We start from the raw sequence: 144,179 nt of genomic DNA, 5'->3' as shown, positions 1-144,179 counted from the left end.
TTTGAAGAAATGTCTATTTAGGTCTTCTGCCCATTTTTTGATTAGGTTGTTTTTTTGATTTTTGTATTGAGCTGTATGAGCTGTTGAGTGTTTTATTTTGTTTTTACTTATCAATATGTCTTAGATATCTTCCCATGACATTTATTTTTGTCAAAGAATGATTCGTACATATAGCTATCGATTCTGCACGTACTTTGTTGTTTCCTATGCAAAGGGTTTACTCCTGGGTGAGGGCGTCAGTTAGCAAAATGAGTGAAGGAACAAGGGCAAAAACAGAATTTATAAGAGATGGGAAGACCACAAAACTTACAATGGATCTTATTTGCACATTTTGGTGGGAAAATTTTTTAGCTGGCAAAGGCGCATCCTGCCCAGAGTGATTCTGTAGTTGAACAGACCAACCGGACACATGAATGCAATTTTAGTGGTTTCACAGATTATCTAGAAAACCCTGGAGCGAGATGGTGGAGCTTCACGGTAGCTGACTCCGGGGAACATCACCCAGGATGTCCTATATCACCTCCACCTGCTCCGCCAGGTCTGTGACATTCACCAGGGCAGAATTCGTCCAACGTTAAGCAACTCAGAAGTGCTTGGTCAAAATGCCCTCATCCCACCCTCCCTCTGTGGGGACCCCCATCCCCCATGGAGCTGGCAGAGACCCCAAGAGAAGGGTGAGCTCAAGAAGACTGGCCACACCCCTGCTCAGGAAGCCTACGCTGTTGTTGTTGAATCCCTGGCTCCCTCCCTACACATGGCTTCACAGGCAGAAGCAGCAAAGCATCCTTGTAAAATCCTGGCTTGCAGAGGCTTATAAAAACAGCACTGTCTGGGAAACCTCCCAGGTAGATGGGGGGAGACCTTCGGGTTCTCCCCTCCTCAGCTTCCTTAGAATTTCAACCTCTCAGCCTCCACCGGAATATGGAGCCCCCAAGCATGGCTTTTCCTGCACGCTTGTGGAACACAGGGAATTTCCCACTGTGTACACGGATCTCTCTCTCTCTCTCTCTCTCTCTCTCTCACACACACACACACACACACACACACACACACCCTGGCATCATACGTTCTGAGGAGTGACGTGGAGGGACCAGGATAAAGGACAAGCCTGACCTCATCCCCATCCTCCTAGGATGTAAGTATAATTTCCTGTCACAGGGCAGGGCTTCTAGAACTCTAACCTGTACATGAATCCCAGGGAGATCTTGTTAAGGGCTGGTTGTGATTTAGCGGGCCTGGGTGGGACCAGCAAGGCTACATGTCTAACAAGCCCCCAGGTGTTGCTAATGCTGGTCCGGGGACCACATCTTTTTTTTTTTTTTTTTTGAGTTTAACTATGTCCATACTGATTTTCTGCCTGCTGGATCCGTCTATTTGTGAGAGAGGGGTGTTGAAGCCGCCAACTATGATAGTGGATTCATCTATTTCTCCTCACAGTTCTATCAGTTTTTGCCTCATAGCTTTTGAGCTCTGTTGTGAGGTACGCAGATGTTAAGAATTGTTATGTGTTCTTGCAGAATTGACTCCTATCTTGTTATGTGATGCAGGGACTGCATCTTGAGCAGTAAGGTCACAGACCATGTGCAGGGCATCTCTGGAACTGGAGTGCACGGCCTAGGAGGTTGTGGCCAGCAGCCCCAGAAGGTACATAGGTCTGGCCTCCAACCTTGTCGGCACCAGCTTTGAGTGCCCTGTCACCCTTCCCCTCCTCTTTCTATGGTCCCATGCCCAGCAGTCAGAACCCTTCCACCCAAGCTCTCCAAAGCACTCAGCCCAGGGCTTTCCTTCTGTTTTATCACACCGGAGGCTGAGTCCTTGCCTCAGAAGAGCCATCACAAACCAACCATGTGACTTGGACAAGTCACTAAACCGATTGCAGGGATGTCCTCCCCTTTCAGATGGGTAGTGATACACTTGTATATTTATCCATCCATTCGACAGGAATTTACAGACATTCACATGGGCCAGGCCCTCCCCTGACAGATCTCCCAGACTTTGTGAAGCTCAGAGAAGATGTGTACGAAACTACATAAAAGCAAAAAGTACTTTTAGGGCTTCCCTGGTGGCGCAGTGGTTGAGAGTCCGCCTGCCGATGCAGGGGACACAGGTTTGTGCCCCGGTCCAGGAAGATCCCACATGCTGCGGAGCGGCTGGGCCCATGAGCCATGGCCCCTGAGCCTGTGCGTCCAGGGCCTGTGCTCCGCAACGGGAGAGGCCACAACAGTGAGAGGCCCGCGTACCGCAAAAAAAAAAAAAAAGTACTTTTACCCAAAGCTTGGTCACAAATGTTTATAGCAGCTTTATTCTTAAAAGCCAAACACTGGAAACAATCCTAATGTCCAAAACTAAGTGAATGGATAATCAAATAATGGTATATCCACACAATGGACTACTACTCAGCAAAAAAGATACAAATCATTAATGATATACACAAGGACATAGATGAATCTTAAACACATTATTCTGAGCAAAAAAAAGTCAGACACAAAAGAATACAAACTGTGATTCTGTATTTCTAAAACTCTAGGAAAGACAAAACTAACACATAATGACAGAAAGCAGGTCAGGGCTTGTCTGGAGTTGGAGGGGTGAGAGGTTGATTTGGGGTGGGGTATGTGGAACTTTTGGGAGTGATGGTGTTTACATGGGGTAAATAATTTTTCAAAATTGAAATGTGCACTTTAAACATGTGCATTTTATTATTTGTAAATTGTACTAAAAATAAAGCTGCTTTATAATCTGTAAAAAAAAAATAGGAAGGACTGCATAAATATTAATTATTTATTTATTATTATTATTACATTTTAAAGTTGCTAGCCAAGCAATGGTAATTTGTTATTTCACTCAACACATTTTTTATTTTTTTTTATTTATTTATTTTTTTTTTTTGCAGTATGCGGGCCTCTCACTGTTGTGCCCTCTCCCTTTGCGGAGCACAGGCTCCGGACGCGCAGGCTCAGCGGCCATGGCTCACGGGCCCATCCACTCTGCGGCATGTGGGATCTTCCTGGACCGGGGCATGAACCTGTGTCCCCTGCATCGGCAGGCGGACTCTCAACCACTGCGCCACCAGGGAAGCCCCACATTTTTTATTTTTTTAATTTTATTGAAGTATAGTTGATTTACAATATTGTGTTAATTTCTTCTGTACAGCAAAGTGATTCAGTTATACATATATATGTATATTATTTTTCATTTTCTTTTCCATTATGGTTTATCACAGGATATTGAAAATACTTCCCTGTGCTATACAGTAGGACCTTGTTGTTTATCCATTCTATATATAATAGTTTACATCTGCTAATCCCAAACTCCAAATCCATTCCTCCCCCCACCCCACCCCATCTTGGCAACCACAGTCTGTTCTCTATATCTGTGAGTCTGTTTCTGTTTCATAGATAAGTTCATTTGTGTCATATTTTAAATTCCACATATAAGTGATATCATATGGTATTTGTCTTTCTCTTTCTGACTTACTTCACTTAGTATGATAATGTCTAGGTCCATCCATGTTGCTGCAAATGGCAGTATTTCATGCTTTTTTATGGCTGAGTAATATTCTACTGTGTATATAACACATCTTTATCTGTTCATCTGTCGATGGGCATTTAGGTTGCTTCTATGTCTTGGCTATTGTAAATAGTGCAGCTATAAACACTGGGGTGCATGTATGTTTTCAAATCAGAATTTTGTCTGGATATATGCCCAGGAGCAACACATTTTTTAAATTCCATGGGCCAGGCACTGGGAGTTTTAGGAAATGGACAAAACAGTTTACCTAGTAGAACGAGAAAGACCCACGCCCAGGGCTTCCCTGGTGGCGCAGTGGTTGAGAGTCCACCTGCCGATGCAGGGGACATAGGTTCGTGCCCCGGTCTGGGAAGATCCCACATGCCGTGGAGCGGCTGGGCCCATGAGCCATGGCCGCTGAGCCTGCGCGTCCGGAGACTGTGCTCCGCAGCAGGAGAGGCCACAACAGTGAGAGGCCCGCGTACCACAAACAAACAAAAAAAAAAGAACAAAAAAAGAAAGACCCACACCACAGTTTGAACACCAACTAATAATTGCTAAGAAAGAGATTTGTCAGGAACTGGGAGGCCCAGATGAGCAACATCAAAATCAGCCCAGGGCTTCCCTGGTGGTGCAGTGGTTGAGAGTCCACCTGCCGATGCAGGGGACACGGGTTCGTGCCCCAGTCCGGGAAGATCCCACGTGCCGTGGAGCGGCTGGGCCCGTGAGCCATGGCCGCTGGGCCTGCGCATCCGGAGCCTGTGCTCCGCAACGAGAGAGGCCACAGCGGTGAGAGGCCCACGTACCGCAAAAAAAAAACCAAAATCAGCCCAGGGTAGTCTCACGTCATGTCCTAGAGGAAGGGATGCTTGAGTAAAGTCCCAAAAGTGGAATAAAAGCAAATAGGAGAGGAAGAGAGGATGACTCAGGCTCAGCTAGAGGCCAGAGCATTGAGCCCTGGGCATGGGGAGGACTGTGACTCCTTGGGTTTGGCTGTGGGGACATGGTGGCCATGAGACCTGAGAGCCATGCTTCCCACACTTGGGCTGAATCAGGATCACCCGGAGGAGGGGGCCTGCTCATACGCAGATTGCTGGGCCCACCCCCAGGGTTTCTGATTCTGTGGGTCTGGGTAGGGGCCTGGAATGTGCATTTCTGACAGATTCCCAGGTGATGCTGATTCTTCCGGCCCAGAGGCCACACTTAGCGAAGCACCTTTCTAGATTTGAAAGGAGGCATGGGAAACTCAAGTCTGTTCTCAGCCAAGACCCTTGACCGTGGCCCACGACCTTGAAATTCCAGCACTCAGGGACTCAGCACATTGTGATGATGGTGCCGAGACGGGGTGAGCTGATTTCCTTCCCTGCCGTCCTGCCTCTGCCGTGTGGGTCTGTGTCCTTGAAGTGTCTTTCCTTCCTAATCGCTTCTTCTAAGACCCTTCAGGGTACTTTGCTTTTGACCCTGCGATGCGTCTGACCAAGCTTCACCATCTCGCACATTTGTAAGGAGACTGAGCTTTGATGAGTCACCTGCGTGCAGGTGAGTAACCCCGAGGTGCTCCCATACCCCCTCCAGACCCCACCCCTGTTGCCTCAGGCCCCCACTTCTTACAGAAACTGTCAACCCCAGTGACCTCCTTCCCTTCCCATGTAATGGGAAAATGAAATAACTTGCCTACCCACAAACACCGCCTATGACGTCCCACGTGTGAAAAGCAAAAACAACTGTTTGTCCTTGGTTTCTTGGTAATATTGGCTCCCTTACTCTGATAAGGGACCAATTTTTCATGTCATTGACAGATTGGGGACATTAAAATTAGAAACTGATGGAATTCCCTGGCAGTCCAGGGGTTAGGACTCTGCACTTTCACTGACGTAGACCAGGGTTCAGTCCCTGGTTGGGGAGCTAAGATCCCACATGCCACACCTCGTGGACAAAAAAAAAAAAAAAATTTAGAGGGAGAAGGTTCCAGTGAACGAGAATACAGATAAGTTTTGTTTTCTAACAGATAAAATAACTTTGGTCCATTTGAAAAATGTTAGGTCCAACTATATAAAACTGCCACGTTGGAAGGCCAAAACACTCAGTTATTTGCAATTTCATATGGTTCAACAAAACTATGTATTCTAGTTATATTAAATATATAAAATTCTATATACATCTTAATTTTTTATAAATATTAAATATATATCCAAGGTTATGCCCTAATTTCACATCCTAACTATATATTTTAATAGACATTACATATTAATTATACATCTAATTTTAAAGGTATTTTAGCTGTGTATTCTATTATATAATCCTATATGTACAAATCATATATATTTTAATCACATATATGTTACTTAAATATATGTGTATATACATCTAATTAGGTATCTCTAATTTTAAATTCCAGTATTGTATATGCATGTGTGTGTATGTGTAGATAAAGACATATACAGCAAGATATATGTAAAATTATGATATATTTATATCATTGAGGTTACGTGCGCACTGTCACAGCAGATGGAATTCAGTCTGGCCAGTAAGGAAGATCAGGACTGATGTTCACTTTGTTTGCATGGCAGGCGCTTGTGGATTTCTGAGAGCACAGCACCACTGTGTGTCTCCTTGCAGAGCTACATGTGAGTATCAGCGTGTTGCCCTGGGGAGGACTTGGGGTCCCTTGTTTATTCATTTAATAAACATTTATTGACCACCTGCCATGAACCTCGCAGTGGGATAGACTCAAAGCAGGGGTTTTCCAGTCTGAAGCCTCCCAGGGACTCTCAGGGCACATTAGCTCCACCCACCCTCAGGCAAAGGATGTCAGTGAGAAGCATGATGCTTGGAGGACGGGAGTTAGAGAGTGCACGTCCTACAGAGCTGGGGCAGCGCGGCTCAGCCCTAGACAGTTGCTCCAAGAAGGGAATATGGGCCTAGACTGTTTTTTCCAAGAAAAACCAGAAATTCAAGTGTTGGTTTGAAAAATCCCTGGTTTTTAGATAACAACTAATTCTAATTATTTCTAAATACCATGAGCCGACATCAGGCATCTGTGCACTACATTAAGCTCACACCCTGCCAGGTTTGAACCCTTGGTTTGTGTTTTCTTTAACCCTTCCCATCATTCTAGGGTGTCTCACCAATGAGAGGAGGCAAATGCTGATTCCTGAGATGCAGTGGTAAGCAAGAACAGACACAGCCCTCCTCTCATGAGGCTACAAAAACGGCAGTTTTCCCAAACTCCTGATTTATCCCTTGGGATTGACATATACACATTACTTTGTATAAAATAGATAACCAACAAGGACCTACCGTATAGCACAAGGAGCTACACTCAATATCTTGTAATAATCTATAAGGGAAAAGAATCTGAAAAAGAATATATATAGGGGCTTCCCTGGTGGCGCAGTGGTTGAGAGTCCGCCTGTCGATGCAGGGGACACAGGTTCGTGCCCCGTTCCGGGAAGATCCCACGTGCCGCGGAGCAGCTGGGCCCGTGAGCCATGGCCGCTGAGCCTGCACTTCCGGAGCCTGTGCTCCGCAACGGGAGAGGCCACAACAGTGAGAGGCCCGCGTACCGCAAAAAAAAATAAAAATAAAATATAAATAAAAAAATAAATAAATTATGCCATTACACAAATGAATATCATATGGTAGTTTTAAAGGAATAAACCATTGATACTGTACATTCAAAAATATAGATAAATCTCAAAGATATAATGATGAGTTAAAAAAAACAGACTAAAAGAGCACATAACTACATGACTCCAACAGCATGAAATTAAAGAACAGGTAAGACTAATCTACAATGAACCAAGTTAGAATAGTTGTCGTTTCTGGGTGAAGGGAGATACTGCCTAAGAGGTGACACAACAGAGTCTTCTAGGATGTTGAAGATGTTTTCTATTTTAATTTGGGTGCAGTTAAATGGGTGCACACAAATATAAAACTTTATTGAGTTATACACAAAAGACTGGTGCACTTTTCTAAATGATTATTATAACTAAATTTTTTAAAGATTAAGCAAATTAGAATCCTTAGGGCATATGTAATTTGGAGGTGGATATACTGGCAAAAGAGTGGCTATTATTAAATTTTATATGAAATTGTTCAGACTATTGACCCTTATAGCAATCCCTGGAAATTGAGGGAGGGGATCTTGGAAAGTGATACATATATATTTATAGTATATCACTTTCCAAGGGGTTATGAATATTCATTGTATATCACTTTCCAAGGTGTATGTGTGTGTGCATGTTTCATGTTAAAAAAAAACAAAACAAAACAGAAAAAAACCCATAATTTGGCGAACACAGAGATGTTCTGCTCAGAAAGACAAGAAAGAACTCAGTGCCCAGCTGAGAAGTGTGGTTAGCCCCTAGCCTCCAGGTGTTAACCCCGTCACATCTGCTTCAGCTCTCAGTGGAGGGCATGCTCTTCTTGGAAAAGCCCCCAACCAATAACCAAGCAAGGCAGCAATACAAGGCCTGGCCACCTGTGCCCAAAGCGGCACACATCTCCAGAGCAGTATTTGCTCAGTGTCTCCATTAGATTGGAAGAGACTTTGCCAGGTCTACATGGCAGGCTGATGGCTCCCCTTCCCAATCTTTCTTCCTCCCGTTCTCTTTCACAAACGTTCCAAGTAAGACTCCTTTTTGTCCATTTCAACTGATTTCATCTGATTCCCTGAGAACCCAAAATGTGACATATGAACAGAATATCACCAAGACGTTGCCTGAAAAGCAAATGTTACAGTCTGAAATGCACTAAAGGAATGTCTTAGGATAATGCTGCTAACAGAAATATAATATTAACCATGTCGATGGAAATAATCAATAAGCAATCTATAATAGGAATAGAAAAGAGTTTTCTCTGAGCCCAACTGAGGACTACAGCCTGGAATACAACCTCTCAAATAACTCTGAGGAACTGCTCCAGAGAAGCACAGTTTTCAGCACAGTTTTATATCTTGTCAGAAAAAGAACGTCAAACAAGTCAGGAGTACATTCCTTCAATGTTGAAAAACAAAACGGACCAGCACATACATAGCAAGTCAGCATGTCCTTGGCACCTGGGAAGGGAGTCTTATCATCAAAGGAGGACCAGCATTGGAGTCCCAGAAAGGGAGGCATTTAATCTTTATTTTTAACATAGACATTCTTTACTTCTGGTCAATGCACACTTCTCTTTAAAAATTAAAGAAGATGTATAATGTATGTTTGATAGGCCACACACAGGCTGTTCTAGTTAGCATAAAATGCTAGTTAAATCATGTATAAGCCAGAATGACTTCCCCAGACCTCAATGTGTGAAAATTTCTTTCATCAGCCACCTGTGTAATTTTAAATTTTCTAGTAGAAATATCATTCCATAGAACAAATATTTAGAAAGGAAACCAAACAGATGAAACTGATTTTTTAAATGTATTTTATTGAATCCAATATATTTTAAATATCATTTCAACATGTAATCAACATAAAAGATAATGAGATGTTTTACACTCTCTTTTGTACTAAGTCTTTGAGGTCTGGTATAAGTTTTTTACTGCAGCACATCTCAGTTTGGACCAGGCATATTTCAACTGTTCCAAAGAGGAGAGGTCTGCCAAAAATAGAGAAATTGAGGAGCATTTGCGGCAAAGGAAAAGAGTGGAAATGGCATTTGTATTTATTGCATGAATTAATACGACTGTTTCCTTCCGAGGTTCTGACTAGGTAGCTTCACCCTACCAGCCCTTCTCTTTTTCACTTCTGTGAGGCAGAACACCCCTCCTTTTCATCATTATCAGATCTCAAATCTTAGTTTGTTTCCCTCAGACTCGAAGATTTGGGCACTCGACACATTGTCGTCACCAGGCAGAGTCACCGATGACATTACTACCTCCGTGGATACCCCAGCCAGTGTTCTCTGAGGGCAGCCTAATGTTGCCTGGTGGGAGGATGTAGTCATGGGCCTCTTTGGGGATCTTAAAAATTATGGACCATTTTTCAGGGAAAATGTTTATCAACAAAATTTGCATCTAATTTCATGGTATTCACAATACTCCTGAAGCGGTATATGGACCCCAGGTTAAGAGGGTCTGTTCTTTAGTTTATTATTTCTTCCACAGAACAAAGTCCAAGTTCCTTTACATAGCATGTGAGGCCTTCTGTGATTCAATACCTGCCACTGGCCTCATCTGCTGCTTCTCATTTGCACTGTTCACAAGGGCTCTGTTCATTCTGAAATTACCTTAGCTCGTTCTGCTGTTTAACTCGTCTGCACATTTGCACATCCTGTTCTCTCTATTTGGAACCCTTCCTTGCTCCCCAGGTGGACTCCTCTGCAGCTCAAATGTCAATTTGGAAAAACGTTCCCTGACTCACCCTCTTCCCATCATTAAGTCAATAATTTCTGCTGTGCATTTGCTCGCATGTGATACTTCTAGCCTCGCATTTGGTACTTTGTGATACAACTGTTTGCTTAAATGTCTGTCTTCTTCCACAAAACTGTGAAACTACACCTTCAGGGTAGAGGCTCTGTTTTCCACATTGTACCGCTATCACCTTGCATAGTATCTGGAATATAATTAATGCTCAACTGATGTTGATAAAATACTGTTTACAGAAATGGTTTTCTAACCTTTAGAAATAGCTTAAACAGTGAGATGGTGGCAGATACATATGAATTTTATATATTAATTCTTATACTAAGGATATTTGTTTGGGCCTTGAAGTAAACTTGATTTCCCAGAAAGTTTAAATGTGAGAAGAAAAAAACATTTTTCTCTGCCTATACTTTCCCCTTTATTTTACAGGAGAAACATTGAGTGAATTCTGGACAGTTCTTTAAAAAAAATCAAGTCAACAAATGTTAAAGGAACACCACCTCCAATGAGAGCACTTTTTCCTCTACTATCTAGTTCCTTCCTGAAAAGCCTTGTAAAATTCCACAGCCATGTGACATGCCAGGACACAGGGAGACAGGAGAAAAAAATGGAAATGCTCAGTAAGTCAGGAACTAGCTGATGACTCACTGACATGAAGAATTTTGTTAATATATCAAAGGCAGGTAATTTTGTCCTCATTAGGTTTGTCCTACTTTGACGTTAGTCATAGTGTACAGTGTTGCTATTATGTAATTATATTATCCTATAGTTAAAATCTGAAATAAACTGATAAAATTTGTTACTTTTTAAAAATTTATTTTATTGAAGTACAGTTGATTTACAATGTTGTGTTAATTTCTGCTATACAGCAAAGTGATTCAGTTTCATTCATATTATACATATATATATACACACACACACACACACACACACACACATACACACACATATTCTTTTTCATATTCTTTTCCATTATGGTTTATCACAGGATAATGAATACTGTTGCCTGTGCTATACAGTAGAACCTTGTTGTTTATCCATTCTATATATAATAGTTTGCATTTGCTAATCCCAAACTCCCAGTCCAACCCTCTGCCACACGCCCTACCCCTTGGCAACCACAAGTCTGTTCTCTTTGTCTGTGAGTCTGTTTCTGTTTCGTAGATAAGTTCATTTGTGTCGTATTTTAGATTCTACATATAAATGATATCATATGATATTTCTCTTTCTCTGACTTACTTCACTCAGTATGATAATCTCTAGGTCCATCCATGTTGCTGCAAATGGCATTATTTCATTCTTTTTAATGGCTGAGTAATATTCCACTGTATATATGTACCACATCTTCTTTATCCATTCATCTGTCGATGGACATTTAGGTTGCTTCCACATCTTGGCTATTGTAAGTAGTGTTGCTATTGAAACTGCTAGGTAGCGTTTCAGGGGGCCTCTGAGGAGTTCCAGTCCTTTGTCTCAGTGCAGAAAGAATTCAGCAAGAGGCAAAGTGATAGATAAGAAATGATTTATTAGAACAGGATGCTTGTGGGATGTACAAGCAGGTGGGCGAGAGGGTGCCACGCCCCGAGAACTTAGTGAGCTACAGTTTTATAATCAAAGGAAAAGAGGGGAGGGGGAAAAGACCACCTTCTTCCTCAGTCTTGAGTAGATGTCACGCTTCCATCATCAGCTTCTCCTCCACATCAGGTGCGGGAGTTTTCTTGTCTTTACATGGTCAAGCCCAGTCTGTCATGGCACAATGGAAATGAGCAAAAAGGTGGTAACATATGCTAAAAATGGTAAATCAACTCAGGGTTTAGTATAACATCACCCTTTACTTACACTTTTGTCGTTAGTGCACGCAGAGGAGTTGTGTCCTAGGAATCATTAACTTACTGATCTCACTGGGAAGGATGTGGGTCTCATGCCACTATTGTTTTATTGTTTGGGGACATGTCTCATGCTTCTGTTGCATGGTTTTGTTGCTAAGCAAGCCTGCTTGGTTTGTGGTTAAGCAAACCTGCTTTCTTGTGTGATCATTAACTTATAGGGGACTCCCATACTTTTTTCTTTACTTACAATCCCCTAGTGCGATTAACTATTAAATCACCTATTTTGTCCCTTTACTCTGTCCCTATCACTATGAACATAGGGGTGCATGTATCTTTTTTAATTATAGTTTTGTCCAGATATATGCCCAGAAGTGGGATTGCTGGATCATATGGCAACTCTATTTTTAGTTTTTGAGGAACCTCCATACTGTTCTCCATAGTGGCTGCACCAATTTACATTCCCACCAACAGTGTAGGAGGGTTCCCTTTTCTCCACACCCTCTCCAACATTTGTTATAAAATTTGTTACTTCTAATACTCTGTAGTATGCATTCCTTCTAGACATGATACATGTTTCTGGCAAACCTGGTATTCTGCAAAATTAAGCACTGAAGGTTTATGGGGAAACACAGGCCTGTGAGTAGGTCACTCAGAACATAAACAACTTTGTCACCAAAGCCCTAACAAAAGAGATCATTGTTACCTTGAAATAATCATCTTGGCAGGTTTCCCTGGATGTCTAGAGACTGCCTCAGAGGATATTTGTAAATGCACGAAAACACCATGTGGGAATCCTGGATGGCATTCTGAGACAAGCAGGTGGAATCTCCATTCTCTCTGAGCCAGTGGCTTCTCTTACTTAGGGCCAGCACAGGAAGAGGTACAACCCACCAAGTAGTGTGTAAATCCTGCAGGTGTTCATTGTCAGTTTGTTTAAAATGGAGCTGAAGAGGCTCCTGGCTGGGTGGTAGCCATCTGAGAGCTTTGCCTTTTGTTTCCTGCGGATGTTTTAAGTTCTGCTTGTATTACCTGGTCCCCCATGCCTAGGAAGAATTGTGTATAAACCAACATAACTGTGACCTATTGGATAATAGGAATATCTGCTATAGCAAAACATAATTTCTTTGGAAAAGGGGGGAAACAATCATATTTTCAGTTTCTACTTAATAAACCAGGTTGACATCATCAGAAAAGTATAAACTTCCTTAATTTGATATCATTACACATTTCACCTGTGGACGAGGAAGGTCGGCTGCCATATCAGTAAACAAAGGATGTTGCGGCCATCAAGCCGTCAAGCCCTCAGCCACTGCAGCCACCCCTGACTGTGCACCCTGAGAGGATTCAGGATGGAGAAAAGCAGGATACTGGTCCCAGGCAGCTGAAGCGCATATCAAAGGAATGATTTCAATGAGCCCAGACTCTTGCATCTTCCCATACATAGAAAAGCACTAAACTAATAACCTTGAGATGTCTGTTTTTTCTTTAATTAACAGTAATCTTTTGATGTTCCAACTACCTGTGTGTTGTTGCAAAAACGCCTATGCATCCTAGCCCCTCCCTTACCTCTGTGGAGCCGTTCCTCAGAGCTATCTGAGAGGCTGTTTCCCAGGCTTAAGTCCTCAAAAAGTCTGTCCAATAAAACATAATTCTCGACTTTTAGGTTGTGCTTTTTTTTTCAGTCTACACACCTCTGGGAATTTGTAGAGTGGAAGCACTTTTAAGTGGCTACCCAGAGAGGGATTGTGGATGCTATTTTAGACATCAGCCAGATGGATGCTGTAACTACAGAAACAATGAGAATCCTGTCTTCTAGTCCCAAGAAACTTTACCTACTTTACTGGAAACAATGTATTCTTTCTTGGTTCCAGATCCTACAATCAGTTGGCAGAGTTAATTACATTGTATAATAAAAAACATATTTTAATTATGAGATAGAAGTTATTAGGAGGTGGAAACCATACAAGTAATTTGAATACGGAAATTAAATGTGAAGAAACGCTAGCTCTTAAAAGGAGGTAAACTGCTAAAAGGGATTATTTTTAAGGGTTCTCAGTCCAATGGAAGTAGTGTTACGCAAAAACTGTGTTCGCCTCTTGGTGGGTGTTGAGCCAATAGACTCAACCAAGCCAAAGATCAGGAGAAGGAAGGATTTATCATTACTTACAGCAAGTAAGGAGAACACCAGAGACCTTTTCCCACGCAGTATCTCCATGAACAGCAAAACTGGGGAAGTTTTAAGCTCAGGGTACATGCATATTCATGAGGGGGCCTGAGCAGAGGAGAATTCAGCATAGAATTGGGGCAAAGGTCGACAGAGTCCAAGCTTTAGTGGACTTTTTTTAGTGGTTTTTTTTAGGAGGGTCAACGTCATCATACCATCCTCCTCCTGGGTGGGGGCCTGTGTTCCATCAGGACTCAAAGATATATTACTATGGATATCCCTTGAGAAGGAATTAGGACTCTGCTTTATCACTACACTATTGTTTGACTGCTTTTTTTCTTTGTTCCCTTAAGATCATTAATTACTGAGACCTGTTCAAGGGCAAGCACTGAGGCCAGGCTTAGGACCCAAAATAGCTTAGGCCGAAAGTGTGTTCTCTTATGTCAAGAAAGCCATGCTGGTTCTCTTTCTCTGGGGACCCTCTGATCTATCTAATTACAGTAGCAATTGCAGAAAGCGGCTACTGCTTGTAGGGCTGAGAGAACGTGAACGAGGAGGAACTGAGAAATTTAGGCAAGGGCCACGTGCCCTGGAAGGCTGAGCTGCAGGTCTCTTTGCAAAGTGTGTGGCTGCACGGGAATGTGCATCCTATCAGAGCAACTTGCTGGAGGGCCTGGGTGGAAACTGGTCCATATGAGTAACCTGTCTTCAACCATCATGGCATCAGCTTGATCTCACCATCTACATCAGGTTCAGGTGCAGATGAGACCCGTTGGGTGCAATTCACTGGGTGCTGCTCCTTTAATAAGAGTCCTTTGTATTGGAGAGCTGTTGATTAAAGAGACAAGTAATCGGCTTCCTTCTCCCTCCCCCATCACATCCAACAGACAACAACAGGACAACTGTAGGATGGTCACTACAGAAAATCCCATTCAAAAGCAGGTGGGGAAGGGGGGCACACAGCTATAGTCCACACTTATTCTGAAATCCAGCTGTGTCTGTGTAAGCAGCATTTTGCCGGAAACCAACCTCAGCAGGAAGCCCCTTTCCTTGTCACTTTAGCAAAGCTATATTGTCACTAACTTTTAAACGAGGCACCCCCATGCTCTACTCATCTATGGCCCAAGCACACCTTTCAAATCTTTTCATCACACAATACCTTGCTAACTTGTTGGTTTTTTCCACAGATCAAAGAAGTAGAAATGAAGAATAAGTAATTAACAGATGACCAGATCTCTTTCCTACCTTCCCCTTCAGTAGTCTCACAAACAAACCGTGTGACCAAACTGTGTGAACAAGATAACCCCTAGAGGAAGATCCCGAGGAGTTGACAAGCCTGCACGCAGTAGGGGATGGCAATGACTCTGACCCCTTATCTCAGTGGTTAACTGAGATTGACCTCGGGTGGCCTGCAGTGGCTTGAAGCAGGATCTCAGTTCCACAACCAGGGATTGAGCCCAGGCTGCGACCATGAAAGTGCCAAATCCTATCCACTAGACCACCAGGGACTAGTAGCTAGGAGTAGCGCCCTGGCTCTTTGTCTGCTTTGAAGAAGGAATTCAGCAAACAGATGGAAAGCAGCGAAACAAGTAACGTGTTTATTAGGAGAAAAAATGTATGTGTGGATAGACACACAGGTGGGCTCAGAAAAAGAGCCACGCGCTTTTGGGGTGGATTAAATCACTTATATCGGGGCAGTTCTTCTGGGTTTCCTCTGGTCAATCATCTTGCTTTGTCTGGCTTTGAGTCCATATTTGGTCGGCTCAGGGTCCTCCCCTGTGTGCACAGACGTCTTGTAGCCAAGATGGATTCCAGCGTGAGGGTCTCTCGGAAGTTAGAACGTATTATGGCCTGGCGCCCCCTCCCTTCTCTGACCCATGAGGAACCTTTCTGTGCATGTGTAGGGTGGGAGGTCTCCTTGACCTCAAGGATGAGAAATATGTGCTCTCTTTATCTTGTATCAAAGCGGGACTCAGATCCTCCTTGATCCTGTCATTATCTTTATCTTGAAGTATCTGTCCACAGGAGACAGATTCCAGCTGCTCAGCCTGGGCCCCATCTATCTCCTGCCTCAAGATTACTTCCCTTTTTCCCTTTAAAACTTTCATGTTCGAACAAACTCTTCAGAGGTGGTTTTTGGGGACACTGAGTCCACCATCTCCCCAGATTGCTGGCATTCTGATTAAAAGCATTTTTCCTTTCTACCAACATCTGTCACTCTCTTGAGTACTGATTTTTGAGTGGTGAACAGCCAGACCTGATTCAGTAACATCTGGGCTTCCAATTCCTTATCAGGACTCTCAGGGGGTTGTGTCCTGTGAATTCCAAATTCTGAAACACATCTGGCTCCAAGGATGTGATAAAGGACGGTAGACCTGCACTCATCGACTATAAGAAAAGGACCTGATAAACACTCACGTTGCCTGTTAACAATGGAGCTCTTCAGATGATGCTGTTGTTGCTTCTGTTTCCCCATAGGGATCAGTCTCCAGGAAATGGGACTCCAAGCAGCTCAGAGGCAAGACTGTTCCAGGACCAAACGATCTGTCCCTGAACTGACAGATCATTTCCTGAAATAGCCAGAAGAATAATGAGTACAGTCAAGTGGAGCAGGACAGAGCTTGGTCAAATATCTCATATTCGCCAGGCGCTGTGCTAAAGGCTTTATCTCATTCAATCTTCCAGAAACTTAGCGAGGTAGGTATTAACATCCCCCATCCATGTCAGCTCATTTGTCCCCACGTAGATGAGGAAATTGAGGCTTAGAGATGTTAAGCAGTGTGCTCAGGTTTGCAAACTAGAAAATCATAACAAAAATTGTGACACAACTTTCTCTGTCAATTTTCTCATCTTTGCTATTCTGGTGGAAATTTAAAATTCTGATTTCTCAACTTTGTTCCATGAAAACTGAAAGCGTTAAGACTGCTGTATTGTTACAATGCCAATTTCCTGTTCAGATATTGTACAATAGATTTGCAAGATGTTACCATTGGGAGAAAATGGGTAAAGGGTACATGGGATTTTTCTGTATTATTTCTTACAACAGCATATTAATTTAAAATTATCTCAAAGTAAAAGTCTGATTAAAAAAAAAAAAAACTAAAACTGCCCTACAAAGATGGTTTGTCCAGACTTCTTTTATACCTTTTTGAGAGATGATGCAGTACTTTGGCAATGCAATGAGAAAACTGAAGGGTGATGTAATAGTGAGGATTTATTTCATTATTACTTCATTGATTTATGCATTCCATCCTTCTTCTGTTTTCCTGTTATCTTAGTATTTCTTAAGCATAGATTGGAATTATTAATAATGAAGTAATTTATAGAATGATAAAATAGCAAAATATTATAACACACAGAAAAAGATCCCCAAGGCTTGCTTAGATACTAAAAGGTAGCTGTGATCTCTAAAAAGATCCAATAGACCCATACGATAACTGCTAAATAGAATGATAGATTTTAGATAGATGGATGAATAGATAGATAGATAGGTAGATAGATAGTAGATAGAAAATTTTTTCTTGGTTCCTTGGAACAACTTTAATGAAGAATAAAAGTCATTGAAATATCAATCCCTACAAATAATTAAAATTCCTCCAGAAAGCAACTCAGAAACTAAAATTGGGTCTAGTGGTCCTTATGGTGTACTGAGGGTTAAGACAGAATCCAAATGCTTAGCTTGGCCAACAAGGCCCTGCATGGTCAGCGCCTGCCCCCCGACTTCCCTGGCCTCTTTGTGCACCTTGACCCTCTCACGCTTTCTGCACCAGCCACACCAGCCTTCTCCCCAGTCTTGTTCAGTCTTGTCACAGGGCCACTGTACAAGCAGGTCCCTCCATCTGGAGGGACGTCTTTGCTGACCGCCTAGTTAAGGTCAGTTTCTTTTTCATAAGCTTTTACAGGATGGAGTTAATTACCTTTGGAGCACTCCCTCCATCTGTAACTGTTCGTTCACTACTGGATTTTTTTTATTGAGGTCTGTGTCCCCTGGGAGACCAAAAGCCTGTGAGAGGAGGGCTGTTCCCGTTTCCACACATCACTGCATCCACAGCTGTCAGCAGTAACCCACATCCTCCCTGAGATCCCTCTAAAATTATGAAGAGAAATAAAGTACAAGCCAGAGGATCAAAATGGCAAGATGTGGGTCCAAGGTAGCCTGCAGATCTGCACTGTTGGTTCATAGTGTTTAGAAAAACACTGGAATTTGTGTTCATTTAAAAATCAGAGATTTTCACACTAAAATTTGAATTTCTGGCTTCTCTTGATTAAAAAAAAAAAATTCTGGGCCCACATTCCCTTGAACTTTCTAGAGCTGAGCAGTGGCTGCCCCAGTTAGCAGGGCATCTCTCTTCAACTCAGCTGTCTACCACCAGCCTGCTTCCATTGTCCCTATTTCTTGCCTCAGGGATGGAGCTATAAACTCCATAGAGCCCCAGGGAAGCTTGGGACTGGGAATCACTGTGCTCTTTAGGGATCATGGTAGTGTTTTAAATAACCATTCATTGAAGGAATAAATCAGTGACCATAAACATCTGTGTGGTAACCTGCCACTATGCCATACAGCTGCAGTGTCACATGGAAACACATGGTGACAGTGTGCTCTCAGAAATTCACAGATTTATTGTGGCTGGTAATGCTTTGCAGTAAACGGGATGAACTGTCCTACAAACCCTTTTTGTTTGGTTTTCAGTTCTTGATATGCTTGTTTGTTTGTTTGGTGAGATGGCAATGTAATCCTGTGTCCAAACAAGCACTTTCTCAATTTTTATTGCTAGCCAGACTTCAAATTCAGGACCATATGAGTGTGTGTGTATGTAATTAGGATGCGTATAATATTAGGATTATATAAAATTAGGAGATATGTAAAATTAGCATTATGAAATTTGTATCTTAAATATATACTAATAAATTTACAGTGTGTATAAATAAAATGAAGATATGTATATATAGTTAGGATATATTTAAAAATTAGAATAGAGAGACAGAATTAGGGTATCTGTATACATGTGTATATATGATATATATATACACATTCTAATTTTGTATATCTTCTAATAGTGTGTGTGTATATATATTTATATATATATATTCTAATTTTAGGTATATATTTGATTAATTGAACATATGTAATTTACATATTATATATACTTAAGCTATATATAATATAACCTACTATATATAATATGTAAATTACATATATGTTCAATTAATATATTATTTATATATAGTTAAGACATGTATAAAATTAAGATACATGTATATAATTGAAATATATATATATAATTTAAGATATATAGTTGGAATATATAGAAGTAAATAGGATATATATACATTTTGGGATATAAAAATAATTAGGAGATATATATGTATATCAGGTTGAACCATAGGAAATTGAAGATTGCAGCAGATATTCAACTGTTTTTGACCTACAAAAATGGCAATTTCATATAGTCAAACCTAATATTTCAAATGGGCCAAAATAATCATATCTGTTGGAAAATAAAACTCATTTTGTACAGTCTTCCCTCAGAATACTCTGTTGTCTGTTTCTAGTTCCAGTGTCCCCAATCTGTCAATGATTTGAAAAACTGGTCCCTGATCATACTGGTGAGCAACTCTAACAAGAAACCAGGATCCAATGAGGTTTTGCTCTTCCCATGTGGGAGGTCACAGGGTGCTGTTTGTGGGAAAGAATATTATTTCATTTTTCCATTATAGGCGGACCTCATTACAGATAGTGTGTTTTTTACTAATTGAAAGTTTGTGGCAACCCTGAGTCGAGCAAGTCTATTTTTCTAGCAGCATTTGCTCACTTGGTGTCTCTGTGTCACATTTCGGTAATTCTCACAATATTGCAAATATTTCATTATTATATTTGTTACAGTGATCTGTGATCTTATTTATTTATTTATTTATTTATGGCTGTGTTGGGTCTTCGTTTCTGTGCGAGGGCTTTCTCTAGTTGCGGCGAGTGGGGGCCACTCTTCATCGCAGTGCGTGGGCCCCTCACTATCGCGGCCTCTCTTGTTGCGGAGCACAGACTCCAGACGCGCAGGCTCAGTAGTTGTGGCTCACGGGCCTAGTTGCTCCGCAGCATGTGGGATCTTCCCAGACCAGGGCTCGAACCCGTGTCCCCTGCGTTGGCAGGCAGACTCTCAATCACTGCACCACCAGGGAAGCCCTGTGATCAGTGATCTTTGATGTTACTATTGTTATTGTTTTGGGGCATCACACACCGTGCCATATCAGATGGCAAACTTAATCCATAAATGTTGTGTGTGCTCTGACTGCTCTCTCTCCCTCTCCCAGGGCCTCCTTATTCCCTGAGACACAATACTGAAATTCGGCCAATTAATAGCCCTGCCATGGCCTCTAAGTGTTCAAGTAAAAGGAAGAGTCACACATCTTCATTTTAAATCCAAAGCTAGACATGATTAAGCTTAGTGAGGAAGCCATGTCAAAAGCCCAAATAGGCTGAAAACTAAGCCTCCTGCACCAAACAGTTAGCCAAATTGGTGAAAGCAAAGGAGTTCTTGAAGGAACTTAAAAGTGCTACTCCAGTGACCACACCAATGATGAGAAGGTGAAAGAGCCTTATTGCTGATATGGAGAGAGTCTGAGTGGTCTGGATAGAAGATCAGACCAGCCGCGACATTCCCTTAAGACAAGGCCTAATCCAGAGCAAGGCCCCAACTCTCTTCGTTTCTATGAAGGCTGAGAGAGGTGAGGAAGCTGCAGAAGGAAAGGTTGAAGCTTAACAGAGGTTTGTTCATGAGGTTTAAGGCAACAAGCCATCTCCATAACATGAAAGTGCAAAGTGAAGCAGCAAGTGCTGATGTAGAAGCTGTAGCAAGTTATCTAGAGGATCCAGCTAAGACATTCATGAAGGTGGCTACACTAAACAAGACCCCAGATAAACTCTTCTTATTCACAGCTTGCTGCATTAAGTTTTCGGTTGACAAATTCAAGCATCCCTTCCTCTGGGACGCGGTGTGAGCGTCCACTGGGCTGATTTGGTTGCTGCTCCTCTGGCCCCCCCAGCCCCTGACTTACCCTCTCTCGGCAATTATTAAAGGCTGTTTGAACTGTTGGCTTATGCATGTCTTACTCACTACAGGGTGAGCTGTTTTGGTCATTTTGTTTTGATTCCCCACTGTCTGGTCAACAGAATTACTATTTGTTGACTGAAGTAATAAATTACCATTACTGGGTTAGCAGCTTTAAAAAAGAGTAATACTACTACTACTACGATTATCATTACACTATTGCTACTATTACTATTACTACTACTACAACTCTGTTTTCTACTTACAGTGGCTCAGATGGTGCTATTTCCATTAGCCTCTGCAAGGCTGGATTTCACAAGGATGCTTTGCTGCTTCCTCCTGTGAAGTTGTGTGTAAGAAGGGAGCCACAGATTCAACAACAACAGCATGGGCTTCCTGAACAGAGGTGTGGCCAGTCTTCTTGAACTCACCCCTCTCTCTAGGTCTCTCCCAGCTCTCTGGAGGGTGGGGGCCCCCATACTTCAGGATGAAGGCATTTTGACCAAGCACCTCTGAGTGCTTAACGTTGGGCAAATTCTGCCCTGGTAAGTATCACAGACCTGGCAGAGCAGGTGGCAGTGCTACTGGACATACTGGCATACATTCCCCAGAGGCAGCTGTCATGAGGCTCCACCACCTCACTCCAGGGTTTTCTGGATAATCCATGATTGCAGAATATAATGTCAATATATAAATATCAACTCTATTCCTATATACTAGCAAAAACAATTGGAAATTGAAACTAGATAAACAACGCCATTTAAAATAGCATCAGAAATATGAAATGCTTGGAGATAAATCTGTCAAAAGATGGATGTATAAGACCTGTGCCCTACAGAACATTGCCGAGAGCAATGAGAGAAGGCCTGAATACGTGGAGAGGTTTACCATGTTCATGGATTGGAAGTCTCAATGTTGTTAAAGACTGCAGATACTTTGAAGCTTCGACTTGCTTTTACCCAGCTTTATCTCACTCTCTCTCATTTGTCTTTGTATCTTCAACGTGTCACTCTGTGCCTGGCACCAAGCAGGCATCCAGTGTTCAATGAATAAGTGAACAAGGAATAAGGGAATAAATGAGCAGGTAACAGGAGGGGTCACAACTGCCTGGGAGAGTTAGAAAAGCCCCCTTCAAGGTGGGCTAGGAATTCTATAAGCTGAGATAAGAGGGGAACATTAGACACAGAAGTCCTCTTATGAGCGGGTAAAACTGCATTCATCTGCTGTAACTTGGGGATCAGTTCCTGCCAGACAGTGGCTGCAGACACCTTGGGAACACACCCTGAGCTCCTGTTCTGAAGGACCTTCCACTCTGTGTTAAGGAATTTCTATTTCTTTCTTCAGAATAAAGATGGGGGAGGGCACATTGAGTATATTTAGTTGGGGAGTTCACTCACTCAACATTCTGAAATATTTATCCAACACCTGCTCTGGGCCAAAGCTTGGGCTTAATTCTGGGATAAAACTGGTGAAGACAGAAACCATCCCTGCTTCAGTTATAAAACTGTTGTAGCTAATGATGGGAACCATCTTTGTGCCAGGCAGAGTCAAATTCTCCACCTATGCTCTTTACAACAGTCCAATGAGATAGTTATTACTATTAACTTCACAAAATGTGAAGAAACGGTTAAATTAATTAAGAAATGAGTCCCACTTAAATGCAGGCCAGCTGACTAAAACAATTTTATTGAGGTGTAATTAAGAAAAATTAGAAGCATGCATTTATCTTTTTTTGCTGTACAGCAAAGTGATTCAGTTATATATACATATATTCTTTTTCATATTCTTTTCCATATGGTTTGTATATACAGTAGGACCTTGTTGCTTACCCATCCTATATATAATAGTTTGCATCTACTAATCCCAAACTCCCAATCCTTCCCTCCCCCACCACCCTCACCCTTGGCAACCACAAGTTTGTTCTCTATGTCTGTGAGTCTGTTTCTGTTTCGTACATATCTTCATTTGTGTTGTGTTTTAGATTCCACATATAAGTGATATCATATGGTATATGTCTTTCTCTTTCTGACTTCACTTAATATGATAATCTCTAGATCCATCCATGTTGCTGCAAATGGCATTCATTCTTTTTTATGGCTGAGTATTATTCCGTTGTATATATGTACCACCTCTTCTTTATCCATTCATCTATCGATGGACATTTAGGTTGTTTCCACGTCTTGGCTATTGTAAATAGGGTAGCAGCACATAGTTAAAATGTACAGTGTGATAGGTTTTAACAAATGGATGTACATTTTGACATCACCCACTAACAAGATACAAAACATTTCCATCACCTCCAAAGGTTCCCTTATCCCTTCCCAACCAGTGATGTGATTTTGTCACTGGATGGGATCTCTTTGAGGGCGAGAGAGTGGGCTCTTGTCCAACACTCGGAAATGAATTGTCCGAGGAGACACAGCACTGACAAAGTGAAAGACTTTATTGGAAAGGGTCCCTCAGGCGGACAGCAGCAGGGTAAGGGAATCCAGGAGAACTGCTCTGCCTCATGGCTCGCAGTCTCAGGCTTTATGGTGGTGCAGTTAGCTTTCTGGGTTGCGGTTGTCTCTGGCCAATCACCTTGCTTTTGCCTTCATTTGGTCCAACTCAGGGCCCTCCCTGGTGCATCCTTCAGTCAAGATGGTTTCCAGCGCGAGGATTTCTGGGGAGATTGGCAAGACATCTTATGGACTGGTGTCTCCTCCATTTCTTGGCCCTTCCTGGATTTTCCCTGGGGTTGGTTGTGGGCCCTTCACTGGTTTTGTGTTCTTTTGAAGCATCCCAAGGTGGGAGACTGAAGCAAAGGTGTTACAGTGCCCCGCCAAGGCAGGCAGTTTTAGTCGATGGCTCCCTAACAACTTCTTACGTTATTAGATTCCTCTTTGCTAGTGTTCCTTGTAAACAAAGTCGCTCAGTCTGTATTCTTGTGTCTTGCTTCTTTGACTTAGCGTGAATTTTGAGTTTTATCCGTATTGTGGAGCCTCTCACTAGTTTATTTTTATTATTTCTGAATTCGGAGTTTTAGGGGAGAGAGACACTAATCAAATAATCACCTAATTGAGTATTTAATTACAACAGCTTTAAGTTAACCTAAGGAGAAGTACACGGGAAAATGCATTACCTTGTTTGTTGGCAATTCAACCAATACCATACACTGGGGCATGTATACAGGGTTAATTAAGACTCAGCTTGTGGATATAAATATTATTAAAAAGTATCTAAGAATCGTATATCCTTACTTCACTCCCCTAATTAAAAAAAAAAAAAGTCATCTCAGATGATGTTGGGAAGAAGCACTGCTCACCTTCTCTTTACACTCAGGGGAAAAATGTTCCGGGAGGCGCATGCGCCCCTCCTCCCAGCCTGGCCGGCAACAGGCTCCACAGTCACTGCCCGGACAGGCGGACTGCGAAGCCGGCAGCCGCTCAGACGTGGCACCTCTTTTGCTTGCCCAATCCCGGGCGCCCCGGCAGTCACGTGCACACGCCACCGCGCAGGCCGGGCCCTGCCCACCGCCCGCGCCCTCCCTCACCCTCCTGCGAGTTCGGCAGCCCAGGCTACCAAAACACCTGCGCCGGCCCGGCTGCGCCTGCGCAGTGTGGCCGGTGGGCGGGACGGCGAATGCGGTGGCCGCGGAGCGAGGCTGCCAGCGGGCAAGGAGTCGGAGTTTTGCCGAGGGGTCGGTCGTGGTCCTCTCTCAGCCGCCGGAAGTGAGCTCCGCCGCTCCTTCCGTGCGGCCGAGGTCCTCGCCCGGCACTCGGGCGCGCGGCGGTCGGCGGGGGTCCTCGGCGCGTGGCAGCCATGGACTCGGCGGCGCTGGAGCGGGACGCGGTGCAGTTCGCGCGGCTGGCGGTGCAGCGCGACCACGAGGGCCGCTACTCGGAGGCCGTGTTTTACTACAAGGTGGGCCGGGGGCGGGTCCAGGTGCCGAGGGGACGGGCGCGCTCGGCGTGGCGGTCCCCCGTCCCGCTGTCCCTCTCGCGGCGGGGGCCGGGCTGAGGGGTCAGGCCTGCCCCCGCCCCAGGGTCCGGCCAGCGGCGGGCTTGGTCGCCGCTTTGGGGTCGGTCCTGGCCGGCGAGTCCCCATCTGACCGCTCCTGAGGGCGGCGGCGGAGCTGGACTGTCAGCTCGCAGCTTCTCACCGTCACGGATGTACACGGAAACAGTGCTCACGGAAGAACGCAGAAAGTCAATCAAAAATAAAACATCGCGTATCCTGGTATTTGACATCTACGTATCTTTGGTTTTCTACGCATGTGTGTGTGCACACCTTTTTAAAAAAAACAAACTTGGATCAGACTGTTTATACTTCTTAAAATATGTTCTTTGCATTTGAACTTTTAAAAAATTTTGAATTTTTTTAAAGTTTCATAGTATAAACTTGTTAATGATAGATGTATAGTATTCCATTATGTGGGTGTGTCATAGTTTATTTACAGACTCTTCTGGCCATTTTATGTTCATTATGGATCTTCAGCATCATAATACCCTTATAGCTAATGCTTTACACGTTTCTTTGGTATTTCTTTTGGGTAAATTACTGGGGCCAGAAATACTAAATCAGAGTAGGAGCTCACAGTCCACCGCCTGCTCCCCAATCCTGAGCATTTGCAAACACACCCCTCCGGCTCCCCGTGCAGATAGCTGTATCCTCTTGACATTGTCATCTTTTCTTTTAGAAAGAATTTGATAATACAGTAATCGTAATTTTTTTCCATAAACCTGTATGCTGTCAATAATGTGTGGTTTGCTTTTCTCAGATTAATATTTGATTGCCTTCATTTTGTAATCTATATTTAGAGACTTTGGGTGTGTTTCAGAATCATTCTTTTTGGACATTTTTTTTTTGACAATTTCATGACGATGGTATTTCTTTAAAAGTAAAACTGTTTTATTAGTTTTGTGAAATAACTGACAAATGTTCATAGGTGAAAATAGTGCCATATAAAATAGCTTTTTTAAAGCGAAAGGAAGTACTGTACAGTGCCTCTTATTTTGCTGTAGGATTACATGCATGTTGTTATGAAGAATTTCTTTTCCTTGAGAGAATCAGAAAAGTGGTTGTGTTTCTAGGAGCTGTTTATGTAAACTGTATCAGATATTTAGTGTTTTCTGCCTTCATGCTGTTCTATTAGAGATTCCTTAATTGTTAATCACTTTCACGTGTAAGCAAAATGAGCAAAATAAAGTTGATACCAACAATTTAAAAAATTAGTTTTAATATTTACATGTACAGTTATATTTTCCTCCCCTGAAATATCTGAATTGCAGAATCTGAGGAAAACATATGTTTTCTACCCCCAATTTCCGTTTGGATCAAACCTGTACTCTTCTTACTGATTTTTTAGGTTCAGGGAAACAAGTCCTGCTCCAATAACTGGATTCAAAAAGTGATGCTCAGGGCTTCCCTGGTGGCGCAGTGGTTGAGAGTCCGCCTGCCAATGCAGGGGACACGGGTTCGTGCCCCAGTCCGGGAAGATCCCACATGCCGCAGAGCGGCTGGGCCCGCGAGCCATGGCCGCTGAGCCTGCGCGTCCGGAGCCTGTGCTCCGCGGCGGGAGAGGCCACAGCAGTGAGAGGCCCGCGTACCGCAAAAAAAAAAAAAAAAAAAAAAAAGTGATGCTCAGTAGATGGCTTCTTTGGATCCAGATAACAAGGCGTGAGGTTCCTTGAAGTGCACACGCTTAGATTACTGCAGTGAAGGTGGTGGTACTTGGGAAAGTCTCTCTGTGGTTCTTGTGTGTGGTAGCATTGGTCACCCTCCTGGAATGGTGATGGCGAGAATGGAGGCTTTTCCTCACCAGCACAGCCTAACTGGCTGAGGAAGTCATGGAATAACTGGAAGACAAATCCAGGTTTTCTTAATTAAAATAAGTTTATTTCATACAACTGAAATCTGCCTTAAAATGTGTCCCCCTTTGACAATATTTTCTGTGGAGAAAGATTTTCTTTCCACTGTGAGATATTTAACCTTTATAATTTCTTATAATCTTCTATTGATATTTAATTTAATTGTATCGGGTACTATCTGTTCTAATGCTTTTGAGACTCAATTCACCTTTTCACAGTACATAATTTCAAGTCTGACCTATTGCAAAAAGAAAAAGGAAAACAGAGAACATATAAATCACAGTTATTCTAAGAAAATACTTATAATCAACCCCTTCTATTTGACTTCATAAATTTTCAACAGTAGGAGAAAGAGAGCATTGAGAACTGAAAAAAAGTAGTAAAGGAATATATCTCATTTACTTTACGAAAAAAATTACTGGTATCAAAGACATTCTTGTTTTGTCATTCATAGAAACCAATAGTTAGAAAGTGGTAAAGAAAATTCAGATTGTAATTGATCTGTTAGATTCCTTTGAATTCTTTTTTTTATTTTTAGGAAGCTGCACAAGCTTTAATTTATGCTGAGATGGCAGGATCAAGCCTAGAACATATTCAAGAAAAAATAAATGAGTATCTGGAAAGAGTGCAGGCTTTACATTCAGCAGGTTGGTAAAGGACTACTAACCATGTCACTGTATTTTTTTTCTTCTGTCGCATCACATCTTACTTTTCCCCTGTGTTTCTCTTTCCTTTTCGTTTTCATCTTTGATTCTTGATCCTCACTTGGTTACTGCTCATTTCTTTTATGGTAATCACATCGTTGAAAATCATAATGTGGAAAATATGTGATAAATCTGTGAAGAGGAACCTTAGAGGTGATATAGTCTGATATCCTAATTTCCCAGAGGATAGAGATGAACTATCTACATTCAAACAGTGTATCATTGGCAGAGTCAGTGTTAGGACCCTGTTAAAATCTGCTTTTAAACATCTGTCACGTGCCCCTCTCCTGCTATTAAAATTAAATGACTCCTCCTCTTCAGTGTGTGAAGACTTCAACAGTGGGTTCACAGTCTTTACTGTATCGATATCCTCAACCTCAAGACCTTAGCTAAACTCTTGTTTTAAACCATATCTTGGAAAAGGGACATGTAAGCAGAGACCTGGAACAACCTGTAGTTATTTTTGCAAACGCTGTGAAACAAGTTCACAGGCTTAATGATCGCAGTTCTGTTAGAGGTAAGTGGTTCCTGGCGAAATCTGGTTGTTCACGTGGTAGGAAAGAAAATGATCATCTATTGACATTTTGTTTTAGGAATGCATTCATGTCACTGAGGACTCTTTTTAACCCCTTTTTTTCTGGGGCTGTGTAATAAAGCCACAAGCTTAGAGGAGTCTTATTCAGCATTCTCTGATGGACTTTGTGCTACTTTCTACCGCTCATTCTGAATAGATAAGAGCAGTTACAAGCTCATAGTTAGGATAGAGTAGATTTGATTGTTGGATTTCTTATTATGACAGTCCACTTACAGACATGGCACTTTCCTTTAAGACAGTGCCCAGAAATTGCATGCATTGAAAAGTGGACTGCCTGTGTGTCAGGGCCTCACTTAATACAAAGTTATACTGATTCATGTATTCAAAATACCATGGAATTCAGAGGCACTTCATTTTCCCAGCTAAGTAAATGAAGTTTTAAAATTTGTAAATGTGATGTTTATATGATACTCAGGCACGGAATGAGACAGCCCTAATCTCTTGAAGAATGAAAACTTGCCAGTGAAACAGAAGTAAAGTTCAAAAAGGATTTTTAAAGCATAATATACATTAAATGTTTTGCCGGTTTTTCGACCTGTTTTGTTCAATAAATGGCATGTAATCTGTAGAGAATTAAATGGTTTACTTAATGATTATTTCAAACAGGAGAGTCCTTTATCAAATAAAAATCTTGTTCAGAATCCCAATTTTTAAAACAGATAAAGTCTGCTGACAGTCAAGAGACTTTGAGAGATGGCTTGACTTTAGGGTTGGGGAAAGGTAACCCAGTTTGAAATTCACCAGTTTAGTATAAGAAACTCAAGACTTGGAATTCAAAGATCTAAGTTGAGTCCCTACCCTTCCACTGTAGCTCTGAAACCTTAGGCTCGATAGTTATTCTCAATTAGAATCGGTTTTGCCCCGCAGGAGACATTTGGCAATGTCTGGAGAGATGTTTGGTGTTTATGCCAGGGTAGGGACGCAGTATACTACTAGCATCTGGTTGGGTAGAGGGCAGGGATAGTGCTGCAGGGAAAATCCTGTAATGCATAGCACTGTCCACAGCAAAGAATTATCCAGTCGAAAATGTCAGTAGTGCCAAGGCTGAGAAGCCTTGAGCTAAATATTATAACATTCATTTAATAAATGGGATTAATACATACTTTAGAGAGGTGTTACCGAGGGTTACAGTTTTTAAAAGATCAGACACAATTTTGAGAGAAACAAAATTTAAAACTTAAAAAAAAAAAAACAGTTTTATTGAGATGTAATTCACATACCATAACATTCAACTTTTTACAGTGTACAGTTCAGTACACTGAACTGTATTCAGTGTATTCCCAGGGTTGTGCAACCATCACCGCTATCTAACTTCAGAACATTTTCTTAGAACATTTTGTTCAGAACATTTCTCTTAGCCATTAGTAGTCACGCCCCATTCCACACCCTAGGCCCTAGCAACCACTAATCTATTTTCTGTCTCCATGGATTTGCCTATTCTAGACATTTCATGTAAATGGAGTCATCAGTATGTGGTCTTTTGTGTCTGGCTTCTTTTATTTAGCATAATGTTTTTAGGGTTTATCCATTTTGTAGCATGTATCAGTGCTTCATTTCTTTTTATGGTTAATACACCATTGTATTAATATACCACATTTTATTAATCCATTCATCAGTTGGTGGATATTGGCTTGGTTCCACCTTTTGTCTATTATTAGTAATGCTGTCATGACCACTTGTGTCTAAGTTTTTGTGTGGACATATGTTTTCAGTTCTCTTGGATATATGCCCACAGGTAGAACTGCTAGGTCATATGGTAGCTTTATGTCTAACTTTTTGAGGAACTGCTAAACTGTTTTCCACAGTGGCTATACCACTTTACAGTTCCACCAGCGGTGTTCCATTTCCTTCACATCCTTATCAACACTTGTTATTTTCTGTCTTTTTTTTATTTTAGCCATCCTAGTGGGTATAAAATGGCATCTTATTGTGGTTTTGATGTGCACTTCCCTGATGGCAAATGATGTTGAGCATCTTTTCACATGCCATTTGGCCATTGAATATCTGCTTTGGAGAAATGGCTATACAGATCCTTTGCCCATGGTATATGTCAGGGTTCTCCAGAGAAATAGAACCAGTAGGATGTACATAAAGAGATTTATTATGAGGAATTGGCTCATGCAATTATGGAGACTAAGAAGTCCCACTATTTGCCCTCTGCAAGCTAGAGACTCACGAAAGCCAGTGGTGTGGTTCAGTCCAAGTCCAAAGGCCTGAGAAGCAGGGGACCTGATGGTGTGAGTTCCAGTCCAAGGTCAGGAGAAGACCAATGTGTCAGCTCAAGCAGTCCTGCAGTGAGGGCAGATTCTCCCCCTCTGCCTTTTGTTCTGTTCATGCCCACAGTGGATTAGATGATGCCCACCCACGCTGGGGAGGGCAGTCTGCTTTCAGTGTCAATGCAAATGCTGCTTTCATTCAGAAACATCCACACAGGCTACCCAGAAATCTTGTTTAGCCAAATAGCTGGGTAACCTGTGATCCAGTCAAGTTGACACAAGTTGATGACATCATCACACCCATTTTAAATTGTGTTTGTCCTTTTATTGTTGAGTTGTAAGAGATCTTTATATATTCTAGATGCAGGTCTCTTATGGATACGTATCTTTATATTAAAAACAAACAGAAGCACTTATTTCAAAAAGCAGTAAAAATACAGCTTATTCTGGACCCAGATGAATAGGAAACAGCATGCATTTTATCATCAAGGCCTAGTATATTACATAATTATCGTCTATACTGAATAAAAATTTAAATTACCTTAAAACATAATTGAGTTTCTTTTGATTTAGTCTTTTCAAAGTTTCAGTTTTGTTTTTTGTGTGGAGAACTCCTATGTTTTATATTTTAAATGAAGAAAGTGCTGGTAGGGACAGAGAAATTCAGGGGAAATTTTTTTAAGGATTTTTTTTTTGACCTTGCTAAGCTTTTTAAATGAAGGATTATAGAGTTTTGGTAAAGAATGAATTAAAATGGTATGTTGTTCCCTGGATACATATATAGGTATGTGGCTTTCTTCCTATGCTAGTTCTTCTGTGTGGCTTTTTTTCCTATCCTAGTTCAGTCAAAGAGTGCGGATCCTTTGAAATCAAAACATCAGTTGGACTTAGAGCGTGCCCATTTCCTCGTTACACAAGCTTTTGATGAAGATGAAAAAGGGAATGTTGAAGATGCTATAGAACTGTATACAGAAGCTGTAGATCTCTGTCTGAAAACCGTATGTATAATAGCTACAAGTTAAGTTTGGTGGAATTATGCTAAGAAATTTCTCCCCTTACTAGTGAGTTTTACTTAACAATTCCTTAAAGAAAAAAAAATTATCCTGTTATTATACATGTAACTAAGTTACTCCTCATTAAAACATAGTGAAGAATAGAAAATTGTTAATGGACTTTAACATCTTGTTAAAAATTTGACAGTATTGAGGTTGAGTCCCTTGGCAATTGTTTTTTAAATTATAGGTACCATTTTTGACCTTTTTATACCCCTATAACTTAAATTAACTTATTATAGGAAGAATTCACCATCACAATCTGTGAATTTAAAATAAACTTCCTGGGGGAGGGATAAATTAGGAGTTTGGGATTAATAGATACATACTACTGTATTTAAAATAGATAAACAACAAAGATGTACTGTATAGCACAGGGAACTATACCCAATGTCTTGTAATAACCTATAATGGGAAGGAATCTGAAAAAGAATAGATATATATGTATAACTGAATCACTTTTCTGTATACCTGAAACTAACACAACATTGTACATACTTCAATTTAAAAAAAAAAAGGGAAAAAACGACTTTGGTTCATCACAAAAAAAATAAAACTTCCCCCTTTTTTTCAATTTCATACACTAAGAAATAAGTTAGTGGTTTGGGAGAGCTTTATTAATTTGCAGTGTAGAGTCTATATGTCGAGCGGGTTTTACTGCTTCCCGAGGAGCCCGGTGGGCCTGTTAGCTCTCCGGGGCATCTAGTGCGTAAGAGTAGCGCATTCACAGGGGATGTGATGTGGTAGAGAGTGGTGTTCTCAGCATTGTTCAGAGGGCCGGCTCTTTGTCCAAGGTCTTTTTTCAGAGGAACTATCTAGCCTCATTTCTGTAGGTACCTGAGACTACGGGTAAGTGCTGTTTTTTTTTGTTTTTAATTATGTAAGTTTCAGTGCACAGTATAGCATTATAATTCGACATCTGTACGCACAGCAAAGTGATCACCACCGCAAGTCTGGTTACCTTCCATCCCCGTACAGTTGACCCCCTTCGCCCATTTCACCCGTCCCCCAACCCCCTTCCCCTCTGGAAACCACTAATCTGTTCTCTGTACCTATAAGTTTGTTTATTTTGTTTGTTTATTTGTTTTGTCTTTTAGACTCCACATATGAATGAAGGCATAAGGTGGTTGTCTTTCTCCTGCTGACTTATTTCACTTAGTACAGTAGCCCTGCTCTTCTGGGGTTCCTGCTGCCAGGCCTTCTGTGGCACTGTGATTATACGGTTGTGTTCCACTTACTACCTGTCCGAATTAAGTGGTGTTAGGTTAAGTGGTGATGAGTTTTCAACACAATTTAAATGATACCTTTAAGGACAAAAGTAAAGTGTCTTGGTTTATTCTCTCATAATTTTAAGAAGTGTAATGTGCATTGTAATTTTTTTTTTTGCTTAGAAATATCATGGATCAGGCAAATTAATAATTATGCTTTGGAACATCTGTCTCTCTTTCTCTTAAGTCTTATGAAACCGCTGATAAAACTCTGCAAAACAAACTGAAGCAGTTGGCACGACAGGCACTAGACAGGTGAGTTTTGGTCCCTAGAGTTCTTATCTGTGGATGGCAGCGTACTGTGTTACTTCAGTGGTTTATCTGAATGTGTGGTGGAGCTCGTGGTAGCAAACCTGAGATCCAGAGCAAAGTGGCCTTCTTCCTCTGAGTGAATTTACCCCTCTCTAGTTCCCTGCTGCTTTTTTCTACATGTCATTTTGACTCATTAGATGGTGAACTCCTTAGGGGAACAGAGAGCATCTTATTCATCTCTGTGTCTTCATCTGTGCTTTAAACTCAAAAAATAACAAATCAGTCAAGAAATATTTTACTTAGTTTTTGCTGTGTCTAAAACAAAAATGATTATGGTATTTGAAATGGTAGACTCCCTTCTGTTGTTTAATATCAGACTTCCAAAGAGAGAATTCCAGAGAGCCCTTCCAGAGCTACTACTAGAAATGGAGAAACTGAGAGTGAGCCAGCCATGCAGATACCTCAAATTATACATGTGTGTAGCTCCCTTAACTCTTTGCTCAAATGTCAACTTTTCAATAAGGTCTGCCATCACCACTCTGTTTAAAATTTAATCTCCTCCAGTACTTTCATCCTGCTTCATCTATTCTAATATTCTTTCCTGTAATTCTTACTGTTTTCTAAGGTATATGAGATTTCCCAGTTTATCATATTTGTTATCAATGTCTGTGTCCCTTCTAACCCCTGTCCCCCAAATATAAGCTCTTTGAGGACAGAGAATTTTGTCTTTGTTCAATGCTGAAACTAAGCACCTAGCAGAGGGCAGGCAGTAGATATTTGTTGAGAAATAATGAATGTATTTGCACAAGAGAATTGTACCTCTTGTATAGACAAAGCATTATAGGCAAAGGAAAAGGTTGGAATGGCATTTATAGTTATAGCATGAATTACTAAAATATCTCCTTTTGAGGCTCAGACTAGGTAGCTGTGCTACCCCAGCCCTTCTTTTTTATTGAGGTATAGCGGTTATCCCTCCTTTTCATTACCATCAGCTAGCATTTAGTTTGTTTCTCCAAATTCATGAAGTTATGGGCACTCGACACGTAGCTATCTTCTCCATTTTTACTTCTTTCCCCAGTCAGAATCATAGATGGCTTTTATTACCTATGTGGGTAACCCATCTAGTACTCTCTGAGTGCATCCTCAGCGCAGGGGCATGGGTCAGTCACGGGCTCCTTTTAGGATCTCTTCTAAAGAATGGACATGCTGTACAGAAAAGATAACGTAACATTTTATTTGCATATAATTTCAGAGTGTTAACAAGACTCCTAAATCTCATATAAGGACCTTAGGTTAAGAACTTCCGTTTTTTAGATTGTTAGTTCTTTGACAGAATAAAGTCAAAATTACCTTAAATACCATGTGAGACCTTCCGTGATCCAGTCCCTGCCACTGGTCTCATCTCCTGCTGCCTCTCATTTGTACTGTTCACAGGGGCCCCGTCCATTCTTTTGAAATTACCTTAGCTTGTTACATGTTTGCTCATGCTGGTCTCTCTGCTTAGAACCCTTCCTTGCTCCCCAGGTGGATTCTTCTGCAGCTCAAATGTCAATTTGGAAAAATGTTCCTTGACTCACCTGCTTCCCATCAAGTCAGTAATTTCTACTGTGCATTCACTTGCATAGAGTACTTCCAGCCTCGCATCTCACTTTTGATGCAATTGTCTCTCTCCCCACAACACTAGGAGCACCTTGAGAGTAGAGTTTGTGTTTCGTACATTATTGTATCCCCCTTACTTTGCATAGGATCTGACATGCAATAAGTGCTCAATTAATGTTGTCAATAAAATGTTGTTTGCAAAAATACTTACCTTTGGGAGTAACTTAAGTAGTGAACTGTTGACTAGTATGTAGGAATTTTATATACTAATTTTACATTAGGGATGCTTGACTGGTTCTTGAAGTAAATTTTATGTTCTGGAAAGCTTAAATGTGAGAAGAAAAACTAGAACGGTTTTTCTGTACCTCTCTCTATTGTAGAGCAGAAGCATTGAGTGAGCCTTTAACAAAGCCATCATGCAAAATCAAGGCAACGAATATTAAACCAAAGCCACCTCCAGTGAGAGCACATTTTCCACTAGGAACTAATCCCTTCCTTGAAAGACCTCAGCCATTTATAAGTCCACAGTCATGTGATGCACAAGGACAGAGATACACAGCAGAAGAAATAGAAGTTCTCAGGTAAATCAGTTTATGATTGGTTGTAATGAACAGTTTTGTTAACATAATCAGTGCAGGTAATGTTACTCTCCTTAGGTTTGCTGAGTCGTAGTCACATCTTTGGTATAATGTGTCATGCTGTTATTATGTAATTATAAATTATGTTGTCACATAGTCACAACTTGAAATGGTTAAAATTTCTTCTAATATATTTTAGTATTCTCATTTCCGCTAGATGTATTTTTTTCTGAAAATCTTAGCATTCTTCAGAATTGAATAATAAAGATTATGGGGCAAAGTAGAGCTATGGCAGACCATTCATCATCTCTTCCACCTTGATCAGAGCCCTAATTGTTACCTTGAAATAGCAGTCTAGGCCAGAGTCAGCAAAGGGCAGCCTTAAGCTGTGAATGGTTTTTTTACATTTCTTAAAGGGTTGCAAAAAAGAAAACAAAAAAACCCAGAATATGTGACAGAGACCTCATTGCAAAGCCAAAACTAGATACTGTCTGACCCTTTACAGAAAAAGTTTGCCTACACCTGGGCTGGGAAGCCCGCTCAGTGTCTGGAAGCAGCCTCAGGGGATATTAAAAATACAAAAGAACAGGCTGTGGAAATCCTTGATCGCTTTCTGAGCCAGTGCAGCTGTTCCTCACTTGGGCTTTGAAGGAGATCAGCCTGCTTAGAGCTGCGCACATCATGAGGTTGCTCTTTCTAGTTTGCTGAAGTTGCACTAGAAGGGCTCCTTCCTCTTTAGCAGCCACCTGGGGGCATTTTTCTCTCTTCCTGCTAAAGATTTTAATTCTACTCCTACGAATCTGGGTCTCTTTGCCTAGAAAAAATGCATATGAACCAGCACAACACAAAGGAGGACAAAAAGAGTGGTTTTGGACCTGAGAGAAAAGTAACAGTCCAACACTCTGGCTACTCAGCACCCACATGCTGCCTTCCGCACACGTTTGATATTCTGCACTACTACAGAACAGCTCTGTGTTTCTGCCTAACAAGATGCAGCTGTCCTTCATACGAGTGAAAAGCTCTCACCATCTCAAGATGAGGATACACAGATGTTATGTTCATCACCCGCTGCATTAATTAGTCCTCCAGTTCAGTCATTGTCTCATTGTATATTGTTACCTAGAGACTAAATGGTGAAGTTACCCTGCAATTCCTTCTAAATGAAAGGAGGGAAAGAAACAGAAGGAAATAGCTAATATATGCAAGTAAACATATAAACAAAACAGGAAGAGAACATGCAAAACTACTACAAGTCACATTTCTTAAATTTGTCAAGAGGCTGTAACTGTTATCTGTGCCACTACCTTCTTCACTACCCATTCCTTAGTCTCATAACCAGAAAATATAAAGAACATATTTCCCAGAATTGTAAATGCTATGTTTTTTAAATCCCCAAATAACTAAGCAATTACTTTCTCTCTTTGGGCTTAGGAAACAATTCGCATTGTGTCCTGGTGACACTTTCAGTACCTCTAGTGTAGCCCTATCTTGAGATAGTTGTTTTGTTGTAAAGGATGTTAGTCTTAAAAGAATAACTGATTGAATTGAATTGGATTAGTTATTTTCTGGTATTCAACTATTTCGTGAAAATTTTGTTCAAATAAAGTTATCAACATTATATGAGGTGGTGAGTTTAATTTTATTACAGTACCATACCTTGTCATTTGAATTTTAAGAAGTTTAAATAAAATTGGTAATCAAGGTAGACTTGAACATCTACTTTAGATTTTTTTCTTGTATTTTATAGGACAACGTCAAAAATAAATGGTATGGAATATGTTCCTTTCATGAGCATTGATCTGAGGGAACGTTTTGCTTACCCAATGCCTTTCTGGTAAGTAAACACTACTGCAATGTTTACTTTCAAAATTATTTTGATTTTTCAGTACTTTTCCCATCCTCTGGAATCCAATTAAATCCATAGCCTTGAAATTAAAATGCGTAATAAAAAAATTCGATTGGGAAAGAGGTGTGGCTGTGGGAAGGAGGTGTGGCAGCATCGCGAGAGTGCCTCCGACCCTTCCCTGGTGACGGGACGCGCGCGCCTCCTTTTGCCTAAGGTTATACTCATAGTGTCTGACGCGGTACCTGGCACAAGGTAAGTAGTGGGTAAATATTTGCCCAGTTGGTGTTGGATCACAGCAGAAAGGCAAGTCAGCAGAGATGTTGAATGGAAAGGTGGAATAGAATGACAGGGTTGTTGTTTACTAAGAAGATCCAATTCAATAAAAGGGTTCAGTATGAAAGTGTTAGCACAGCCTGCCAGGACAGTGGCAGCTTATGTCAAGAACCTTAAAACCATTGTTTGTTTCAGGACTCCCAGCTTCTAGCCTTCCCGAGGAAACTATAATTCGGTCAAAGATGTATATAATAAGAGCATTTACCAAAGTGTCTGTTACAGCAGAAAATTATTGAAACAAAGTTGGTATCCAGCGATATGGGAGTGATTAAATAATGGCATGTCCATATTATTATATTACGTATTATGCTCTCCACAAAAAATAAGTCTGTAGAATATAAGGAAAACGCTTGCAATATATGAATATTAAAAGATAGAAAATTATATATAACATCCAAATTTTATTTTTCTTTTCTTGTGTTTATAGATATATAGAAAAACATGATGTTAAGTTATACATCAAAATGTTTACAGTGGTTATCTCTAAGCAGCAAAATTAGGTGATTTACTTTTTAAAACATATTTATTTTTCAAAATTTCTGCAGTGAGCATGTTATATTGTATTTATTATCAGAAAGCATCAGAGAGTTGAATGCTTATTGTGTACAGAATATATAAAGACTATAAAGAACAAAAGAGCTGCTCTCTCATTTCAAGTGTTCTGCTCTTCTTGGATGGGCAGAAGTTAAATATCTCAAAGCCAGTAAGTTATCAGCATAACGTTTTCCTCAGGCACCCATGTGATGCTAGTGACTGATTTGGATCTAGGAATTGTTTATATCTAAGAAGCTTATAGCACTGACGTTAAGGGCACAGAATCCAGACCCACGCTCTCCAGTGTCATATCCTGTGTGACATTGCAAGTTTTTTAATCTGTCTCAGATTTTAAAGTAATAATAGAATCCACCTCATGGTGTTACTGTGATGGTTAAATGAGTTATTAAAATATAAAGCACTTAAAATGGTGCTTGTTCTGTAGCAAGCACTATATAATAAGGATTAACTATTAGAACATAATTATTTTGTTAAATACTAAGTTATATTACATAATTTGGCTATACATTTCAAATACTTTAAAAATGTTTATACCCCTGTGCCCAGTGATTTCAATTCAAGAGACCAATTCTAAAAAATATTTACAGATCTAGTCAGACTTATATAAAAGATATTCATCAATATTTTTATAATTATGAAAATGTGAATCAGTTATTCTAGAATGCTCTTAAATGGTTATATCGAAGCAGAGATATAAACTTCTGTTTATAAGTAGTTCCAGTCTTTGTGTAACAGATTGAGATAAATCATATTTTTAGTGCTCATACAACAAAATGTCCCTAAGAAGAATTTTGGACAATCATGAACAATCAAGTTTTCAAGAAATTAAGTAACGTGGGAAAATGCTTACCATGTAATGGAAACAGAAAAATATAACTGTACCAACTCCCTTAGTTTAGGCATGGCACTTGTCAGAGTTGGGATTTTACATTGTGTGTGACCCCTTGCTCTGTGCTTGTCCCCCACACGGGACCATAAGCTGCATGAGGACAGAGAACGTGTGCCTGCACAGTGTCTGGCATGTGGCAGGTGCTCAGTGAATACTTACTGAGTTAATTAAATTTTAAGAAAAATCAAGTAAAATTAAATGCTGTAACTGGCAAGATTTTTCCTTTCTTGTTTTCTGGATTATTTTACAGTAAGAATAATCAGAAGAAAAAGTAACAGTAAACATTTTAAAATTCAGAGATAGCAGACTGATGGCTAAAAGCTCCCCAGTGTATGAATCTTTGGTTAGAAAGATTGGGTGACTAAATTTTTTTCTTTTCTGGTCATGTATTTTAATAAACATTATATTTATAAAATATTTTTAAAGTTCTAAGAAATAAGCATTGAATTTGTTGATTTAGTGGTGACTTGAGAGAAACAGATATTAAGGAGTCTTGGATTTACTGAATTCTGGTTTATATGGCAGGTTAGATTTGACTCAGCCTTATTTTTTCTCCTAAAAGTTTTATGATAGCTGTCTTTAAATTCTCAATTCACCCAGCTCACTGTCTGTTTAGTCAGGCCCTGATAGTACACAGGTACCAAAATGTTGCCTAGAACACCAGTGGCTCTATGAGATGTATGAGATGATCATCAAAAAAGTTTGAGAAGTGTTATATACCATATTCTGCTCTAAGAGAGTTCCAGTAAACATTGGCTTATTAAAGATTTAGAGATGTCCTTCCAATGAGAAAAACCAATACTTTAACGAGGAGTTTTCAGATCCCATCTGACCACAAAACTCTCTTTCTCCTAATGTCTATCAACAGTCTTTTTTTAAAAAAAAATTTTATATTTTTTCAGTTTGCATATCATACAACTTATATTATCCTAGAAATCTTCTGAAACCCAAAGATTTGTTGCCCTTGCTCTAGAAGCAGTTTGAAGAAAGGTAGATTTTTTAAATTTTGTGCTATACGTCAATTTTGCAGAAATATTACACAGTATATTCCTTACACAGTGTGAGTAGAGGGTAGCGGGTAAGATGGTGGATTTGGCACCAGAGACCTGGATTCACATACCCTTTCTTCTACTTCTTAGCTCTTCGACATGCAAGTTATTTAATCACTTAAAGCTTTTTCCAGAAAATTTGCTTTAATAGAATTGTTTTGAAGATTAAATGAATGATGTATGTAAAATACTTTTGTGTGATGCCTGGACATGTTTATTGCTCAGTAATTAGATACTCTCGTTATTAGCCTTGCAGAGAAGAGTTTGTCAAGAGCCAGCATAAAGATCTGTAGCTTCCTCGGTCCTTTTGAATGAATCAGATTGTATTGTTGTTAATGGCTCCATTTTACTGAAACTGAATTTCTTGAATATAACCATGCTAAATTAAACTCTTAAAGTATATTCTTAAAATAAATATAAAAGAGTTTAGGTTGCTCTTCTGTTTTCAGTTATCTATATACATTTTTTTTAATTGAAGAGGATAATCAGATTGGATTCAAGGTTAAGTGTAAAGAGCCATATTTGACCAGAGGGTTTTTTCGGATTATATAGTTTAGCTGTGATCACTATACCAAAAAAAATTCTCTAGGAAATTTAATTTTGCTTTTGAGTCATCTTTTAAGATTAATTTTATCATTATTATTATTATTTAATTTTTGTTATCACCTCAGTGATAGATGTGGCAAGCTACCATTATCACCTAAACAAAAAGCTACATTTTCTAAATGGGTACGACCAGAAGACCTCACCAACAATCCTACAATGATTTATACTGTGTCTAGTTTCAGCATAAAGCAGGTAAACTTTTATTTTGTATAATTTTATATGAAAAGCCAACATTTTAAAGTAATTTGAATAGGCATTTGCCTTTTTTTCTTAGATTTTTATTATATATTTAGATGCATTAGTATAATTGGAAAAATTATTCACCCTGCATACTTTGACTTAGACATACTGAGATATGATAACTGTTGAACAATTACAGATTTTTATATACATCCTATTTATTGATATGTGCTTGTGGATGAGAATCTGAATTACACCTTTGATAAGAGAATAGATAGGAGAGATAGAAAGGTATTGGGCTAATTTAAAACACTTCAGTGGTAGAACAACTCTGTGACTTTATTGTAAAGTTTATTAATGACATTTGAGCATTGAAGTCACAGATGTTTTCCACATGAGTATAAAAATAACGGTCCTGAAATACTATGATTCAAATCTTTTGATGTGCATATTCATTTTAATTGGTCATATTATAGTAAACCAACTTTTTAAAAATGCCCGTAATTTTTTCTCATTAAAAAGAGTGTGATTCAGTTGAGTATGCTTTTTATCCATGTAGGAATGCTTCATCCATATTTAATTATTCTAAATTAACTTAATTGAAATACTTTGTCTTTCCTAGGATTTGTTGGAACAAAACACGTGTTAGTTGGCGCTATGGCATTTCTATTTCTTATTTACCTGTTCAAGCAACAGTCAAGATATTTAGTGTAAAAAGTTAGGCTCTAGAAGCAATGCTTAAATATTGTGGTAATGTTGAAATCGCATGAATAAATGTATTAATAAATTCTTATTAACAGACAATAGTATCAGATTGTTCGTTTGTGGCATCACTGGCTATCAGTGCAGCTTATGAAAGACGATTTAATAAGAAGTTGATTACCAGGTAAAATTTTATATTTGTCCCTTTAGCCCTTTTCATAGAATTGTCTCGTAACTAGAAATTAAAAGCTTGGGCTTTATCTGCACAGAAAGTGAGGAGGGCATATCACTTAGAATATTATGGCCCTTGTGTGTCAAGCAGATGGGTTGTGAGTGTGGAAAGATTTGCTAAGACAGTCTAAGAACATATGCATGTATAGTTAGAATAATATAAATGAAATAAATATGTTTTGAAATAAATGAAATTTGTCACATTAAAATCATGTCATATTTAAAACTGCACTGTACTGTATAGTAGCCATAAGCCATATGTGGATATTACATAATTGAAATGGGCTAGTCTGAATTCAGATAGGCTATAAGTGTAAAATGGATCAGATTTTGAAAACTTAGCGCCAAAAAATGTCTCTTGGAAAATATCTCAAATTTTTATATTTATTATTTATTGAAATCATAATGTTTTTGATATATTGTGTTAAATAAGACTTTAAAATATAATGTGTGAAATATAAAATAACATTTTTGTCGGCTAGAACTGCTTTAGAATGTACTGAAATGGTACTGGGAAATACTTTTTCTTTCAATTTTTAAAAGTTTTATTACCTTAAAAATATTCAGTGTAAAAATTAAGCATTATAATTTTTTTGTACAACTCTTCCCAAGTGGTTTTTATTAAGTCCTGAAAGTACAAAGATGAATTAGATACAGATACCTTAGTTTCAAGCCGTTTGCCACTGGATAAACAGACCATGTAAGTAAATAATGTGCAGTTTGTGAAAGAAAATTGATACTGATAGTTTCTACAGGTTTCTTACTAGATAATTTTGTGTACTTCATCAGAGTTCTGCTCACTTTATCTCTGTCAGAGTTATAATTCCCTTAGTTGTGGTTAATTGAAATGGTCTTCTCTTTATGTCTTGGGGACAAAAGTAGATTATTTTAACTGGCTTAAAATATATCCACTGAATAGAAAATTTATTATAGTATATAATTAAAAACTGAGCATTTTTCAGAATATTGTAAAATGTATGCTCTGCTCTATGATTGCATAAGATATTTTCTTCATTTGTTTATATTGAATAAGCACTTTGACTAGGGTAAAATTCTTTTTCTATTACAGGCCTATTTTAGACAAATATTCTTATGTTTATTTTTATAAAATCTCTAAGACAATAGCATATGTTTAAATAAAATGTAATATTCTGCCTAGTAGTTTATATTGAATATTAATGTTGGTATTTCACTATTTCTTTTCCTTATTAAAGCATAATTTACCCTCAGAATAAGGATGGTGAGCCAGAGTACAACCCATGTGGAAAGTATATGGTAAAACTTCACCTCAATGGTGTCCCTAGAAAGGTGAATGTTTCTCCCCATATCAGCCCCTTCTCTCTTCCCACCTTTGGCTCTTGAGTAGAATCATTAAGAAATGTTATTTGGGGCTTCCCTGGTGGCGCAGTGGTTGAGAGTCCACCTGCCAATGCAGGGGACGCAGGTTCGTGCCCCGATCCGAGAAGATCCCACATGCCGCGGAGCCTGCGCGTCCGGAGCCTGTGCTCCGCAACGGGAAAGGCCACAACAGTGAGAGGCCCACGTACCGCAAAAAAAAAAAAAAAAAAAAAAAAGAAATGTTATTTGTATAAACATTTTAAAAGTCAGTTTAGTTGATTTTGACTCTGTGATATTATACATATTTCTACAATAAGATCATCAGTAATAATTAAAAATAAAAATCATGACAAGCATAAAGTCTTTTAAAAAATGGGTTTGGGAAAATTTATAGAAAGTTCCCAGAAGTGACATTGAGCTAATGATTGCTAATGCTTAAAATGAATTTTAATCTGATGGTTGTTAACTATCTTTTTGATTAAAAGGATATCAGACATACTAAGTCTGTTAGGTCAGAACAATTTAAGTGTATAGTCATAAATTGAGATGTAAGATACCTTTAATATTGTTTTCCTTTGTGAAATATATACATAGTTTTTAATTGCACATCTTGGGACTTCCCTGATGGTGCAGTGGTTAAGAATTTGCCTGCCAGTGCAGGGGACACAGGTTCAATCCCTGGTCCGGGAAGATCCCACATGCTGTGGAGCAGCTGGGCCCCTGTGCCACAAATACTGAGCCTGTGCTTTAGAGCTTGTGAGCCACAACTACTGAGCCCGTGTGCCACAACCACTGAAGCCCACGCGCCTAGAGCCCATGCTCCACAACAAGAGGAGCCACAGCGATGAGAAGCCCGTGCACTGCAACAAGAGTAGCCCCCGCTTGCTGCAACTAGAGAAAGCCCACGTGCAACAATGGAGCCAAAAATAAATAAATAAATAAATAAATTTCACATCTTTAATTTCTTTAAGGATTCCGAACCATGTTGTAAGGGCCTTGTGTTGTTAGGATTCTCTAGCTCCTGTCGACTCACGGAAGTCCAGGGATCAACATTAGCATCACCTGGGAATTCGTTAGAATTGCAGAATTTAGGCCTCATCCTGGACCTGCTGAATCAGAATATGCATTTAAACAAGATCCCCTAGTGATTCCCGTGTGAGAAACTGAGAAGTTGCTCTGTAGTTGAATGATAATCAAACTTTATTGTGCACAGGATCACCTGGAGAGCTTGTTAGAAAAGATTGCTGGGCCCCGTCCCTAAAGTGTCTGATTCAGTAGGTCTGCGGAGGAGGCCAGAATTTGAATATCTGACGGGTTCCTAGGCGATGATGATGATACTGTTGTCTGAGAATACCCTTTCAGAACCACTGCTCTAGCTGATTTCTTAAAAACTAAACAAAATTATTGAGGATGTGGTTTTTCTGAACTATAATTTTTAGATAACCTCTTGTTTAAAGAATCTTTCAAAATACAGTTGCATAGTTCTTCTGTTAATATTAGATCAAAATTCTTCTTATCCTCTTGTTTCCCAAATCACTCTATAATGTGAATTAGAAGCCGTATCTTTGTGGTGATTGCTTCTATATTTCTCTACTATTTAAATGTATTTTTTAGCCATAATATTTTACAACTAAACACAGCATGAATCTTTCTGCAGGTTTAGGTTAGTATTGTTATTTAGCTTAATAGTGAGAAGCCCTTCTGTAATTATTTTAGATATAGTATACATTTCTAGAATTTCTAACAATTTTGCTGATCGATCCATAACATTTAACCAACCAATTGGCTCAAAGTTAATACCTGACAGATGTCAACCTGAAGAAAGACATCACAAAACATTTTATAATTGATCAGATTCTAGAAATTTGAAACTATCATTACCTTAACAATAAGCATAGCATGCCTTTTATTTTATCAGTATGAAAGGTGTGGAGGTTTTTTGATAGAAAGGATTTTAAGATATTTTATACCACCTAAGGAAATTAATGTTCTCTTTCTCCAGGTGATAATTGATGACCAGTTACCTGTGGATCATAAGGGAGAATTGCTGTGTTCTTACTCTAACAACAAAAGTGAATTATGGGTTTCTCTCATAGAAAAAGCATACATGAAAGTCATGGGAGGATATGATTTCCCAGGATCTAATTCAGTAAGTAACAAGAGGATCCAGGCACAGACTTTTGCTATCTGATATGACTATTTTAAGTTCAAAAGATTATAGATGATATATTTGGTTTAAATGAAAACATTATCAACCCCTGAAAAATGTTGATCAGTCACCTTATCATGGGAGTACATATTTTCTTTTGTAAGGTTATTTGCACATTGTATAGATTGGGTGTTCAGGAAAGCCTAAAGTGTATGTGTCTGATGGGATATATGGCCAGTTAAATACAGTGTACCTTTCCAGAGAAGCCTCTGCAAATCAAAGGGATATGTCATATTGTCATCCTTGTATATTTTTTTTGATTTGTAAATTCAGGTTCAAGGAGTTTGGAGTTAGTTTTTCCCAACCTTAACACAACTTAACCTGTAAAATCAAGGTATGTGCCAGTGTCCTTTAGTTGTAAACCACTGGCCTTATGCCAGAAATTATTCAGACTAGCATGACTTTGAATTATAACACTAATGAGCCTGTTGCCTTAGAAAGGTATTTACCCTTTCTTAGCCTTTTTGCTTGTCTGTGATGTGAGGATAATACTCACCTCTCAAGAACTGTAAAGATTAATTGAAGTAATATATGCAAATCACCCATTATTCATACCTAGTTAGTATCCTTGCCTAGTACCCACCCTCCTTCATCCTTCTGGTTCTTATAATGATAGTCCAAGAATGTATAGTTCATAGTTAAAGGTAATAGGATGTTAAAATTTCTTCCCGGCCTCCATGTTCAGTTGCTCTGTCCTTTAAATATTTTTAGTTTAGCTTTCTAATCCATTGCCTGTTGATTTACCCAGTCAGCTGAAAGAGAGAAGGAATGAGCATATATGTAAAATGTTAGGAAAGGTGACTGTCATATTGTAAAAACTCAGTAAATGGTGAGTGACTGTCATCATCATCATCAAAGCAGTTTTTTCTGTTAAACATTTTGAGTTTTCATCATATTTATCAGTAAAACAATTCTTTGAATTCAGGAAAAGCAGCAGAGATTGTAAGAAGAGAGGCTTGTGCTTAAATCCAGGTAGGAATTTGAGTTAAATAAGAGATTTATTACCGGTAGAGAACAACTTACTACCTTCTGATTTATTTCTATCAGAATCATCATATCAGATCAATGAGATTTAATAGCTACCCTGGGGATTTATTTATGAGCTTGAAAACCACGTTGGCAGTCCTGTGTTTATGTTGCAGAATATTGATCTTCATGCACTGACTGGATGGATACCAGAAAGGATCGCCATGCATTCAGACAGCCAGACTTTCAGTAAGGATAATTCTTTCCGAATGCTTTATCAAAGGTAAACATTTCTCTGTCTCTGTCTTTTGTACTAAAAGAGGCTATTTAGAAACTTCATGTTGGGACTTCCCTGGAGGCGCAGTGGTTAAGAATCTGCCTGCCAATGCAGGGGACACGGGTTCGATCCCTGGTCCGGGAATATCCCACATGCTGCAGAGCAACTAAGCCCGTGCGTCACGACTACTGAGCCTGCGCTCTAGAGCCCACGAGCCACAACTACTGAAGCCCGCATGCCTAGAGCCCGTGCTCCGCAAAAGAAAAGCCACCGCAATGAGAAGCCCACACACCACAACAAAGGGTAGCCCCCGCTCACCTCAACTAGAAAAACCCTGCACGCAGCAACGAAGACCCAACTCAGCCAAAAATAAATTTCAAAAAATAATAAATTTATTTAAAAATTAAAAAAATAAAAACTTCATGTCTTATTTAGAGTGGATATTGCAGAGGCTGTCATTTTCAGTTATTAGGGACGTTGTGTTTTTAAAATAGACTTCACTTTATGCACACGGTCCAGCCAGCCCTCAGTCATCCTCACTGATGCTTACAGTTAATCCAGATGGTAGATAATCCAAACATTTGAGTCTAGAATATATAATTTTGTACTTCCTGAGTACTTACCAATTTGAGGGAAGGTGGGAAGAGAGAAGGGTGAGAACATAAAGAGGAAGATAGCTTAAGCCTTAAATGGATAATCCACATGAAGAGCTGGAAAACTGTCTGTACAATAATACACATTCAGTATTGAAACCAGAAAGCTCACTGATTGGATAAATAAAAGGATGTGGCTTTGGGAAAAATACATTTGGTATTTCACATCTTCACCTTTATTTGTAAATCATTTGAAAATTTAGCATTTATTTGCCTTCATTGATCGGTTTCTACCTGAGAATTAAGTTGTCTAAAACTGGGAGGGAAAAGAAAGAAATGTGATAGTTTTTTTGATTTGCTGTAAAATAGAAATGTACTTGTTACAAGTTCTCTGGGGGCTGTTGGAAATAGCCCATTTTAGAAAAGATTTCCACTTTGTGGAGATTTTCATGTAAACCATGAGGCTAAAGGAAAGATGGTGTGATCTGAGAGTACAGATGTGTTTTCCTTTGATTATTGGTCTGTTGGGTCCATTCCAGGTTTCACAAAGGGGACGTCCTCATCACCGCATCCACTGGAGTGATGACTGAAGCTGAAGGCGAGAGGTGGGGCCTGGTTCCCACACATGCATATGCCGTGTTGGACATCAGAGAGTTCAAGGTTTTGCCTTACATTTGTTTCCCTTATTTTTCTTGTGTGCTCGTAAGACATTGCAAGGATTCCAAGTGATACGTGAGCCTTTTAAATACTGACAGATCAAGGTTTAGGCCAAGTTTTAAAATCATTCCACCTATTACATTAAACAACTTGACCTCTACCATTGGAAATTATGAATAAAAAGATGGGAAGTGTAATGACAGTAGCAGCACAGATATTGATGACAGAACAGGAACATTGTATGCCTCTTTTTTTTTCTCATAAAAGTAGCAGGGTCAAAGTGAAAACATGTCCCTCAAGGTTCTGAGCTGTCTGTTGGTGGTGGGGGTCAATCGCAGTGTCAGGCTATAGAGCGTAGTAGACATTCAGTGAATAGCTGTGCACGGACGAAAAATAAGAGGATACCTATGAATAGGAAACATGCCAGTGGGTTTGTAAGTGTTTTCCTAACAGCCCTTGCATGCTATGAGGCTTTTTTCAGACCCTTTTTCTGTGTGTGGGTGTTGGCACGGTTGACTTCATTACTTCTCATGTTATTGATTAGTTATTTTTCACTGAAAAATAGATCTGTTCTATGGATTAGAAGATACAAAAATTATTAAGGAAGGAAGGACTCTTTTTCCCTGATGGTATAGAAACTAAGCTGTCTAGTTACTGGAAAGTTTAACTAGCAGTGTATTCCAGTTTCTTCTGTTTAAACTTATAGAAAGAAATAGTGATTAATTGGCAAGAACAGAGTACTACTGTGTATTAATTAGTCTGATTTTCTTATGTGGCACATGGAACTGTATGAATTACAAAGGCAATTGGGACCTGCTGCATCATTTAAAAATTTATAGTCTCAAAGCTTTCTAAATCAGCCCCCATTGTGATACCTCCAAACATTCTGTGTAGAATTGTCTCTTCCTTTTAAAGTAGAATAAATATTGACTACATAAAGCAAAAAATATAAAAATTTATGTGAAATTGAATAAGCTGAGAGGTTTGTGTTTGTTTCAGGAATGTAGTTTGCCACAAACACCAATTAAAACATTGTGGGGGGAGACGCAAGAGGGAAGAGATATGGGAACATATGTATATGTATAACTGATTCACTTTGTTATAAAGCAGAAACTAACACACCATTGTAAAGCAATTACACCCCAATAAAGATGTTAAAAAAAAGAAAAAAACAACATTGGGGGGCTTCCCTGGTGGCGCAGTGGTTGAGAGTCCGCCTGCCAATGCAGGGGACACGGGTTCGTGCTCCAGTCCGGAAAGATCCCACATGCCGCGGAGTGGCTGGGCCTGTGAGCCATGGCCGCTGAGCCTGCGCGTCCAGAGCCTGTGCTCCGCAACGGGAGAGGCCACAACAGTGAGAGGCCCGCGTACCGCAAAAAAAAAACATTGGGAATAACAGTTGCTATTATTTAGTAACAATTTTATTGTTAGAACATCCTTTGAGATAGGTGTTAATGAATGTGTCTGGCAAGAGATTTAAATTTAGATAATGACACAGTCAATATGAAAGTAAGCTTGAATATGAGGAATATTTCTCTAAAGATGTATCATTTACTTCAAGTAATAAGACTATTATGATTGTTCACAGGAAACTAGAAAAACAACATATTAAGAGAAAAATAGGTACAGGTGGTTTGACTTGAAAACAAAACATTAAAAAGTTGTTAAATTTCAGTAAAGTAAACATTTCAAATAATAGCCTTGTTGCAAATCAGTTAAGGGCTTCCCTGGTGGCGCAGTGGTTGAGTCTGCCTGCCAGTGCAGGGGACACGGGTTCATGCCCCGGTCCGGGAAGATCCCACACGCTGTGGAGTGGCTGGGCCTGTGAGCCATGGCCGCTGAGCCTGCGCGTCCGGAGCCTGTGCTCCGCAACGGGAGAGGCCACAACAGTGAGAGGCCCGCGTACTGCTAAAGAAAAAAAAAAAAAAAAAGAAAAAGAAACAAAAAAATCAGTTAACATTGTTTACACAGTATCAATCCCATGTGTCAGTTATTCTGTAATGATTAAGGCTGCCTGTTTTTTATTTTTTTATACATTTTATTTTTTATTTTAAATTGAGGTATGATAGATGTACAATACTGCATTAGATCCAGGTGCACAGCATAGTGATGCGATATTTCTACATGTTATAAAATAATCACCTCAATAAGTCACCATCTGTCACCATACAAAGTTATTACAATATTATTGACTGTATTCCCAGTGCTGAACATTTCATCCCCATGACTCATTTATTTTGTAGCTGGAAGTTTCTGCCTCTTAATCTCCCTCGCTTATTTTACTCTTTCCCCCCCCAGCCTATTCCCTTCTGGCAACTGCCTGTTTTTTCTCTGTATCTATGAGTCTGTTTCTGTTTTGTTATGTTTGTTCATTTGTTTTGTTTTTTAGATTCCACACATAAGTGAAATCATATGGTATTTATCTTTCTCTAACATTGCACTTAGCATAATACCCTTTAGGTCCATCCATGTAGTTGCAAATGGCAAGAATTCATTCTTTTTTATGGCTAACATTTCATTGTATATATGGATACCAAATTTCTTTATCCATTTATCCATCAACCATAGGTTGTTTCCATATCTTGGCTCTTGTATATGATGATGCAGTGAACATTGGTGTGGGTCTTTTTTGGATTAGTGTTTTTGTTTTCTGTGGACAGATACCCAGAAGTGGAATTACTTGATCATATGACAGTTCTGTTTTTAATTTTTTGAGGAATCTCCATATTGTTTTCATAATGGCTGGACCCAATTTACATTCCCACCAAAAGTGCCCTTGAATGTCAGTGATACCTGGGACCTGCTTCTGAAAAGCTTAGCGGCAATTTCCTCTCCTTTATATGTATACTCCTTCCGTTAAGAAGTGATAGAGTCCTGAAATAAGGAGATTTCCTGCTCATGTAGAAATAGGTTTTATGAAAAGAAAGGAGTTAGAGTTCAATGTTTGTTGGCTGATGCGTGGCAGGGGCAGGGTGAGGCACAAGTGGTGTAGAAGAGATTGAGAACAGAAATTGTATTAATGAGATTCTAGGGAATATGGCCTGAGAGTAATTAGTCTGGCTTACATCCAGAAATCACATCTTCCCCAGGCCCTGTTTTGCCACATTTGAAATAGCAAAGGAATGTGTTTTTTTTCAAATGTCTTCCAAATAGTTTGATTTGTGACATCATTAGAAAAAGACCACAATTCTCTAAGTTGACTCCTTGAAATAAGACAAATCTTTTGGATTTACAGTTTCTTTTGTTTTTCTGAATTAATGTAATGAACTCTGTAGACATGCCCAGTATTTACTGAGTGCATACTGTGTTCCATAAACTCAGTGGAGACGTCTGAAAAGGATAATAGTGTTACCATTTCAAGGAGTTTATAGTCGCATTGGGGAGACAAGACTCCTGCATTTGCACAAGTAGGAAACGATACAAGATAGGATATTATTTGTCGTAAACTAACGTAATACAGATTGTTAGCACTATGAACTTTAAAGGAGAGGTAGTAATTAAAATGAGAAGGAAGTTGCTGAGTGCTAGAAACTTTGCATATGTTACTCCATTTCATCTTCACAACAGCTCAGAGAGAGTAACGACCAACCAAGGCCCATAAAGCCGATAAATAGTAGAGCTGGAATTTGGTCCCATTTCATTATGACTCCAGAGTTCGTGTTTTTTTCATTGCTTCAGTCTTCACTGAGAGACAGTGGAACGAAGCTAAAGAGGATCTGAAAAGAAGAGTAGTTAAAAGGGATCAGAGAGCGCCTTCCAGAAACAGGAGCAGTGTGAGCAAAGGCATTTAGAGGTGAAATTGAATAAGGATCGTTTGTGGGATTGTGAGAGGAAGGACTCGATTCTCTGAGGCAGGGCAGCCCAGTAGAACTTCCTGTGATGATGACAGTGTTCTGTGTCTGTGCTGTGCGATGCATCAGCTACTAGTACATTTGGTCCTTGAACTCTTGAAATGTGGCTACTGTGACTAAGGAACTGATTTGTAAACTGAATTAAATGATACCAATTTTTTTTTTCTTTTTTTGACTGCGCCATGAGGCATGAGGGATCTTAGTTCCCCAGCCAGGGATCAGATTTGTGCCCCCTGCATTGAGAACTCGGAGTTTTAACCACTGGACTGCCGGGGAAGTCCCGATTTAATCATAATATAACTAATCACGTGTGATTAGCGGCTACATATGGACAGCATAGCTCTAGGGATAGGTAGCCATTTATAGTTTTTGATCAGATATGGGATTCGGGGAAGTATTGATTAAAGAATAGTAATTTCAAATTTATTTGTAGGGAAAAGAATGGATAAGTATTCAAATTGCATCCTCGCTTGGAGAATGATGTAACTAATAAAAATATGGTAAAACTGTTTTGCAACTTCATTACCTCCTGGTTTTTTAAATAGGGGCTGCGATTTATCCAACTGAAAAATCCTTGGAGTCATTTACGTTGGAAAGGAAGATATAGTGAAAACGATGTAAAAAACTGGACCCCAGAGTTGCAAAAGTGTTTAAACTTTGATCCTCGAACAGCTCAGAAAATAGACAATGGTACCTATATTTTTAATTTAATAATATTTGATCTTTAAATAAATAACATGCTTTAACAGTGTGAAATGTACTTAACTGACAAGTCATTAAGATTTTTTTTTTAGACTAACAAAGACATCTGATTTTCAGGAATATTTTGGATCTCATGGGATGATCTCTGCCAGTATTATGATGTGATTTATTTGAGTTGGAATCCAGGTCTTTTTAAAGAATCAACATGTATTCACAGGTAACTTTTTTTGCACATTTCAGAATATGCTTTATAGTAGTCTCCCTTTTTTCATTTAAAATGAAATTATTTGGGAAGACTAGTAGTCTCTCTTTTTGTCATACCCACAGATGACTATCGTGTAATAGTTATTATCCTTGTATGCTTCTTGGTTATGCCAAAAATTTAAAAAACAAGAAAACCCAATAACCTAATTGTATTTGAAACACAAAACAAAAATAGTATTTCAGTTTAGCTCTATGAGAAATTTAATTACTACTTTCTTTGTTGATTTTGTCCTTTAGCACTTGGGATGCTAAGCAAGGACCTGTGAAAGATGCCTATAGCCTGGCCAACAATCCCCAGTACAAGTTGGAGGTGCAGTGTCCACAAGGGGGCGCTGCGGTTTGGGTTTTGCTTAGTAGACACATAACAGACAAGGTACTGATACCCTTCTTATATCCCATACAGAAATTCTTTTAAATATAATTAGACCATTGTGAGCAAGATATGTAACTTGATCACCAGCCTGTTTCATTTATATAGGTGGCTTGAAAATAGTGTTTACTTAGATAAATGAATATTTTCCTTAAAGGAAATTGGTCATTTATAATTACACACTTAAAATCTCGTTCAAAAATCATCTATGAAGAAAAATATGAGGGAGTTTATTCTTTCTAGAGAGGGTTTTAGTGTTGATTCTATATGCTTAGATCTTAACAATATTAACATAAAAATATGCTAAAGAGGGTTTGGAAATGTTGATTCATTGGGCCTGATTTTATAAAGGGTAACCATGATTTTAATGGCTTTAAAGTGGTTTTTTTAGTATCTTGCTTCGTACAATATGGTCATCTATTGAAATGACAATTTAATTCAGAAAAATGACATTTTTTAATAACACTAAATAGAAATGCTCTTAAACTTAGAAATAATCTCCTTCCCCTCCCCTCCCCACCTCCATACACGAACACACACACACAGGAGCATTTTGAGCCCATTTTCCTAACCATATCGGATTCTCTGTGCTTTTAGGATGATTTCGCAAATAATCGAGAATTTATCACAATGGTTGTATACAAGACTGATGGGAAAAAAGTTTATTACCCAGGTATGTTTAGTAAACAGACATTCAAACAAACATTAAAATTCTATTTGTGTGATTAATTTGAAAATGAAAAATTTTATGTAGATGATATGCAGAAATTAATAATTATGCTGATAGACTAATAGAAACTACTCAAACAGATGGGTAGGTATTTATGCTACTTGTGTGTTTTGTTTTGATTTATTTTTAATTTAGAGACCTCAGGAATTTGGGATTTCTACACTCTTGCACATTGCTGTCAGAGCTTTATTTCTGAAATTTAAATCCTATCTTTTTTCCCTGATCAAAAATTCTGTGGTTTTCCGTGGACTCTTGGATAAAATCCAAGCTCTTCAGCTTGATGTCTAAGGCTTTTTATATTCCGCCTTCACCTCGCTGTCCCCCTTTATCTCATGCCCCAGCATTTCACAGTGGGTCTGGCTTCTCCTGAACACACCATGCCCTTGTTGCCCCTGTTTTCACACAGTTTCTTCTGCCGAGAGTCTCTTCTACCTGCCCTCTGCCCACATATTTCTTTTACCCTATTCTGTGTAATGAATGTGGTTAAGATCCAGTTTATGTGATTTTCTCTGTGATAACCCTCCTACCAGGCAAAGTAAATCTTTCCCTAAGGCATTAACATACTGGGTTGAGACCATTTTGCTTTCACATTAAAAAAAATTTTTTTAGCACTTCATGATAGGAGCTGTTTATGTTCTAGTTTGGGAGACAAACAATAAGGAAAAAAAAGACCTGATAGTGACACATACTTGTAAAGAAATGCATAGGGTCCCATTGGTTACTTTGGTTGGGTGGCCATGGAAAGCCTCTTTAAGAAGGGATAAGAGGAACTCCAAATCACGAACAGGAGTCATGCAAAGAAGTAGAGGAAAAAGCATTAGAAGTAGAGGTAAAAGCATTATAAGCAGAGGGAAGAGCAAGTGCAAGGACCCTAAAATGAGGGAAAGATAGGTGTTTTCTGGTAACAGAAGAAAGGCCAGGAGGCCTGGGCAGTGTGGTATCACAGAAACGGTCAGAGGTATGCAGGCTTAGATCACAGGAGGTCTTTCAGCCCAGGAAAGGGTTTGGATTTTTCTCTAAGTGCAATGGGAAATCTTTGGAGGGTCTTAATCAGGAAAATGGCATTATCTGATTTTTTTTTTTAAGAAAATTCTCTGTAGAATATATTGGAGGGGACAAAAACTGGAAGCAGAGAACCCAATTAGGTGATTTTATTTATGTGAGAAGTGACGGTGGTTTGAACTGAGGGTGCTAAAGGGGAGATGGAGAGTGGACAGATTTGGGCTTGGTTAGGGTTGTCAGGACTTGGGTTAATGTGTGGTCAAAGAGGAGTCAAGGATGATTCCTGTGTTTTGGGCTTGAGCCATAGAAAGGTGTAACATTGACTGAGATGTAAATGTTGGTGGGAGCAGGGGAGGGAGCAGAATTGTTGTGGAGTAAAATCAAAAGTTAATTTTTGGTTTTGTTAAATTTGAGATCCCTGTTAGCTCTCCAAGTGAAGGTGCCAAGTAGGCAGTTGGGGTTTTGAGCAGAATTCTGGGACAAGGGTAGGGCCGCAGGTACAGACGGAGGAGTCGGGATAAGGAAAGCATTTGAAGGTAGGACTGTATATAAATCACCTACGGAGAGAGTTGTAGGTTCAGAGACAAACACCCAGCACCTGGTCCTTGGACTCTGGCATCTTACGGCTGAGCAGAGGGCAAGTTACCACAGAAGAGTTTGAACAGAGTACCTGACGAGACAGAGTAAGGTATCATATAACCCAAGGGAAGAAAATACTCCATACAGGAAAGAGTGGACATCTCCACCCATTGCTATTTCTGAGGTCCAGTGAGATTAGGCTAGAGAAGAGACTGTTGGACCTAGTGCCCTGGCAGCATCTTTGACCTTGACAAGAACAGAGTTGGCAAGAGGTGGGCTGGAAGCCCAGGTGGAGTGGATTGAGGAGGGCCTGAGGTAAGGAAGCAATCACTGACCGTTCTTTCAAGAAGGCTGTGCGGAGAAATGGGCACTGATGGGAGAGATGGGATCAAAAGTGGTTTTGTCCAGTTTCGTTTTGCTTGATCATAGGAAAACATGGCCTTCTTCCCCATTATGCTGCATTGAGGGTATCCCAAGGTTTTCTGGCATGTGCATGGCACACGGTAGGTCCAATGATAAATGTCAAGTTGAACTAGCTAAATTTTCCATTTTTCACGTTGGTCATTATATAACCAAAAAAGCACAAATTTTGTGAGTATATTCCGAGCATTAACATGTTACATGGCTTTTGAATTTCAAACACCTTGTTACCCTTTGTACTTGGATTTTTTAAAAAACAATGCTTCCTCTCTTATACATAGTGACTTTGCCATTTCAGGATACTTTCTGGTTTCTAGTTTTATTTTCATCACAATACTCTGAGGTAAATCAGACTGTTCTCCATCTGACAGGAGAGTAAACTGAGACGTAGGTCACACCTTTCAGGACCACAGACGTGCCCATTCTTTTCCCCTTCACACTAGATCGCACCACCTCTAAGCTTGAGAGACTTATTACCTGTTTGAGATACTAAAATTTTTTCTACAGATTGCTTTATAAATATTCATTGTGCCTAAATAACCTCAGTGATATAGTATTGATCTTAAATCACTTAATTGACATGCATGAAATGATTTTATTGTATCAGCCTTAATTCATGAGCCTGTGAAAGGATATGACAGGCAGCATTGTGTGTGATAGCAAAATATTGGAAATAATCCAAATCTCCACATTGTCTGAATAACGAGATGGGGGAGTATAGATAAAATATGTCCTATTCATATGATGGCATACAATACTGTACACATTGATTTAAAAGGAATAAACTATCTGTGTAGATCAACATGGATCTCAAAAACTTCAGTGAAAAATGAAAGATAAGACATATACTGTCTGTTTTTTTAGATACATGCTCGTGTGTGTGTGTGTGTGTGAGAGAGAGAGAGAGAGAGTCTGAAAGGATGCCCATCAAATCCATCAGAGTGGAATGGAATATTAAGGGTGGTGGTTAAAAGGAACTTTGCTAGTATGACAAAAAATATGTTAATTTAATTCTGAGTGGTGGGAAATAGATATATGTTTATATATATAAACATATATATGTTTACTTTTATATATGTGTTTATGTATATATATAAACATATATATATGTTTACTTCTTTGTATCTTTTTTAAAAATTTCCTTAACAGAAAAAAAGTTAATCTTGATTTTAAAATCCTCTACCAGGAGAGAAAAACAAAACATAGGGCAAATAGCAGGGATTATCATAACCTCATTGGATGTATTCCAAAAGATCTCTTTTTACTTATTAGAAACTATTTCATTTTAAAGTTTTAAATTGCTTAATTGTAAAGTTTTAAATTGAAATTTAATTCTTTAGTACATTATATTTTAAAGATGAATTAATTAAGGGGATGTCCATCCATTTAATTATTTTTCCTACATCAACCATAAAACTTAAAAACTAAAGTCCTGTCTTCTGTAAACCTACTTGTTTATTTGCAGCTGACCCACCTCCGTACATTGATGGGATTCGAATTAACAGCCCTCATTATTTAACTAAGATAAAGCTAACCACACCTGGGACCCATACCTTTACATTAGTGGTTTCTCAGTATGAAAAACAGAACACAATCCATTACACAGTCCGGGTAAGTAAACCAACATGACAGAACAATAATAGAAAGTACATAACGTCTCTGCTTTGTAAGTGGGATTATCTACAAAAAAGGTTATTTATAAAGATTAATCTATATATTGTTGAGTGTGTGTTTATCTGTATAACAATTCAGTATTAAATTATGATGATGCTTCATGCAGAAAATAATGCTTTTGAATGGTAAAATTTTTATTTTGAATAACATTTTGACTGAACATTTTAGTTTTTAGAGTAGTAGTTTAGTCCTGAGGTAATTTGGTATGTTGGACTAATAAATTCACAGAGCAATAAAAGCTCCTTTAGTCTATATAATACTTTTATTGAATTAAAAAAGAAGACCTTGAACTTAGTGAAAGGAAATCGATTGCCTATAAACATGTCTCTCAGATAGCTGGGAAGGTCATCGTAATTTTGTTCTGCATAGATTTGTTTGTCGTAGATCAGTCAAGAAGCTCAATTTGAATAGATTTTTAGTGATGAAAGGGACTTTGGGAGCTGCTTTCACCCCTTCATTCTTCACATGTAGAAGCCAAGGCCTAGGGAGATTGTGGTATGTCCTGAGTCATACAGTTAGCAGCAGACAGAGCCTTAGCCGCCCAACCCGCAGTTGTTTATTCCTGCCCTGATGCCAGGCTGCCTACAGAATCAGGACTATTATATATGCCAACTAATTTCTTAGTCTTCCAAAACATTCTTTCATCACTTTAGTGTTTTTATAAGCATAAATTTTATCACTATAATAATTTTCTTTTTTTTTTTTTTAACTCTAGGTATACTCAGCATGCAGCTTTACTTTTTCAAAGATTCCTTCACCATATACCATATCAAAGCAGGTAAGAGAATTTTTTCTCTGGGTCATAATCTCATCGAAATCTTAGAATTCCCTTTCCTTTTTCTCCTTTTCTCATTTTTTTTTTCATGTTTAACAATTTCTTACAAAGTAAAAACATTCTGGGACTTGACAGGACTACAAGGGAAATGTAAGTAGTCTCCAGTCTGGGTTGGAATACAAGCTCTTCAGTGAGCACCGTTAAGTGATTCTGTGGGAAAAAAATTCAGAGAAGGAAGACTAATGCAAACCTTGGTCAGTAGGGAAGGCCGTAAGCAGAATTTGAGATCGACTCTGCAGGGCGGGCTGGACGTGTGGAAGAGGATTTTAGGGAGAATTCTTGGCAGGGCAGACTTGAAGGCTGAGAGTTGGAGACAGGGCTGAGAGTAGCAAAGTAGCCGGGCTGCCTTGGAGAGGGATGCTGGCTGCTGGTGGCAATAAAGCCTGGAGAGAGAGGATGCTGCCACGGTGGAGAGTTGCTTTTTTTCTTCTTTTTTCTTTTTTTTTTAAGGCACAAAGGAATTTTGTCTTTTAAATAGAATTATAGAATGTGAAGTTTTGTTAATACAAAAGCTTTGTTTTATTAGATTAATGGAAAGTGGAGTGGTCAGAGTGCCGGAGGATGTGGAAATTTCCAAGAGACTCACAAAAATAACCCCATTTACCAATTCCATATAGAGAAGACTGGGCCACTACTGATCGAGCTAAGAGGACCAAGGTTTGTGATAAATAACTTTCTTAAATTAACAATGTTATATTAAAAATGAGTTTAGTGGAACCGAATAGGGTTTTGAAATATATATATGTGTGGACACTTAATTTATGATTAAAGAGGAGTGAGGAAAGGGCACCATTCAATAATGGTGCTGGAATAATTAATATCCACTTACCAAAAAGGTGATTAGACCCCTGTCTCACACCCAATCTAAAAATCAATTCCAGGTGGATTACTAATACAGGAGATGAGAACCTCAGGATAAGGAAAGACTTAAGACACAAAGAACACATAAAAAGATTTGTAAATATCCTACATTAGTAAGAAAAATCTGCAGTTTTTTTGTGTGTTTTTTTTTTGGCTACGTCAGGTCTTAGTTGAGGCACACGGGATCTTTGTTGAGGCATGTGGGATCTTTCGTTGCGGCGCATGGGCTTCTCTGTAGTTGCGGCGTGCAGGTTTTCTCTTCTCTAGTTGTGGCGCGCAGGCTCCAGGGCTCATGGGCTCTGTGGTTTGCGGCACACAGGCTCTCTAGTTGAGGCACACGTGCTCAGTAGTTGTGGCATGTGGCCTTAGTTGCCCGGCGGCATGTGGGATCTTAGTTCCCTGACCAGGGATCAAACCCATGTCCCCTGCATTGTTAGGCGGATTCTTTACCATTGGACCACCAGGGAAGTCCCAAGTCTGCAGTTTTTAAAAAATAAAAACAAACAAAAACTTGAATAGGCATGTCATAAGAGAAATAATCCAAATGGCCAATAAATTGTGTAAGCCCAAAATTAGAAAAGCCAGTGTTCATCAGTGGCATTTAAGATTATAAAACAGTTACACAGTAATAGAGTCCGCCATGACAATGAAAATAAATTACAGCTCCCCACAGCATGGGTAAGTCTTGGGAGCAAGGATGAGCGACAGAAGCCACATAACAGGATATGTGACTGTTTACCTGTTCTTGACTTCCACTTGTATGAAGTCAAGAACAGGTAAAACTAAACTATTGTTGAAGGATGCACACTTACGTAGTCAGACTATAGACAAAGCAGGAAAGTGATGACCAGGCAAGTTAGCTCTGGGGGACAGAGGCGGTGATCAAAAGGGAGCACACAGGGACTTCTGCAGTGCTGAGAGGGTTTTGTTGACTGAGGTGGGGGTAACCCAGGTGTCTGTTCACTTTATGAATTATTTGTTAAGCTGATATTTATTTTATGTGCACTGCGTTATATTTCACAATTTTAAAAGGTTTAAAAAATACAGAGAATACAAATAAAAATAGTACTAGCTTCTAAATAAAACTAGGCTTAACTTTGCCTTCCTGTAATTATAGACTATTTCAAAAGAAACTTACAATCCTTTAGATAAGACTAAGCTATTTTTCCACGTCATTTTAAAAGCCTTTACCAGTTTGATAAGTGAAATAAGGTACCTAATTGCCCTTTTGTATTTCATTACCATGTAGCTTGAATATGGAAAAATGTTTATTGACGATGTGTATTTTTTCCTTTATTCATATATTTATTCATGTCTTTTGACCATTTTTCTGTTGGACTTGTCACGTTTTTCTTAATTGTAAGCGTGAATAAGGGTATGTATGTAAAGGTATTAACTCCTTCACATATTTGCAGGTATTTTTCCCAGATTAATTTTTTTTCTCACATAGAAAAAAATGTTTCTTTATAATCAGATCTGTTTCTTTTGGTTTATTTTGCTGTGGGCAGGAACTCTCACCCTAATATCAAATAAATTTTTACCGTATTTTCTTCTAGTTCTTTTATGGTTTTATTTTTTACATTATTTGTTTCAAGTCCATGTGGAATGCATTTTATATTTGGTGTGAAATACAGTTTAACAATTTTTTTTCTAAGCTCTTGTCACCTTATCACCACCTACATAAGTAATCCTTTCCCTACTGATTTGGAATGCCATGTGTACCATACACTAATTATTTCTGTAAATTTAGATCTTATTTCAGGGTCCTCTCCTGTACTTTTTCTGCCTAATACACTGTTTTATCATTTAAATTTAACATTATTCTCTGAGAGCCTGTGGTAAAAATAGTCTCTTCTAAAGTAAGTTTAATAAAATGTTAATCTTTATGGCATCAATTTCAAAACATAAATGGTGTTTTCTGTAATTAAGAGTAAAAATAGTATGCATGTGTCTCAGAGTGCTGTTTCCTCCTACTGAAGCTTTAGAAGCATGTACTTGATTTAATAGTCCATCTGCACTTTAGGTATAGTTATTTTGGGTATGTGTTTGAGACGACTTAATAACAGCAATAATTTGTTCTTTTTTACTGCTAGGCAATATAGTGTTGGATTTGAAGTTGTAACAGTTTCTGTGGTGGGAGACCCTGGTCCCCATGGCTTTCAGAGGAAATCTAGTGGTGACTACAGGTAATGTTGGCATTTTGATTGCTATCTAATTTACACTTTACTTTCTGTGGCGTCATCACCTGAAAACCTTGTTCTCATTTTCCCTGAATATAGGTGTGGGTTTTGCTACCTGGAACTAGAAAATACACCTGCTGGGATCTACAATATCATTCCCAGTACTTTTTTGCCTAAACAAGAAGGACCGTTTTTCTTGGACTTTAATAGTATTATCCCCATCAAGACAACACAACTGCAGTGACAGAGAAACCTCAGCAATAGCTGGATCTTGTACTCAGCAAACGTCATCTCTTCAAGTGAGGACACAGATCTCCAGGACACTGAACACAGTCATCAGAACAGAATTAAGTCTCTAAAAGCGTTCCTGTGGAATCTGGTGCTGAAGTCAGGGTGTGTGGTGAGAACTGTATGTAGTCAGAATTACCCTATGTCACTTAGAAGCACCATTCACATGGTTTTGTGTATATATGGAGTGGGCTTGCATTTAGGGGCCACATTGTACAAAAAAGTGCAGCTGCTTAAAGATTAGGCTCGGTCAAGCACTGAGATAGATGCCCTTGCCAAGAGGGAACCGAGACCAGACGAGGAAAATGAGGGGTGTAGACTCACTCACTGAGTGGAACAGGCTGGGATAATATTCTGAAGTATTTATGTTATGTTGTCTTCTTGGCCGAGCATGTTGTTAAGGTAGACCTGCTTGTGTCGTGAGTCTGCTGTACATCCTGGGCACCTAATTATCAAATGAATCATATTACCATGAGATTTTAATTCTGCATTATTTATGGCTTTAAATGCTTACTGTTGCCCATAGTTTATGAAAGGATAAAGTTTTAATACTAATTAACTTAGCATGAAGATGCTCATGCTTAAGAATGAAGGTTGTTGAAGTTAGATACCTGTCTCCCATTGACTCATGTAAAGAGAACTGAGGTATATTCATCAGTGTAGTTTTTATCAGGTTGATGAAAGTAGTAGTCTGAGACATTGAAGACATTACAATTTAGTTTGTCTAGTCTTTTTTAAATTGCTCTGTAGTTCAGTGTTCTTATGGTAACATCACTCTAAAGAAAATACAGTTGAGGATTTAATATATGGTAATTGGGTTGCATTTGAAAAAATTGCCAGGATACTGTTATGTATAAATTCCCAGTTGTTTACATAAAAATTCATCCGAGTAGAATGATGCTCAAGACTTTAAAGATCTAAAAATTAACACAGTGGGATTTTTCATCATCTCTCTCTAATTATTAAAACTTCTTTTGTATTTCTGTTATCTTTAATTGAAATAAAATGTTTGTTTATACTTATGGAAACTGCATAGTTTAACCTAGAGAAATTATTAGAGGACTTCATGTGGTATGTTCCATCTAAAACAGAACTCATTAGTTGCACGAAAATTGACACTTTTACAAAAAAAGTCTGTTCTTTTACATTCAGGATAGTGGTAGATTGTACTAGTGATTGATTGATAGATTTCACTTTGATAAATAGTGCTTTCACTTTTAGCATATTTTAGGTGGATTACTTTTCTATTACTTTTTAAAGAAAAATCTAAAGCATAAGAGGTATATTTATTATAAACATGATTTGAACCTTTTGTGTTAAAGATCTTATACGGGATGCAAACTAAGATCTAATCCCTGCCCTCAAAATCCAATGGAGGAGACCTATGTAAACAATTTACTATATTGTAATGTTGAATTCTGTAACAGAGCTCTAAATAGAACTCACGATGTACAAGTAAAGATTAATTTTGGTTGGACCAATATAGAAAGAGAATAGAAACAACTGGGGAGCGTTTCGAACTTCAGTGCTCAAGTATACCTGAGTCACTAATCAACCTGTGGGGCTGAGACCTAGGAGATGCCCAGGTGCCACAGACAGGAGAACCAGGCCTCCAGCATAAGCACCTCATCTTTATTTATTTTCCTGCCACTGCGTCTCCATACTGCTCGGCTTTAGTAGCAGCAGAAGTGGAATTCTGATTCAAACCTGGTAATCAGGGCTTAAATTGTTAAGATCCAGAACCTTAACTGAAGATAAGAACAGATGACCACTGCATTCCATGCTCTTCCTTATGGCAAGAGGATTGTCTGGAAGATTTAGGCAACATCAGGATTTCTTATTTGAAGTCACAGAAAGACATTTTCTTAAGCCATTTTTATTACACTCAAGGTATTAAGACAAGTACAAAATAACCTTGTAATTAAGATACTGTATCAGTCATTAAAAAAGGAGAAAACAGGACAGTATGAAGGGATTTACACAAATGACAAATATATAAGCTTGACAGACTTAATGGGCAACTTGAATGGGGTTGCTTTTCTTTCTTTTAGAAACGCTAAGTTTTCTTAACAAAAAGGGACAAATAAAATACAATGCCTTAAATATGTGTAACCATGAAAACAAGAAAAGCAGTAATAGAACACTTACACTTAGCATAACAGACACCATTGCTTCTGTTTAACAGCCTTTGCCAACATGTGCCTCCTCCCTTTCCTAGCTGTAAGGAACAATTTCCTCTAAGAAATACTAGTGCAGCATAACCCTTAAATAATTTTTTATTTTTAAAGTTACAGCCTACAGAGAAATTAACACCTTGTCAATCTAGAACAACACTGGCAACCATTCCCCATGCACTTCTCTTAGAATAAGTCCCCTGGGCCGGTAGGATGAGGTTTACGCTGTAGAACCTTTTCTTCCACAGCCATGAACCCCCTTCTGTGACAGGCCCCTGCTGCCCTCGTCCCGCCCCCCATCCCCACACCAGCATTCACCTTTCCCACCCCCAAAAGTGCAGCTCTTGGTGACCTTTTACAGAAGATGATTTTAATGGGTGTCCCAGCAAATTCACTTTTTTAAAAGCCCCCTCTGAAAACCAGAGATGATGAAAATGAATTGTGTCCTTGGATTTTTTTTTTTTAAGCCTTCATTGGGTCAAAAAGGTGTCCTTCTGAATATTTGAGTTTTGTCTTGTGTACCTGTTTTCCTTTAGATCCCCTGGGATACAAAGGAGAGAACAAGGCCATTTCCCCAATCGAGCCAGCCGTCGAGCCCGCTGGGGCTCAGCTCCCCGGCCCCTTTACTGGCTCGGGGATTTTTCCCCGGGAACTGGTTACTGCTTCCACAGCACTGACGGGACATTCCACAAAGGCCGTGGGCCTGGTCACAGCCCACCTGCAACGACTCTGTGCTGAAAAACACCAGCCTGAGAGCTCTTACCCAGAAGAAACATCTTCAGCTCTCAAGTTCACTGAAACGTCATTAGTGCAGTTTAGAGGCAATGCTTGGGATTTGGCATATATTAAATGATTATTGGCACAATTGTTCTCCATACAGTTTCATGTCTAAATATTGATATGCGCTTGGGCCAGAGCCGCGGCTCGATCAGCCGATCTGCACCACGTTTATGTCCTCGATGACCCTGTCCCTGCCCTTCGAGCCCTGCAGGGACAGCTGCCGCATCCTGTCCTCCAAGGCCTGGCCCTCGGGGGACGTGCTGCTCGGGCTCTCGCCACTGTCACCGCTGCTGCTGCCGAGACCCCGATGGTTGCTGGCTCTGTCACTTGCTTTATTCTCTGCCCCTTCCGCCCTGTCTCCTGTAGAAACGTAAAGATCACGGGGTGAGTACCGACAATTCCAAGGGCCCCCTGGGCCCCAGCCCGTCAGCCAGCTCAACCTCCAGACTCCCAGTGTGGCCCCACTGTGCGCATCACACAAGCGCTTCCATCACAGGACTGCCTACGCTTTCGTTGTGCGGGAAACCGTATATGTCCCTCATCTTTGCAGATGAAATCTGTCACACTCATGTAACAGCTGGGAAACAGAAACCTCTCTAGCAGGTGCTTGTCAAGAGGACTGTTGTGATGGCAGATACAGAAGGAAGCAGGTTGGGAGTGGAGCTGGGCACCATCTCAGGCCGCCACACCACAGCACGTGCACCGAGGCCCTGAGCGCGGCCTCCGGGGCAGGCTCCCCCGAGCAGGGGGCTCAACTCACCTCGCTCCACCTCGCACTCAGGGGAGGAGGCCCCGCTGCACTCACTGCGGGGGCCCAGCACCGGGAACATCATCCCGAATTCCGACAGGGACATGGGGCTGGGCAGGTCCAGGCTGCCGGGCCTCACGGCTGCGGGGAACTGCTCAGGCATCTCCGACGGGCTCGTGGGACCCGAGCTGAAGCTGGACACGGACTGGGTTTCCGAATCATCTTCAGACACAAAGGTGCTGCAGTTGTCATCTTCGAAGGCCTCGGAGGCCACTAGGAGGAGAGAGAATAGCCATCACCCAGGCCTGACAGACAGCCACCCAGTTCCTTACACGTCTCCAGATGCATCCACTGCAGGCAGGAGCTAGACAGGGCTTGGCAGCTGCAGGGTCCAACCACCTGATCCCAGGATCCCTTCACCTTGCAGGGAAGCCGCTGGACCCCGTGGATACTCAGTGTCCTTACCAACACTTTCCAGCCCTGCCCTAGAAGTCAGCGTCACCAGACACTGCCTGAAGGTGGAAGGTGAATTCAGCCACAGATCGGGGGTTTTATCCACCCCAGTCCCCCAAACAGATCCCCCCGTGCACAGGAAGAGGGCTGGCCTGCGTAACGCACCCTGAACCAAGCCAGCCAGGCTTCAGGGCTGCCTCCTTCCACGGGATGGGCAGCAGAAGCTGCTGGACGAGACGGCCCTGCGTGGAGTGTCTGCTGGGACCATCTTCTGAGTAACCTGTGATCTCATAAAAGACGTGGCTCGGAGCCCAGCTAGATCACTACTGGCCACAGGAGAACACAGTTCCCTTACAGTGTTCTGTAGCTTGTGCCTCGTTTGTTTTGTGGACCATTATGACCAAGGCCCAGAGACACGTCATTCTCCCGGTTTGAAAGCCGCCTCAGCTTTGAACTATTTCCCCCTCAGCCCACACATGATCCCACGCCCCTTTCCTCCTCCCTCTGCTTTAAAAACAGCCTGTAGGATCCCTTAGATGATCATCCACGAGAAGTACTGTAATGCTGAGCACAGAAAATGGGCTCAGCTCTGAGTTCAAATCCCATCTCCACTACTTGCTGTGTAGCCTTGGTCAAGGTACTTAACCTCTCTGAGCTTCATGTTCCTCTCCACACAGGGTTTATGAGATGATGTATACTAAAGTACTCACATCACGGTTGCTCAAATTAGTTTTCCTTTTCTTTTACCTGGGGCCTGGCACTTGAATGTTTATTGGCTGAATTAAGGAACACCCAAGGGCGGAGTGTGGGGAAGGGCCAACGGCCATCATTCCACAGAAAAGGCAGAGAAGGATGTGTGCAGAGACAGTGCTGGGGGGTGGTTTCTGGACTGACATAGAGGGAGCCACCACAACCCTCTGTATCCATTTCCCAGGGGTGGTCCTTGGAAAACAGGTCCCCAAGGACAGACACATGTGCAGTGACCACTGGAGGCCGACGCTCCTTCATTTAATCCTGACGACCGCTCTCTGTAGTGGACGGCAGGGACCTTCATGTGCCCCCCGCTTTACAGGGGAAGAAACAGACAGGAAGTTACACCCTAGCCCATGTCATGTACTAGTCATAGTGGGAAGGTCAGGACTTGAATCAAATCTGATTCCCAAGTCCCTATTCCAGACGACTCTTCTTCCCTGCGGGACTTCTCAGAGCCTTCAATGCCCTAACACGTACTTGGAATGTCAGGAGTGAACGTGTAACATTTCCCAAACATATCTAACCACAGAATCCTGACTCTGAGGATGCTCAGTAGCATCTTGGTGAACACAGTGTCCCACCAATGGGGGAGGCCCCAGGAAGCAGGCCGCACTAGCTGCACATGTGCCCCTGACTCACCAGAAACAGCGTCAGGCTCGGGCTTGCGCCCCGACAGGTCCTCGGCAGCCGGGCTGCCCCCCTCGGCCCCGACACCGCACCCACGGGGCCCCATGGCGCTGGAGCGCCGCCGCTCGTGGATCTCGTCGGAAATCGTCTCCAGGTTCCTCAGGGCCGTCTTGTACTCGCCCTTCGCCAGGGCCAGCTTGGCCTGCAGTTCGTCCACCGTCTTCTTCAGCTGCTGCTCGGGAGAAAGGGAGGCTCTGTGAGTGAGGCCACCCCCGCCGGCCTGGCGATGCTCTTGAGTGACGGGTTCAAACATTTGCGCCCATCACTCTACCCTCAAGACACGACTGGGGCCCTGATCCCCTTCCACAGCTCTCCACGCAGCAGATATGAGAGCAGCCACCACCCCGCAACTCCCAGCCAGGTGACAACTTGAGCTCTATACCCAGGAGCAACCCCTGGGAATAAGCCCATCAGGGAAGCAGCAGTGGGAGTCAAGTTCCCACAGAAGTCCCACACTCCAGCCATCTGATTCGGGAGCTGTGGTCCTCACACTTGAGGTGCATCAGGACCCCCTGGAGGGTGTGTTAAAACCCAGATGGCTGGGCCCCGCCTGCAGAGCCTCTGTTCAGTCGGTCTGGGGTGGGACTGGGAATCTGCACTGCCAGCAAAGCTCCCGGGCCCTGCTGAGAACCACTAACCGAGTACAATATGGAAAGTGACTGAAGCAGGTTCAGAGGGCGGCAGAGAGCACTAAGGACGCAGCAAGACCACTCTGAAGGCTGAAGACTTGGTCAAGAATGTGTCCCCCTCACTGGCAGCCATGGGGCCATTTGAAAGCCCACTACAGAAAGGGGGGCTTTGAGGGCAGAAAACTCCGATCTGCTTCAAAGCCAAAGGCCACACGTACCTCAAGCTGCATGTAGTACTTCGCCTTGAGTTCAAAGTAAGGCCTGTAGAAGACAGGAAGGAAACCTATAAGAGCACGATAGCAGTGCCCCCAAACAACTCCACGGGGTGTCCAGGGGGCAGTGGCTGCAGCTGGCCAGGCCATCCTCCAGCATTTACTCAGCTCTGATGAGCCATGAGATAAGGGGGTGCTCCCAGCTCCTGGGCCTGACGGATATAGACACTCCCCCAGGGCCAAGCTGCCAGAAGGCCTATCTCAAGACACGGGAAACCCACACATAGGAACACGTATCCCAGGGCCCCAAACCCTGGCTCACTGTCCTCTCTGGGGGGGCTGTTCAAGGCCACATAGGGTGTGCCCAGCAGCTAAGGTGGCCCAGCCTCCTCTCCTAGGGATGCCTAGCAGATGAGGCTGAGAAGAAGCTGCCTCAACACACACCGGCTCTGCTGAGTTCATCCAGGGAAGGGAGAGGCACCACCGTCCCTCACTGAGGACAGCAGGGCCACCACAGGGACAGGGGCTCAGGTCGGCCTCTTGGATTCTGTGCCGGACTAGGGGGACCGGACAGTGTGCTGACCCAGCCAGGTCACGGGCAAGAGAGAGGACCAGAAAGGCCAACATTCTATACGGGTTGTGGGTTGTGGGTCAGCGGGAAGACGCCGGCTCTTTCAGGAACTCGGGTGTCTGAGCATGAGGAGTTGACAATACTTTATTCTTGAGCCCTTCACCCTCCATGAGCTCGGGGTCTGTCTCTGGCTGTGGGGTCTAGGCCATTCCAGGTCCTATCTCTTTGCTTGGAGGCCCAGCAACTGTGAGTGAAGCCGGGGTTAGTCCCCAAGATCACTGTCATATGACAACATATAGGAGTGGTAGTGAGAAAAGCGGAAGAAAACTTCCATTGAAACCAGTCTTCCCAACACTGTAAATCAACTATACTTGAATAAAAAATATATACATTAAAAAAAAATAATTCCTTTGGGCCCATCTGTGTGTGTCAGTAATAAGATGAACTGTGCTTTCAGTGCTGTTTTATGGCCTACCTTTATTACATATAAATATTATGAACATATTTATATACTAATGAAGACAGCATCTATGTCATTATTTTAACTGCTCTAAACTATTCCAGTGTTTGGAAGTGTCAAGACTTATTTAACCAAAGACTATATTGTTGGACAAATTAACTGTTCCTAGTGTTTGGTATTATTATAACAGGGAAGAGCAAAATCTGACTCCATGTTGGATCTGTTTCTTTGACTTTAACCTTTGCTTTTCATTGCTTTTGTTATTATAATCATACATAATGGCCTGCCTCAGGAAACCCTGCCCCTCTGCCTGAATATTAAAGTACCTTTGTTCAGCTCACAGGGAGACAATCTGACCCTGCCCACCTGAGAATGGCGGCAGAAAAGAAGAAATTAACACATCCCCTCCCTGATGCTGGCCAAGCCAGGCACAACTAATGGCCTTTTTATTTTACTTCCTCACTTCCTCCCCCTCTCTGTTCTATAAAAGAAACTGGCATCCAGACCCCGAAAAGATGGTTTTGGGGGACACCAGTCCTCCATCTTCCCAGTCTGCCGGCTTTCTGAATAAAGTCGTATTCCTTGCCTCAACACCTCATCTCCTGATTTATTGGCCTGTCGTGTGTTGAACAGAGTGAGCTTGGACTTGGTAACATTATAAGAAACTTTTGAAATAAATATCCTGTGAAAAGAAAGAAAGAAAGAGAGAGAGTGTGAGAGTGTGAGAGTGTGTGAGAGAGAGAGAGAGAGAGAGGGAGAGAAGGAGAGAGGGAGGGAGGGAGGGAGGGAGGGAGGGAGGGAGAGAAGAGAAAGAAAGAAAGGAAGGAAGGAAGGAAGGAAGGAAGGAAGGAAGGAAGGAAGGAAGGAAGGAAGGAAGGAAGGAAGGAAGGAAGGAAGGAAGGAAGGAAGGAAGGAAGGAAGGAAGGAAGGAAGGAAGGAAGGAAGGAAGGAAGGGAAAGAAAGAAAGAAAGAAAAGGAAAGAAAAGAAGAAAGAAAGAAAAAAGAAAAAGGAAGGAAGGAAGAAAGGGAAGAAAGGGAAGGAAGGGAGGGAGGGAGGAAGGAAAGGAGGAAGGAAGGAAAGGAGGAAGGGAGGAAGGGAGGAAGGAAGGAAGAAAGAAAAGAAAAGAAAAGAAACCAGTCTTGCTCCACTTCATCAGCTCTTGGTCTACAAGGATGTGTATTATGTACCTAGTTCACCCCATTGTGCTGACAGGGCCTCATCCACACCACCAGCCACAGAGCCAAGGGCACGCCCTGAGTTTCCCAAAGCCCAGCCCCAGCCCACGGGCCAGCTAATGGTTTGCTCTTGAAATTCCTCTTCCTGTGCTCCCAGGTCGGAGCAGCCCCACCCCTGAGGGGTTACAGGTAGCCTGGGCAGGGGGCTCTGGTGGGGCAGGCCACAGAAAAGGTTGAGAAGATGAGGAAGAGGAAACGAGCAGCAGTCCAGGGACCCGCTTGCCCAGGCTCACTTGGACTTGTTGATAGCTCGCTTGAGTTTCTTCTCCAGCTGCCGCATGCGGCCCATGGCCGCATTGTACCTGGCTGCCGTCTCCTTGTGCACCAGCTCGCTCCTTGTCTTGGTCTGCTCCGCCTCCATGACCTTCAAATGACAGCAGAGGTCAGCCCAGCCAAACCCAGAACGGTCCCTTGTTGGGGTATTACTTATGTCATTTAAAAAAACTAGGAATTTGGGATTCCCATATACACACTACTATATATAATGTAGATAAACAAGGACCTACTGTAGAGCACAGGGAACTAAACTCAATATCTTGTAATAACCTATAAGGGAAAAGAATATGAAAAGAATATATATGTATAAAACTGAATCACTGTGCTGTACACCTGAAACTATCACAACATTGTAAATCAACTATACTTCAATAAAATGTTTTTAAAATAAATGAAAAAAAAATATTTGAGGAAATTAGTGGGCAGACTAAGATTAAATGAACTTCCAAAGAGAACAGGATTATTTTTCCCTATTCATCTATTCTGGAAAAATCACGTCAGATCAGATGAAACAGATCGGCTGAGGCAATGAGCAGGAAAGAAGAGAGGGAAAAACAAAAAATCAGAGGGAAAAAAAAAAGAAACGTTCTCGGATTCAGTTGACGTCCACTTCTTCTGAGTAGCCACCATGGGTACCTCCTGTTTTCACCTGGGGTCAGGGACTGAGGGGCAGGCAGGCGGCACCAGCGGGAACTCAGACGTCAGGGACCTGGGAGCCCTACAGAGCCAGGTATGTGCGCGTCAGGACGGCAAGGCAATGGTGACCTCAGCTGTTCGGCCCCTTTCCAAATATCCTGAGTTAGCTGGTGGACAAGAATCCAGGATCCAGAGGGTCAAACTGAACAGATTCTGGGGTTTACAAAAATTTGTGACCAGGTGACCAGTCAGTGTTCTGGTGGGAGATTCTGGTTTTAAAAATGAGCTCAAGGGGGCTTCCCTGGTGGCGCAGTGGTTGAGAGTCCACCTGCCGATGCAGGGCACGTGGGTTTGTGCCCCGGTCCGGGAGGATCCCACATGCCACGGAGCAGCTGGGCCCGTGAGCCATGGCCGCTGAGCCTGCGCGTCCGGAGCCTGTGCTCCGCAACGGGAGAGGCCACAACAGTGAGAGGCCCACGTACAGCAAAAAAAAAAAAAAAAAAATGAGTTCAAGACCCAACAGTCAAGGGCCCTCCACAAAGGCACATTCCTAGAAACAGGGACAGTGTTGGTTCTCTCCCCCATCACCTAAAAAGCATCAGAACAAGGCCAGCTGGGAGGACAGATGATGCAGGAGATAAACAGCAGTTTAGGCCACATCAGCGGCTCACAACTTCCTTCTCATCTTTTACTTACAACTCACCCAAGTGTTATGGGATGAACTGGAAAGGCAGCAGTGAGGTGGGGAGAGAGGGCCATGCTTTATTTTACCCAAAGAGCAGCAGGGAGGAGACCCAGCAGGACAGTTGCAGGAGGACACCACCCAGGAGGAAGCCAGCGGTCCATCACCCCCTCCAGGCAACAGCCACAGTCAGCCCGGGGAAGTTTACTTATGCACTTATAATAAGGGGTTTTTTAAGTGTCAGGAAAAATTCTGAAAGACTTCGATATGAGCATAAAACGAGACTGGGTGTCCTGTCCTGTCTGGGTGTCCTGCCCCCTTCCAGGTTATCTCTGCCTTTCGTTGTCTTGGAGCTATTTTATGACCCTGTAAGTTGGGGAAAACTGATAGTAATATAAATGATTCTTACCCCTAGAAATGAAGATTGTGTCCAGTAGAGATGCATTTGATTATTGATTGCCCTGTAAATATTGACCAATTCTGTATCTTGTAAATTCATTTCAGCATTCCTAAACTTCTGTATGAGTGTGCTTTTTGAATTCTCCTTTGAAAGAGCTGTAACATCTTATTAGTTCCATCCTTAATGAGTTAAATAAAATCTTTGACAGGAGAACACTTTATACTTATCAGAGTTCACCCTTCACCTTCTTTAAAATGTATATCTTTTAACAATGTTTTTTTTGTTGTTTTCTGTTTTTTGTTTTTAACAATGGTTTTAATGCTTGAGATACTTTTAAAAACAGAATTAAAACAAAGTCAGAGAATGGAAATAGGGAAGTGAGACAAGCTGGCATGTGGTGACAGGCTTGCTAAAATGACCTCTCAGTCAAGACCAAGGGGCTCCGGAGAACCCTTCCCCTTGGCTTCTAACACCAAAGATGTCACAGTGACATGAAACGCACTCGAAACCTCCCCAGCTTGGTCACTTAGGGAAACGGTAGTAACTCTTCAGTCTTGTCTTAAATCTTAATCTTTAAGGATTCACTGGTGTAACCTTTATGAACACACAAAACCCAAGCATATCAGACAGATGAAGGCAACCTATTGTGATCTGTTCCACTGCAAGAGTCGTCAATGCAGGGTTCACCTTTAAGGACCAGTCTGAAAGCATTTTAAATAGACGATCTACAAAAGCTCTAATCTGAGGCTACAATACAGAGCATTCCCTGCAAGAAGCAGGGCTCTCACCGACTGCACACAGGCCCTTTGTCTTCCCTGGCCCTTCGTCTGCAAAAATCTTCCTAAAATTAAACACTCGGAAGGCTCCGAGCACTTGGCGACATTGCCAGCGCAGAGTGAGGCAGCAGCAAGGACGCCGTCCCGATTCACCCCCACCAGTCCATCTACCATCGCCCGTCCCAACCTCCACGTGCACATAACCCCCTGCTCTCGCAGGAGAGTCTCCACTCCGCTTCCCGCCTCTAGGGAGAAAGTCCCCAAGCAGGTCACCTTGGTTACGTCTCCTAGGTAACCAAGCAGCCCCTGAAACATGGAACCAGCTGTGAACTGTGTGCCCAGGGGTGGGAAAGGAATGTGGGGATAAGGGCGGATGCTGGGAAGGTGGAAGCCACAAATGGAAGCACAACGCAGATGTCCGTGCAGACCTCAAGGTGGCCAGACGCACGTGCAACCCAGCCCTGGGGCGCCAGCGCCCAGACCTCTGCGAAGGCTGGGCTGACAGATAATTGGCCTGGACTCTGGGCCCCTGAACCCCCGATCAGCACCACGCTCTTCAGTTTACCACCAGCATATTCAACTCAGAGCTGCGTACTCTGATTAAGCACCTACTGCGTGCACAGAGCACACTGGAGACCAAACCCGGACCGCCAGCCTCACGGGGCAGACGCCCAGCAGCACCGCGCTACTCAGGCAGCTGGGATCCAGGCTGTCGGGGCCACCGGGCCCAGGGGCGTGGGTGGGGACCGGCAGCAGAGGCTGCGCTGGGGGGCTCGGTGCGGGGTGCTGGGGGAAAGGGCGTGGGCGGGGAAGCACCTAGGGCTGGGGGTGCTTAGCAGAGCCACCTGTCCACCCTCCGCGGGCAGCGCTCAGCTTCCCGCCTCCTTCCCCAGAGCAGGCAGGCTCCCGGAGAAATCACTATCTGGGCACCAACAGCCCTGGGACCCTCTTCCCTAGGGGGACCATGTCCCAGGGCTGACCCACGGGCTCTGTGCTAACCTCTGGGTGCACTGGCCTCTGCGGATTCTAACGACTAAGAAGTCAGCATCCCTGGGGTTCCCAAAACCCAGACACACGCTCCTACCCCGCCCCCCGGGCCGGCTCCAAACGCCCAAGGACTGACCACCCGCTGCTGCCCAATGGGAGGCTTTGAGGCCCCAGGCGTGAGGCCTGAGTGACCAGAACAGCCGCAGCACCACGGCCCAGGCAGGCAGCAGGTAGCGGGCCCTGGAGAAAGCATGTGGGGAGGCCACCGCTGGTGCTCGGGACCCTGAGAAGCCACAGGCCTCCCCCTGGGTCAGCAGAATAGACAGAATGGGGCCCAGAAGTGCTAACAGGCCCCCTCCCGGGAGCCACAGGGCAGCCCAGGCCCTCTGCTCACAGCAACACACAGAAGATGCTCAAACAGATACTTCCTACAGGGACACCAACGGGCACTGCCAGCCAGGCTGGGTCCCCTGCCGGCAGAATGAGCTCAACCGACCAGGAGACGTCCAGCCAGCCCGGCTCCTCCGTCTCACATTCAGCTCTCCCAACCTCGAGGCCATCCACCCTCATGCCCAACATCCCGGAGCTAAGAGCAGGGTCCTCCGCTCCCGAGAAGGTGGCTTCACGGTCTCCTCAGATCCTCGGCCCATTCAGGCTGATTTCTGATTCCTCCTGCAGCCCTGGGTACACAGGGCCAAGGAGGTAGCTTCCCAGGGCCTTGGGCGACAGGTGGTACATGCCCACCAGCACAGAAAAGTTGGCCATGTGCATCCCAGGGCTCAGATCCATGCCCCCAGGGCCTTCCTCTCCAGGAGCTGCTGGTCCCTGACAGTTCATGCCTCCCCACACCTCCTCCCTAGAAGGGCTGCTCCGCGGCCAAACCGGGTGAAGCTGGAGGGGCCTCAGCTGCCTAAAGCCCAAGTGGGAGCAGCAGGGATGCCACGTCCCCAGTAAGGCCACTCAAGTGCGTCGCGGCTTCCAAAGCCCTGCTGATCCCAGCTCTGAGTGCAGAACTGTTCCTCTGTCCCTGACCGGGGCACTGCATGTGGCCTAACAAGAGAGACCCCGGGGCTCCAGCGTGGCTCCAAGTGGGGCTGCCCGCTGTCACCCTAAGTCTGAAGGAACAGAAGGGACACACGGGTGGCCTCAAGTAAGGAATGTGGGGACCCCAGGGTCCTTCCACTGTGCCTGGGCTAGAGGTCACACAGCCCAAAGCACTGCCACTTCCTCAAGACAGCCTGGACCTTTCTGAGCTCTGCATCTTTCTCTAGACTCTCACGTGGCAGTTTCTTCAGGAGAAGAGGGTGAGATGACGCTCCCTTCTCCTGAAGAAACAGGCTTCCTGGAGGATCTAGAAGTCAGCCAAGGTCGGGGACATATTCCAGGCCGTTCACTGTCTTTGTCCAGCAGCGCTCAGGAAGCCGAGCATGCCAGGCCCGCGTGGCCCCGGGAGCATGCTCAGTCAGAGCGCGGCTCACAGCAAAGCCACACGTGAGCGTCTGTACCATCCGTCACATCCCTGGAGTGTGCCCCCTCCAGGTTGGATTTCTCAGTGACACGGGGACATGGTCGAGGACAGCTCTGCCAAGGGCTCTGTCTCTTGCTAGTGTCAGTTTCCAATTCTGCTTTTCCCCAACAGCAGGTCAAGGAGCAGCATCTGAGGCCCATAAAACTGGGGAGGAATCTAGGGAAGAGGAACGGCAGCCCCAGGGTGGAAATCCTGGCCTGTGACCCAGAAAATCTGCTCAGCTGCAGGCGTTACACCCCCATGACCAAGAAACCTTCAGTGACCTCAGTGACAGCACACATCAGATGACCCTCCCCGGGACCTCAGGGGCCCCATGCGATGTCAGGAGGTCCAGGGCCGTTTGGTACAGCCCCACAAGTTGCACACTGCACAACCCCAAGAAGCGCCATTCCCAAAGACTGGTGTGAATGGTGCTTCCAGAGTCATGGGATGTGGAGGTCTTGAGGACGCCTCTCCCGGACTGCCACTCACCATCCACTTATGGTCCCAGGACTTAAAGAGTAGAAGGAAGAAAAAAAAAAAGCAGAAACCCATTTTGTTCATTTTTAAAGGACAGATTAAGTGATTTCTGAATGATTCTGACTAGCCTGATTTGGGTCTTGTTTGGGGTGGACGAAGGGCAGGAAAGAAAGGCAGGCCTTCAGCTAATTTCTTGCAAGGAGCTACTCTAATTTTTTTTTTTTTCTTGTCCTTTTCATTCTGTCAGGCTGTGGCTTGTAAACTTCCAAGATTTCCAACCTCCCCTTTGGCGTTTCCCCAGTGGACCCAGGAAAGCTGTGTTTGGCTCTCCCAACATCGTGTTCACTAGGTGGCAGGAGGCCCCAGGCCACACAAGCCCAGCCGGGAGCCCGGGGTTCAGGGGAGGTGCTACAGAGTCGACCCGCATTTGACACCAAGTCCAAGCCGTTTGTGTGCCAGGCATTCCATTTAAGGAAGCACAAGGCCATCTTTAATTATCAGGTCCCCCAGGACTTGAGCCACCATGGCAGGTGACATTGAAAAGGTTCTCTTCCAGCCCCGCAGGCGGCCTCTCAGGGAATCCAGACTAGCTCCCACCCCCTACATCACCCTTCATCCAAGGCCTCACCCACCTCCCCACAGCAAACCAGCTGGAGGAGGGGAGGAAAGAGGTGACAAGTCCAGCTATACCCACCACGTCCGATTCTCAGCAATATGGCCAGAGGGCAGATCGTGGGAGCTGGTAAAGGGCCAAACAATGATGGCACCAAACCTAGGAGTCAAAGCCCACTTTCTGTGCATACACTGGTTCCCCAGACCCCAGCCCAGCCCGAAGGCCAGCCTGCGCACCCCCTGTATTCTGGCCTCATCTGCCATGGCCCCCGCTTCTCACCAACTGGCACCCACCCCTGAGTCCAGGCTCCGCAAGTAATCAAGGTCCTCCACCCCAGGCTCCAAACCCAGCCAGTCCCCTGGGACTCAGAGGGAGGGGACTCTGGAGAACGATCGGGTCCCTCGGGAAAGCCCCATCCAGTCAGGACCGTCAGAGGTGATCTGAACCAGACAAACCTCAAACGACAGGGAAGGGGCAGGTACGCCTGTCACCGGGTGACTGTCATCGTAGAGTACGGCTCAGTCCCAGGCCCGCAGAGACCCCATGGAGATGACCGCCTGTGATGCACAACATGCCTGGGGGTCTGCTTCCTCTGCTCGGGGAAACCAGCGGGGAGTCTGGGTCTGATGGGCACCTGCACCCCGAGGCCACAGGATCCCAAGGCGGACGCAAGCCCAGCCCCTCTCCCCACCCCACGCCCACACGCAGACGCATGCCCCGCTCCCTACCCCCCACCCCCGGCCCACAGGCAGGCTCAAGGCAGAGGCGCGCACCCGGGCGTAAGCCCAGCCCGGCCCTGGTTCCACGGAAACGTTCCGCTGAGATTCATACCCTCTGGGTGGCGTGGTTCAGCATCTCCTGCCAGGCCGAGTCAAACTGCCGCTTGTCATCCTCCAGCAGCCGCTGCTCGGCCAGGGAGATGGTCTCCTTGGCGGCGCGGAGCACCTCGGTGGCCCTCTGGAAGTCCTGCGTGGCTCTCTGAGCTTCCAGCTGCGCCTGCGCGAGAGAGAAACCTCATGAGGCCTCGGACACAGCAGGGGCTCCCACTGGCTCATCACACCCTCCAGAAGGTGGGCGTCCCGAGGGCCTGGACGAGTCCTGTCCTTCTCTGCCTGGGCGAGGCCTGTCCTTCTCTGCCTGGGCAGCCTGGGAACAGGCCGGGCACCTGCAGGTCTGTGTAGATGCTGGATGGGGGAGTGGAGGGTCTTCACAGCCCGGGACCCAACATACCAGATAAACACGCAGGCTCTGGGTCAGAGTTAGAGGCAGCGAACTGGCCCATCCGTGCTGGGTACAGTGTCAACCGTGGCCCTTCAAAGAGATGATCTCATTTGCTAATGAGGCCAAGGGTATCAGTGTCTCCAGCAGCACCCCTGCCCAGACACATGGTTCAGCTCACAGCACGTGAGAATCAGAAAAGCCCCGGAGATTACTGTCCAACAGCGTCATTCTGAGTGGGAACCGTGGCTTCCACAGGCCAGGGCCGTCCCTGAGCTCACGCGGCTGGACCAGACTCCAGCCGCTCCGAGGCCCAGCCTCCCCGTGCCGGTGACCCCGCGGGACAGGCCCCCACTCAAATCACACGCGCCGACACCTGCGATGGGTGGGGGGAAGGCCCTGATCGTCACGATGCTGTCCCTGCTTTCAGGGAACTTCAAGTGGGAGAATCAACAGAAGCGGCAGCAGAGCCCCGTTAGCCTGGACTATCGGGAACATGAAACATCACTGATCCAAACTGAGTGTAAAACACCCCACATTTTAAAGTCTTAGAACAAAAAGAGAACAGCGATCTCCTTTATAATGACCAGGTCGATTACATGATGAAATGACAATATTTTGTACCTAAGGGGTTAAAATATATTATTTAAAACTAATTCCACCTGCTATTTTTAAATCTTTTACTGGGACTAGAAAATTGTAAGTCACATAGTTGACTCGCATTCCGTTGTTTCCATTCAGTAGAAACGCATCCCCCAGGAGTGGGCCATGAGGTTGCACCAGAAATTTGCAGCAAATCCTTGTCACTGCTCTCAGCAGGCCCACCTTGAACTCCCCGCCAGGGTTCAGGCAAGCCACTGCCAGATGCTGGGCCGCTGCAGCCTCCCACTCACCCCGGATCCCTCAGTCAGTTGCATAAACTGGGGCACACCCCCGAGGCAGTCCCTGGGACCCAGGGGGTGGGTGGAACATCTGGGCCCACACCCATTCCCCGAGTGAGTCTCACGTGACTGAGAGGAAGTCTTCAGATACCACAGGCCAAGGACACTTTTCAAAGGCAGTTGAGAGGAACAAAATCAGACTTGGAGTCCATCAGCCCCCAGGGTGAGGGACAGCTCTGTGACCTCTCGGCGCCCCCTCCATCTTTTTGATCCTGTAACTGCGGGTCACACCCGACCCGACCCTCAGGCAACAACTACCTGGTCAGGGAGCTGAACTGGGGAGGGAGTGGACATTCAGAAGTACCAGAGGGAGGGGACACAAAGGAGAAATTTCTTCCCATGGAGGGAATCCAGGACGGCTTCTTAAATGAGGATGATCCCGAACTGAGGGCTGGAGATGGGGATGATCTGAAAATGCGGGTTGGTGGGGGGCCTGGAGGAAGCAGAGTTATGAAACAGTGTCTGTAGGAGGCTTGACAAAGGCTCCCATTACGGTTTCAAAAGGGAGTCAAGGGCTTCCCTGGTGGCACGGATTCGTGCCCCGGTCCAGGAAGATCCCACATGCTGCGGAGCAGCTGGGCCCGTGAGCCATGGCCGCTGAGCCTGCGCGCCTGGAGCCTGTGCTCCTCAACGGGAGAGGCCACAACGGTGAGAGGCCCGCGTACTGCAAAAAAAAAAAAAAAAAAAAAAAAAAGGCAGTCAAGAACAGAGGCTGTGAATGAATGCCAGGCTAAAGCTTCCACCAGGGGACCTGCCTGCTGCAGACCCACTGTGTGGCCCTGGGACCACACAGGTGTGCCTCAGGGACACAGTGGGGACCAGGGGCCGCCCTCTAGGACAAACCACTGAGAAGACAGCACCACCTGCTGTCAGCAGCACACTCACTGCTCCAGAGCCCGAGCTCCAGGTCCACCGTGCTTCTCCCGTGTGAGGACAGCCCTCGGGGGCCCTCCACCTGCCCAGACGTGCTGGAGGGCACCTGGCACTGAGAAGCCGCCCCATGCTGAACCACAGACCACCTAGAGGCTTCAAACCAGGACCATCAGACCATAATTAACCCTACAGGATTCTAACATTTTCTAAGAAGGGATCTGTGTTTAAGGAAATTTTAGTATTTCAATTCAGCCATGTCTCCCTGCTTGAGTAATGAAGCTTTTCTTTCTTCAGACAAGCCAAAAACAGATGACCTCATGGAACCTTCTGAAATGTGGCTGCCATGACCCAGACCCAGCCCCTCCTGACCCGCTGCTATGCATCTGCTGTGTTCCAAATAAGGGAACCAGATCCCTACAAAGAGGGAGAAGAGGATGCCCATCTGAAGTGCCCTGTAGAACATGCTCTCTTTTGAGTCCCTGGGGAGTTTCTGAAGTTTCCTCAAGGCTCTGTCCCTCTTGTGGTATCAGAAATGTGCTTTCCTTGTCATATTGTGGATCCTGCTAATATGAGGGTGTGGTATACATTTAACCCAGATGGCATCTCTCCATCACTTATCCCCTCACTCATTCATTCATTCAAGTAAGTGCTGGACACATGTTCTGTACTCACTGCCTATTCACTGCATCTTTCTGGGAAATAGAGCCCCCATGTCTCCAGGTGAGGCAATGTCCCAGCTAAAACCTACTTCCCAGCTGTCACTAACTTTTAGCTAATGAGATGTAAATAGATATTGAGTGAGGCTTGTACCCCTGTTACTAACCTTGTTGCTAACTTTTAGCTAGTACTCCTCTTACTAACTTTTAGCTAATGAGATATAAATAGATACTGAGCGAGACTTTCAGGAGAGCTCCTTTGTCTTTCCATCTGTGATATTAATATGACAGCTGGTGCTTCAACAGCCTTTTTGGATCATGAGGCAACTCTTAAGGATGAAGGAACAGTAAATTAGGTCCCTGCCCTGAACTGACTTTTTACATGACAGAGAAAATAAAGTCTCATATTCAAGCCAGTGTTATTTGGGGGTTTTCTGTTATGTTCCGCCAAATCTAAACCTAAATGATAACACATCTTCCACTCCACACAGCTGGGCTATTCTGTAAACCTGATAGATGTGACTATAGCAGCCCGCATAGACTGGTCAGATCTCCCTCAACTTCTTTCAGACTGCTCAGAGCCTAGTTTATAACTGTTAAGCCCAAGGAAACAACTTTGGGGCTTCCTAAAGAACCCCAAAGCACATGGCCTGTTTGTAAGGCATTTCATAAGACATTTTCTAAACCCACACACACAAGGAAGGACCAGGCGGGTGCACACAATGTGGGGAGGGGAGCATGCCATCGCCCACCCCCAGCAGGACACGAGCCGCTGGACATTGATGAGGCATCTCCTGGGCGCTGAGTTCTGGGGAGGAGGGGTTCACACCAACATAAAGGGTTCCAACTCAGTCGGGTAAACAGACACGTTCATTACAAACTCCAATTCAAGACAGACAGTGACAAGTGACCGGCGTAAAGCACATGGGAATGTTGGAAAGAGAGAGTGATTAGTCCAAGGTTTCTTAGGGAAGAGTTCTCGAAGCAGAGGGTGTCAGGCACCAGGCACCGTGGAGCACAGGAGGCATCCAAGAGCTCACACCCGTGTCTAACCGAGGAGGCTTAACTCAGAGACTACTTCCCAGCCTCCTAACAGGAATAAGTGACCTCGAAAATCAGAAGCCAACTTAGAGTCCAAGAAAAGAGCAGGCTGTATCTGGCTCTCACCATCACATGAAAGATGATACCTAGAAATTTTTAGCCCAGCCAACTAGGTTTTACCTTCAAACTCCAACAAAGGACTCAGGCCCTGGTATTAATACATTATCTGAATAAGGGCCCTACACTCCCGGGCTCCCCAAGTGCGCACACGGCCCAGCGGGGCTCACGCACGGCAGGGAAACCCAGTTAGCAAACCAGAGAGCTGAGGCCTGCCCGACACAGCGCTGAGGAGGAGATGTTAGCAGAAGCAGGCTGGCGCTGTACAATGCAACACAGGAAAAAGGTGAAATATCTTCATGACTCGTGAACACTAATGGCTTTCACGGAAACAGCGCTATGGGGAGAGTGTTAAAAGGCTGCTTGTGAATGGATTTGATAAGTGGGTTCCCACGGTGTCACCAACAAAGGGGGAGAGGGTGGAGAGGCCGGCCACTGTCGAGGCCATGGCCATGGCCTTCACTCCACTCCACGCCAGCTCACAATCGGCCTCAGGAAGGAACAAAAGCACCCGGATGTTTGTGCTGGTTGCAACAGAGGTAGAAAGTGGAAGGAGGTTTGCAGGCCATCCAGTTCAACCCTCATTTTTCAAAGGAGGGCCCAGAGAAGCAAGGCCACCTGTTAAATATCACACAGCTACTTGGTAGCTGGCCAGAGCCAGGAAACCAGAGCCCCCAACCCTTGGTGGGGCTATTTCTGCTCTACAACAAGGTGCCTGCAACCTGGGTAACATTGCCAATGACATGATCGTGGGGCAAGTGGACAGTCTACCCATAAATACTACACAGCCAGAGGAGCTGTTGAGGGACCAAAGACCAGATAGCGGCTCAAACTGTGCAGGACTGCGCCCCTACCTGGGATTCACACCAGCCAGTGAGCTGCAGAAACTGAAAAAGAGCAGGGGTTGTGTCACTCGGCTGCCCAAAGCCATGCTCTAGCTAGGGGTAGCTCCAGATCACGCAGAAAGCCTGCAAGACGAGACTAACCCAGTACCTGACTCCTAACAAACCCTAAGTGTGGATTTAGATGATTACAAAGAAAATTATAGCAGCTACTGTTGGAGCATTTATTCTGATTATAATACATAATAAGGCGTTCTGGGACACATCTCATTTAGATCTCATAATTACCCTGTGAGGTCGTCCAAGTGTCATCCCTACTTTAGAAAGGAGACCAAGGTCAGAAAGGTTAAAGAAGTTGCCCAAGGTTACACAGATAGCAAGGGTGGGTCCAGATTAAAACCCTGACCCAGTGCCTCCCTGCTAAGCTTCTACCAAATACCACCCACTGGGCTACACACTTCTGACCAAGAGGTGCTGGTCAAGCGAGCCTCTCACTGTTGTGGCCTCTCCCGTTGCGGAGCACAGGCCCCGGACGCGCAGGCTCAGCGGCCACGGCTCACGGGCCTAGCCGCTCCACGGCATGTGGGATCTTCCCGGACCGGGGCACGAACCCATGTCCCCTGCATCAGCAGGCGGACTCTCAACCACTGCGCCACCAGAGAAGCCCTTTTTTTTTTCTTACTTATTTGTTTGTTTATTTATATTTATTTATTTTTGGTTGAGTTGGGTCTTTGTTGCTGCGTGCAGGGTTTTTCTAGTTGCAGCGAGTGGGGGCTGCTCTTTGTTGTGGTGCGCGGGCTTCTCATTGCGGTGGCTTCTCTCATTGCAGAGCACGGGCTCTAGGTACGCGGGCTTCACGGGCTCAGTAGTTGTGGCTCGTGGGTTCTACAGCGTAGGCTCAGTAGTTGTGGCGCACAGGCTTAGTTGCTCCGCGGCATGTGGGATCTTCCCAGACCAGGGCTCGAACCCATGTCTCCTGCATTGGCAGGAGGATTCTTAACCACTGTGCCACCAGGGAAGCCCAAGCGAGGTCCCTCTTACTTCTCTTCCCTAATCACAGGGCCACACTGGCCACTGCTAAATAGATGGGGACGGGTAGGGGGTTTGCAGGGAGAAAAGATGTCAGCCACCAAGGAGACCACGTTTCCCTTCCACAGAGTGCGAGTGAGGGGGCTAAGGGATGTGGGATCCCTGGTGTAAGAGCTGAGCGCTTTCCCAGTCAGGAGCCGGGGAGCAGATGGTGGGGTCTATAGAGGCTGATGCTGAAAGCTCTCTGAGCGTGACCTCTCCTGCACCCCGACCCTGTTCCCTCACCTGCTCTTGGCAACAACTCGGACCCCACTCCCAGGGGAGCACGGGGCAGTCACAATTTCTCTTCTATCCAAACCACACTCCCATTCAGGTCAGAGGCCTCTGGATGGCTTTCCCTATTCGCTATGAACGCCTTTAGCACTTGAAACCCAAAGGGATTCTCTGGGTTTACTTAGGAACCAATGGGCTCCATCTGCACCCACCTCCCAGTGCTCGATGGGAACAATCACGGATCAACAAGAGGCTTCCGGAAACCTCGGGACACCTGGGCGTGAAATGAACATAGGGTGCCCCACTGCCTCCTGAAGAGGATCAGGAAGTCACCAGCCTGGGGAGAGCAGAGGCCGTCCAGAGCGTGAGGGCAGCAACGGCCCTTCGGTGGCCATGGGCCTCAGAGCACCACAGGGAGGCCCGCCTTCTATGGCCCGAGTACTCTGGCTGGGATGACCCCACCCCACAGGAGAGCAGGACGAGGTCAAGGTGCCTGCTGCACTGGACATCCGCTGGGGGGAAGCCCCCTGTCCTTGCCTGTTTAAAAAAAAAGATACAATTTTGTCCTTGCCCCTTTACAGTGACTGTTGCATGTGCTGCTGGGAGAATCCATCCCCCAGCTAGAAGCTCATGAAGAAAAGCCACAGATGCCTCTCCGAGCCATCTCAGGAAGATCAAAGATCCCCAGCGAGGGAGGGATATCAGGATGAACATCAAAGTGGGCGGGAGACGGGTCCTGTGTTCTCAGTTTCACTCAAGCTCTCGTTGTCCGCCAGTGTTCCGAGCAATCCCAGGGATGGGAAGTTGCCAGAGTCTGAGACTTTCAATTCTGAAAACTTCCTCCTTCCACGCCCTTTCAAGCCTGTCTGAGGTTAATGGAAGAATAGCCAGAGATGGGCATCCGCCACCTTGACCCTGAGGATGTTCCGGACACAAACATTTTAATCAGAAGCATTTTCTGGAGAGAATGCCAAGAAGTCCATTCAGTTCCTTGATTATTTTTCATATCCAGTGTTCCTAATTATTTCATTTTTATTTAGTCAAAATTATTTTCATTAGGATCAGTTCTTTTCAATTTCAAATCAATTTGAGCCATTGAGCAGTTTCATCCACAAACTTTACTCATTATACAGCCTATGCCATGGAGTTTTCCGTTATTTCTGTCAAACTCAATTTTCCTGGACCAATTTTTTGCAGATCTAAAAATGTGTTGAACATATAGGACATCAATTTTTAATCAGTCCCAAATGTTACCATGTACAGTTTGAGCCGTTATCAGTTAATATTAAACTGTATAATATAAAACATATTAAACAATATATATTACAAATTACATGAAAGATCCATGGTGCGTATTTCTCATTAGAGAAATAGGAGGAAGCCGTGAGCAGTCTTAAGAGACATCATACAGGGCCTGCAGCTGGTTTAGTGGAAGGCTCATCAATAAATCAGAATGTCAAGAGTCCCAAGGGATGAGAAAACATCAAGGTCAAATAGTTTTGCTCTGTCCTGGGGTTAAAGATGAGCTGTTTGAAAACAAAAATTAAAAAGCTTTTATCTGCTTCAAAATAATACAGAAGTGAGAGCTGGGGCGGTCAGGGTGTAGGAAGGTAAAGACAAAACAAGACTGGCCAATGGGTTAGTGATTACAGAAGCTGTGTGAAGGGTATATAGGGCTCCACTACACTACTTTGTATATATGTGAAATTTCCAATAATAAAAAGTAAAGAAAAAAATGATTCTCATTTGCAATTACCTACTTACTGTTCTCTAGATCTGCAGTGTCTTATGCAGGAGCCACTGGCCACAGGTGGCAGTTTACATTTCATTACAATGAAATAAATTAGGTTTTCAGTTACTTGGTTGCACCAGTCATATTTCAAGGGCTCAAGAGTCACATGTGACTGGTGGTCCCACACTGGACAGTGCAGACACAGAACATTTCCAGCATCACAGGAAGTTCTACTGGACAGGCTGGCCTAGACACTGGCCAACAATGAATGAAGGCTGGTGGAAGGTCTCAGCTACCATCCACAATCTCTGGTTTGTGTTCATCAAAACAGCATCTTCATGCTCATCGTTGCTAATTATCAGAGAAATGCAAATCAAAACTACCGTGAGGCACCACCTCACGCCAATCAGAATGGCCATCATTAAGAACTCTACAAATAACAAACTCTGGAGAGGGTATGGAGAAAAGAGAACCCTCCTACACTGTCGGTGGGAATATAAACTGGTGCAGCTATTATGGAGAACAGTATGGAGGTTCCTCAAAAAACTAAAAATAGAGGCACCATATGACCCGGCAATCCCACTACTGGGCATATACCCAGAGAAAACCGTAATTCAAAAAGACACATGCACCCCTATGTTTATTGCAGCACTGTTTGCAATAGCCAAGACACGGAACAACCTAAATGTCCATTGACAGAGGAATGGATAAAGAAGATGTGGTACATATATTCAATGGAATATTATTCAGCCATTAAAAAGAATGAAATAATGCCATTTGCAGCAATGTGAATGGACCTGGAGATTATCATATCAAGTGAAGTACATCAGAAAGAGAAAGACAAATACCATGTGATATCACTTGTTTGTGGAATCTAAAATACGACACAAATAAACTTATTTACAAAACAGAAACAGACTCACTGATAGAGAACGGACTTGTGGTTGCCTAGGAGGAGGAGGGTGGGGGAGGGATGGATTGGGAGTTTGGGGTTAGCAGATGCAAACTATTACATGTAGAATGGATAAACAACAAGGTCCTACTGTATAGCACAGGGAAGTATATTCAATATCCTGTGATAAACCATAATGGAAAAGAGCATGAAAAAGAATGTATACGTATGTGTAACTGAATCATTTTGCTGTAGAGCAGAAATTAACAACGCTGTAAATCAACTATACTTCAATAAAATAAAAAAATTTTTTTAAAGCAGCATTTTTGTTCCTGCTCTTTTTTATAAATAATCATACAGTTAAAAACCTGTCATAAAGGAACCCTAGAGGCACACTGTGGTGAGACCCTGGGTGCGGGGAAGGCCCAGCCACTCAATAGGGTGCTATGACCCAGTTTCTGGCAGGACAATTCCCACTTCCCCTGGTCATCCAGGGCCCCAGAGTGACCAGGGCTGGGTGTGACTCAGGGGTTTCGGTTGGGGGCTTCGGGGAGGTTCATCTGGGATGGAGCCCACCTTGCTTGTCTCCTGTGTGAGCCATCAGCCTGTGCCTGACCTCTGGGCCCAGCACGCACGTCCACACCACTCCCGGGGGCTTCCCGCTTCACTCACCTGCCGCTTGTCCCTTGGCCTCAGGTGGGCACCATCTGCCTCACTACAGACGGTCCCCGGTCCAGCCAAGAGCTGCTGGCAGGAGGGAGGGCATGGGGTTCTTAGCCCAAGTCAGCAGGTCAGGGCTGGCCAGCCGCTGCCGTCTCTGACCTTCACACTCGGCTCCCCCTGCACGAGCACTGTGGCTCACCCAGCCTGCCAGCCACGCGTGGCGGGGTCTCCGAGAACGGCACATCCCACATGGGCCCCCAAACCAAATGCTTGCTGCCGCTGCTGGGACCCAACAGATGCCAAGCCTCTCTCTGCGCCCCCCTCCCCAGCCAGAAAAGTGCCTCCACATCCACCCCCCGGGCTCCCTCTTGCTCCCATGCTCACGTGGCTGGGCTTCAAGCTGGCACGAGTCGGTCCAGGGCAAGCCTGAGGCAGGGGACGGTGCCCAAGGCCAAGGCCCTCGTGACCCAGCAGCACGCCAGGAGCTACCACCAGGCCCAGACCCCTGGCCCACGGGGGTCTAATCACAGTCTTTGGGCTCGAGGAGACAGAAACAACGGAGACCAACCGTTTTGTTTTACAGAAGCGAAATCAAGAGCCTAAGAAGTAAACTGGTCGGCTCAAAGGGCCAAGTCACATACCACCTCTAACTTCCTCAAATACGCGCTCACTTGGCGAGCCTCTCTGCTGTGGAGGGTTCCCCAGACTCAGCAGGGCTGTACCTTCCTCCCCGCAAATCCTCCCCTTTATTTCTATCTCTGCCTTGTCCCCAAACCACCCCCACCGCCCTCCCACACCCCCAGGTCATTCCCAGGACACAGGAAGCACAGCATCTCCAAGTCTCGGGGTCAGAAAGACACACGCACGCATCAGGGAAGCTTCCCTGGAAAAGAGCGCAGACCCCGGGCACAACAGGGTGCCCGACCATGGCCCGAGGTTTTGAGGGAGGGGAGGGGGCTGCTTTGCGTGGGCAGAGCCCGGGGCTCTGTAATTATGCCTCATGACGGTCCTTCACAGCTCATGAGCTGCTGCTGGCTTCCCATGGGGAAGAGGGAGCGTGGGAGACGAGAGGTGGATGAAGAATCGGGATGCCAGGATGAGTAACGGCATCTCCCTCCGCTCAGCCACAGCCAGAGTCTCGCACCCAAAGACAGCAGCTGCCTTGGCAGAGCTCTGTCCCTGCTCTCACCTACTACTCCTCTCCTTTCTCTCCGGCGGGGAGCCAGGTGGCTGGCTGGCCCTCAGCCCGTTCTGCCTCTGTGGGCACAGCCCTCCCTCTACCTGGGGATTGTGAGGGAGCTGCCAACATCTCCAGGGCCTGCTCTCCAGAAGGCAGGCCCACCGGGACCACGTGGACAAACACCCCCCTTGCAGCTCTCCAATCCCAGGGCCCCCGGTTCTAAACACACCATAGTGCTGACGAAAGAAACCTTCCCCTGCCCTGCACAGAACTGGCATTGATCGCCTGGCACAGCTGGGCCGCTGTGAGGCACCGTCCTGCGTCCAAAGAACTGAGAGCACCAGGGTACACTCCCAGCACCAACAATGACCATTGTTCTTGGGTCTTCAACCTTGAACAAGTCACTGGATGTCTCAGACTGGAGGTGAAAGGACAAGGCCTCTCTTATCTCCCAGGGAGCCTGGTTCCCAGTACAGAAGACATGTAATTACAGCAGGATTTTTGAGGCCGCAGTCTGGAACGCAGCGTCTGGCTTAGACATGTGCAAACAGTCCATCAGCAGGTGAGTTTACCACTGGGCTAATTTGCTTTTGCTGTCATCTTTATTGTATATATTTGGAAATATTCCATAATAAAAAGCTTACAAAATTGCTTCTTGATGCACTTCTTAATCAGCTGTTACTTTGCTATTTATCTACCACATAGTTCTTTCCTCACACTCAAAATTATGTCACTGGGTTGAGTAAGGGCATCACGTGAGGGAAAAGGAGAGGCCCACACTATTTATCAAATCAAAATATAACCGCTGTTTCTAGTCAAATGCTTTAAACTGATCATAAGAAAAATACATTGTTCAAGCAGCCAGGGAAATCTGAAAAAGGACTGGGCATGAGATGATACAAAAAGAACTGTTATTCATTTTGTTAGGTGTGAAAATGTGATCTTTTAAAGGTTCTTATCTGTTAGAGATAAACACTTAAGTATTTATGGGTAAAGTGATATGGTATCTGTGAACAGCTATACCATTAAAACTGGGGACAGTGGGGAACATAGGACTGCAAGATGTTGCTGCTGGTGATGGGTGCCTGGGGTTCACTGATAGTCTCTCTACTTCTGTGCACACTTGAAACATTCCATAATAAAACGTGGTAAAGAAATGTTTTCTGAAGGCTTTGGTTCATCAGTTATCACTTTTGCTATTTACCTGCCACGTAATCACAAAACGCAAGAAAATGCTACTCACTGAAAGATTAGGGAAACCAAAGGTATTTTGTCAAAGGTGCTCCTCACTGAAGGCAAAATTTAAGCTAAATAAATAAAATAAATAAAAATTTAAAAAATAAAATAAAACGCCTGTAGGATTGCCAATGAGGGGAAGTAAAGAGCCCAAATTTTAGCCAAGCCTGAGACAGGTTTACAAGACCGGAAAGGCTCCTGACCCTTCGAAACCCACCTTGCCCACGTGGGCAACTTACCAAAAATGTGGTGGCATCCAACACTGCCCCCCCCCCGCCATCCTGTTAGTGGGCAAACCACTCCGGCTGTCCAGAATTTCTCATCTCTAGTCTTGATCTCTTCTGCTGTGATTTAAAACCCTCCCTCGCAGAGATGGGGGGAGGGGGGAGGGCACCCACTTAACAATGACAAAGCATGTTATCAGCACAAAGCACTTCCAAGGCGGGCAGAAACCAAACTGCAGAAACCTGGGTAAGCCCTGCCCTGCCCTGCACCTCACTTCTACTGCCGACAGGATAAAAGGAACCAGGTCAAGGGTGTTTATTCAACTCCTGCTTACCAGTATTCACCTACGGAATCTAGCCTATAGCCCTGTTGGTAAGTATTGCTGTACCCATTTGAAACCCAAAGAAACGGAGGTTAAGGAACTGATCCAAGGTCACACGGCTAGAAAGAAAGGAGATCGAAGTAACCTAAATGTCCATCAACAGATGAATGGATAAAGAAGATGTGGTATATACATATATGCAATGGAATATTACTCAGCCATAAAAAGGAATGAAGTACCATTTGCAGCAACATGGATGGACCTAGAGATTATCATACTAAGTCAGGTAAGCCAGACACAGAAAGACAAATACCATGATATCACTTACATGTGGAATCTAAAAAATGATACAAATGAACTTAGTTACAAAACAGAAACAGACACATAGACATAGAAAACAAATTTATGGTTACCAAAGGGGAAAGGGGGGAGGGAGGGACAAATTAGGAGTTTGGGATTAACAGATATAGACTACGTATAAAATACACAACAAGGACCTACTGTATAGCACAGGGAACTATATTCAATACCTTGTAATAACCTATAAGGGAAAAGAATCTCAAAAAGAATATCTATATACACAGATATATGTATCACTGAACCACTATGCTGTACACCTGAAACTAACATGACATTGTAAATCAACTATACAAGAAAGGGAGGGAGGGAGGGAGGGAGGGAGGGAGGGAGGGAGGGAGACAGACAGACAGACAGACCAGGCTCGGACCCAGGTCCCACGACTGCAGTGCCCTAGAAAAGGAAAAGCACCAGCACAGGCCCCATATTACTCCACTTGTCCAGCGGGGAGGCTGACAAGACCCATGTCTCTAGACGCTGATGAGAAACCCAGAACCCACCGGGCCACCCTCAGTTTGACAAACTGTCTCTAAAACGCCATCTGCACATTCACTTTGCCCAGCCCTCTGGCCAAGACATTCTCTCTGTAGAGCATCCAAAGCTGGACAAGTCCCGGCCAACCTCCCCACCCCCAGCTCTGTACCAAGGACTGAATGGGCTCCAAAGACATCTCCAGTCTCTACACTATTAAAACAAATGGGCTCAAAAAACATTCCTCCTGCCTCTGAGGTAAGAAATACTCAGAAGATATAACGGGAGTATCTGTCAAGGGCCCCTTCCCCGCCAGTCTGGGATCCACAAAAGGGGCTTCTCAATTGGAAAGCTTCCTGACATTGGCCAGGACTGGCCTCCCCCAAGCCAGTGCCTCCATCACACAGCTGCCTGGCTCCACACCCAAGAGGCTGCTGTTAACGGGGGCAGGGGACATGCCCATTCCAAAGTGACTTCCATTCACACAACTTCCTTGGCAACTAAAGATGGATGGTTGGGAAGAGGATTCACAAAGCTTTCTACTCTTGGCCTGGAGGGCTGGAAGACACCCACAGAGGAGCCATGAAGGGAGACAGGGAGGAGGCGGAACAGTAGGACAACTCAACCCCTGGGACCCCAACACATGCTGGTGACCAGAGACACCTGGTCAGTCCTCCGGGCTGAGGGCCCTCAGAGTTGCTGCCACAGCAGAAAAGCTCACAGGGAGTTTCCATGATCTCTCTACAGAGCATCATCCAGTGACCCTGGGAGCCCTAGTGATGGGGAGACCATTCCTGAACTTTTTTTTTTTTTTTTGTGGTACGTGGGCCTCTCACTATTGTGGCCTCTCCCGTTGCGGAGCACAGGCTCCGGACGCGCAGGCTCAGCGGCCATGGCTCACGGGCCCAGCCGTTCCACGGCATGTGGGATCTTCCCGGACCGGGGCACGAACCTGTATCCCCTGCATCGGCAGGCGGACTCTCAACCACTGCGCCACCAGGGAAGCCCCATTCCTGAACTTTTAATTCCCAAAACCTAGCCAAGGGGCCAGTACATGGCAGACGTTTAAGAAATGTCTTATTTTAATAGTGTAGTCTGTTTAATTTAGGTACCAAGCTAGGGTACAAATGATAAGCCACAACTTCCTGGTGGTCAGTCATCCAAATGCACCTTGTAATTTTCTCCTTCTGTGGCTCCAGATCAATGGAGACATTGATCTCTCTGGGTGCACATATCCCCCGAAGTGCCCGTTTACGTGATGTGAAAACTCACCTGAATAAGGACTTCACGGTATACACTAAATCATGTGGTGTGAATGTCATTCTCTTGAGATCTAAATAATTCCCCTTCTACTCGACCTCGCCTCCTCCAAGCTGACTGATATATAACCCAGGTCGCAGTGGGTCTTCGGGAAATCTGTTGCCAGGTGAAATTTTACCCTCTGAATTTACAGGACCAAACTTCTATACTTGTATTTCAACAGTTTGCCATGTTATTAACACTTTGAAAACTGTCCAACATATGAACGTACTGACAACGTATCTCGAATTATTTTATCCTTCACTTGGCCTTCTTGACAAGACTGCTAACTCCTTGAAGGCAGTGATGTTTGTTTTTGTTTTTTTTAATTATTTGCAGTTTACTCAGCAAACATTTTTTTTTAATTTTATTTATTTATTTATTTTTGGCGGTGTTGGGTCTTCATTTCTGTGTGTGGGCTTTCTCTAGTTGCGGCGAGCGGGGGCCACTCTTCATCGCTGTGCGCGGGCCTCTCACTGTCGCGGCCTCTCTTGTTGCGGAGCACAAGCTCCAGATGTGCAGGCTCAGTAGTTGTGGCTCACGGGCCTAGTTGCTCCGCAGCATGAGGGATCTTCCCAGACCGGGGCTCGAACCCGTGTCCCCTGCATTGGCAGGCAGATTCTCAACCACTGCGCCACCAGGGAAGCCCGCAGTGATGTTTTGTACATCTGTGAGTGCCCCCCACCAGGGCAGTGACTTGGAAACAGGAGCTGTTCCAAGCCCCTCATCAGTCAGGGACCTTGGCTGCCCCCTTCCCACCTTCTCCGGGTTTCAGCCTGCCCTGGATCATCTGGCACCAGGGGTTGCCTGGGACGCTGAAGCACAGCCAGAGGAGCAACTGATTCACCGAAAGGTCAACCCCCCTCCCCTCCAGCTCATCTTCTGCCTCTGGGTTAGCATGACTTGGCTTAATTTTAACTACCACCGTCAAGATGAACCCCAAAAGAACTCAAGGTCAGAAGGACACAGATGAAAACAAGGGCCTAATATAAATAAGAGTAAGCACAGCACACCTCCCGCCTAGCTCGGTATATGGAAAAGCCAGCAGCCCCCAGACAGGGCCAGAGCAAGCCGTCACTGCAACAGGACACAGAAGCAAGCACACCCAGGCCTCAGAGCCCACGCCACTTCAAGCCAGCTAGGGCGCTCTGAGAAAGACAGGGATGGCCTTGTAATAGGGCCAGGGTGCAGCGGGGCCCCCAGCTTGGGGAGGCCATGTGGGCACCCGCTGGCTTTCCATCTGGTATTGCCAAGCAAAGCAGGTCTGAGGGACTCGGGGCCTCTCCCGGCCCTAGGGGGTCAGGAATAAACCACAGCCATTGGAAGAAGAAAGAAAAAGGAAAAGACACCCAGGGGAAGAATCCAAGGTCTCAGGGCCGTGACAACTTTGCCTTAAGCCACTGCATAACTCAGGCAGTCCCAGCACCCTCCTTCCACCCAGCGATCATTTCACTTCTACCATGCACCATGCGTCATGAAGATCTGCAAAAGTCAGAAAGATAAGATGCGATTTCTGTCATCAAGGAGCTCAGATTCAGGGCGGGCGGTCAGGGTTCTCAGCCCTCATTGGAAAGGTTAGGAACCCAGACGCGGGGCTCGGGCTGCCTGTCATTAGCTGAGTGACCGTGAGCACTTTAATTCTTGGTGCCTTGGTTCCTTCATCTGCAAAATGTGGACAACAGAAGCCACCTTGTGGGGTTGATCTGAGGAGCAAGTGAGTTAACACACGTAAAGTGCTCAGAACAGGCGTGCGCGAGCAGGACGTAAGTGTCCGCTGTTACACCAGCAAGCATGACGTAGTATTAGCCCATGGTTATTAACCCACAGGACAAACCTGTCCTGTAGGTTTGTTATTCACCCTTAAGGGGAGCTGACGATCACCTTGAAATTGTGATTATGAGGTATACACCCCCGTGCACATTCGTGTGTTCCCAGAGGACGACATCACAACTTTCATCCAGTTCTCAAAGCAAAGCTGCAGGAAAGCTTAGAGCGGGAGAGGGCCTGCAGCAAGAGTCTCAAGAAGGTGCACTGACCCGTGCCTTCATTTTATCAGGTCATCAGGCAAAGGGCAAAAGCTTCCCGTAGAACTTTCTGCAACAATGGAAATGTCCTCTGTCTGCACTGTCCCCAAACAGCCACCATCCGCCACATGTGCCCAGTGAGCATCTGAAGTGTGGCTGGTGAGACCGAAGGGCTGAACTTTTGCTTGTATTTCATTTTATTATTTATATTTAAGTAGCCACGCGCGGCTACTGGCCACTGTTTTGAACCTCACAGACCTAGTCAGTCTGGGGAGGAAAACATCACAGGCAAAGAGGACAGAGTGTGCGCAGATGCAAAATACCCCATGACGTACCCAGAGGTTGTGACTGAAACAACACGATGCGGCCAGCAATTGTGAGCAGCGGCGGAGGCGGGCGCACGCGGGGCTCAGCACCGAGAGGAGCAGACGCGGAGGAGGAGGCGAAAGCCTTGTGTGCTCTGCTCAGACCTGGGCGTGTCACCAGAGACAGAAGAGGTGCTGTGTCAGGCAGCGTTCTCCGGGGAAACAGAACCAGTGGGCTGTGTATGCACAGCCGGTCCCTGACTCACGATGGTTCAACTTTTAAGTTATCGACTTTATGACAGTGCAAAAGCTACATGCATTCAGTAGAAACCACGCTTCAAAGGCGGACCGTTCCCTGGGGGACCGGCACGCAGCACGACCCTCTCTCTGATCCTGGGCAGGGTAGCTGCAGCCCCCAGTCACGGGGGTGAGCAACTGATACACTGACAACCATCCCGACCCGCACTCCATTCTGTTCTTCCCTTTCAGTGCAGTATTCCATAAACTCCGTGAAACAGTCAACCCTTTATTATAAACTAGGCCTTGCGTTAGAGGGTTCTGCCCACGTGCAGGCTAATGTGAGTGTTCTGAGCACGTGTGAGGTGGGCGGGGCTGAGCTCGGATGTCCGGGAGGCTGCGTGTATCAAATGAATTTTTGACCTATGATATTTTCAACTTATGATGGGTTTATCAGGATGTCATCCCATCATAAATTGAGGAAGATCTGTGTATAGAAAGAGATTTATATTAAGGAATTAGCCCATATGATTATTTTTGAGGCTGGAGGTCCAAAATCTGCAAGGTGGACCAGCAGGCTGGAGACCCAAAGCAGAGCTGATGCTGCAGGTCAAGTCCGCAGACCTCTGCTGCATAACTGCCTCTTGCTTGGGGGAGGGCAGTCTTCCGTTGTAGCCAGGCCTTCAGCTGATTGGGTGAGGCCCACCCACACCATGGAGGGCAATCTGCTTACTCAAATCCCACGGAAGTAAATATGAATCTCATCCAGTAAACTCCCTCACAGAAACATTCAGAATAAGGTTTGACCGTGTATCTGGGCACTGAGGTCCCGCCAAGTTGACACATAAAATTAAGCAGCACAGCTTGTCCCTTCCTCTCCTGCGCCACGTGAACGCCTGTCACTTCTCAGCAGAACAGGAGCACCTTTAACACAGTCTATCACTGTGAGGAAGTATAAGAAGATTTTAGGAAAAAGGCCACGTGAGGACTCAGAGAGAAGGTGGCCATCTACAATCCAGGAAGTGAGCTCTCACCAGAAACCAAGCCTGATGGCACCTTGATTCCTGACTTCTAGCCTCCAGAAAGATACACCAGAAATACATCTACACGTGGAACACCTCCTACAGAACACCTACTGAACGCTGGCAGAAGACCTCAGACCTCCCAAAAGGCAAGAAACTCCCCACGTACCTGGGTAGGGCAAAAGAAAAAAGAATAAACAGAGCCAAAAGGATAGGGACGGGACCTGCACCAGTGGGAGGGAGCTGTGAAGGAGGAAAGGTTTCCACACACTAGGAAGCCCCTTCGTGGGCAGAGACTGCAGGTGGCCGGGGGGGGGGGGAGCTTCGGAGCCGCAGAGGAGAGCACAGCAACAGGGGTGCGGAGGGTAAAGCGGAGAGGTTCCCGCACAGAGGATCGGTGCCGACCAGCACTCACCAGCCCGAGAGGCTTGCCTGCTCACCCGCCGGGGCGGGCGGGTCTGGGAGCTGAGGCTCGGGCTTCGGTCGGAGTGCAGGGAGAGGACTGGGGTTGGCGGTGTAAACACAGCCTGCAGGGGGTTAGTGCACCATGGCTAGATGGGAGGGAGTCCGGGGAAAAGTCTGGACCTGCCGAAGAGGCAAGAGACTTTTTCTTCCCCCTTTGTTTCCTGGTGCACAAGGAGAGGGGATTAAGAGCACTGCTTAAAGGAGCTCCAGAGACGGGCGCGAGCCGCGGCTAACAGTGCGGACCCCAGAGATGGGCGTGAGACGCTAAGGCTGCTGCTGCCTCCACCAAGAAGCCTGTGTGCGAGCACAAGTCACTATCCACACCCCTCTTCCGGGGAGCCTGTGCAGCCCGCCACTGCCAGGGTCCCAGGATTCAGGGACAACCTTCCCGGGAGAACACACAGTGCGCCTCAGGCTGGTGCAACGTCACGCTGGCCTCTGCCGCCGCAGGCTCGCCCCGCATCCGCACCCCTCCCTCCCCGTGGCCTGAGTGAGCCAGAGCCCCCGAATCAGCAGCTCCTTTAACCCCGTCCTGTCTGAGCAAAGAACAGACGCCGTGAGCGACCTACTGGCAGAGGCGGCTCCAAATCCAAAGGTGAACCCCAGAAGCTGTGCGGACAAAGAAGAGAAAGGGAAATCTCTCCCAGCAGCCTCAGAAGCAGCGGATTAAAGCTCCAATATCAATTTGATGTACCCTGCATCTGTGGAATACATGAATACACAATGAATCATCCCAAACTGAGGAGGTGGACTTTGAGAGCAAGATTTATTATTTTTTCCCCTTTTCCTCTTTTTGTGAGTGTGTATGTGTATGCTTCTGTGTGAGATTTTTTTTCTGTATAGCTTTGCATTCACCATTTGTCCTAGGGTTCTATCCGTCCATTTTTTTTTCCTCTTTAAAAAAACATTTTTTTCTTAATAATTTTTTGTTTTAATAACTTTATTTTATTTTATCTAACTTTATTTTATTTTATCCTCTTTCTTTTCTTTCTTCCTTCCCTCCTTCCTTCCTTCCCTCCCTCCCTCCTTCCTTCCTCTTTCTTTCTACTTCTACTAATTCTTTCTTTCTAATTTTTCTCCCTTTTATTCTGAGCCATGTGGATGAAAGGCTCTTGGTGCTGCAGCCAGGAGTCAGTGCTGTGCCTCTGAGGTGGGAGAGCCAACCTCAGGACACTGGTCCACAAGAGACCTCCCAGCTCCACATAATATCAAATGGCAAAAATCTCCCTGAGATCTCCAACTGAACACCAGCACCCAGCTTCACTCAACGACCAGCAAGCTACAGTGTTGGACACCCTATGCCAAAGAACTAGCAAGACAGGAACACAACCCCACCCATTAGCAGAGAGGCTGCCTAAAATCATAACAAGTCCACAGACACCCCAAAACACACCACCAGACATGGACCTGCCCACCAGAAAGACAAGATCCAGCCTCATCCACCAAAACACAAGCACTAGTCCCCTCCACCAGGAAGCCTACACAACACACTGAACCAACTTTAGCCACTGGGGACAGACACCAAAAATAACGGGAACTACGGACCTGCAGCCTGCAAAAAGGAGACTCCAAACTGTAAAATAAGCAAAATGAGAAGACAGAAAAACACACAGCAGATGAAGGAGCAAGAAAAAAACCCACCAGACTTAACAAATGAAGAAGAAATAGGCAGTCTACCTGAAAAAGAATTCAGAATAATGAGAGTACAGATGATCCAAAATCTTGGAAACAGAATAGAGAAAATGCAAGAAACATTTAACAAGGACCTAGAAGAACTAAAGATGAAACAAGCAACGATGAGCAACACAATAAATGAAATTAAAAATACTCTAGATGGGATCAATAGCAGAATAACTGAGGCAGAAGAATGGATAAGTGACCTGGAAGATAAAATAGTGGAAATAACAGCTGCAGAGCGGAATAAAGAAAAAAGAATGAAAAGAACTGAGGACAGTCTCAGAGACCTCTGGGACAACATTAAACGCACCAACATTCGAATTATAGGGGTTCCAGAAGAAGAAGAGAAAAAGAAAGGGACTGAGAAAATATTTGAAGAGATTATAGTTGAAAACTTCCCTAATATGGGAAAGGAAATAGTTAATCAAGTCCAGGAAGCACAGAGAGTCCCATACAGGATAAATCCAAGGAGAAACACGCCAAGACACATATTAATCAAACTGTCAAAAATTAAACACAAAGCAAACATATTAAAAGCAGCAAGAGAAAAACAACAAATAACACACAAGGGAATCCCCATAAGGTTAACAGCTCATCTTTCAGCAGAACCTCTGCAAGCCAGAAGGGACTGGCAGGACATATTTAAAGTGATGAAGGAGAAAAACCTACTACCAAGATTACTCTACCCAGCAAGGATCTCATTCAGATTTGATGGAGAAATTAAAACCTTTACAGACAAGCAAAAGCTGAGAGAGTTCAACACGACCAAACCAGCTTTACAACAAATGCTAAAGGACCTTCTCTAGGCAAGAAACACAAGAGAAGGAAAAGAGCTATGATAACTAACCCAAAACAATTAAGAAAATGGGAATAGGAACATACATATCGATAATTACCTTAAATGTAAATGGGTTAAATGCTCCCACCAAAAGACACAGACTGGCTGAATGGATACAAAAAGAAGACCCATATATATGCTATCTACAAGAGACCCACTTCAGACCTAGAGACACATACAGACTGAAAGTGAGGGGATGGAAAAAGATATTCCATGCAAATGGAAACCAACAGATAGCTGGAGTAGCAATTCTCATATCAGACAAAATAGACTTTAAAATAAAGACTATTAGAAGAGACAAAGAAGGACACTACATAATGATCAAGGGATTGATCCAAGAAGAAGATATAACAATTGTAAATATTTATGCACCCAACATAGGAGCACCTCAATACATAAGGCAAATACTCACAGCCAAAAAAGGGGAAATCGACAGTAACACATTCATAGTACGGGAATTTAACACCCCACTTTCACCAATGGACAGACCATCCAAAATGAAAATAAATAAGGAAACACAAGCTTTAAATGATACATTACACAAAATGGACTTAATTGATATTTATAGGACATTCCATCCAAAAACAACAGAATACACATTTTTCTCAAGTGCTCATGGAACATTCTCCAGGATAGATCATATCTTGGGTCACAAATCAAGCCTTGGTAAATTTAAGAAAATTGAAATTGTATCAAGTATCTTTTCCGACCACAATGCTATGAGACTAGATATCAATTACAGGAAAAGAACTGTAAAAAATACACACATGGAGGCTAAACAATACACTGCTTAATAACGAAGTGATCACTGAAGAAATCAAAGAGAAAATTTAAAAATACCTAGAAACAAATGACAGTGGAGACACGACAACCCAAAAGCTATGGGATGCAGCAAAAGCAGTTCTAAGAGGGAAGTTTTTAGCAATACAATCCTGCCTTAAGAAACAGGAAACATCTTGAATAAACAACCTAACCTTGCACCTAAAGCAATTAGAGAAAGAAGAACAAAAAAAACCCAAAGTTAGCAGAAGGAAAGAAATCATAAATATCAGATCAGAAATAAATGAAAAAGAAATGAAGGAAACAATAGCAAAGATAAATAAAACTAAAAGCTGGTTCTTTGAGAAGATAAACAAAATAGATAAACCACTAGCCAGACTCATCAAGAATAAAAGGGAGAAGACTCAAATCAATAGAATTAGAAATGAAAAAGGAGAAGTAAAAACTGACACTGCAGAAATACAAAAGATCATGAGAGATTACTACAAGCAACTCTATGCCAAGAAAATGGACAATATGGAAGAAATGGACAAATTCTTAGAAAAGCACAACCTGCCAAGACTGAATCAGGAAGAAATAGAAAATATGAACAGACCAATCACAAGCACTGAAATTGAAACTGTGATTAAAAATCTTCCAACAAATAAAAGCCCAGGACCAGATGGCTTCACAGGCGAATTCTATCAAACATTTAGAGAAGAGCTAACACCTATCCTTCTCAAACTCTTCCAAAATACAGCAGAGGGAGGAACACTCCCAAATTCATTCTACGAGGCCACCATCACCTTGATACCAAAACCAGACAAGGATGTCACAAAGAAAGAAAACTACAGGCCAATATCACTGATGAACATAGATGCAAAAATCCTTAGCAAAATACTAGCAAACAGAATCCAACAGCACATTAAAAGGATCCTACACCATGATCAAGTGGGGTTTATTCCAGGAATGCCAGGATTCTTCAATATACGCAAATCAATCAATGTGATACACCATATTAACAAATTGAAGGAGAAAAACCATATGATCATCTCAACAGATGCAGAGAATGCTTTTGACAAAATTCAACACCGATTTATGATAAAAACCCTGCAGAAAGCAGGCATAGAGGGAACTTCCCTCAACATAATAAAGGCCATATATGACAAACCCACAGCCAACACCGTCCTCAATGGTGAAAAACTGAAAGCATTTCCTCTAAGATCAGGAACAAGACAAGGTTGCCCAGTCTCACGACTCTTATTCAACATAGTTTGCAAGTTTTAGCCACAGCAGTCAGAGAAGAAAAGGAAATAAAAGGAATCCAAATTGGAAAAGAAGAAGTAAAGCTGTCACTGTTTGCAGATGACATGATACTATACATAGAGAATCCTGAAGATGCTACCAGAAAACTACTAGAGCTAATCAATGAATTTGGTAAAGTAGCAGGATACAAAATTAATGCACAGAAATCTCTGGCATTCCTATACACTAATGATGAAAAATCTGAAAGTGAAATCAAGAAAACACTCCCATTTACCATTGCAACAAAAAGAATAAAATATCTAGGAATAAACCTACCTAAGGAGACAAAAGACCTGTATGCAGAAAATTATAAGACACTGATGAAAGAAATTAAAGATGATACAAATAGATGGAGAGATATACCATGTTCTTGGATTGGAAGAATCAACATTGTGAAAATGACTCTACTACCCAAAGCAATCTACAGATTCAATACAATCCCTATCAAACTACCACTGGCATTTTTCACAGAACTAGAACAAAAAACTTCACAATTTGTATGGAAATACAAAAGACCCCGAATAGCCAAAGCAATCTTGAGAAAGAAAAATGGAGCTGGAGGAATCACGCTCCCTGACTTCAGACTATACTACAAAGCTACAGTAATCAAGACAGCATGTTACTGGCACAAAAACAGAAAGATAGATCAATGGAACAGAAATCCCAGAGATAAACCCATGCACATATGGTCACCTTATCTTTGATAAAGGAGGCAGGAATGTACAGTGGAGAAAGGACAGTCTCTTCAATAAGTGGTGCTGGGAAAACTGGACAGGTACATGTAAAAGTATGAGATTAGATCACTCCCTAACACCATACACAAAAATAAGCTCAAAATGGATTAAAGACCTAAATGTAATGCCAGAAACTATCAAACTCTTAGAGGAAAACATAGGCAGAACACTCTATGACATAAATCACAGTAAGATCCTTTTTGACCCACCTCCCAGAGAAATGGAAATAAAAACAAAAATAAACAAATGGGACCTAATGAAAAACTTTTGCACAGCAAAGGAAACCATAAACAAGACCAAAAGACAACCCTCAGAATGGGAGAAAATATTTGCAAATGAAGCAACTGACAAAGGATTAATCTCCAAAATTTACAAGCAGCTCATGTAGCTCAATAACAAAAAAAGAAGTCACCCAATCCAAAACTGGGCAGAAGACCTAAATAGACATTTCTCCAAAGAAGATATACAGACTGCCAACAAACACATGAAAGAATGCTCAACATCATTAATCATTAGAGAAATGCAAATCAAAACTACAATGAGATATCATCTCACACCAGTCAGAATGGCCATCATCAAAAAATCTAGAAACAATAAATGCTGGAGAGGGTGTGGAGAAAAGGGAACACTCTTGCACTGCTGGTGGGACTATGAATTGGTACAGCCACTATGGAGAACAGTATGGAGGTTCCTTAGAAATCTACAAATAGAACTACCATATGACCCAGCAATCCCACTACTGGGCATATACCCTGAGAAAACCATAATTCAAAAAGAGTCATGTACCAAAATGTTCATTGCAGCTCTATTTACAATAGCCAGGAGATGGAAACAACCTAAGTGTCCATCATCGGATGAATGGATAAAGAAGATGTGGCACATATATACAGTGGAATATTAGTCATAAAAAGAAACGAAATTGAGCTATTTGTAATGAGGTGGATGGACCCAGAGTCTGTCATACAGAGTGAAGTAAGTCAGAAAGAGAAAGACAAATACCGTATGCTAACACATATATATGGAATTTAGGGAAAAAAAATGTCATGAAGAACCTAGGGGTAAGACAGGAATAAAGACACAGATCTACTAGAGAATGGACTTGAGGATATGGGGAGGGGGAAGGGTAAGCTGTGACAAAGCGAGAGAGAGGCATGGACATATATACACTACCAAACGTAAGGTAGATAGCTAGTGGGAAGCAGCAGCATAGCACAGGGAGATCAGCTCGGTGCTTTGTGACCACCTAGAGGGGTGGGATAGGGAGGGTGGGAGGGAGGGAGATGCAAGAGGGAAGAGATATGGTGACATATGTATATGTATAACTGATTCACTTTGTTATAAAGCAGAAACTAACACACTATTGTAAAGCAATTATACTCCAATAAAGAGGTAAAAAAAAAAAATTAAGCAGCACATCCACTACAGTTTTTGAGCAGGATTATCAGCAAAACTGACTTTGCCAAGACTGAGTTGGGAGGTTATGGGGGAGAAGTGGAGAAGGGGGACTGGGAGAAGCAGAATTCCAACGGAAAAAGGCGATTTCAACAATCCAGGTAAGACATGAGGGCTTCCACCAAAGAAGGGGTGATGGGAAATGAGTCGTTTAATGAGTGTGTGTTAAAAGAAGATATGAATAGATTCTGTGACTTTACGAAATCTCTCTCTCTCACACTCACACTCACACACACACACACACACACACACACCCCTTCCTTTATGGTAAGCTAGCATTTTCTCCTAGGACTCCAACATAATGCAAAAGAAAGGAAGTTTCCCATGTAGCAGAAAGGGACAGAAGTGATGGAGCAGAGAGGTACGGGGTTTGCAGCAGTTCCCTCGGAGGAGGAGTCCTATGCCTGCTCTATGGGTCACATATGCCCACCTCTAAGTCTTTCCAACCAAGAGCCTCCCTAGAAGATGAATAAACCACAGCAAAGACACGGCAGAGGTAGTTAGCTGCCTCTCAGTATCCATGCTTCTCTTCATCCTTAGAAACAACCCTGCTAGCTAAAACGCTCCAAGCCAAGCCTTTCTTGCTACCCACGACTATGCCCGGGGTCAGTGTGAAAACACCTCCCCAGTCTTCTCTGTACAAAGAGAAACTGTGTTCAGCTGTAAGCCTGAGATCAAGAGACTTAAATTCAAAGAATGAGAGAACCAGCAATGAAAGAGAAGCAGCGTGTTGCCTGGGACTTCTGGGTAGACTCTTTCAAATACAAGGGGCATACGTCCTTTCCCCTTCCTCTTTTCCTGAAATACAGATGAGATGGCTTGAGCGTCTGGAGCTATCCTGGACAATGAGGTGACTCCGAGGATGGGACTCACACACTAGGATTGAGCAATAAATACGACACTGGATCTCAGATGACCCTGGACTCAGGGCATCCACCTAGACTGCCTAATTCAGGTCTTCTTTCAGGTGAGAGAAAGTACTCTTGTGTGTTTCGGCCACTGTTTTTTAGCCCTGTGTTACTTGCAGCAAAAGGAAATTCCTGGCTGATACAGGATGAGGCCATTATTTTGTGTACAAGGCAATATAAATTTCAGAATTTTAGGTTGTAGAAGTTCATTTGTATATTTTTTTACGGGCTTGGGGTGGAGCCAGATTGAAGAGGAACCTACCTGAACTAACACATTGCCTCACATGTCAATTTCTTTCCAACAACTGCTCTCAGGAGAGCCCGCTACAGGTGCCTGCAGCCACCCTGGTTGACTGCCCAGGGTCAGTGTGAAAACACCTCCCAGTCGTCTCTGTATAAAGAGAATCTTCGCTCAGTTGGCTTGAGCCTGAGATCAAGAGACTTAAATTCAAAGAATGAGAGAACTTAGAAGACACACCATGATTTTCAGAAATAGAAAAGGCCCATCACCTTCTCTGCAGTACAGTGCTTTGCCAAAAGGCTGTGGAATGCACTTGAGGCCAGTAACAAATTGATGAACACATGGTATTTTGTTTATTTTACTTCCATTTAAACCACTTCTTCAAAGTGAGGCTTCCTAAAGCCAGCTGATCACTGCCTTAATTGAAGCAAAGAGGCACCCTTTCCTCTAGTGCCTAAGGAAGTTCTAAATGGAAACATGAATAAACAAGCAAATGAATAAATGATCAAACTAATTAAGGCACTCGAGGATGGGGAAGGAGAGAGAGCTGGAGGGAGGCTTACGCCCGGCAGCGGAGGGAGGACAGCTGGGGAGCTCACCTTCTGGAAGGTCCTTCAGAGGAGACCCAGTGCTGTGGCCTCCCATGAGGCCCTTCGGAATGCAGCGATCAAGCTAGGGAGGGCCAGGGAGGGACAGAAAAAAATGTCAGCCTCAGGCACCTCTCTTAGGAACCCCATTTCCTCCTAGAAGCACCAAGCTGAGTGCATTTTAGTCATTTGGAATCCTAGCACAAGTGCCCGTCCTGTACCTGCCAGGTGGCAAGGTGGGGACCACAACTCTCCAACGGCTGAGCGCTGTAACTTCAGGAGCCCCGAGAAGGGGCTGCCGACTCTGAAACTACTTTCTCCGCCTGGCTGATGACTCAGACCACAGCTTCCCCCCTCAGCAGGACTGCCAGATTTAGCAAATAAAAATACAGGACTCCCAGGCCCATTTGAATTTCAGATAAACAAATAATCTGTTTCAGTGAAGTGTGTCCCAAGGTTTACATGGGACAGAGTGATGCTTAAAAAAAACGATCTGAAATTCAACTTGAACTGGGTGTCCTGTATTCTGTCTGCCAACCGTACCTTTAGGGCTTCAACTCCACAAGGATCTTTCACCAGGCAGAAACGAAAACTCGTCTATGGCCTGGACTCCTCAGCACCTCTCTCTTGGTGTGATGGGCATGGTTCCCTTACACACATTTCAAGAAGCTCCCCCTGTGTGATGAGCCCCAAGCAGAAAAACCCAAGCTATGGGAGTATTTCTAAGCAGAACTACTTGAACATCCAAAGATCATAAATCTCGAAGCCTATCAGGCATCCACTTCTCAGCGTGAATAAGTCCATCAGATTCTCAGGGGGAAGTTTTCCTAGAAGGGAAGGGGGGACAGGAAGTCACACTGGGAAGGGGAAGAGAAAAGGAGGAAAGTAGGGTGGGCAGGGGGTGTCCCCAGGCGAGGAAAGCTAAGTTAAAATGTTCAAGAGAAACGTCACCGCTGGCTGGGGACCAAACCCTGTTGCCTGGCAACGTAAGAGGCCTACCCGTGTTGACAAAACTGGTAGCAAAAATACATCCCATACTCTGATTTTCTTCAACTGAGAAATCAGTCACCCTGCTGCTCCCTCTAGGGAATGCCAGTGGTTTACAGGAGGGGGAGGGAAGGGCGATCCATGTGGAAGCAGCAATTTCACTGATTTTATTGATAATAGACGGAAGGGGGGATGGAGGCGGGGGAGGGAAGAAAGAAAAGACAAAGAGAAACATCCAAGGAGCCTCATGGTTTCAGATTCGGGACAGAACTCCACATCCTGCTTCCCCTCCAGTGGTGACAAACCACATCTGTCAGCTTCAAGCAGCACTTATGGGAATCAGCCAGGCCTCAGCAAAAGGCCATTGAAAGGAAAAGGGGACTGTCCCTGAGAAGCCCCCAACAGACCAGGCATCGGCGGGGGGCGCGGGGGCAGCACCCCCAGCATCATACTGCCCCGCTGAGACCCTGCTGGCCATTAGCCCCATTCCTGGCTTCCTGCTGCCCACCAGGCAGGAAGGGGTCAAATGCAGGTGGTCCTCGCACCACAGAAGAGAAAACCTCAGATCTGCCACACTCCCTCTCCAGTCATGGGAGAGTGGAGGATGCTGGAAGCACAGCCAGCCCAGCAGGAGGGGCAACGGCTCCAAAGGGGGTTGGGTCCTTCTGGAAGCCTCGAGACCTGCTCTATGTCAGGAGCCTTCACCCTGGGTCAGAGGCTGCCCCTCGTCTCCCCACTGACCCCATCTTGACGCAAGATTCTAGGCCTCCCAATGTGGCTGCTTCTTCCCTGGAATCTCCAGCCAAGACTGCAAGTCAGGGCGGTCCTGCGGGCCAAGGAGGGTTAATAGCACATCCCCCTCCTGCCGTAAATCACCAGGGACTCTGCTTCGGGACAGGTGCCCCCGTCACCCAGCGGCCTGCCCTCAGCCCGGGTGCACGGGTGATGCAGTTCCCAGGAACTGGCCTGTGGCCGCCCAGTGGGAATGTGACCAGGATCACAGGGACGGACGTCACTGACCTGGCCCTCCTCACGCAGACAGCTGCCACCCAGGCAGGCACAGGCTCAGGAGAAACAAAAGTGACCGGGAAAGAGGGAGGCAGGACGAAAGTGCACTCAGGTCCCAGGAGGGGAAGAAGTTTCAAGGGGCCACCAATGAATTGGCAAGAGCCTCCCAGGTGCCCCAGGGCAGCAGAGGCAGGGAAATAACTGCAGATGAGCCCAGCATCTCCCCTTAGCCCTACGAGTCGAGTATTTCTCTTACCTGTTCCCATAAGACGTGTCAGGACATGGTCAGGTTTTCAACAGTCCCTAAATACTGTCAGAGTGCCAGCACCAGGCTGCAGGCAACAGCCAGAAGCAGGGAGATGGGGGTTCAAATCTTCGCTCCTCTCCACGGGGTCTGTGGTCTGGGCACGTTCCCTTACCTCCCAAAGCCTTAGTTATCGTCCCCTCCGTGTGACGGCAGTAATGATACCATCGCCTGGCCACCTTCCGTCAGGCCCCAGTGGGTTCATCTCTATAAGGGACCCACCCCTGCAGGCCCAGGCACCCCACAGATCCAAATAAATGAGGGCCGTGGGAGCCCCTTGAATAACCTTTCTCTAAGCCTCAGTTTCCTCCACTGCAGCAGGTTTTTTTAAAGTACTGCCCTTCTTCCCTGGTGGCGCAGTGGTTGAGAGTCTGCCTGCCGATGCAGGGGACACGGGTGGGCCCTGGTCCGGGAAGATCCCACATGCCGCGGAGCGGCTGGGCCCATAAGCCATGGCCGCTGAGCCTGCGCGTCCGGAGCCTGTGCTCCGCAACGGGAGAGGCCACAACAGTGAGAGGCCCGCGTACCGCATAAAAAAAAAAGTATTGCCCTGGTGCTTGGGAAAGTGCCTGGTGTACAAAGAGCGTTACAACAACCCTCCTTCCCCTCCATCCTTGACCTCTGATGGCTCTGTCCACATCCTGTCTTCCCGGAAACAGTCACCTCTGTGCTGTCCACGCCCAGAGCCCCCCTGCAACGTGCCTGCATCACTGCGAGGCTCCCACTCGGGCACCAGGTGCTGCTAGAACTTTCAGGGGAGGAGAAGCTCACCACCTTCTCCCAGGGCTACACCCAACTGCGCTTCAACTGCCTGCTGCCTCTTCGGGTCACAGCCCTGGAGTTCTCATGACTCACTCTTGGCAGCTGGTAACCACTGAATCCGATCCAGCCCCCTCCACGTCCTCCCAGATCAGATCACAGCACGGGAAAGGCGCATGTGAAGGCCCGAGTGATGGTCTCTGGGCTGCGAGGCTCGTTTCCTCATCTGTATTATGGGGACACGTAGTGCCTGAGACACCGCTGGACCTCCATGCGGAGCTGCCACCAGTACGGACCCGACATGTGGCATCAGTGCCCCATCAGTTTCTCCAACACAACCTGAGCCCACACGCAAGAGCCACCACGGCTACTCTACCCAGGCAGGAGGCTAGGCTGAGGCTGCACCCTCCCTCATCGGGCCATGCGGTTCCCTCCCTGCCTGGTCCTTCAGCTGCCCGAAGCCCCACCACACAGCCCTGGAGCTGACCGACTCAGGCCAGGTCCCATCCACGCCGGCTCCACCCTCAGATTGCGGCTCCTCTGTCCTTTACCCAGACTGTCTCATACTCAGGGGCCCAGGTGTGTTTCCAAAGCCTTACACACATGCACACACACCCCGTGACCTCACTCCACCGGCCTCCTCCACACACTGTCTACACCTGTGCCATCTATACCTGTTCTCTAACAGATGTTCCTCCCCACCGGGCTCTCCACTTGTTGAGTACGTTGATCCTCATTATTCAATGGATCCCATATTTGTGAATTTGCCTACCCGCTATGATTTATTTGTAACCCCAAAATCAGCATTTACTGCACTTTTGGAGCCATTCACGGACCAGCCCAGAGAAGCAAAACAAATGTGAGTCTTGATGTGCACGATGCCAGCTGAGGCCAAGCAGAGAGGACCCCCTGCCTTCTCTTCCGGCTGTCAGGCTGCAAACACCCATCCTTCTCACGGTCTACGGAGTGCCATGTTTTTCACGTTTTTGTGCTTTTCATTAGTGGTTCCTCTCTAAGGTGGCCCCCAAGCCTAGTGCTGAGTGCCATCTGGGGTCTTCCCTAAGCACAGGACAGCTGTGACGTGCCTTACAGAGAAAATACGTGTTTCAGATGAGCCACTTCCAGGCGTGAGTCATCATTGCCGTTGGCCATGCGTTCACGGTTAATGAATCAACAATACAGTACACTCAGAAAAAGGAAGAGGAAATGTGCAGATCTGTACGAGACGCTGCTCCAGTAAGCGCTCACGTCAAGTCTGTAGGGCAAGACAAGGCCATGGAAACGCAGCTAAATGTGTGGCAACAACGCCTGAGAGGCCACGACACAAGCACAATACGCTGTGGGGCTGAAAGCCAGAGAAATTTTTGGTTCCCTCACCCAGGGGCAGGGAAATGTTCATCCCTTCTGGGCTAGTGTTTCATTGTAAAGAAACACTGTAGAGAATTAGTAAGACATCCAGATTAAAGAAGGTGCCTCTAAAGAGAAACATACATAAAACAAAATTGTGTTTGATGAAATTGTGACCAGAGGCTCTCAGGAACAACCCTGTTTCCCTGGGAGCAATGCTTCACTCCGTTTCGCAAATGAAGGGGGAAAAACCACACACACACACACACACACACACACACACACACACACGAATCCAGAGCAGTAACAAAGATTCTACTTTTGCCCAAAACATTCCATCCCACACAACTTTTATAAGACTGCTAAGAGGGGACTGTCAGCTCTACGGGACACAGTCTTTCTTCTGTTCTTGACAAGTGGCTAAAATAGTGCATGACACTTAGTAGGAACACTGAAAATATCTGTCGAATGAAAGAAAATAATGAATTAGAAGAAAAAAAATTCATGGACAAGTAGAGTATAATCTGTATTGACATACACTTGCATTTTCGTCCCATCTCTGCAAAGTCCCAGGCTTCCTGTTCTCCACTTAGGGCAGGTCTTCTGTAAACAAAATCAACGTCCAGATTTCCCAACAACAGAAGACTATGATAGTGATTAACGTAAGAATTCAGGGGATTATCTGACATATTTGACTTACTCCTTTCATTGGAAACATGACTCCCCTTCCATTCAAGGTCCCCGCCACTCATCCGTTTGGGCTTGGAGGGCTTTCCATCAGTCGCAAGGTAAGTCAGCTATCCCCTCATCGTCATTTTCGATCCTCTGCCACGTTTTATCTTCACAAGCAACTTGGTATGTACCCACCCTGCCTGGGGTCACCCTTCTGTCTCTACATCTTCCATATCCCCTCCCAGCCAGCAGAGGACTGTTTCTTCTTCCACCCACAGGGTATCTTTTTGCGGTGGCGGTGGTGTATTTGCTTTGTTTTTTAACATAGCAGATCCACCTTGGAGATATAATATTTGATAGAAAAATACATCTGGAATAATAACTTAACATTCATTTTCTTTCATCCAAATGCTTTATATGAACTAACTTAATCACTGTGGTAAACTGCAAAAATGGCAGTAATACTTTGCAGGTATTTTTTGCAGGTGGAGTTTATTTTTTCCCTACCTCTTGCTTTTGGACGAGTCATGTGACTTACTCAGACCGGCAGGACATTAACAAATGTGACGCAAGCAGAGGCTTGGAAAGGGCTTGCCGTTTCTGTTCCTAGAATCCCAGCACCATATGAAGAAGCCCACACTAGCCTGTTGGATGAGATGCACGTGGTCCAGCCACCCGACACCTCAGCTGACAACAAGTCAACCGCTTGACAGATAAAGCCATCCCAGGTCAGCCAGCGCCCCAGCCAACCCACCACCTGACTGCACATTCATGAGATCGGCCAAAACCTAAGTTCAGAAAACTTGCCCAGCAAAATTATGAGCTAAATAAATGTATTAAGCCACTGAGTTTGGTTTGTTTCACAGCAACAACTAACTGATACACAATTCCATTTTAGAGATGAAGAAATTAAAGCACAAACGTTAAGTAACCTGCAGAGGTCCCATAGCTATTAAATGGTAAAATGGGATTAAAAGCCAGGCAGTCTGGCTCAGAGGCCAAGCTTTGCCAGTGGTCCTACAGTTAAGTCAGCTAAGTTTCAAACATTTCCCCAACCACTTACTTCCCCCAAAGGAGGTTAAAGCACGTGGACTTACCTGGTCCCATAAACACAAAACGGGCAACCGTCAGCACTGAATAACCCTCACTATTTTGCATTTATGCTGCCCTTCAGGGTTCCAAAGTCTCCTGACGCATTCCAATCATTTCAAAATCCGAAGGTCCGGGCTTCCCTGGTGGCACAGTGGTTGAGAGTCCGCCTGCCGATGCAGGGGACACGGGTTCGTGCCCCGGTCTGGGAAGATCCCACATGCCGCGGAGCGGCTGGGCCCATGAGCCATGGCCGCTGGGCCTGCGCGACCTGTGCTCCGCAACGGGAGAGGCCACAACAGTGAGAGGCCCGCGTACCGCAAAAAAAAAAAAAAAAAAAATCCGAAGGTCCACCGATGGATGAACGAATAACAAAATGTGGTCTACACATACAGTGGAACGTTATTCAGCCTTAAAAAGGAATGAAATTCCAACACAGGCTACAACATGGATGAACCTTGAAGACATTATGCTAAGTGACAAAAGCCAGTCACAAAAGGACAAACTCTGCACAACTCCACTTACATGGGGTACTTAGAGGAGTCAAATTCAGAGACAGAAAGTAGGACAGTGGTTGCCAAAGGCTGGGGGAAGGGAGGAGTGGGGAGTAATTATTTAATAAGTACAGGGTTGCAGTTGGGAAAATGATAAAGTTCTGAAGGCGGATGGTGGTGAGGGTTACACGGCAATGTGAATGTACTTAATGCTACTGAATCGTGTACTTAAAAACAGTTAGAACGGTAAATCCTATGCTACATACAGTTTACCACCATTTTTTAAAAAGGAAAAAAATCACAAGGGTTGGAACAGGCAGTGATAAAATGACAGGCCCGGGGCCACTGTTGGACTAGTTAGAACACGGGGAGCAGAGAAAGCAAGAAACTGTCTTCCATTCAAGTTTGCTGAGTCACACAGGCTCCACGCCCACCCACCCCCCTTCAGAATGTCCCCCGCCACACACTGAAGGCCAGATGGGCTGGCAGATATGTCAAAGCCACCTTAAAAACAAGCTCTGGCTCACGGACAAAACCCTCAAATAAATCAAAGCCCGTTTCCTGCCCCCACCTGGCCCAGGAAAAAAAACAAGTGCTCTGCCCACTCTTGGCGGAATGTGGATTGGGTTTTCAAGATCACAGAACTGGATCTGACTCCTGGTAGGAAAATGAGTTGACATCAGGAACAATAAAGTCAGTGCAAATTTCTGATGATCAGACACAATTCCTACTGGCCCAACAATCACAAGCCTTTGTAAACGCTTTATGGAAAACCAAGCTGTAGAAGTCTTTTCCTTTGAAGTCTCCGCTGTTCGCTGAGACTCTGGATGGATGGACAGGAGCTTTCCAGACATTATAAAACCATCACTACAGTATTACCGCTTCTTTCTTTTTTTTTAAAGGAGGTATACATCAAATATTAACAGAAGGTATGGGGACTTATTTTCTTCTTTTTGTCTATTTTCTGAATTTTCTACAATCTTTTTTTTAGTGAAACCAAAATCTAAGATCATACAGGGATTCCATCATCAAACATTAGCTCATTTAAGTCCTAAGGACACCTCAGGACTCTCACGGTCCATGACCATCACTGTTTCACTGTTTTCAGATCACTGTTTCCACAGAGACGAGGATGCTGAGGCTCTGAGAACGCAGACACACTTGGAGGAGACGCACTTGGAGGAGACGCTTTGAAGCCATGTCTCAGAGACCATCCCTGCTACACACAGTCAGAGGGGTTTGTATATACAGAAAGGAAGGGGTGGGGGCAAGACCAGAGGAAGAAAACAGGAAGCCCTACTTGGCAGCCCCCTTCACCACCAGGAAGGTCAGAGACAGACTCAGCCTCCTGGCCAAGCCCAGACGGCCCACCGTCCGCAGAGATAAAAAGTGACATCCTCACCCAGCCTCAGCCTGTGAGCGCCCTTCCAGTTCCTCGGCCAGAGACCAACAAGGTCCCTTGGGGCTAAGGGGTAGGGGTCACGCTGAGCCTTTTCTACCCTTCTTCCTGCCCACCTGCGAGAAGGCAGGAGTTTAAGGGGGGGTTTGCAGGCATAATGCCAGGCAGGATTCCCTCAACATTCATCCTGGGCTCTGCCAGCTGACAGAGAGTCACTCAGCCCGAGAGTCTGTATCACCTGATGAGGCCTGATGACTCAGTGACTTGACCACGGGACTCAGTAACTGCACGGTAATTGTCCTCACTGGCCAAGAGATGAGAGGAAGGCGCAAAGCCACACTTCACTGCTGCCCAGCAGTGGGACCCTCCCAACGTAGCTCCCTCCTACCTCTTTTTCCATCAAAGAGGATTGGGGTGAGGAACAAAAAGGGAGTGGTGTGAAATCTATTCCAGGTGTGTCACAGCCAACTGGAGACCCACCCACCAAATGAGATTTGAACAAACCCAACCCAGATGAAGCTGGATTTGCCAGTCATGCTCCTATCCCTCTGCAGGGAAGAAGTCGCGAGTAAAGCGGCAATGGAGAAGGAAAGCTCGGGATGCCAACGGAAGGCCGGGAGGAACATCTGGTCAACCTCATCATTCACTCATTGGTTCATTTGTTTGTTTCCTCAAGACGTGAACACCTTCTGTATGCTGGCAATGACCCAAACAGACCAAATTCCCTGTCTGGGAATTTGTGGAGTTTCACTACTATAAACAAGTAAACAATAACAGGTCGGGGGTGAGAACTGCTATGAAGAAAAAGCCAATCAAGGAATGAGGGCTGGGGTGGCAGAGATGGTGGGCTGGCAGTTGTCATTTAAATGTTAGCCCAGGAAGGCCTTGTTGATAAAGTGAAAGCTGAAGGAGATGGAGTGGACCGTGCAAACCCTATGGTTAAGACAACAAGAAACAGGGGGAGCAGCAGGTTCAAAGACTCTGAGGTAGGAGCATATATGACATCCGTTCAGCCAGAGGAGGGTAAGGCCCATCAGCTGGGGCTGGTGGCTAAACGGCCAACCTCCAGAGGCCCCTGAACACAAAGGTCCCTTTCCCAGCTCTGCTCCAGAATCTGAGCTCAGGGGACCCAGTGGGGAAACTCCCGTGGGGAAGCTACTGCGGAGGCTCCAAGGGGATGCTTTCACAGACCACTATGACATCACCCGACGGCCTGGGGACATGGATGTTCTTATACAGATATTTGTGTCCTCAAAGGGACCGTAAATCCAAGTGTTGAAGACTTTCAGAAGAGGCGGTTTCATGACCTCCTCAGCACTGACCCAATGTTTACATTCAATTATCAGAAATTTCTCCTCAAACCTAACCAGAAGCCTTCTCACTGCAAGGTCAAGACCACTACCACCCTGGGCTATGGTGGGTGAGACACATCGCCAACGTGGGGCACTTTGGAGGGAGGATGCCTTAGGGTTGGGGAGCTTCTGGGGACTGGTGAGCACCTTCTGGAGAAGGGCTCCTTCTCTCTAGAAAGCTGCAGCCTGGGTGGGAACAGAGGGAGGCGGAGAGAAGGACGGCTGCTCAGGCTTGTTGCCGGCCAACAAGTCATGGGCACTTGGATGTTGTACAGTCCAGGGCAGCAGGACAGGGAAGGAAGGGTTTCGGGCAGCTGGTCTGTCTAGGAACAAAGGCCACATTATCTGGAAGGTTCCAACCAGAAAGCTCAGTTCAGCATGCAGAGTGCAAAACCCAAATACGTAGCTAGAATCTCGGCAGAACCACCAAAGCGTCAAGGGGATGAGAAATCTGAGGGGTGCGCGGAACGGGGCAAGGAAGAGGAATGCCCGAGTCCTGGCCCCTTATCCTCGATGGCTCCCGTCTTAACACATTCCTGGGGCTTCGCTTCCCAAGGGCTCGCTTTCCCATCGCCTCCCCCACCCCCGCCCCAGCCCAACAGCACACTGCGCACACACAGTGGGGGCCTGCCGTGGTACCTGCACTCACTGAGCATCCGCTTACAGGAAGAGACCCTGGGAGGCGACAGCATCTTCTGTCACATAACACACAGCAGGGACAGGAACTCAACCGGGACCAGCTCCTCAAGAGTCACCTGAGCAGGAAGCCCCAGTGTGGGCCAAGGAGTGTGAGAGCCTCCAGCCCAGGGCCTGGCACACAGCAGGTACCACCATGTGTTGGGAGCTCTTTTCCTTCCCATTCACAGGGCCTGCATCTCAGGCTGGGAAGTCCTCACATCGGTGACGATCCAAGGAAGACACTCTGAAACCAGCAGCCCCGGCAGTTGCCTGACCACAGCCCCTCTGCCGCCCCTTTTCTGGTCTTGGTTCCTCTGTTGCCTATTTGGGCTCTCAGGACAAAGAACCAATGTTCCAAGAGAAGCAGATGGCTAATTTCTCCCAAACCAGGGAGGAGAATACGAGGGAGGGAGTGTTCCTCCTGCTGTCCGACAGGCAGTCATCAGGGAGGGCGGAGGACAAGCCCGATGTTCTAAGCACAGCCTCTGGTCCGGCCGCCTGGGAGGTGGACCTGGGTACCAGTTCCAGCAGTAAGGCAGCGCCCACTGGTAGGGGCAACCAAATGCCAGCACGCTCACCCTACTAATAGTACCAAGAGCGGGAGTGAAAGCAACCTGTGGGGGGGAGGAAAACAAGGGGCTGACTCCAAACGCACCTGTGGACAAAGCCACAGCTCTCCCGTGCCCCTGAGCTTCAGCAAGAGGCCCACGAGTCAGAGGTGCGCCCATGGCGCGGGGTGGGGTGATGGGCAGAGCAGGAGAGCTTACCTGCCTCGCCACCCTCCGTGCCTCCCAGTAGGGCTTCGAGTCTTCCACAGCTTTGCCAATTTTCTTCACCAGCTCATCCAGTTTCACCGTTGCCTCAACAAGAACAGAGCGGAACTTCTGACGAATGTCCTGCAGACAGGAAATTGAGGACACAGTTCAGGCTTAAGAAGGAACGTGCGGAAATCTGCTTTACTTAACCGGAAGCACCCAGAAGGGCCTCCACTCGGCCTACAAGCCCCTGATTTCATGCCTTTACAAGACGGTGTCTAGAGCACCACCATCCAAGAGAAACTTCCACGATGCTGGAGTGTCCTATGAGCTGCACTGGTCAGTATGACAGCCACTGACCACACATGGCTACTGAACACTTGACACTGACTAGCAAGACTGACGAACTGAGTCTTTAACTTATTTCATTTTAAGTAACTATATTTAAATTTAAACAATGTGGCCAGTGACTACCTCATTGGACAATGCAGGTTAGACTGAAAGGCTCCATCCAGGGGAAGATGCCCAGTCCGGCCACGCCTGGCAGCTTCACTCCCTAATGACGGCACCATTTGCTACACTCCCATGATGTCCCCACCCGTGCAACGTGGTCAACATTAAACAGCGGGTACGCATTTCCCACATGCCAAACCCTGTGCTAGGCCTTGGGCTTGGTCCCTGCTTTCAGGGCACTTCCAGTCTGGTGGGTGAGGGAGGCATTTACAGCCCAACCCAGCGAGTCTGAGCCAGGATGGGACCAGTACAGGTGCCGTGGAACCCAGGGCAGAGAACCTCACCAGGCCAGGTCAGGCGGGCAGGGGGAGGGGGGCGAGGTTAGAGGGAGACTCGCAGGAAACTTCCAGGGGTTACTATCTGCACAGAAGCCTGAATCATGGATGGGCACCTGGGGAGGAGACAAAATACTGAGTCCAGAGTAGGTGGCAGACCAGCGCCCACCGGGTGGGGGGAGGGAGTAGTGTGGCGTTTTCCAGAGACTGAAGGAAGCTGGACGTCTGGAATGCAGAGAATGGCTAGAGATAAGGGCGGCCACCCCTCCCAGAGATGCCACGAGCAAGGTGGCCTGCATAAGAGTTTGGGAGAAAAGAACAGGCAGGTGGGCGGTGCCAGGGTTAACCACGTTGTGAAAGTCAGGAAACCAGATCCATGGATGCCACAAGGAGGAAAAAAAAATTAAAAAGACAACATTTAGTCCCAGGTCTAGGAGGACACGTTGGATGGTCGGTGAGGGCTTCAGAGACCCCACGTCCCTCCCCTCTACTCCTCTGCCCTCGGGCACTGGCCTATCACAGCCATGCCTCAGGGTGTGTGCGGGCGTTTGAGAGCAGAAGTGGGTGCCCAGGGAAAGAGGAACAACACATGATCACCAGCCATGGGGCTGCCCCAAGAGCAGCCGGCCGCACTGCTGGTAAAACACGTGAGCTTCGCTGGCTACAAAGGGGCTGCCTCGCTATCTGAAAACTATTTCTAAACATAAAATTATATGGGCCTCTTGGGCCAACAGGATGGCTCATGGGGGTGAGGAAGGCCCCGATCACTTCTAATTTCCTTTCCCCCATCATCTCATACCCTGGGTTTTCTAGATGGGTTTGAAAGTGCCAGGGCTGCAGCATATGAAGACATGGCCTTTGTCTTGTATGGGAGCTTCTCAGCTCCTGAGTCCCATCCTACTTCTGACAGAGGCCTTGGTTGCTTCCCCCAGGCCTGTATCCTCCTCATTATCATAATTTTCTCTGCCTTCCCTCCTATCTGGCCAGGCTTGCAGTCACGTGCTACAGCTACAGCTGCCGAAGACGGAACAAGGCTAGGCTTGTCCTCCAGAGGACGCGCCACAGATGCATGCAGGCCGCCAGGGACAAGCAAAGCTCCACCGAGCTTCTGTTAGACTTGACTTCCTGTACGTGGGAGGTAACAGGTTGTCTAGAGCTCGGGATTTGTATCAGAGAGATGGATCTAATCCTGGTTAAACCTCTTTCTGTGAGGTCCCCATCAGGTAACTTCCTTATGAATAATTTTTAGTACCTATAAAATGGTGACTTTCCATCTCATAGGGAGGGCTGTTGGAAGGAATAAGAGAGAATGCAAACATAAAACACCTACTAGTTCCTGGGCACACGGCAGGTATTCAATAAATGCACACAATTCTTTTCCCCCCGGCATAAAAAGAGACCCACGATCCTATTAAACACCACCAAGGGGGTGGCTCTGAGGCAGGGGGAGCTGACGTGAGGGCGGGAATAACCTGCTACCGTGTGGGCAGAGGCTTGGCAGACGCACCTACACACATGGCTGAATCCTCCCACTCAGCACCCTGGTGGGGAAGGGGCCAGCACCACGTCCAGACCACAGGTGGGAACACCAGGGGCCAAATCAGTCAGCGTGTGACCCAGGGCAGGTCACGCCATCACTCTGCACCTCCTCTGGGAAATGAGAACTGTGCCCCAAACCAGTGGCCTATGGGCCCACAGGCTTAGGGCCTTCAGCCGCTACGCTGTGTACTAAATGTCAGGAAAAATCGTATATTTTTTTAAATGCGGATGCTCACATTTCTCGTAAAAAAAAAAAAAAAAAAAATTTTTTAAATCAGATGATCTGGCCAAACTGGGCCCCCATTCCTACTTGGCAACCACTGGCTAGAAGTAAAGGAGAAGACACCCCTTGGAGACTGTCCTTTCCAGTCCCCACGTCCTGTGCCTGAGCCACACCCAGCCTGCTTCACTCACTGAGCTCCCCTGCCAGGCCCTCAGAGACTTCTGATTTGCCCAGAGCTATTCTGGGCACCAGTGCCTATAAGCCACCTGCCTGCATGAGGCGGGTACAGGGAACAGATGGACAGTTTCCCTTGGGGCAGACACTTACAGATGCTTTCATTCCATCAGCATATGCAATCACTAACAACCTTACCAGGTCGGTGCTATGGTTGTTCCTTTTCTTCTTAATTGAAGTATCGTTGATTTTCAGTGTTGTGTTAGTTTCAGGTGTACAGCTCAGGTGCACAGCACAGTGATTCAGCTATACATGTCTATCTATTCTTTTTCAGATTCTTTTCCATCATAGGTTATTACAAAACCTTGAGTATAGTCCCCTGTGGGTGCTATGGTTGTTATCCACATTTTACAAAGAGGGAAACTGAGGCACAGAGCAACTAGGTAGCTTGCTGAAGGTCGCAAAGCTGGGAAACAGCTCAGCCAAGATTTAAACTCAAGCGGTAAATAAATAAGCACCGTGCAGTGTGATAAGTACTAAGACCTCAGTCTACACACTGCAGTGAACACACAACCAGGAAGGACACACCCAGAGAAAGCACCATTCCAGCCAGGCCTTGGATGGAGGAGGATTTCACCAGACAGAGAAGGGGGCATCGAAGGACCAGCAAAGAAGGGTGGCAGGTGGGAGGGCTGGTGGGACGGAGGAAGGAAAGGCACGTGGGCCACACTGAGGCCTTTGAACTCTATCCCACACGCAATGGGAGACAGGGTGGGTTTCTCGTGTGAGTCTCAATTTACTTGCCACATGCCTGTCGTCAGCAATGCTTGAAGAATTCTCTACCACAAAAAACAAAAGTTCGCATCGTTCCCTGGACGGCATGTCTGTGAATAGATCTTTCCTAGCTGTAACAGTGTAAACGCCAAACACTGACAACAACGCAGTCCTGCTGGGAGGGACGGGGGTGGCGGAGGACACAGGAGGAAGGAGACTAAAGCCTCATCTTCCATAGGGGGTGTCCGCAGATAAGAACTAAAACTAGGGCTTCCCTGGTGGCACAGTGGTTGAGAGTCCGCCTGCCGATGCAGGGGACATGGGTTCGTGCCCCGGTCCGGGAAGATCCCACATGCCGCAGAGTGGCTGGGCCCGTGAGCCATGGCCGCTGAGCCTGCGTGTCCAGAGCCTGTGCTCTGCAACGGGAGAGGCCGCAACACTGAGAGGCCCACGTACCGCAAAAAAAAAAAAAAAAAAAAAGAACTAAAACTAAAAAGTCAAGAAGTAGCCACACAAAGCCTACTGTTTAGAGTCACAGAAGTAACAGAATCCAACAGCACATTAAAAGGGTCAGACACCACGATCAAGTGGGGTTTATCCCAGGAATGCAAGGATTCTTCAATATACGCAAATCAATCCACGGGATACACCATATTAACAATCTGAAGGATAAAAACCATATGATCATCTCAGTAGATACAGAAAAAGCTTTTGACAAAATTCAATACCCATTTATGATAAAACCTCTCCAGAAAGTAGGCACAGGGGGAACTTTCCTCAACATAATAAAAGCCATATACCACAAACCCACAGCCAACATCGTCCTCAATGGTGAAAAACTGAAAGCATTTCTTCTAAGATCAGGAACAAGACAAGGATGTCCACTCTCGCCACTATTATTCAACACAGTTTTGGAAGTCCTAGCCACGGCAATCAGAGAAAGAAAAGAAATAAAAGGAATCCAAATTGGAAAAGAAGAAGTTAAACTGTCACTGTTTGCAGATGACATGATACTATACATAGAGAATCCTAAAGATGCCACTAGAGTCACAGATGTAAATACCTAAATAATCAGCTAAAATATGTTAAACTGATCAATTAAATTGCCTCTAAGGGAGAAATAAATGGGGATGGGGTGGGGGGAGGGTGTTGTCTGTTTTATTTTGTTTTCTGCCCTTTTTAAAATTGTAGTAAAATATCACGGTGGATTTTTAAGCAGAGGCATCACCAGATCAAATCTGGGTTTTACCAAAGAGTGGACTGGGGTCTTCATTTGAGTCTGGTCGGCAGATTCAGGGACCACCAGCCTGGTCAAGCGTGTGACCATCAAAGGGTGTTGGGCCCAGGAAATATGATTTGACGTCAGCGTCTTCCTCTATAAAAGAGGCTGTGTTGCCAGAGAGGATGACGCATGGCTGGCCGACAGCCAAGCACCAACAACTTATTCATCCAAGACGTGTTAAAAGCTAAACATAAAGCCAGCCTTCTTCCTGATAAAAGAGTGGGCCTAGTTCTGGTACCATCCCACAGAGGGTCATGGCTACCTGAGTAATAATTCACTACAAATGCTGGGGTGTGGGAGCCCACAAACCAAAACCTTTCCTGCCTACCCAACATAATAGCCCTGATTTTCCCAGGCCTCACCCTGGTCCCAGAACTGGTCCCATGCCTGGCCAATCAGTCGGGGATACTCCTAGCCTCAGGGATTGCTGAGGGAGGGCACGGGACTGATCAGAACCAGTAAGATTTCATTCTGGGACTTTTCTGAAACTGTTAGAGGAACTTTTTGCACTGAGATGGCTGAGAAGATGGAATGAAAGCTGGAGCAGACTGCAGCCATCTTGGCACCATGAGGGCAGAGCCTGCCAAAGGCAGGGAGGGAGTCCCTATGACACTTTGAGCTCTTGGTCCTAGCAATGCTTTACAGTCTAACCCCATACTCCACTCTCCTAGAGCCAAAATAATGCACACACACACCCAATTGTCCCCCCTCGCTTTATGTTGTGTTTAAGTTATTTGGAATTGAATTTCTACCATTTGCAACTGAATTAAGCTTTTAAAAAACTGAAAAATACTGTATGCCTTAAGGTAGTCATATTAATGTATTCAGGGAGGGGAAAGTCAATCCACAGTCTATAATGTGGCAAAGCACTGTAACTAAATACAGGTAACTGCTGGAGGGCTTCTGCCCCTGATAATAAAGCCATGCTTATGAGGAGCAGGGTCTGGGGAACTTAATTCAACCTACCCCGTATAAAGCATTTCTTTTTTTTTTTTTTTAATCCATCTTAAGGCCAGCTGGCCACAACTGAACTTGTGTTTTTTGCCTTATTTCCTAGTGCGAGAAAAGACTCGACCGTGGTTCTTTGTCTCCTACAATTACAGGCAAATGTGTCTCCCAAGATCAGAATGGGGGCTGCTTCCAAGAGTGCCCAGGGAGGAGAGCCGGCTGTTTTCCCTACGGTAAGTGACCCATGGAGGGAAGCAGTTCAGAAGTACAAACACCTCAGGAGAACGAGTAGAGCTTTCACCAGTCAACAAAAATAAGCCACATACCAGCCAGGGCTGTTTACCAGCTGATTTTTTTTAGATCACCACTTGAAGGAGTTCTAAAAGGGCTCCCTCGGCCTGGATGAGGCCTCAGATCTTCCAATCTCAAAACTGTGTCACATCCACCAGGTGACTCAGACTGAGGGCAATTTCTTCACGCAGAGAACTGCTGAGGGTGGCAGTCTCCCTGTTTGAATACGTCAGTGTGTCAAAAATGCAGCGCCCTATCAGACAGGAACCTCAGCCCCACGAAACCAGCACCCGTGGGCCTTGGAAACAGCGAGCAGGGGTCACCACCCTGGGGACAATCCTGTTTTCTGGCCAATCCACTCACTCAAGCCTCGATGATCTCACCTGTAAGCTGAGAAGGGCAGCCTCTCCCCTTCACAAAGACGTCCCCAGAACCAAGCGAGATTAGGACACGATGTCAGTTTTTAAAAATAACTGTCCTACAAATTAAGGGTGACACCAAACTTCAAAAGATCCCTAGTCATGCCATTTATAAATACACTGCTTTCTGCTCATGGAAAGATTTCACAGGCATGATCTGAGACTCACAAGGACCCTGTAGGACAGGATGGCCAGGCTCAGCAAGAAGGGCGGTCCCCAGTCTCCAGATAAGAGACCTCAGCCCCAGGGGAGAAGTGCTGTCTTGACCTAAGGTCACACGCAGGGGAGCATCAGGCTAGCGTCAGGAGCACAGACCACTAGTCCTAAGTTCCATGTGTCTTTCCCTTCACCTCTGGCTCCCAAAGTCTGGTCCAGGGAACACAGGGGTAGGGACTGGGGGTTCCCTGAGACCTTTTCTGGGAGTCTGCAAGGTCAAAACCATTTTCATAATTGAGTTCGACTTAATTTGCCTCTTTCACCTTCATTCTCTCATGAGCGTTGAGTGGAGTTTCCAGAGACTGCTTGAGCGGTGACATCAAGAGACAGAACGCAGAAGCAGAAGTGAGCATCCAGCTCGCCTATTAAGCCAGACATGAAAGAGACTCATAAAAACCATAAAATGACAGCTTTCTTTTCACGGGTTTCTTTTGGTTTGGGAAAACAGTTATTTTTGATAAGATATATTCTTTACGCTGACAGGTAATAGGCTTATTACTGTCATTTTTAATGAATGAATACAAGTGTTTAAAACAACTCTGTTTTAATCTCTAACACGGCAGATACTGTAGATGCTCCCCACAAAAAACAAAAGCTCTGAAATGCTCAGTGATCACAGGAGTGTAAAAGGAACCTCAGGCCCAAAAGCAGCGGGCGAGGTTTGCAAGGCACAAATAAGAGACACGGATGTAGAGAACAAATGTATGGACACCAAGGGGGGAAAGCGGTGGGAATGTACTGGGAGATTGGGATTGACATATATACACTTATATGTATAAAATAGATAACTAATAAGAACCTGCTGTATAGCACAGGGAACTCTACTTCACTTTGCTGTACAGTAGATACTAACACAACACTGTAAAACAACTATACCCCAATTAAAAAAAAAAAGAAGCATCGGGTCAGCTGGTACCACCAAACCACACCCTGCCCCTGGGCTGCCCTGCAGAGACCCTGCTGGAGGGAAACACCAGTGTATTTTCAGTAACAGAGAAGCAGCTATTCCTTCTCAGGCCTTCCCAAGAGGAGAAAGCCTCCATTTGGGGTCACTATCTCTTCATAGCCCTTCTTCACGTTTGCTAATCTCCTTTTTAAGAAAGGGGGAGTTAGGCTCAGAGCCCTCCCCAAAGGGAATCTGCTAGAATTTGATAGGCAAAACAATAAACCCACTGGAAACAAAAGAGCATTGCTCTGCAAAATCAGCAAGTGGGACCCTATGAGTTGGGCACGTCCATATGATTCTTCACTGAAGTGAAAGAGTGGCATTGACATATATACGCTACTAAATGTAAAATAAATAGCTAGTGGGAAGCAGCCACATAGCACAGGGAGATCAGCTTGGTGCTTTGTGACCGCCTAGAGGGGTGGGATATAGGGAGGGTGGGAGGGAGGGAGGGAGACGCAAGAGGGAGGGGATATAGGGATATATGTACACATATAGCTGATTCACTTTGTTATACAGCAGAAACTAACACAACAATGTAAAGCAATTATACTCCAATAAAGATATTAAAAAAATAATAAAAAAGAAAATAAAATGTTAGAAAAAAAGCCTGCTTGAAACAAAGTTATTTCCCTTTGATGACTTTTCACTTCTGGTCATGAAGTCTCATTTTCAAACAAACTTAAGTACGAATGTGAATCCAGGAAAATACGGAATAAACAGTACATAAGAACTAGAACAAGGCAAAAATTATGACAGAGGCAGAAGAACGAGAGAGTGGGGATGTAAAGTCTCTGTATCAGGAATGTTCCAGAATTCCACGATGAAAGGCACCCCCGGAAACACTCCAACTTCCTGACCAATTCTAAGGTACCTGAAACGTTTTTAATGTTACTACAACATGTTTTTTTCCCCACCCATCCAATCTATTCTTTAACAGCACTTGTGGTAGCTACTAAAACACACAAAGAAACCACTTTCCTAGAGCTTCGGTGAAAGGGATCAAGTGTCCTCCAGGGCTGGCTGCTAGAACTTTCTGCAACAATGCAGATGTTCTGTATCTGTGTAGCTCACTACAGAGGCCACCGGCCACAGGCGGCTAAATGAAAACTTGAAATGTGCTTAGTGCAGCTAACTGGATTTTGTATTAAATTTTAATTTTTAAAGTGTACTTCAAATCGCCCCATGGGGCTAGTGGCTGCCATCCCGGACAGCACAGGTCCAGCTCCTGGACCCCAGATTTCACCCCGCTCCCCACTCGGAGAGATCACGCCACGCTCCTGGGTCCTCCTGCTGCCTTGTCTCCTTGCCTCTGCCTGTTTTTTCTTGCCACAAGGAGCGGCTGTCACAGCCCTGTGAGAAGGGCGGCCAGGACAATCTGATTTCACCTTCAGGAATTCTGCAGCAGAGGCAGAAGTGGAAAAACGGCGCCAGGGCAGAGCCGGGACCTGGGGAGCCAAACCAGAAAGGCCGAGGCAAGAGGGCCCAGGAGCAGAGAAGAGGCAGAGGTGGAGAAGGGGAGGGGCGAGGGCAGGAGCCCCTGGGGGGCTGGAGCCAGCCCCTCCCCGCCCAGCACCCCTCAGGCCCAATTCCCCATCAACGAGTTTCATCCAACCAGGGAGCCTGGTGAAGACAGCTGCAAAAGGATGGAAACGTGCATGGAAAAGAAAGAAGGGGGAGACAGTACCAGGGCCTCCGAGTTAGAAGCAGCAGAATCGCTACCGGGACCTCTAGCCTAGCTCCCTCCCTCCACCCCCCTTCTTTCCCACCTCAAACCCCAACTTCAGAGGCAGAGGCTTCTTGAGGCATCTGCCAAGCCCACCTTCTGTGGGGACTGTGCCTCACGCGTAAGCAGAGCCCCGCTGCTGTGCTTCTGACACAAGACCCTCTCCCAGGGGACAAAACGGAGGAAGCCAGAGGGGGGAGAGATGGGGACACAGAGAGAGTTGACCGAGAGGGAAGAGAAAGCAAACGAGAGAAGGGGAGGCAGCAGAGGGGGAATGCAGGCGATGATCCTGCTTCCCGACCCGAATTCTGCAATTACACAGCCACATCATTTATCAACCTTTGGCAAAGGCACCTTTGAGAGTGAGGACTGCAAATAACGATGCTGGGATGCTTGGTGTCCCTACTCAAGGCTCTACAACGCCCTCCCCACCCTTGGGGTTCATGAAGGAAAATCCTGCCTTTTATTTAAGCCGTTTGAGTGGTTTGGAAGAAAGTGTAGGGGATTCCATCCCAGCTCCAGACCCAGGGTCAGGCCCTGTGCAGATCGGCAGCCTTGGTGACAAGGTCAGCCCTGCTTCCTCTTTCCACAGCACCACACCATCTGTCCTGGTTCTGGGCCACCAAGAGCTTCCTTCCACTGAGAGAGGAGAAAAGGAAAGTAAGAAAAGACGGTTGGTCAGCATGGTTTCCTGGGCCCAGTTGGCCTCTTCCGAGGTTATCAAGGGTCTGAGAGCTTTTTTAGGCCTAAGTGGAACCAAGTTACTCCCAGGCAGAAAGGCTGTGCTCTAGAATTCTGATTTGACTAGAGGGATGTTTCCAAACAAGCAGGTGAGGACCCCCTCCCATCTCCCAGAGCACAAGCAGCCCCCGCAGCTGTCCCCACACTGGACCACCCAGCTTCGTGCAACATCAAGATTCCACAGCCATTTGGAGGCCGAGTTAAGGCAGTCGGTAGGTCTGGGAATAAGGAAAAAGCTCTTTTTTCAACTTCTTTAGTTTGAAATAATTTCAGACTTGGAAAAAATGAGGGTAAGATGCAGACTTGATGTCCCTTTACCCTGAAGTATTTCAGTGTGTATTTCCTAAAGATGAGGACATTCTCTCACAGAACCAGAGTACGATGATCAAAATCAGAAAATTAACATTGATACGATGCCATTAATCCAGTCTATGACTTTGTTCAAATTGCATCAACTGTCCCACCAACGTCTTTTACAGCAAAGGGAAAAAGATATTTTTCCTGGTCCAGGATCCAGTCCAGGACTCAAACGGCATCTACTGTCAATCTCTCTCTAGTCTCCCTACTCTGGAAGCATTCTTCAGTTTTTCATGGCCTTGATAGTTTTCAATAATATGAACCAGTTATTGTGTAGAATGTCTGTCACTGGGAAAGACTCACTTTCAATTCACCTTTTTTGTTGATGTTACGTAGGCAGGAGCCACCAGGATGGAATCTAACCAATTACAAAAAAATACGTTTAAATAGCCTAAGGTCCAAAGCACCACAAAGGAGAAAACCCAACAGCCCTTTAGTCTTCAGGCACAACGGTCAATTGTATGAGGCCCAGGAGGAGGGACAGAAGCTACATAACCACCCTACACACACACACACACACACACACACACACAGTCAGACACACATACACAGAAAGACACAGGCACACTCATGCACACAGACACCCTCTCTCACACACACAGTGACACACACATACACAGCAGAGCTGAGAAGGCTGAAAGGACCCGCTGCTTTTTTCACTCAGAGCCAAACGCATGTGTTTTTTTTTTTGGTTTTTTTTCGGTACACGGGCCTCTCATTGTTGTGGTCTCTCCCGTTGCGGAGCACAGGCTCCGGACGCGCAGGCTCAGCGGCCATGGCTCACGGGCCCAGCCACTCCGCGGCATGTGGGATCTTCCCGGACCAGGGCACGAACCCGTGACCCCTGCATCGGCAGGAGGACTCTCAACCACTGAGCCACCAGGGAAGCCCCAAACACATGTTTTTAAATCCACAAGATTCTTAGTGTGAGAGGAGGCAGAACTGCTGAAACTGAGGCATTTTATGGAGTTCAACCACAAGTGAACTATCTCCATGTCTGCACCAAAAGGCTTAACATATTTCCTCAATTTTAAGACTCACTTTTTTTCAAACATTTGCTAATATTAGGGGTACTTCCCTGGTGGCCCAGTGGTTAAGAATCCGCCTGCCATTGCAGGGGATATGGGTTCGATCCCTGGTCCAGGAAGATCCCACATGCTGTGGAGCAACTAAGCCCATGCACCACAACTACTGAAGCCCGCGTACCCTAGAACCGCAACTGCTGAGCCCACGCACTGCCAACTACTGAAGCCCACACGCTCCGGGGCCTGTATGCCGCAAATACTGAACCCACGTGCTTCAACTACTGAAGCCTGTGGGCCTAGAGCCCGTGCTCTGCAACAAGAAAAGCCACTGCAATGAGAAGCCTGCGCACCGCGACAAAGAGTAGCCCTCGCCTGCCGCAACTAGAGAAAGCCTGCGCGCAGCAGCAAAGACCCAATGCAGCCAAAATAAATAAATAAAATAAAATAGGCCTTCCTATTTTAAAAAAATGTGCAAATATTGGATTTTAGACGGATCATACAAATAATGTGAACATTTATCAGGGGTGATGTTTCAGCCACCCATCAAGCAGTTATGCAATACAAGTTCTGTTTTAAATTAACATGAGTGTCAGCATCAGGGCAATGGTGAGTTCACGGCCCGGCCTAGGGAAGCTCGAGGGACCAGGCAGTGAGGCCTCTGTGGAAAGCACGCACCCCCCTCCCAGCACTCCAGGCAAGCTGCTGCCTTGCTCCTCTTGGAGGACCTTCCTCCTGACTGCAGCTCACGGAACAGAACGGAAAGAAAGGAGGACGAAGGACGCAAAGGAAACAAAGTAAAAATCCACTGCCATTGGTTTAAGAGACACGGAAGAACCCGGAAGTGGCTAAAAACAGGAAAAGTGGCTGCTTCTAGCAGAACTGGGGGTGGGAAGGAATGAGGCAGAGGACTTTCATTTTCTCAGGGGCTTTTCTTCAACTATGTGCAAGTATTGCTTCAATAAATATCAGACTTTAATTTGGCTGCAGCACAGATTGACCAATGTTTTGTATTTCCCCATCATCAAGACTGAGGGGGACTCAGCTCATTCAGCATGTGGCTAGATTCAAATCAAAATCTCAATCATTCCAGTAAACTGGTGCAGCCACTATGGAAAACAGTATGAAGGTTCCTCAAAAAACTGAAAATAGGGACTTCGCTGGTAGTCCAATGGTTAAGACTCCGCACTCCCAATGCAGGGTGCCTGGGTTCGATCCCTGGTCAGGGAACTAGATCCCGCATGCCACAACTAAAGATCCCACATGCTGCAGCTAAAAGAGCCTGCATGCCGCAACTAAGGAGCCCACATGCTGCAACTAAAGATCCCGCATGCCGCAACTAAACATCCTGCATGCCACAACTAAAAAAGTTCCCGCGTGCCGCAACTAAAGATTCTGCATGTCACAATGAAGATCCTGCACGCAGCAACAAAGATCCCGCATGCCGCAACTAAGACCCAGCGTAGCCAAATAAATAATTTCTTTCTTTTAACTGAAAATAGAGCTGCCATATGATCCAACAATCCCACTCCTGGGCATATATCTTGACAAAACTGTAATTCAAAAAGGTACATGCACCCCAATGTTCACAGCAGCACTATTCACAATAGCCAAGACATGGAAACAACCTAAACGCCCATTGACAGATGAATGGATAAAGAAGACATGGTACATATACACAATGGAATACTACTCAGCCATAAAAAAGAATGAGATAATGCCATTTGTAGCAACATGGATGGACGTAGAGATTATCATACTAAGTGAAGAAAGTCAGACAGAGAAAGACAAATACCGTATGGTATCACTTACATGTGGAATCTAAAATATGACACAAATGAACTTATCTACAAAAGTTTGTGAGGACTCACAAACATAGAGAACAGACTTGTGGTTGCCAAGGGGGTTGGGGGAGGGATGGATTGGAAGTGTGGGATTAGCAGATGCAAACTATTATATAGAGAATAGATAAACAACAAGGTCCTACTGTATAGCACAGAGAACTATATTCAATATCCTGTGATAAACCATAATGGAAAATAATATGAAAAAAATGCATATATATGTATAACTGAATCACTTTGCTATACAGCTGAAATTAACACAACACTGTAAATCAACCATACTTCAATAAAATAATTTTTTTAAAAAATCTCGGTCATTCAATATCAGGGCTGGAAAAGCCACTGCCCATCATTTAGCTCAGAGGCTGCCATTTCACAAAGGAGGAAACTGAAGCCTCTCCCAAGGATGTGTATTTGGCGAGCGTCAGGGCAAAGACTGAAAACTTGTTCTAGATCAGCATTCTTTCATCTCACCAGCCTCAGTGAGGACCTGTGAAGCAGAGCCTCCACACCCACAAACACACATATTAAAAACTACTTCAGGGGGCTTCCCTGGTGGCGCAGTGGTTGAGAGTCCGCCTGCCGATGCAGGGGACACGGGTTCGTGCCTCAATCCGGGAAGATCCCACATGCCGCGGAGCAGCTGGGCCCGTGAGCCATGGCCGCTAAGCCTGCGCGTCCGGAGCCTGTGCTCCGCAACGGGAGAGACCACAACAGTGAGAGGCCCGCGTACCGCAAAAAAAAAAAAAAAAAACTACTTCAGGGCATGGGCTCCAGCCTCAGACTCCTGGATTCAAATCTTGGGTCCTCATCCCATTGGCCATGTGACCCGTGAGAACTGGTTCAATCTCCATGTCTCATCAATGTCCTCAAGACATTGTGTTAGTTTTGAGAACTAACAGGATAAACTATACAAACCACTTAGCACAGTGCTTGGAATAACAATAAGCTTTTGATAAATAATCGTGACTTTTACGCAGGTGTTGTTATTCAATAAATAGCAATGGTTAGAAAGGGAAGGGCCGAAGCTGGCTGAACGTATTATATGCTAGGTACTGTGCCAGGCACTTTACAATCATGACCTTATTTAATCCTTAACAACCCTGCAAGATAGGTATTGCTCTTCCCACTTTAGAGAGCAGGAAATGAAAAACCCAGAAAAGCTAAAAACCTTGCCAAGACTGCACAGCTTATGAAGAGGCAGAGGGAGAATTCAAACCTAGCTCTCCTGAACTCCCAAGCCCATGCTTTTCCTCTATTAGCTCCAAAACAAGTTTTCCTATGCTTTTTTGATCCCAGGGTTCACAGCATCAAAGTATGATTTGCTTGAACAAGTTCCAACTTGGGGAGTGGATCCAATTTCCAGCAAATGCATGCAATACCAGGATCCTATTTCTGCAGTGGGGACGCTAGCAAAACCCGTGGCAGGGAAAGAAAGCAGCGCTCAAGAGCTATCCAAGGAGCTTAAGAACCTTCCCCCTGAATTTATAAAGTGTCTGTCTAGCTACTGTACTTTGGGGACTCTAGGCTCCACTAATTTTCTGTAATAGGCATTGAAGCCATGGCATAATATTCTCTCAGACAACATTTTTAAGAAACAGGCAAAGCAAAGAATTTCCTATCGCAAGACCCACAGCACTGCTCAAAACTGCTCCCTCTTGCTTTAATTGTAGCTGGTTGGTTTAAGGGTTATTGACAGAACGAATCAAAGTCCTTGCTCTGCTGGATGGTTAACTATTAACGCAGTTCGGCAAGGCACTGTGAAATGTGGCTGTTCGTGAAGCCAACGGACATCCTGCGGGCCTCAGAACGAGTCACTGTCTCTGTATCACCACCAGGAGTGTGGCCATTCTAAAACAGGGCTCGAAATGCTTTAGGACTGCTCCCATCAAGAGATGGCGTCTGGGCCATCTCCTCTTGAACCTGGGCAGGTTCATGGCTGCTTGGACCAGCAGGATACGACAGAAGTGCTGCTATGGGACTTCCAAAGCTGTGATGCCCCCACCTGGTCATCTTGGGATGCCCACTGTGGGAAGCCAGGCACCATGAGGAGGTCAGAGTACCTGGGACCGCCGTGCTGGGACGGTCGCATGTAAACACTGACCACTGACCAGCTGAGCCCCCAGCCAAGAGCCAGTATCCACGGCCAGACACAGGAGTGGGCCTCCTCGGACATCCAGTCCCGCAGGGCATTTGGATGAGCACCCCACCCCACCCCCAACCGACATCTGCCTGCAACTGCTCAAGACTCCTCTGGCGAGAACCACCCCGCAGAGTCCTCTCCAAATTCCCGACCCAACAAATCATGGGCAAAATAAAGCATTTGATTTGGGGTAAAGTAGTTTGGGGGGTAATTCATTAGGTAGAAATAGGAACCAGAACCATAAGGAAGGACATCTTCGTTTCATCTCTTCTTCCAAAAAAGCTGGGACTCCCCTGGTGGCACAACGGTTAAGAATCCGCCTGCCAATGCAGGGGACACGGGTTCGATCCCTGGTCTGGGAAGATCCCACATGCCACGGAACAACTAAGCCCGTGTGCCACAACTACAGAACCTGTGCTCTAGAGCCCGCGAGCCACAACTACTGATCCCGCGTGCCACAACTACTGAAGCCCGTGCACTCTAGGGCCTGTGTGCTGCAACTACTGAGCCCTGTGCTGCAACTACTGAGGCCACGTGCTGCAACTACTGAAGCCTGCACACCTAGAGCCCACGCTCTGCAACAAGAGAAGCCACCGCAATGAGAAGCCTGCTCACTGCAACAAAGAGTAGCCCCTGCTCACCGCAAGTAGAGAAAGGTTACGTGCAGCAATGAAGACCCAACGCAGCCAAAATTTTTTTTTTTTTTAAAGCCAAAAACCAGGGAAGAAAACATCAAATCTGCAGGTTTCATATCTTATCAGAATGAAGCTGAAGCCTTTTGCGTGTTGGCAACAAAAGGGTCAGGTGGACGAACATACCCGAACCCTGTTCATCATGCTTCGGGTGAGTCTGATGCCACAGAGTATGCGTTTACATTAAGTGGGTTTGGCTGCAGTGAGAATAAACAGCGGATGTTCCTGTCATTGTCTCCCTGCTGGCAGTTTCTTTCTGTCAGAGCAAACATTAATATCTCTTGGATAATCCAGCAAAACACAGCAAAGGAAAAAAGTCAGGCAAAAATAGAACGAAATTGTTTTCCATCTTCCTTTAAGGAAATGAAAGAGGCTGATTCTCTGAGCTCTCTAAGAGTGCCTTTGCAAATTTGCAAATTATCGTGAGACTCTTGGTTAAGATGTGTTGCATAAAAGGGATACAGTCTCTACTGTTAGAAGCATCTATGTGGTGATAGGCAGATTAAGTAACTCTCGGAAAGGAGGGCTGGTCGAAGATACCCGGGATGCTGCCAAAGGATGAGGTTCAATAGATGTTTAATTCATCCAGCCGACACACACACAAATACACCGCTATGTTCAAAGTTCCTACCATAAACGCTCAGAAGGAAAAATAACAGCTCAATATTAAAAGGCTGCAGCCCACAGGGACCACAGCTCTCTGCCAACAGGGGAATCTGAAGATTCTATCAACCGTGGGGACAACAATGGATCCGCCAACCCTCAGAGCCTGTCTTCTTTTGAGGTGGGGACACCTCTAGACACCCTGAAGTCAGAGGGAAGGTATCCCGGATAAACGTGGGGACACAGTCACGTCACTCTACTACAACAGCAATGGCCCGTGTTCCCACAATGATGCCAGCTAAGGGGCCAGGAAAGTTTACATACTACCTCACTGGTCTTTATAGTTTAAAGAAAGACACATCTGATATTTTTAAAGCAGTAGACTCCATTTCAATATTGACAGCTATTTCTATATTCTAGCCAACAGCCCACACTAATAATCATTTTGCCTAAGTGACTACAGTGAATGACGCCCACTTATATGTGCCCACAAGTCTTTATCCATGTAGAAAGGATGCTACTACTCAAATCCATATAGTAACTAAGTTTGAATATCTAAATATTCTTAATATTTGGAATGTTTTCCACTGCTCTATCTTGGTGATTGTTTTGGATTTTCATAAATGAGGGTTTCTTGGCTGCAGACAATTCTAAAATGCCTTTAAGTCACTTTTCATCCCTCTGTGAATTACCACATGAGAGTTTAACAATACAGTAATTCACCAAGCAAACCCACCAACGTCTGCGTTTATCTACAATTAGGGCAGGGACTACCAATCTGAAAGTTTTTTCCCACCAGCCCTCATCATTCCTAAAATTCCTTCCAAAGGCATTCGTCTCTTTGACTCATAAAGACATCTTTTTATAATAGTGCTTTGTTCTCCACCCTCACACCCTGCCTATGAAAATGATAAAATATGGTCATTGCAAATAATTCAGAAAACATCAAGAAATGAAAAATTAAAATCACCAGCATTCTTAGCGACCAGCAGTAACCACTAGTAACATCTGAGGGTATGTACTTCTCAGACTCTGTGGTAATGCATCCCTCCACCCCATCACCAACCAACAAGAATCAACACTTCTGCAGAATACAACAAAAATAAACTAGAAAAGTGAAAAGCCACGTGGATGTCACAGCCATGTCAAACTGCTAAAGAGAAGAATTTCTAAAGTCTTACTCTCAATTTCTGTATGTACTTCACCTTAATTGGTAACAAGCAGTGGCCTGTGGACCACACTATGAATATCTCTGTTCTAGACATTTTTTCTGTTAAATGTACATGTTCTTTTACTGTATGTATATATGCTTTTACATATACTCTACACATAGCTTTATATGTTTTCCCCCACTAGATTTTATTTCCACTAAATAGATCATGGCCATGGGTCCACAACCACACATGTCATCCTATTTTAATGCAAAACACTCTTCAAACCCTGGCATCTCCAAGCAGGGCAGAATCTTATACCTCCATGAGCTAAGACCTCCGGGAGTGAGGGCTTAGGGGAGCGGAAGGAGGTCACAGGTTGTGCTTTAGCAGCGCTGCCATTGTGCCCAGGGTTGGCCCTGCCTAAGGAAAGCCCAGGGACCAGTGCATTTCCAGAGCAGGCACTAGGGAAAAGGGACCTGCCGGTTTTGCAGGACACTGTGTATGGCAACGCCAAGAGCCACGAGTCCACAAGGTGTTTGGTTCTAACCACAAACTCTAGCCGTTCATTCCGACATTCATCGTACCCCTGTGTGCAGGCACTGCATGAGATACTAGGGCACAAAGATGGGGAGGCCAAGCCCCTCCCTCCAGGGAGTCCAGCGGGGGAGCCAAATACACAGATGACCAGAACACAGCCTAATGGATATGCGCGAAGCTGCTAGTGCCGGTGAGGACAGACTCCTGGGCACCGCCGCCCCATCCCCCACCCCCGGAGATTCTGAGTCATCAGGTCTGGGTGGGGATCAAGACTCTGCAATTCCAGCTTGGTCCTGCAATGCAAAGACCACAAGTTGATGGCACTGCTCTAGGGCACTGGTTCACCACCAGGGGCAACTTTGCCCCCCTCCCCTGGGACACTTGCAAGTCTGGAGACATGCTTGTCTGTCACAACTGAGGTGTGGGGGTGGGGTTGACTGGCCTTTAGTGAGTCGATGCTGCTAACCCTCCTACAGTGGGCAAGACAGCCCCCCACAACAAAGAACGTCCATAGACGATGTCAACAGCGCAGTTGGGCAACTCCTCGAGAGCAAGACACTTGAACTCCAGGCCTCAGTTTTGTTATCAGCAAAATGGGGATGATAGTATCTATCACAGAAAGTCGTGCTGAGCATTCAGTGACTTTACGCAAAGTGCTTAGAACAGGGTCTGGTACATGGTAGGCATTTATTATTATTATTGTTATTATTATTAACTATCATTATTATTGAAGAGCAGACAAAAACAAGCAGAAAAGACATTCCAGGATGGACACAAGTCCTTCCTGCAAGTACCCACCATGCTGCGGCCCTCACCTGCCCTGCTCCAGTAACAGCAGCAATGATGTTTATTCATGGCCTACTACGCACCAGCAGTGGAATAAGGAAACTGAGGCCCAGAGACATTAAGTAACTTGCCCAAGGTCACACAGTCACGAAGGGGCAACCTGTTGACATTCATCCAACTCAAACATCTACTGAGCACCCATTATGTGCCGGGCAAATCCCAAGAGAAGACAGCCTAACACAGCAGGGCTCATGCAGGGAAACAATTGATTTCCACACCCCGCAGACCAGCCACAGAGCAAAGCCCTCTTGCTCCAGAGACTGCAGAGTCCACCCTGCTGTAATCCTAGCCTTACGAGCCCTCTCTCTGGCCCCTTGCCCAGAGCCGGTCTCTGACAAAGAGACGTCATGGCGGGGCCTGTGGGGAAGAGGGCAGAGCTGCGGTGGGCCTGGCTCCAATGCACATCTCGATGGAACTTGCTCTGCATCCGGCAGTCCCCGGCGCCCGCTGCCAGCCCCGCACGCAGGCAGCCTCTCCCTCACCCAGGCTGTACCGCTAGCAAAGCCCTCCCTCACACAGTGTCTCCTCCTGTCCCCCAGGCCACCCAGGAAGAATAACGACACCAGTTCACAGACGAGGGGGCTCGGGCTCCAAAGGGGTAAGTGCCCCCAAAAGTCAGCAGAGCTCGGGTTCTAACCACGTCACCTGACGCCAAGACGTCCCTCCACCTACCCCTTCCCCATGACTTTGGGTTTTTTCCCCCTTGATTCTAAAGTAATACAATTCAGTGCAAATAATTCAGAAAATATAGAAAAGTATCAAGAGAATACGTCTTACTCAACTCTCACCAGATATAACTGGCATGTAATCCTTTCCTGATATTTTTATGCATATAAACATATTTTTTAGAATAGCATCATGAGTCTAAATCATGACTCCAAGCTTTTGGAACCTGTTTTCCATTCAGATGCCTTTCTAGGTTAATAACAAGCTGTGTCATCATCTAAAAGCCTGGATTCTCTTAGCTATCGCCTAGGCTTGGTATTCATTTATTTCCTCAACCCCCTACTGACAGTCATGCAGACTCACAATTTTTCTAACATTTTTAAACAATGCTGCAGTGAGCACTGTTGGACCTGCATCCTTGCCCAGTTAACCCCTTAAAATAAATTCTTACAAGTGCAACTGCTGGGTCAAAAGTCACTGTCCCCCAACATCCCAGCAGCAGTGTGGGGACCACTACCCAAGCAGGAAGCCCTAAGGCCTACTATTCCAATGGCCAAACTTCAGGTCAGAGCTGTGGGGACAGAAGTAGCCCCAGCTCGGGGGCCCAGGAGGCCCAGTAAAGACCTCAAGTGTGTTGATCTTTACAACCAGCCAATGAACAAAGGGTCCCATCAGCAATGCTCCCTGTCCCTAGCACTGCACAGGCTGCAAGGGATGTCTGCACTGGTCCCCTCCACTTGCTGGCTGCTAATCCTCCCAAATAACTAGGGTCCCCAGGCCTCGACTCCAACGCCCCCTGTTGCAGCAAAGCGTCCCCCGGCTCCCAAGACCCTGCCCGGGTCCCTCGCTCTGTGTCCAAGGCCTGAATCCAGGACCCCCTCCCCACCCCCACCCCCGCGAGGTGAGAACCCCACACAGGACTCAGCCCGCAGGGGGCCCTCAGTGCCGGTTCCATGAACGCCTCCAGGCCTCTGTTTCCTCAAACTAGATCTAACCTGGCTACAAAAGAGATCCCAGCCTCAGTCATGCACAACACACACACACACACACACACACAGACACACACACACACACACGTGTCTTCAAGGGGAAAGTGCTAAGATGTGATGGCACTGTCCTCTCAGAAAAGAATCTCTCTCTTCCCGTGACTTGTGTGAAAAATTCATTACGAGAGAGTCCAGGCTGCTCCCAATTCCCCCCTGACCCTGGGTTTCCAAGCTCAGGACAGTCTTCTTTCTTTCTTTTTTTTTTTTTTTTTAAAGAGAAAATGTTTGCTGGTTTCTGGCAGGGACAAAGGCAGATTCTGGGTGCAGGCCTTATGCGAGTCTGAGGAACACAGATGTCCAGAATCAAATGCTTTGCAAACTGCCCTCGCCCAAGCACCGAGGGGAAGCACACGGCCATTTACAATCAACCGCCTTTGCCTCCCCAGGTAAGGACAGGCTGGAAAAGTCAGCTTGTGATTACTCAGAGCCAGAAAAGCTGTCTGTGGGCAGCTAGGCCTGGCTGTGTCCTTCCCCCTCCTCCTGGACCATCTCACACCCTAGAACAGCCCGCCTTCAGAGGAAGCAGGGGGAATACAAAAACACTACACATCATAGTAAAAAATAAATAACTGGCACGGACTATTACAAATCTTGATTAAAATGATTTAGAAATTGTGCTGCCTCTTGTTTTAACAAACATTTGAGAAGAGATCGCTCTATTGGGTACGCATTCTAAAAGTGCATCAGTACATTTACCTGGACTGCCTCACCTGGCAGGGCTGCTGCGCACTGAATGACCTGTTTATCTCTCTCCATCCATCGCTCTCCCCACCCCCAGCGCACTGGCCCCCCTGGCTGGTCCTGAGCCGGACCAGGCCCCTCTCTCTCTCACCTTAGCACTGGCTGTTCCCGCTGCTGGAACGCCCTTCCCGCACAAGGCCCCGAGGCTCGCTCCCTCCAGATGGGCTTTCACGGAAGCAAATAGTAGGTGCTCAAGAAATACTCCATGAGTTAATAATTAAAGCTAACTAACCAATGCGCCTGTGAGAAAATATATGCGCTTTCTTAACTTGAAACATCAGACTTATATCCAAGAGCCTCTCTGGTTAAAAGGTTACTCCCTTCAACAGCTTGAAAAGGCTGGCTCTCTCAACACAAATCAGAGTGTCAAGGGGATACCATGCTGTCCAGACAAGGTCAGAGGCAAACCATGGTCATGGGAAGGAGCAGGTGTCTGCCTGACAACAGGCCAGCCATCAGACACCTTTGGTCATCTCCCATTTAAACTACCGAGAAACAGAATGGGATCCAAGGGCGAATCCCAGCTGACACCTCAGCTGCGGCTGCCCAGAGGCAAATGCGCCACAAACTGGTCACCAATTCGTTGTTTTTTCAATTTTTTTATACAATTTGGAAAGGTTACTTTCCATTTACAGTTATTACCAAATATTGGTTATTTTCCCCGTGTTGTACAATACATCCTTGAGCCTCTCTTACACCCAATACTTCGTACTGGTAACCACTAGTTTGTTCTCTATATCTGTGAGTCGTTTCTTTTATGTTATATTCACTAGTTGATTGTATTTTTTTAGATTCCACATATAAGCACTATTATACAGTGTTTGTCTGCCTTATTTCACTTAGCATAATGTCCTTCAAGTCTATCCATGTTGCTGTAAATGGCATTATTTCATTTTTTATGGCTGAGTAATATTCCACTGTATATATGTACCACATCTTCTTTATCCATTCATCTATCAATGAACACTTAGGTTGCTTCCCTATCTTGGATATTGTAAATAGTGCTATGAACATTGGGGTCACCAATCTGCTTTAATCACTCAAAGTCAGGAGGGGTGTTGGGCCCTGCGGACCAAAATCAAAAAGCAAAGGAAAGGAAATGCAGACAGCAAAAGACCCTCCCCTAGTGGCTACGAATTATATACAGTCAGTCCTCATTATTTGTGGATCCCAAATCTGTGAATCTGCCTACTCACTAAAACTGATTCCAAAATCAATACTGTGCTGCTCCACAATCATCTGTGGACCCGCACAGAGTGGCAAGAAACTCCAGTAGCCTGACGTGCCTGCTTCCAGGGAGGATGAACAGACGCCCTCCACCCTGGTCCAGCTCTCATGCTGTAAACAAACATCCTTTACACAGTCCATTTAGTGCCAGGCTTTCTGCACTGCTGTGCTTTGTGTTGGTGATTTGGCTGTTTAAAACAGCCCCCAAGCCTAGCGCTGAAGTGCTGGCTAGTGTCCTGAGCCCAGGAAAGCTGTGGTGAGCATTATGGAGAAAACATGTGTTAAATGAGCTTCGATCAGGCTGAGCCATGGTGCTGAGGGCCAAGTTCAACCAACAAGACACATTAAGTAAGGTGTCTTTAAACAGAAACACACATAACACACGGTTACGTACTGATCAGTGGATGAAGGTGTTGGGACCAGAGGCTCACAGGAGCCTAATGAGGTTTAAGTTCCCGAAAGCCGCTGGTCACAACATCTCCCTTGGGAGCCACGGCTCAGTATCCACTAATTCAAGGTTCACGGCAACCTTAGTGAAAACTACCGCGAATAAGGACAACTGACCATATACTAAGGTGGCTGCTTCCTGACCCGCGTCCTCTGGCATTCCCCCTCCCCGCCCCCCGCCATCATCCCCACTGCTCTCTCCATCTGCCACTCCACACACCGGCTCCCTCGCTCAGCAGGCTTCTGCTCAGGTGTCTTCTGGAGACTCCTCTGTCACATCACTCTCCTACTAGACTCATCACAATCAGTAAGTACTAGCGAACCCTCCACGCCTCACCCCCACCTGAAACGTCAACTCCCGGAGGCAAAGCCTCTGTCTTGCACCCATATCTGCCTGTATCCGCAGGGGCCACAGTGCCCAACACAAGGTGGGTGGCCAGTGCTTGCCTGAAGGGACACAGCCCACCACACACACGGCCACAAGGTCCCTGGCAGGTTCTGGGAGCATGACAAGCGTCCAGAGAGCCTGCACGGAGGCTGAAACCCCACAGATTAGATGCCCACTATGGCCCAGGGCCACGTGCACCTCCTGTGCACTTGAAACGCGGCTGGTCCAAAGTGAGATGTGCTCTAGGTGTAACAGATGCACAAGATTTCCAAGACTTGGTACAAAAATATATGTAAAACATCTCATTCATGATTGTATTGATTCCATATTGAAATTATTGCATCTTGGACATTCTGGGTTAAAGGAACTAGATTAAAATTAACTTCACCTGTTTCCTGTTGCTTTTGAGCATGGCTGCTAGGAAGTTTTCATGACGTACAGAGCTTGGCACTATAGTTGTCTGAGTCCAGCTGGGTTATAATAATGCCATGGAAAGGGCAGCCAGTGACACAGGCCAGCCCTGACCACCTCTCTAGGCTACTGCCTAACACTCTCCAGAGGCAGGCAGGAAACACCCGTCCCGTGGCTTCCTGTGACCCACAAAGACCTAAGTGTGTTCCGACAGAGGGCTCAGAAATCAAGGAGAAAGAGTTAAGAGATGAAACAATTGTGCCCTCAGAAGGGGAGCACCGCCAGAACAGGGGCCAGCATCGAGCAGGCCTACAGGTATGTGTTGAATGAATAAACCAGTACTTTGCAAAAAAAAAAAAACCATTTCTAAGTTGTTTGTTCATATTTGGGATAGAATAGGAGAGCTGGAGGGGACCTGGAAAATGACCAGGCTCCGCCATGTCGCTGAACTGTGAGGACGCCGTGCTTCCGTGTCCTCCCCGGGAGAAGAGGTGGTCCCTGCCGGTCCCTACCTGCCAGGCCCACGCCGTCCAGTAGAACTTTCTATGGTGATGGGAGTCTTCTCTGATTTGTCCAATACAGTGCCTACTGGGCCCTCGAAACGTGGCTACTGTGACTGAGGAAGTGAAATTTCATCTTATTTAATTGTAATTAATTTAAGTTTAAATTCAAATAGCCACATGTGGCAAAAGGCTGCCATCCTGGACAGCACAGCTCTGGCCTGCTGTGACAGGCAGGAAGGAGATAAAGCTTGTAAAAGCACTTCGGAAATGCCAAATCCTGACAGAAATGGTAGGGGTTTTGTTGTTGGATGTATTACAAACGCGAGATTCTGAGAGATTTCAATTGCCCAACGAAGAGACTTGATTCATCGTAAGTGAAAAAAATTTAAACACACAGACTGTACTTCACCTGGGGGAGAAGAGTGTTCATAGATACCTGGAATCAGAACAGAGCAAGAACACTTCACACACAGCTCAGAAAACTAGCTTTAATCCTCTGGGCCACTATACCTCCAGGGCCTGGACATGCAGGCAGAAATCAAGGTTGCCAGGGTGTTGCTGGTAAGATTACATTCCTATCTCCCACCCCCTCACTCTAGGGACCAGCGGTGTCCTGCCCCTTCCGCTGACCTTCCCTGCCATTCCTCCTGCTACAGAAACGGGTCCTCCCACAGCTCTCAGACAGAAGCGGGGGTTGTTCAAATCTGATGGATGGTAAAACCAACCGGTGCTGAAAAGGGATGCGGACTAAGTGGGAGCTGTGAAGAATGCTAATCTGTTTACACTCAGGTTGGAAGATGCTCATGAAATTCAAATCAAGTTCTCGGCTCCCAAGATTCTTCCCAGCAGGAAAGCCCTTCCCAGTCTAAACAGCTTTTCGGTACCATTAAGATCATCATATTCTACGCACCAGCAGACAATAAAGATAAAAGAAGCAGGGGAGTGGAAGGGGGGTGAATGATTAGGGCCGGAAAGTCAAACAAGTCTAAGTCTTTCTGAGGAAACACACAATATTTCTGAGTAAAAGTGTAAGGAGCTGCCCTAAAATATTTAAAAGATTTTGTGAGCTCATTCATTCTTGTCCATTAAAGAGCACAGCTACTTTTCCCCTCAGTCCTTTTAACTTTTCCACAGACACATTAACTTTAGGGCTTAAGCGTGTGTAATGCCCTTGGTTTGGGCCCCTCGGAGCTTCCATGATGAAAACCACGTGAAACTGGATCCACACGTGTTCCACCCACAAGCTGGCCTCAGTGGTGTAATTTATTCTGTCAGGCAGTAGGCTGTTGCTCAACTTCGAGGAGGGAATGCCAGCAACCACCCTCCCCAGCTATTAAAACAAAATGAACCAGCCTGGTGTCAGCGGGACAGACGCCACTTCACTGAGAAAAGAGACCCAGCTTTCCGTACCTCAAGTTCAGTCTCCCGTCTGTTGATATCATCCGTGGATTGATTTAACTTCTCCAGCTCTCCCTGATGAAGAAAAGGGAGAGAAAAAAGATTCAGGGGTTTGTCTTTTGTTGCCAGTATGACTCAGCCCCAGTACCTGCAAATTACTCTGGCACACTTTGTAGGAAGAGGAAGGAGTCAGTGGTAATTCTCAAGGAAAACAGTTGAGCCTTGGCTGGAAGAACAAATGAATGTCAGCATTTCTGAAACCTTTTTCTTGATGGTGGCCTTTTTGAAAATGACTTTAAGGTCCTAGGAATTTGTCTTTTCTTAGAAGGTCAATTATTTATTCCAGGCATGTGCCTTCACGTAAACCCACCTGTTACAAATGGTTTAGAGGCTGAATCAAAACAATGCTTTCTGCTTTAGAGCAAGGATTTTGCAGAAAAGATAATAAAAGAAAACAAAGCCAAGCCTAAAGTATAAACCCAATGAAATAATTTAAATCAAGGGTACAATTCTGGCATTATCTCATCCATGGTTGAGTATTTTTCTGTAGGAATGAAAAGTCTTTTGCAAACTGCTAGTTATTCAACCTACCTGGCTGTTTTACAAAACAAACAACTAAAACTAGCTTTAATCCTGATCCTTAAATAAACATTCACACACTGACATTTTGTAAAAAAAAAAAAGTGCCCAGCGTGAAGTTAACTCCTTTTACTCAGCAAACAAAGGACCTTGTGAACAGAATTCCCCTACCAAGAAAACAAAATTGAGTAGCCCGAACTGATTTTATTTAATAGAATTCCTAATGCAAAGATTTTTCCACCTGATTTTTATCTTGCTAACCTGCCATAACAATTCATTTAAATGCAACAGCTGAGTTAAATGAGCTTTTAATTGATCTGCGGCTGAAAAACCAATTAAGTCTCCAGAAACTGCAGCGCATGCTGAAAAGCAATATTAAAAAAAAAATCTTTATGGAAAGGGTAGAAACACGGGTCTTCGAAAGCGATGTGCTGTGCTTTCTGCTTGGAGGGTGAAGAGGTTAAGCTGTCACTCCGAGATCTCGGCTTAGAAATCGTTTTTAATCATCTCCCAGAGAAATGGAGGCACAGGAACCGGGCCAACCCTCTTGCCTTCTCGCGCGTCAGCTATGCGCACCGCTTGTCCCAGATTTCTGTTCACACCCGACCTCATACGGAGGGAAAGCTGGGTTTTAAACCGTTTGAGGCCAAGCGGAGAGCTGAGCCAGTGGTGACAATAAGCCCTTCGGTTTGCTAACAATGAATCAGAGGAGAAGGGAGATGGCTCAGGCCGGGCACCTCTGCCAGCAGGAGGCTCTGACCCCCAGGCACGGGTGGCCGCCCACCTGCAGGGGCCGACGACGCCCACCGCCCCGGGAGCCCGCGCCTAAGCGGCCCGCCCGGCTCCCGGAGCCCGGAGGTTGTGCAAAGCCCGCGGCGCCACGAGCCTGGCCGGGTACCCAGACGCCGGCGTGGCGCCCCCGCCCCCTTTCCTCTTTGTTGCGCAACCGCCCGCAGCGCTGGGCACGCTGCTGCGACCCCCGGATCCTGCCGGGGAATCCCGGCGATAGAAACAGGCTGCGTCCACGCGGGCACCGCAGCCTCCCAGGAACTGGGGGAAACCGGGTACTCAGACCCTCTCCTCCAGACCCGGACTTAACGCTGCCACCTCCCCCGGGCGCAGGCACCGGTGGGGGGGTTGGGGGAGGCGGCTGCGAGGCGGGCTCAGTGCAGATGCCGGGGTCCTTGTGCACCCCCGCGCGCCCTACCTGGATCCGGGGGTCCACCTCTTCCTCCTCCTCCAGCCCCGGCTCCATCCCCTCCTCCTCCTCCTCCGAGTCCCGGGCTGGCGGCGGCAGCTCGGCCGGCTCCTCCGGACGGCTCCGCTTCGGCGCCGCGTCCATGCGGGCGGCGGACTTGGGAGCGCGGGGGTGGCGGCCGCAGACTGGGCCGGAGCCGTCTGGCCACCGCCCGGCGAGCTCAGAAGGCGCCGCTCGCCGCCGTGGGTTCCCGGGCCCAGCTCAGGAGGAAGTGGGCGCGGTCGCCCCCTCTCCGCCGCGGCCGTCAGCGCAGCGCCGCCCGCTCCGCCCCCAGCCCGCCGGCTCTGCGCGGCCCCGACTCTAGACCTGGCCGGCCGGCCGGGATAGCCGGGGCTCCGTCACAAAACCTCACTCCCGGAACGCGTGAGGGTGGTGAAATGGGGGAGCCCTCACCCCCTTTTACCATAGCAGCCCGACTAGATCACAATTTACGGAAAGTCGGCCGCCTGGTGTCAGGGTGCTTTTCTCTCCCTCCCTCCTCTGCTAAGGCAATTGACTGCATGCAAGGAAAGTTTGGGGTATTCCCACCATCTGAAGGCACCTTTAGAAGCTTGTACTCAGTGACCCTGGACCAGTCCCAAGACTCACTCAAACCCCCGTGTACACTCAAAGCACTTTTGTCCCCTTGGGTTAACCTGGGGAAATGTGTGTACCTGAAGATTTCCCCAGAAAAGGGAACTGAAACATATGCTCACATAGACACAAAAGAACAAAGAAGGGAGCCAGCTGCAGCTCCTTGCGTGGATTCCTTGCCCAAAGGCTGCGGCCCCCATTGAGCAGAGCTCCATACGCAGGCTCCTGTGCTTTCACAGTTGCAGGATGGTCCTACCTGAAGAGGCAGGAAGCATGGAAAATCCATTGATCAGGGATGTGAGAGAGTGAGCGGGTGCCTGCCAGTACACCCTTCTCAAGGAGATGCGAGTATAACCCCTGTTCATGGGCACACGCCATCCAAGGATTTATGAACTGGTGAGGTTTCCTGCCCACCCTGAACAAGCGGAGAGCCAGAACTTGCCTGGCAAATTCAATATCACAAAAAGCCAAAGAATAAGGGGAATGTTTGTGCTTTTATGAAATGGCCGGGCCACTATGATGTCAGGAGAGCAGAAGGTCAGATGACCTTAGCAAAGCAGGCAAGGACATTGCCACTGGCCATTGCTAATGTCTCCTTCACTACAAAAATGCAGAGCGTACACACTTTCTACACGGAAGCTTGTGGCC

At 45.1% G+C, this 144,179-nt stretch overlaps 2 protein-coding genes across 4 annotated transcripts; one reads left to right on the top strand and one right to left on the bottom strand.

Moving 5' to 3' along the window:
• Window positions 1-24,453: 24,453 nt before the first annotated feature.
• Window positions 24,454-62,226, top strand: CAPN7 (calpain 7). 2 transcript variants are annotated; one of them, XM_067737424.1, is made up of 21 exons: window positions 24,457-24,807; window positions 27,292-27,400; window positions 31,109-31,266; window positions 32,776-32,843; window positions 34,820-35,020; window positions 36,765-36,851; window positions 40,361-40,487; window positions 41,276-41,361; window positions 42,623-42,716; window positions 44,749-44,895; window positions 46,098-46,204; window positions 47,331-47,451; window positions 51,845-51,989; window positions 52,119-52,218; window positions 52,503-52,638; window positions 53,233-53,308; window positions 56,832-56,977; window positions 57,756-57,818; window positions 58,402-58,532; window positions 60,830-60,922; window positions 61,016-62,226. In XM_067737424.1, exons 1-21 carry the CDS (start codon window positions 24,706-24,708, stop codon window positions 61,158-61,160), a joined length of 2,442 nt encoding a protein of 813 aa, XP_067593525.1. In that variant the 5' UTR covers window positions 24,457-24,705; the 3' UTR covers window positions 61,161-62,226. The 2 variants fall into 2 exon arrangements, with proteins under 2 accessions (XP_067593526.1, XP_067593525.1); XM_067737425.1 differs by lacking the exons at window positions 52,503-52,638; window positions 56,832-56,977 and having other exon boundaries at window positions 24,454-24,807.
• An 838-nt stretch (window positions 62,227-63,064) lies between these two features.
• SH3BP5 (SH3 domain binding protein 5) lies at window positions 63,065-143,162 on the bottom strand. Of its 2 annotated transcripts, XM_067737426.1 has the most exons (10): window positions 142,908-143,162; window positions 141,134-141,196; window positions 115,880-115,933; window positions 115,042-115,170; window positions 77,096-77,260; window positions 70,141-70,271; window positions 67,647-67,689; window positions 66,752-66,971; window positions 64,919-65,179; window positions 63,065-64,518 (listed from the first exon to the last, which is right to left on the bottom strand). In XM_067737426.1, exons 1-10 carry the CDS (start codon window positions 143,040-143,042, stop codon window positions 64,307-64,309), a joined length of 1,413 nt encoding a protein of 470 aa, XP_067593527.1. In that variant the 5' UTR covers window positions 143,043-143,162; the 3' UTR covers window positions 63,065-64,306. The 2 variants fall into 2 exon arrangements, with proteins under 2 accessions (XP_067593527.1, XP_067593528.1); XM_067737427.1 differs by lacking the exon at window positions 115,880-115,933 and having other exon boundaries at window positions 142,908-143,156.
• Window positions 143,163-144,179: the final 1,017 nt, after the last annotated feature.

This window comes from Pseudorca crassidens, chromosome 5 (genome assembly GCF_039906515.1).
Source record: "Pseudorca crassidens isolate mPseCra1 chromosome 5, mPseCra1.hap1, whole genome shotgun sequence".
Lineage (NCBI taxonomy): Eukaryota > Metazoa > Chordata > Mammalia > Artiodactyla > Delphinidae > Pseudorca > Pseudorca crassidens.
Note: the sequence above shows the minus strand (reverse complement) of the source record. Positions and strands in the feature narration are given on the sequence as shown.

What these genes read in the sequence shown, in the direction of transcription:
- SH3BP5 (XM_067737426.1), bottom strand. Translation starts at nt 143,042, where the DNA reads ATGGACGCGGCGCCGAAGCGGAGCCGTCCGGAGGAGCCGGCCGAGCTG. An exon ending in CACGGAGGGTGGCGAGGCAG is followed by an intron (nt 77,261 to 115,041) that starts GTAAGCTCTCCT and finishes TCTCTCGCGCAG; the next exon opens with GCGCAGCTGGAAGCTCAGAG. An exon ending in AGTACTACATGCAGCTTGAG is followed by an intron (nt 66,972 to 67,646) that starts GTACGTGTGGCC and finishes TCTCCCGAGCAG; the next exon opens with CAGCTGAAGAAGACGGTGGA.
- CAPN7 (XM_067737424.1), top strand. Translation starts at nt 24,706, where the DNA reads ATGGACTCGGCGGCGCTGGAGCGGGACGCGGTGCAGTTCGCGCGGCTG. An exon ending in AGGCCGTGTTTTACTACAAG is followed by an intron (nt 24,808 to 27,291) that starts GTGGGCCGGGGG and finishes TTTTATTTTTAG; the next exon opens with GAAGCTGCACAAGCTTTAAT. An exon ending in GTAGACACATAACAGACAAG is followed by an intron (nt 52,639 to 53,232) that starts GTACTGATACCC and finishes CTGTGCTTTTAG; the next exon opens with GATGATTTCGCAAATAATCG.